The sequence below is a fragment of the Acanthochromis polyacanthus genome, chromosome 21 (assembly GCF_021347895.1).
Source record: "Acanthochromis polyacanthus isolate Apoly-LR-REF ecotype Palm Island chromosome 21, KAUST_Apoly_ChrSc, whole genome shotgun sequence".
In the NCBI taxonomy this organism is placed as follows: domain Eukaryota; kingdom Metazoa; phylum Chordata; class Actinopteri; family Pomacentridae; genus Acanthochromis; species Acanthochromis polyacanthus.
This window is the reverse complement of record NC_067133.1, coordinates 17,598,571-17,742,749: the sequence shown is the minus strand read 5'-3', so window position 1 is coordinate 17,742,749 and position 144,179 is coordinate 17,598,571. Positions and strand designations below refer to the sequence as shown.

The 144,179-nt window shown below is 40.2% G+C and overlaps 3 protein-coding genes across 3 annotated transcripts in view; 1 reads left to right on the top strand and 2 right to left on the bottom strand.

Annotated features, from left to right (window-relative positions):
- Positions 1-4,941, bottom strand: part of gpr146 (G protein-coupled receptor 146) — an 11,562-nt gene extending 6,621 nt beyond the window's left edge. Inside the window, exon 1 of the mRNA XM_022195144.2 lies at positions 4,622-4,941. The gene's annotated coding sequence lies outside the window, so the exon portion shown is untranslated. The remainder of the gene's footprint in view (positions 1-4,621) is intronic.
- A 31,911-nt stretch (positions 4,942-36,852) lies between these two features.
- Positions 36,853-88,116, bottom strand: baiap3 (BAI1 associated protein 3). The gene is made up of 34 exons (XM_022195146.2): positions 87,868-88,116; positions 77,501-77,643; positions 65,702-65,789; positions 65,076-65,159; positions 64,747-64,854; positions 64,131-64,190; positions 62,075-62,141; positions 60,545-60,758; positions 60,290-60,334; positions 59,293-59,370; positions 58,604-58,709; positions 58,343-58,450; positions 58,160-58,252; positions 54,624-54,727; positions 54,416-54,533; positions 54,116-54,240; positions 52,614-52,704; positions 52,232-52,288; positions 52,041-52,138; positions 50,797-50,848; positions 50,548-50,699; positions 50,330-50,453; positions 48,615-48,755; positions 48,412-48,507; positions 47,934-48,149; positions 45,501-45,569; positions 45,332-45,411; positions 42,995-43,103; positions 42,485-42,556; positions 42,307-42,390; positions 41,889-42,009; positions 41,687-41,810; positions 41,262-41,467; positions 36,853-41,071 (listed from the first exon to the last, which is right to left on the bottom strand). Exons 2-34 carry the CDS (start codon positions 77,632-77,634, stop codon positions 40,968-40,970), a joined length of 3,528 nt encoding a protein of 1,175 aa, XP_022050838.1. The 5' UTR covers positions 77,635-77,643; positions 87,868-88,116; the 3' UTR covers positions 36,853-40,967.
- Positions 88,117-95,101: 6,985 nt separating this feature from the next.
- usp31 (ubiquitin specific peptidase 31) lies at positions 95,102-120,770 on the top strand. The gene is made up of 16 exons (XM_022195147.2): positions 95,102-96,301; positions 96,931-97,065; positions 98,158-98,252; positions 98,334-98,426; positions 99,645-99,780; positions 100,054-100,201; positions 100,290-100,470; positions 100,670-100,781; positions 100,990-101,084; positions 103,713-103,790; positions 107,599-107,728; positions 108,147-108,266; positions 109,253-109,478; positions 109,598-109,756; positions 111,632-111,784; positions 113,183-120,770. Exons 1-16 carry the CDS (start codon positions 95,777-95,779, stop codon positions 114,664-114,666), a joined length of 3,870 nt encoding a protein of 1,289 aa, XP_022050839.2. The 5' UTR covers positions 95,102-95,776; the 3' UTR covers positions 114,667-120,770.
- Positions 120,771-144,179: the final 23,409 nt, after the last annotated feature.

The following is a 144,179-nucleotide window of genomic DNA, read 5'->3' as shown; positions in this document are numbered from 1 at the left end:
CTAGGCCCCATCAAATTTGGTCAATGGGGCCCAGTCACGTGACGTCATCAATTTTTCCATAGCATTAATAGAGGAAAATACTGCATATACATGTCTAAGCAAGATGTTTTAAAAATTTAAAGGCAATATGATCAATTCAATGAATAAAATCAGAAAACGATACATTTCAAATAATTTTTTAATCAATAAACATTCATATTTTGAGAGATATTTGTTTATGGTTTGACAAAACTCGAAAATAAGGCCAAAAAAATCATGTCGACATTGTGCGTAACTTGCTTCCATAGTGAACATGACAATTAAAAATTAATTTGTTTCAGAAATATTAGTGTTTATAACTGCTTATTCAGCCCCTTAAAGTTTTCAACATTTAGGAAAACGTCTTTAAAGCAATTCTGGCATGTACATCGGTAACCGCAGCTGGTACGAGTATTTGTCACAGCTGCACTTGCACCGCCTTGTGCATTGCCATCCACCTTTCATGCAACCACATCTGGTGCCACATCCTCTTGCACCCTTGCATGCACATTTGACTAGTTAGCTGCAAGCTTCCGATGTCAATTTTTGAGAGTTCCAACTTCCATCCATCCATTCTCTATACACCGCTTTATCCTCACTAGGGTCGCGGGGGGTGCTGGAGCCTATCCCAGCTGACTCGGGCGAAGGCAGGGGACACCCTGGACAGGTCACCAGTCTGTCACAGGGCTACATATACAGACACACAATCACACTCACGGACAATTTAGAGTAACCAATTAACCTTAGCATATTTTTGGACTGTGGGAGGAAGCCGGAGTACCCAGAGAAAACTCACGCATGCACAGGGAGAACATGCAAACTCCATGCAGAAAGATCCCAGGCCCACCCTGGGATTCAAACCGGGGATCTTCTTGCTGCAAGCCGAAAGTGCTAACCACTACCCCACTGAGCAGCCCGAGTTCCAACTTGCCACTTACTATTTCATCATTTCCATCTAATACTGATTTTCCCCTATTCTCGGAGTGCGAAACCTCAAAAATTGCATTTTGCCACGTACATGCTGTCAGTATGACCTGTGCACGTGGGGCCTAGCAAAAATTGAAAGTATTTTGGATGTAGATAGCTAGGAAAAAATGTCACACTTTTGTCAGATCTGTCCCCATCCGGTCAAAAAATCGACGTAAGCTGCCTAACTAACAACCTTTCATCACCTAATGAGAAAATGACTGTAAGGGAAGTTGGCGATTGTTAAAGAGGGCTCGCTGCATTGTGGCTGGCTGTCCCCATTCATTAGCACCTGCCGTATACAGACATTGTGGCCACCCTTTCATTACCACACGGCCTCAGCTTTGCAGCTTCCGTTAGCTGCGGGGTATCTCATAATTCCACATAAAAATGGTGTCATTGTTTTTAGTAATATAGAAACTTCTCAGCTATGACGAGTTAAAAGGAACTGTTCCTGTTTTCTGTGCTTATCGCTTCAGCTTTTAATCTACCATTAAAAAATCATCTTTTTAATGTATCCTGCGCTGTAGGTATGCAGTTCAAACCCAGATCATGGGATTTTCTACATGTGGGAAGGGCATTAACAGACTCTGAAATGTAAGATTATGTACATTTATTCAGTTTCACACAATTTGAAGTGCCTCGTAAAATCAGTGTAAACATCACGCCAGCTCTATTAGCTACTTAACATGAAAGATTAGTGTCTACTTTTCAAATTCTGCCAGGAAAACAGACCCACTAGCGATGGCCCATACTAATAATATTACAAATCTTTTCTTATAAAGCCTGTTAGCCTCTAGCTTTTTCCTGTCTGCATCTATTCATTCTGGGCAACATCGACTTGAGTGTTGTGAAAGTCACTGCACTTTAGCTCAGCACATTTTGCCAGCAGCCCACGATAATGAAATCTCTAGTTTTCCACTCAGCTGAGGGAAAAACAGGCGAGGTGAAAGAAAATGTCTACTCCTGACTTGGAAGCAGGGCAGCTCCGTGCTGCATGAGCTATGCCTCGTTTAATTCGGGGTAATGAGGACTATTTTCATTTTTGAATCCATTTCAGAGCCTGTCAAGACAATAAGAGGAAGTGATGCTGTCGGGGCTGAGTGAAGGTCACAGATACACAGCAAGAGTAAAACAACAGGCAATATTCTCAGCTGATATTACAGCATGAGCACAGATGTTAATGGTCTTTTTAAGGATGTATTCTCGCAGATATTGAAGTTATATTTTCATGTTTGTCTGCTGTATGGTAACATGCCACTTGTCATGTTATTTTTTTTTTTGTTTGGATTTGGTGATTCAATAAAAGCTTTCAAGGGCTGTTTCCTTGAATAACAGTTCATCACATTGCCCTGCTCTTATGCTGCATTAATAATCCAGATGTTTTTAATTACAAGACAGATAACTACTAGCAGATTTATGTATTCAATATTGCAGCTATGCACATCCATTACTATAAGTATGCATAAAAGAGAACAAACTTGGAGCTCTTCTTGGACATGGCTTTGACTGCAGTTGTAGGCTTGGATAAGCCCCGTCTGAACTTTCTGCACTACTCCATGTCACAAGTGGTTAAGTTAAATATTCCCAGAGGGGGAGGCCCTGCTTCAGCATGCTTCAGCCCCACCAAACACGATCTTGTAACAGTGACGCCCACGTGCTTGACGTCTCAGCGTTTTGAAGCCAGATCTCACAGGCTGATGGGAGTAGTGTGACATACTGGGCCCACACCCCTCATATATCCTTACTGGAATTTACAGGCCCTTCTCAGAAAGTACTGAGTGATGTCACATGATTCGCCACTCTCGTCTGAAGCAACGCACAGTGGGGCAGCAACAGATCTACTACAGAAGTGAAATAAGATTACTTCACTCACTTTTACACAAGCTGCGACCGTGCAGCACTGTCAGCAGCAATTAATGCACATAATTTTCCAGCAAATGTCAGTCTATAACTCAGAGCAAGTACCTTTTCAAACTACCTAACGACTTACTGCAGAGTGAAGCCATTAAAATGCAAACGGATTATTTAGGAAACTTCCTAAATATCTCCCTGTTCTAATGTATTTCTCAGCTGCCTATTATTCTTGGAAAGCATCCCATTAACTTAGAGTGGTAATGAGGGCTCTGTCTTCAGGTGGATGCTAATGTTGCATGACATTTAGCAAATTACAATTACTAATATCACAGTGGTGACTAAAATACTTGCCATTAGCACTGTTTCTTTGAAGATGTTTTTTACAATTCTGATCATTTTGACTAAATCATTCTGTTTAGATGGATACAATGGACAAAACTACAGGTTTTGTTGCAAACTATGCATCCATATCGACCTGTTTTCACTAAGTAACAACAGAAAAAACATCCAAAACAATTATGTCTTGATGGACTGTCTGCTGCACAAAGGCTGTTTAACCACGCCAGAGCATTTCTTCTTATCAGGTGTGACAGACTCTGGTCAAACTCAAGTCACTGTCAGCCTCAACGGCCTCAACGGCCTCTTCGGATTCTTTCCGGCAACATGTTTTAACTGTCACAGGCATCAACAAAGTTGGGAGTTCAATGGTCAGCACAAAGCAGGCTTACTGCCATTAAGCCACGGCGCACACGCCCATGTCCCTTTCAGTCACATGGACGAAGTTGACGACAACAAGTGCAAAGCCTAAATCTGAAGAAGCATTTAATTTACTGGGCGTTAAGTCAAATCTAAGAAGAGCTACTTTTTTTTTTTGTCAAAGCAGTCATCAGTCTTTCAGCTGATGTGCCATATGGGCAAAATAAAACACTAAAACATTATTAGAGCTGATGTTAGTGCATCATCTTTACTAGCAACTTTCTTCACAATAACAGTTGTACCATTATTAGTTATTAGAGGAAACATGTGCTAGCATGTGTTACTTACTACGGATATCAAAACAAAGAGTACCTTTGAAATCACTTGATCAAAAACTGTGCTTTGAGCAGTTTCTCAACTCCTATTTTATGAATGATTCAACATCACAAGGCAAGATGTGCAAAAAAAGTTATCATCTATTGATGGGCTTTGATTTGAGAGAAAACATTAGTAGATTTACTGAACCAGTAAGCAAAGCTGTCTCCATCATGAAGTAGTTATAAACATTTTATAAGCTTAACTAAACAGACATCCCATTAGTTTTAGCTCCCAGAGGAAGATATCATGTTGTCAACAAGAGGAGAGGTAATACTCACGTCCAGCGTTTAAAATTATACTTTTTTCCTGCCAATGAAGGAGTTGTTTACCTGAGAAGCCCCATTATTAAACTGCTACAACTTTTTTTCTTCTGCTTTTTTTCCCCACAGAAAGCTGATCCCGTGAGAAACATCTTCAGGTGTTGTTTTCCGAATACAAACTTGAACATGTACAGAAGAAAAATGCTAACAAACAACAACTTAGCGTGCTCTCCTCCCTTTTACACTTGACTACGCAGATGAAAGCGCGAATAGCTGTCACTGCTTTACCATTATTCTCCGATTTCTGCGGCTATTGTTGGCACAACAACCGGAGCTGCTCCCTCCCTCTACTACTACTACTTACTCCCGTGTACCGGGCGGGACGAATTCACTTCACTTTCAGGTAAAAACTTTCACAAAATGACAGAAACAAGACGGCAACTCACCACAAATGTATAGGTTTGGAGCGGAGGCAAACCTACGGAGGCATTGGGTATGGATGGAGCATTTCCACTGGCATTTCTCAGTCGTTTCATTTGGGAGAAAATACGCATTAACAAAAACGTCTCTTCGGCTCTCCGAGCACTCGTGAAGCGTAAAGAAAATAGCAAAAAGAAGCGTTTCGGTGGGTTTTAGCTGAAACGCTCCTCAGACAGCAACTTTTCGGACGAGGCTGGTAAAAAGGGGGCCGACCGTTAGAGACTTTACTACTGCTGGAGTGCTGCTGAGCCCCGCACTGTGTACACACGTGACCCTCCCCCACCGTCTCCTCTCCACGGTCGCGAGGCCCGAATGGACGTCCTGCGCTCTGATTGGACGGAGGACAGGGAGGTGGGGCGCAGGGGAGACCGAGGGGAACTCACGTAGACGCGCCCGCACACACGAGCACACGTACACAAACACACGCACACATACATGAACACGCACATAAAAGCACACGCACATGCATACACACACATACATACACACACATACATGCACAAACACATGAGCACACACACATACATGAACAGACATATGAGCACCCCTATATGAAAACACACATACATGAACATGAGTACACATATATAAACACACACATATATGAGCACACGTGCACACACATATTACAACACACACACGCACACCTCGAAGCATGCATGTATGAGCGTACGCACATGCACATATGAGCACACACACACACACACACACACACACAAGTATCAGTTGTGTTTCTATCACCTCAGAGAACAGTACATTGACTTCCATTTATTTCTCTGGAGTTTGATCCATATGAGCACACACCTATACATAAACACTAATCTAGTCCTCACAGTAAAAAGAACTGCTCATCTCGCATTGTGGTGACTTGATTTTTGTCCACAAAAAGTCCAGAGAATGTACAAGAATGACTGGTACAAAAAGAAACAAAAACACGTGTATCTTTTTTTCTGCTTATCCAGCGTCAGAGGAGCAGCACACTCTTTAGTTCCTCCTTGGGAATCCTTAGGTGTTCCCAGGCCAGATGAGATATATAATCCTTCTAATGACTTCTGGGTCCATCCCGAGTTCTCCTCCAAATTTGATGTGCCCAGAAAACTTTCAAAATTACTTGCCCAAGAGTCATTCTAACCAGACGTCAGAACCACTTCAGCTGGCTACATTCAGTGCAAAACAGCAGGGACTCCACTCTGAGCTGCCTCCAAAGAATTGCCACCTAAAGGTCGTGCTTTCTACGTCTGCGTCCACAAGGATACGCGTGACGTTAATCAAGTCAACCACCCAAATCTGCAAGGGTCCGATAGGGTCAATGTCCAAACCAAAATGTGTCAACGTGGATGGTCTGCACAAGTGCGCATGTACCAGGAAAGCAAGGCGTGCCTTTTAAAAAATTGTTACAAGGAGAGACTATACAAGAAAATCCACACACTTACAATTTATCATTAACTGTGTCTTAGCTTAAGTAGTTGACTTAGGAGTTTGGAGGAGCTTTAATATGGGTATGCTTTCCATTGATGGAGCGTAGAGACAAGTGAGAATTCTCCAGAAATATTGTACCTTGATACACCTTAAGAAAAGTCACTGATATACACCATAGCACAGTATTTCTAGAGAATTTAAAATTTCCCACTGTGTCTGGGCTCTGTCGATGGAAAGCAAGTACAAACCAAAGCTCTTCCAAAGTCCTGCAGCAACAACTTCAACTATAAAGGCACTCAGAGAGCGCAGCACAACCAGTCTAACCTAAAGCTGCGTTCGGACCACCCAAGATGGTAAAGAGAAAGATGGGATAAAAGATAGACAATCCATGTGACCTCATGTGTGAACAGGTCTCCTTTTCTCTCTCTTACAATTGGTCCAGGACCAATATGTAGCTTTTCAGTTCCATTTTTTTTGAAGCAAATTCTCCCCAAAAACAAAAATACACTGACTATTTAAGTTTGCTAATGATGACAGAAATCACATTTCAACAACTGTAGATGATGAGCTGCCTTAATGAATGGTCTTTAGTTTAAGAGTTCTCCCATCAGTTCATTTCCATCTTATTTGGCAGCTGGACCAGTTTAAATCTATGCTTGATGCAAAATTAGTTCTGACTTTGATATGGTTAGATGTTTCCCACCTTAGTACTACCTTATGTGACTTTATTTTTCTCCAACTGGATAACAGTACCACCAGTGTTTTAAATCACCTAGCAGTGCAGATATTGGATGTGATTCATAGGTGTGGAACCAGGCTGCAGTTAAGGTTCCATCGAATCCAGCAGAGGACAGTACACAGAGTGCACAGTCCTCTGTTCTTTCCTTCACAACAACATTTGTTACAACATTTATTTTGGTCAGACATTGTTGGCAACAAAATGCTTCCTGAGAATAGCACTGTGTTCAAACAGGAAATGTAATTTTACTCTGTAGGAAGAAGAATTTAGATCTTTTACTAAAGTAAATGGCACACTTGAAAAATACTGTATAAATGCTGCTTTTAAAATGTTATTTAGGTTAAATTATGTAAATATAACTAGAAAAATGTGCCTCAAGGGTTGAAAAGGAAAGCATTCAATGCAGAATAAATGGCACCTGTGGCAGTTTTACTGCTATTATTATATTCACTGATTATTGTTACTTCTGCAGGATTTCAATTCAGTTGGTTGAATCTGTTGATTATTTTCCACATTTATCAATTCCAATTGCTTCTTGTAAATCAAAGAGAGAGAAAAATCCCGTGTTTTATGCTAAAGAGAGGAAATCCAAGTTTCGGAAAACTGCCACTTGATTGGAGAGTTTTCAGTGGAGCTGCTTCTTTTTAATTAACAAAAAAAGCAAAGCTCCCAGATTTCAAAAAGAAAAAAAAACTAACAGCATGTTTGAAAGCTCAAAGACAGAGTAATGCCGGCTTTCTACTCTGATAAACACAGCAAGAAAAAACATAAAATGCTGTAATGAAGCAAAGCTGATAATCACTTTGGAAAGCATTATAATAAACACAGTATGTTAGAATGACGGAATGCCTCCATGCTGTTCTGTTGAATGGAGCCTTTAACAAAGCAGCTGAAGTTTGCTAAGAAGATTAAGGATTATGATGTAAATTCTTCTCAGTTTATGGCACATATCATAATCCTGACACAGAAAACAATGCAGTACAGCAGATGATTAGGAGGAACACATATGTGTTGTGTTAGCAGAAGCTAATTTAACCACGGACTGCTCCGATACAACTGACTTGCCTGAGGACAGCAATGTTTTATGACCAAATGTGTGAAGTTGTGGATCCCATTCAGTTTTAATCAGTTAAACATTACAAACATTCCAGGGTCCCAGTATAATCAGTATATATAGTCTTTACTCCACAAGGAATGCAGCAGAGTTATGACGAGTGGCGTACGTTTGTCCATCTGTGAATCTGTCTGTGTACAACATTACTCAAAAACGGGCTAACAGATTTGGAGGAAATTTTCAGGGAAGGTCAGAAATGACACAAGAACCACCTCATTAGATTTTGGCAATGATGCCGCTTATTGTCTGGATCCATGGATTTGTTAAGGATTTCTGTATCATTGCGAGATAGCGTCACTGTAACTATGACAACAAGTGAACGCTACGTCATATGCTGCCTGCTGACGATCACATGATTGCGATCCTACTACAAATCAACTGGGACTTATCTGTCGGAAGTGATACAAGGAACAATTGATTAAATTGTGGGGGTGTTTCCGAGTCCCATCAATTCCCGCCACCCAGCATTTATTTAGGTCATGCGATTCGTATCCGTATATAATGTACACATGAATATCACATGCCTGTGCTCAGCACAAGGTCTTTTTTTTTGTTAAAGATTTTATCTATCAGAAATGATACAAAGACTGAGCAGCCTTGGCAGAGTACTGAGTGCTTTTCTTGTCACTGTATAGTACCACTACAAGTTCTAGTCAGTGCCGAGGAATCATACTGAGATTGCAAATGAATGTCATGTTTGTTGTCACTGGAAACCTAAATCCTTATTTCATCAAAACTAAGCTTCGTCCACAGGTCAGAGATAAAAGTGACATGTGCAGCCTGGCAGCATCGGGTCTTAATCAGTGCTTCACTGTGTACAGATCCGTCCCCTAATTTCCTGCTCAGCACCTGAGGGGGAAGAGGGATTCAGCAACAAAGCCCTGAGGTAAAACACTGAATGTCCACAGTGTTAAAAGAAAGGAAATAGATCTTCCGTGAAACTCTGGAGAAATATCTGCGTGCTCCTTCAGCTTTCCGTGCAAGTAATGGATTAGTTGTAGGTCAGTAATACAAAATGAAAAACAGTACTGAGAGATTTTTGGAATGCACAGTATCAAAACAAAATGCCTGGCCATGGATCACTGAGTGCTGTTGGGCCTCATGAGAGTGCTGAATATTAGTCTCTTGTGCCACTTTGAGAGGAATGAAGCAGAAATGTTGGAATGGAATAATTCAAGATCTGGATATATCACTGATATTATGTTTAAGCTTCAGCATAGCTACAGTGATTTCACTAGTTAGTCCCTTCCTCTACCAGAGATACATGTGCCTGTTTGAGAATATTGTGTCCAATCTGACCTTGTACAGGAGACAGTAGGTCAGAGTGTTCCCCAGCTGTAGCTAAAATTGCATCTAATCAGCAAATAAGACCTGAAAAACACATTTACTTTGTCACATTATCTCCAAAAACACAAATGCTTTGTAATGCAAATTGACACAATGGCAGATCAGTGCAACGAAACCATATGATCCTCTTTATCTGCTTGTACTACTGAAAAGGGGTAATCAAAAAGGAATGAGAGTGAAAATAATTTCAAAGACCCCCTGCTAAGAGTAACACTGTCACATCACATAACATAAAAACTGTTACAGAGGATATCGCAGTTGTTAATCCCTTTATTCAAAACATCTTTATAGCAATTTTACTGCACAGTTTTTCTCGCATTTGCAATTTGCAAACCAGAAAATGAAGCAAATGTATGCCTGACCTTTCCAAGATTCAAAAGATTTAACACAGTCAAGACAAAACATCATTAAAAATCCCTTAAAAAAATACAAAGTGCTATAAATATTGATGAATAACAAGATTGTGAAGCTAAAATGCGAATATACATATAATCATTAGAAATACCTTGGGATTTATTTGCATGCTCAAGGTGCATTGTCAGATCGTGGATTAGCTTCATGGTTTAGTTTTCCAGCAGCCGAAAACAGATCACACGTCGTCCTGTCGGTGCTCTCGATAAAGCCAAAGTCAGTGCAGCTATCATCATATTTTCTTGGTTTGGCTGATTTGAGCTTTTTGTCACTTCACAACAAAGATTGTAGATTTAAGAATTTTTCCATTTTGAGCAAAGTTCCATACGGACAGTTCGCCAACAGTTCATCCGACAGCATGATGTTTATTGATTGACACCACTTGCAGAAACACTGATGTGATATCTCACAAATCAGACTTCCAGTTGGCTAAAAGTATCACTGTGGTGTTTACGTGAGTGCAGTATCATGAACTGGTGCGGTTTTATAAATTTTCTCAAAAAATTACTTTGCAGCCTCTTTGGCAAAGTCTCAAGGACACCTGGAGGAGGAGCTATTCATCATGTCACTGTTCTGTTCTGACACGAGATACAATATTGCAGTTTTAATGCAAGAAAAGCCAGAAAACAGAGTAGGAAAGTCTGACAAAACAGCAGCAATAGCGGCGCAGTGGGATGGAAAGCAGCCACTCAGTAAATGAAGAAGCACTTCATTCCCCACAGTCCCCGTAGGATGAATATTTTTCTTGTTCCTGGCCACCTAACCTGGTCTCTGTCTTTTATCTTTCCTTTTCAGCTAATTGAGGTGCAGCAGTGGAAAAGCACACATGTCTGTACTTCTTGTGAAAGCATCACCGTGGAGACGGAGATGTTGTTCCAGCTGACTGTTCATTTATCAGATAAGACATTTCAAGTCCGTCCCCATTCAGAGTTTGACACGTAGATGGTGCAGTACAAAATGCTCATTCATGCGTGGATCACTTGTGCCTGCTTTTAAAAATCGATAAAACTAACAAAAGGTTGCTTTTTAAATGAACAATTTCAGTATTAAACCCATGTATCTCAGATTACCAGACCCCTTCTTGACGTGAAATTACATTAAATGGCTGATATCGTTTTACCACTAGGAATGCCTCTGAATGGCTTTCAGGGCTGTACACAAAGCTGTCCAGAGCAACTTAAGAAACGATTAAGAGAAGGCACAGCTGAAAGAAAAAAGAAAGAAAATAATGCCTCAGTTTGCATCAGTTTTTCTGATTGATGGCAAATTTTAATGATGAATGATGATGGAATTGCATTTAAACAAAATAAAGTAGGGAAATTAGTCTTTCCTCTACCACTAATGGATCCTAATTACCCGTTATTTAATAGTTGGTAGCATAAGCAAAAGCTTTGAAGGCCTTGAAAATTCTAATACCCAGTGAATTTTCTTTTAAATCCATTAGCGCGACATTTTAGCTTGAATGACACACATTTTTAAGTCTGTGAAATTACCACAATTATTATGTCAACACAACTCAACAAAACAATGCTTGAAACTGTGTCTAAATCCATACATTTGAATTTTTATTTTGCAACCATGCATTTAATCAAGGGATGGGTATGGATCCAGCAAATTACTTTTTGGCATGTGAGATTTTCCAAGTTTATCGGTCCGACATGCTGGTTGCAGTAAACTGTGGCGGTTAGTGGAATTTTTTTAAAAATGTGAAAAGCTCTTTGAATCTTTAGAAACATGTCAAGATTGTCATCAAAAACTAGTGCCTTTTAAAGGTAATTACTGCTGTATTCCCTCAAAATGCTCGCACGAACAGGCAAGATTTATCTGATTAACTGAGTAGACCTTAGTGACTTAGGAGCTACTTTTAGTCTTAAAATGTTGTTTTTTAGCATGTTAACATGTACTCTATACTGATTCAAAATTGCCAGAACATTCAGAATGTTGCTTTTGTTTATTTTCGGAAATAAAAGATAAAAATCATATGATCTGTTAAAAATACAACTTCAAACTCTTCCTTACTTACAGTCTCAGTGTGGCACAGAGTGTGCGTGTGAAGGTTGGGTGTTAATGCAATAATCCCTCACATGCAGTCTTCTCACTTCTACAACATTAATTAATTCCAGTGAACTCTATGCCTTGTATAAGATGTACTACAAGCTGATCGGGTGTTACTCTGAACGGACTATAGTGTAATTCGCCTGCTGTTCTGTTAGTTCTTGGTCCCAGATTACAGCAAAATAGAATAAAGCACTAAATGACATTAACATAATATAACATTAGAATATCATGGCAATTAATTAAATCATCATTTTACATATATTTATTGTTATTAATGTTTGTAACACTTTGTTTTTGTTTTTTTCTGCTGGATGCTTTGTATATAGTCGGTCACATTTTTGTTTTTACTCTGTTGCGTCTCATCTAAATAACACGCATTTATTTAATCGTTAATTGCAGGTTTAAGCAGGGAGCGCATGCTGATTAATATTGGTTTGCGTGACAGTACTCGTGGTGACGACATTTCCTGCAGCGGGGGAGAAAGTGTTAGAGTTAGGGGCACAGTGGGTCGTGGTTCTGAGGACTAAATCACAGTTTATCCCCAATCAAGCTGAGAAATCTGTTCCTATTCTTGGAAGCCTCAGCCCCACTGTAAGGCTCTGGTCTGCATTTACTTTCCCCTAAAGACTTTAGGCAGCATGACGACATATGGCTTGTTTACAAATGTTAGTCTGCACTCACCCTCAGTCGGCCCGGATACATGTCAGCTGTTTGCATAGTCACTTTGGCACCAGATGGTCACAGACACGTAATGTGAGTCTAATGATAATGAATAAACCCCAGCGTCTGTGGGCTCACTGCGATTCTGAAATATTACATCAGGTTATGCTAATTCATTTTGTCCTGTCTCACAGAGAACTGCCACAAAAACAGAAAAATGACATCAGCTGAAAGTTACCAAACCACCAAGCTGCAGTCACACCTCAGAAATTACTTACATGGAGCATTGCATGCAAACAAACAGAGGCAAACTGCCCCGCTCTGCCTTACAGTGCATGCTGCACACAAGGCATTAAGCTCAGAGGCCTGGGAGTGCACATTAAGCTCATTAGGTCTGCGGTGGAGATTATGTGTGTTGCAGACCAGTCACCAGCATCCAGTCAGTGGCTCGGACATCTCATTTCCAGAGGGCAGGGAGGAAGTGGATAGATGAGGGTGGAAGAGCTCCTCTTATTCACTATCTAGTCAACATTACCAGCTCGGACAGATGGCTGACTGAAGCGCCTGCACTCATATATAAAATTAGACTGCTTGGGGATAGAAATAACTAATCTAATTTGAATCTAACTCACATGTTTTGATGACGGAAAATCTGCCAAAAACACAATACATAATAGGACTGCACACGCGCCCACATCACGAAAAACAAACAATGCTTTGCATAATGTTGAGATGTGCGGCGAGGGGAGCAGACACAGCGAGCTCTCATGATAATCCAAAACAAGTTCATAATACAAACATCAGTATGGACCCTGCAGCTTGTTTTTGTTTTGACATCACGACTGATTCGGCGCCACGCTGAGGTCTGTCATCCTGTCAGGAGGCTTCCTGGAAAAAAAAAAAAAAGGCTTCCCATGTGGCAAGATGTGTTTGTGTCATCAGGCCTGACTGGTGGAGGCGGTGTGTGTGTGTGTGCGTGTTAATAGAAATGTGAGTATAGATGAAATATTGAAATGCTTCAACGCTGGACTAAGTAAGTGAATACATATAAATTATGGTGTCACTGCAAAAAAGAATGGAATGGCAGTGAAGCCTGGATTAATATAACACTACATAAGTCTGTCCTTTAAGCTGGTGTCTGTGTGTGTGTGTGTGTGCGTGTGTGTGCACGTGTGTGTATGTGTGTTTCCCTGCTGGGACAAATTATGCTTTGGAAAGACTTTTGATGAAATTTTTTTTTTGGTAGTCCCCTCCCATCTGTCTGCATCCTAACATTTTTCTCCAAAGATTCATTAACCTTTGGGCCCTGTGAGTCAAATAATGTCATGAGCAGTGGTGATCTTTTCTTTGTCCTGGCTCAGCCTCATGTTTATGCAGAAAAGAGCAGTACAACTTGGCAGAAGACGGCAAACAGCACATCTGCTAAACCGGAGCATCCTATTTTCCTCTCGGCAATGCTGAAAGAGTAATAATAGCTATAATGGATCCTTTTGAGAAACTGCCAAAACTCAACCGTTATGCTTCTTGAGGAACCTGTTGAGTATGTTGATAGATGAATACACACACACACACACACACACACACACACACACACACACACACACACACACACACACACACACACACACACACACACACACACACACACACACACATTGGCTGATGTCAAAATGTAGTACATGAAACATATACCGGTATACTGTTTCAGCATATAATATGTTTGCGGTGGTACTATACTATCTCCAGACATGCTTTTGTTTTTAACCATTTTCTCCTGAGTAGCAAAGTACAGTTCTCGGTGCATGTAAACCAATAACAGCTTGACAAACAATGGCAGAAAAAGCTTAAACTCCCTCACCGGTTATTGATTACACCCCTAAAACTGATTTCCGCATAACCAAATTAAATATTTATAGGGGTTTTCCCCATCAAAACAATCCCTTCTTGCCCTAAAATGGCTTCAATGTAATGCTGCATCTGAGCTACTTGCTGCAGGCTCAAGCACACAAGCTCCCCTACAAATACTCTCAGACACTCAGATACTGTGGAGCTGCTCTCTGCAGCACAACATCAGGTTGTAATTGGAGTGATCAAGGCATGCAACCGAACAGGATTGTTGCATCTAAAATTGTCTGGATCTGTGTTTTTAAGATTGTCCCTGGCACACTGCAGCTTTAATACTCAGCAATGGTGTTTAGAGTTTGCTTCATATATGATTTATCATGAGCATTTTAAAAAACACCATAGGGATGTTAAGAAGGTTAAAAAAAATCATTTATTGGACTGGCCTTTATGAAGCTCTCCCTGATGTGCCTTGGGGTTCTGCTTTAGGCCCTATTCATTTCCTATTTTATTCACTCTTCCTTGACAAGATCCTTTTTGTTAGTATATCTATGTGAACTTATGCCTTTCATACAGATTAAAAGAGGAGCAACCGTATGGACAGAAATGAAGTAGGCCATCGCAGCTAGTAGGATGGTAGAGCCAATGGCAGGAAAACCTAGGAAGGAAGTTTCTGGTGCTCCAGATAAAAGGAGAAGGAAGGGTCATAGTCTATAACATAAAGCAAGCGACATTGAGGACAAGCATCGATTACCACTGGAGAGTGGTGAAAGAAGAGAAGGGACTGAAAGCAAACACAGATGTCACCTACTGCTATTGGACAGTAGGCTTTGTAGGTATTACATTTACATCATAAGAATGCATCAACAGTGATTGTGTGTTTTGCCACAGCTGAGGTTTGTACTTGTGCTACAGCCTCCCATAGATTGAACATTGCATTTGGTCCTTTTTTTAACTGATCTGATCTAATCTCAAAATAAATTTAGTCTACAGTAGATATAGCTTTTGGTCATGGTATTGTTAGTGAACTTTTCAGATCTTCAGGTAGTGCGTTGCTTAGATCTTCTGATTAAGTTGTGTCGGTTGACCCTGAACCTTAGCAAGAACCAACAAACATCTCGAACTGTCATTATACTTAAAGCCTATGTAAACTACAAGCAATCTGTGTTGCTAAATGAATTCGTTCTGGTGTCTGTAGTATGTTTTTTAACAATATTTTTATGGCCATATAACATTTTATTACTGGCCAGCCCATAAAACCTGTAGTTGTTCTGTAAGTCATGACCCTGTTCGTGCACACATCGCTATGTAGATATATGATATTGCACAGAACATGGTTGCAGAGAGGCCTGCTTAGCTTAGTAACATTCCTGGAGTAAGTAAAGAGGACTAATGTTTTGTAGGCCTGTTTTAAAAAGGGGATGCAGGGTAAGTGAGGTGGTGCTCAAGCGCAGTCAGAAAAGCATGCAGACAGCTGCTTCCACCCACTGCTCTGCTGTTAGCTTGTCCCCACTGAAAGAATGAACACTGACCTCAGGTCAACCTTGTAATGTATCCTTTTCAATAACATCCACCTCAGCCGTAAGCTTTAACAGTAGTTTTACGGCACGTTCCTCGGATTTTCTTTGTCTCTCAGGGGAGATTCATTTTGTTGCCTTTTGTCACAGAATATGAGTCCAGACCAGGTCAGCTTGCATGAAGCTTTTATTGTAAATAAATTCCATGTGAGTTGTTAAATAGCCTCTTGATCATGTGTTCTGTCTCCAGCTAGCAAACTGACTGTCACAGTGATTTTTGCTCTTATTCTGATGCTGCCTTTGATGCACTCATCAGCTTCGCCATAATCATTGTCTAGAATGACAAACACGACACAGCCATGTTTGAAATCAGTGATAAGCTGTCAGCTGATGGTAACAAGGCATCTCTCTAATGGTGCTTTTTGGTGTCTGTGTGAAAATCAGATTCTCAGAATTAAATAACTTTCCTGGGTAACTTGCAGAGAAATCTGAGTAAACACGAGCTGACAATAAGAGCTGCGCGTAAACAAATGTAAAAAAACCTAAAAATCCACCGGATGAAAATATAAATCAAGGCATATTCTCATAATTATATTTAAAAAAACTCATCAGTGTGCATGTAAATGTATCGCACTAGTTAATTGTTAGTTGAGTCACATTAAACCCTGCAGTCCTATTGAGCTGTTTGTCTTTATTAAAACTGCCAAGTCTGGGGAGGCCATGCAAATCCTCTTGCACCTAATCTAGTTAAGAATTCATTTAGTTTAGACACTTTAATTGCAGAACAGCCTTGCTTTTTCACTTTTTTTGTTGTTTGTATGAGAAAATACAGTAGAATAGCATGTGTCCAAGCAAAAAATTAACTGATCTGATGTATAATTTTGCTCTCAATGGTATACTTTAAAAGAGATAAAGCAACACATAAAGTCTTGTGAGGATCATTCTCCTGATAGTTTTTCTCTTTTATGGGTTCTCCATGAGACAGGGAGGAATGGAAGGGCAGGAGGGGACCCAGTGAGGGCCCCCATGACTCCTGCCTCATGGGCCCCCTGCTCCATTCTGCCGTGACCATAAGCCAAGATTATTCCGCTGTTTGGTTCCACCAGATGCGGCAGCGCCACTGGATGGGCACTGTCTGGCCCTGATGAGCAGATCTAAGAGGGATTAGTGGGCTGTTGTGGTGGATCGGCAAGAACAGTGGGAGGCTGTCCACACACAGCTGTGTGTTTGTGTGTTTCATAATGCTCTGGCCTCTGGTCTGTCTCTGGCTTTGGCTCCAACCCCGAACCACCTTTCCCTCCCACTGACCTCGCAGTTCAGGGAGCTCTCGCACTGCAGACAGCAGGAACTCCCAAATTTCTGGAACGGCATGAAAGCTTTTAAAGAAACATGATTCTCCCTGAAGAATTGTGGGAGAGGAGCGCTCAGACAGACACTATTCTCTGAAAGTGTTACCGCAACTGCTTGGGATTTTTACAGCTTTGCAAACATTTCAAGCAGTAAACAGGGAAAAAAAAGATTCAGAATGTGATACGATGGGGACAGATAGAAGCCACTGTTGTGTTAATACACTGTTAAAGATGTTTGCTGAACAATGACTCAGTGGATTTCCTGACTACAATTAGCTAACCCTCTCATACAGAAGAAATCCTTGTTTGAGCCCAAGAAGCTGCTCCTAGATGTGCTGGTACCCTTGTTGGCACAGATAATTGTTTCTGTGCCAGTGAAGGCCAAGCTGTGTTTATGCCCTTTCAGTGACTGTGGTCATATTTCAAGTCCCCATAGCAGCCGCTGTTAGCTGGTGACAGTTTCTATTTACAGAAAACAATCCCCCTGGACAAAGAGTTGGTGGAAAATGTCAGATGATAAATGTCTCACGGAGAAAAAAAAAAAGGCAGCATTAAAAAACACAGCTCTGGAGAAATATATTAAACACAAATGTAAGTTTATCATGGATTTTGGAGGCCAGCACATTCAAAATAAGTCCAGAAAAAGTTGTAAAAACATTTTGTGGATTATTGTGGAACATTATATCCGACCTATTTGACCAAACCAGGTCAATGAGTAAAAATGTGTTGCTCCTGCTTGTATTTCATTTCACTTTCTACCACGCGCCTCACACTAATAATAGAAAATGCAGGAACAACAGCAGCTCAAAGCAGTCTGTTCTCATTATCTGGTGGTCCAGAGTTTTGTTTTTGACATGGCTGCATTGTTTTCTCCATCCGTTTTTATCAAAACACTTTTCCCCGAAGACGTTGCCGATAAATTGGAAAGCGGAGCGGTCAGGAGAAATTGGTGTCCTTCGAAACTTTTTCTAGAAGACCTCGGTCTGCACACAACATTGCGAACAATTCTTTGGATTCGGCGTTTCTCTCCTCTCGCTCGCTGTGTGTGTCTGTGTGTTTGATGTCGTGGTTTGGCTGTCCTCTAAAGTGTTCATTTCAGAGTGGTTACTCTGGGCCTCATTTCGACTCACTGGCTGTCTGCCTACACCCTGTGGTCTACCATCCACTACAACAACCGCCTCTGTGTGTGTGTGTGTGTGTGTGTGTGTGTGTGTGTGTGTGTGTGTGTGTGTGTGTGTGTGTGTGTGTGTGTGTGTGTGTGTGTGTGTGTGTTTGTGTGTGTGCAAGTACAGTATTTCTTCATGTGCACCCATATTGTAAATTCCACAATAAACTGTCTCTCCTATAGACTGTGTGTTTTATCTGCAGAATAGACTTGTTTAGTCTGGTGAACCATAAAGAAGAGCCCCTGGCTGTCAGCCAACCAACCAACCAACTACCAACTGAACTTTTTCAGCTCCACTCCTCATCCCAGAAGCCCACAGTGTTTTGCATTCATCTCATGAACCTATTAATTTAAGGATGAGGACTGTGTATAGAACATGCTCATTACTTTTTAATGAAATCCATCATCTTTAATCACAGTCGGAGTTGCGTTCTATACAGACTGCTCATTTAAGTGCTGAGCCTATCTTATTAAAAGTGTTCTCCATTCACGTTGCCAGATAAAGTAACTGTTGCTCCACTTCCCTGATGCCTTCCAGGAACACATAAGCCTTCATGAAAGAGGCCTCTTTTAAATTCATTGTAGCTGCAACAGGAAGAGAAACGAGGTCTGGAGTCACCAGATTTATTCTCAGGACGGCATGTTTATTTATCAATAAATCATTTTGCAGCCATAAGGAAAAATAATGAAAAAGTTATAGAAAGTGCTTGCTGTTGGCCAATCCATCATCCATTGCACTTTCTTATTTTGAAATTTGTTGTCGGTGAAAATAAAGAGTCTCACTTGTAAGGCTGTAAACACACTAAATGGGTATGAAGAATTCTGTCTGTTAAGGTTGATTAAAGCACCAATTTTAATCGACAAAAACTAAACATTTTAAGTGCAATATGGATGGGTTAGTCGCTCCCTTTTGCTACCATATCTGCTTGTCTTTCTGGTTTTTATTAATGCTGCATTTCTTCTAAATACAATACAAAGAATCAAGGGGTTTGATTCAAATCGCAAGCTTGTAGGTCATTCCTGCAAGGGTTAATTAGTTACTTTCACATTTGGACTAATTTAATCTTATTTTGCATCATAAAGAACTGAAAATTTGAACTTTGAGACGATATAACATCCACATTTATATGATCTCCCTGCACACGAACATCTCTTCTTTGGCTGTCAGCGTTCGGCCTCTCTCCGGTGCCACTTGAGAGTGCAGGACATAAATCGACTGCCGGATTCATCTATATTTTATGTGATATATCAGTATACAGAAGCTTGTCACAGGCCCAGCTGAATAAGGCTTCGACTGAATGCTGCGCTTATGTTGAATAACACTTCATGTGACGATGCGACGATGGAAAAGTTACAACACATTTCTGGTTACGAGTGATTGAAAATGCATCTTTTTCTTTCCTGTTATTTTTCTGACTAGGATCCTCTTTGGCAGTGACATGCATTGTTTTTAAACAATAGTGTCTTTTTATTGTGCATGTGCGGTGCCTGAAGGGATTGTTGCTTCTGAAGCCATTTTTAGAATAAGCGAAGCTGAGGCAGACAGGAACTGTGCAGGGACTGACTGGAAGAGAGAGAGGAAGCAAACAAGTGTCAGGATCTTTTTGAATCGAGAACAAAGAACCCATGGACCTCTGTGTTTATGACACTTGATGTGCATGGAGTTTGTCTGGGCTGCGTGGCTTTTTGAGCTCCTGGCCGTGAGTCAGGCCAGCCTCTCTGAGTGTGGAGAATTGAATTGGTGTGGATGTTTGTACAAGGGAATGGAAGACGGCAGGGGAGGAAATGCTAATGATCTTTATGGGCAATAAACAGGACATATATCTTCAGGCTGATAGATGCACATGACCTTTGGCGTGATTTAGTTACACCGAGTGAGTGTCTGGGGAAGGTTGACGTCAAAAGGTCTTTTAAGAGTTTTAGTGAGCAGGAGAGGAGAAAACACAGAAGCTGAAAAATCCCCCGATCAGAGTAAATCCACTCTGGATCTGTTACTTTCTTCCAGAGCCACAGTGTTTCTGTATCACATCAAAATCTGGGCACAGAATAGTGTCCCAACTTCAGCTTCTTTCAGACACTCAGTGACTTACTAACACAGATAAAATGTCCTGATCAGGATACATCCGGGTGTTATTTGGTGTAACATTATCGATCATTCTGTTATCTCCTAGTCATTGACCTGTGTGTATTTGCGTGCAGAAACGTTTGAAGCGCTCAGTGTTGTGCTTTGTGATCAAAGGTGGGGAGCTTTTAAGTCAAGGGATGGTTGGCAGGAGCCTTCACGGAGGATGTACATAGCCCTGCTGCCGCTCTAAACGGAGCAGAACATCCCCCCACAACCTTTCTCGTTTTTCTCCCTCAACTCCCATAAGCCTTTTCTGCAACTACCTAGCCCGATGAGATAGCTTTGGGGCCTCTTCCTCTGATAGCACTGTGACTGATAAGGTTTGCATGCAGCCTTGAGGTGCCTTCCTTTAAGCTAAAATGGAAAATATTCAAACCAATACCCATCTGCAAACATAATAAAGAAGCTAAAGGTGTAGCAAATGTGTCTTTAAAGGTTTGCAGCCAGTTTCTCCTGAAACCAGACATCGATTTTTCTTTGGATTAAACAAACAAGACGTGGCATGTTAATTATTGAGCATTAAAGTTGCTGATTGGAGGATCTTATTTCCCTCCAGCTCAGCTGTTTTCTCCTGTTTTCAATCTTTACGCTAAGCTACCAGGATGCTAGTCGTAGCTTTATCTTCTCATCCAACTCATGGCAAGAAATCAAACAAAATCTGCCTGACTCAAGACTCATGACTCCATCAAAGACAGTGAAGTCATCTCCACTTGTTCTTTTTAAAGCTACACTGACAAAGACGTTTCTGACACCTGCTGATGTCAAAGAGACATCGACGGCTTTTTGAAGGACTCATATTTTCTCGCGTTTATTGTTGTAACTCCATATGAGGTCCACATGTATGCTAATCAAAAAAATTCTCCGCCACTTCTTGTTGTGGTTGTGGCCCACGTTGTAGCTTCACCACGAGATCAGGCAGAAAAAGCCACAATTTCGAAGAGATTTATCTTTCTACACCCTCTGTGGTGTACCAAATGGCAACCAGCAGGAGATCTGACTTCAACCAGCCATTTGTCGAAAATAAAGCCGCAGAATAGGACCACATGTTTCGCAGTTGTGTAAGGTATACGTTGGCTTGTAAGTGCTTGAATAGCAGCAGCTCAAATAATGATTTCTGTATGCTGTGCAACATAAAACACATCAAGAAAACCTCAAGTGTGGCATGAAATTGCTTGTTATTATTATTATATGTCGCCTCTTGCTCTTTAGTCTGCACTGGTATCAGATGAAAGCACACCAATATGTTCTATACTATACTGTGTGAATTATTTTCCTGGCAGACTCTCTAGCCTCCACCATGTGTGTTATTTTCAAGACATCTCAGTGTATCATCGCTTGCTTGTACTTGCCTGTACTTGCCTTTTTTTGCAGCTATACATCTGATGTGCAGTCAGCATGTGAGCTGCTTTTAAATCTGAATTCATTATCTTGAACCACCATTCAAATTACACCTTGGGTTTCTGAGGCCACAAAAACATTATATATATATATATATATATATATATATTTTCTCTTTTCATAACCGACATCAAACGTCGATAATCCGGCATTAACGTTCCTCCAGAGTTCAAAGAGTGCCATTTCTCTCAAAGCTCAAATAGTATGAAACTACATGTGCATGAAGTCTATTGATCTTGCACTGATGCAAATTAAATGGCTGACTGGCCACATGAAATCTCTCAGTGCAGTAAAAGGTTGTATTAGCACACAAAGGATGCCAAATTAAAACATCCGCTGTGTGCATAATGTCTCGCTGCTTGTACCACCTGTTCCAGCTTGATATACAGAACACAGAGGGACCAGAGTGCACTTGCATGCCGAGTTGTGAAGGAAGAAAAGTTTGAACTGTATTCATTTCTGTGTATTTTTCAGCGAACTGGTCTTTGAAGAGAGAAACGTGTTAATTAAAGAAGAGGAAGGAAGAAAAATCGATGTAAAAGATAATAAATCATGAACAAAAACAGGTCTAGTGCATTCTTTAGAGCCTCGGTGGAATCAGGCTCAAACAGTTCCAGAACAGTTAATCACTAGCTTCTTTGCAGACTAGACAATGCTGCTCGGAAGGGAAAATAATATCAGCCTCTATGGCGTAGTTAGATGTGCTATTAAAACATGACGCTGGCTCAGGGGGAAATCTGTGGTTACCACGCCTTTAGGCTACGACAGTGGAGGTCTGGATAAAGTTAGACACCATAGCTGGTAAAAAAAAAAGGATTATTGTCATTATTTCAACCTGTCACATGCCCCTAATGTGTGCTAATAAACAGCTTAATACTGTGAAAATCCAAATGAAATACTGTTCTGTCTGGATGCACTTTAGGTTATTGTTTCTGGAATGTTTTTGGATCAGATATTTAAATTCAACCTTGTGATAAAACTTGAGTTGGAATCATGCACCTCATTGTTTTCAGGTGGTTGCCCAGAGGCTCAAGGGAACACTGCATTATTTGTGTGTTTGTTTTAATGGGTCACATGGAAAATCGAGGGCATTAACTGTGTCCTAATTCTGCTGCTGGACCCACTTTCTCTGGGTGAGACTGTGAAGGCCACGTTGAATCTGAGTCACCTGAAAAGACCTTTTCTCAGGATCTGTGCATTTAAGCAATCCTTGTTACCACACAAAGGGAAAACAAGCGTGTCACCAGGAAGCTGTCCTTGAAATGCTGATAAATTTCGGGAAATGCACTAATTTTGCCAAGAGTTAGATAAGCAGACAGGGTGACTTAGAAGCCATTGTCGGGTCAGCAGAGTTTGCAGGAAGTTATTGTTCCCCTTGCGAAACTAATTGCTAATTGTTGTTTTTACACTTTGGTTTCTGTGCGGGTTAAGGAAACAATAGTCAGTGTGCTAACTGGAGAACAGATGTGCTGCTGGGTAGATTCAGTTCTTTCTGGACAGGTGAGGCTAGGCAAGGCCAAAGTTAAGTCAGAAAACTGCTGGTGTTAACTTATTACATGGCGTACATAAATTAAAAAGTTAGCAATCTTCTTGTCTAAGTTGAAAGCAACAGATTGGTGACAAATTAAGAGAAAAACCTAAAGCTTTGAGCCCTAAAGAGAGGAATTGCAGTGGCTCTGTTTAACAGAGTCTGTGATCATGTTTTGCTCTCATTGTTTGGGTTCATTTGTCCCTTAGAAGGAAGGATCACTACAAATCATTACAAAGTGGTTCTGAACTTAATCCTACATTGAAACATTTCTATTCTGTCTCCAAGGTGACAATCCATAGGTCATGAAGGGTCACTCAATAGTCTGATGAATATGAAAATTATGTTAATTCTATGCTTTGACCTCCACATTCTCTTGAGCTCAACCCAACTGCACACAAACAGAAGATTTTGGATCAACAAGTTAGACAACGATTGCCACCACTGTGATCAAACACCAAAGGAGGGAATATCTTTTAGAAGAATGATCCATGTCCTCCATTACAGTTCCAGAATATCTGGACAATCCAATACCAATGTGCCAAATGAAGCTGTTCTGCTAGCACATGGAGGCCCAACACCTCACTAAGCTTCATGGTGGTTTATCCTGTAATGTGCCACCCATCTCTTCTTTCGGATAAATCCAATTACACTGCTCATTGTTTTGCTCATGGAGGCTGAGCTCACAGAAAAATTGCGCTTATTTGGACAGAACCAAAGTCTATTTTTGGTGAATGAATAGACAATGGATGATTATGTGGATTTAAGCAGAGCAAGCCTGACAAAACGACAGAATCCTTGAAAGAATCCTCAAGCGATTTGCTATTGTACTTCTCGGAAGTTCAGAAGTTCACAAGAGACAAGAAATCCTGACTTTAAATCATGTTAATATTTCCTCCACTAATTTTCCAGAATTACAACACTGCATGTTTTTTTCCATTTAAGTTCAAAAATACTGAAAAAAATGTCCAGAGTGTCAAACTGTTCTTGTAAACATGTGTCAGAAGAGCAAATAGTGCAGTTACTCATTACTTCGACTTGATCCGGATTCCCAGAACACCCTATTAAACAACTGCCTCCTGCAAAGGATTATGGGATACTGTGGGTGGTGTGAGGATATGTCACTTGTTCGCTTAACACTTGGGGAAAGAAAGGCTGCATTTCTTGGTAAGATTTAGATAATCCTTTAAAATGGAAACTAAAATGGACATATCCACCATTTCTGCTCGGAAGAAAAATGCAATTCTTGCCCCTAACCTTGATTAAAATCAGGAAAAGATTGCAGCTCACATTAAATAAATAAGTACATGGTGTAGATATTTCTCTAAACCAAGTGCTGTAAGTGTTTAAATACAAAAATCACAAACCTCAATAGCACTGTAGCCTCTACAAGTGGATATTGATAGAAATCTGGTTACAATTGAATCCCAAACAAATTTGCTGTTGCAGCTTTTTTGCAAATAAACCTTTTATTTGGAAACCATCGAGAGAAATGTGGATGCTGCCACATAAGAAACTCTCAGTGTAAGTTGAAACTCTGGCTGGGGGCACACAGAAGGAAAAGCAAAGCATGTGATGCGGCCTAAGACCCTGCTAGTAATAATCATAACCACAGCTATAAGCAGCTTAAATGCAAGCAAAAAGCATTTACATATCCCAGTGCATCCCGCTCCAGCATTTTTCAGTATTGTAATAGGATGTCCATTCAATTCATTCATTCATTCCAGGTTCCAGCAACCTTTCCAAAAATTCACATTTTTCTTTGTAACAGTGATGGAACTAGGTTTTGGTGTAAGAATATGTCTGGATAACAGCATGTAACAGCTGATGTGCAAAGTGCTGAGGCACTGTGGCCAAACACATTTACTGTGCTGCTTTCAGAGTGGTGCTGTCAGCATGGTCCTATCTCTGTCCGGCTCCACTGTGGCTCTTTCAGCTGCCCCTCTCTGGGCCCCCTTCCCCTCCGAAGCCCTCCCACTCTCCATTGTTCTCCTGTTTGGTGCTTTGTTTGAGGCCTTCTCTTATCATCTGTGCAGACTCCAACTCCATCCAATTCATAAACATCTCAGATATTCCCCCTCTCTGGCTTGCTAGCTTCCTAGATCTGCTATGTCACATGTAGCGGCTGATAAATCCTCAGGCCATGTCTGTCCACCGCCATCACATATCACCTGTCTCTTTATTCCCTGGACATTCCCCTTCCTTTGCCTGCCAGCAGCTCTGTTTATTGCCCCTTTTTTAATGCATTGTGGGAGGTTTGCGTGGAGGTACACCCGAGGTGGCCGCCCTTGTCTGGAAGGCTTGTTTTATGGGAGGTCTGCATTCACCGCACAGGATTTTCTAGAGACACGCAGATGACAGAGTGCTGCTCGTACCTAGCTCTCTTTCCTACACAGAGTTGGAATCAGCACATCGCAGAAGCATAATCTATTGTTCTTTATGTATTTAAGGTGGTAAAGGGATGAGATGTGTTAAGGCAGCGAGGTTATATAAAGGTGGGACGCTGTGTTTATAGTCAGCACATGGAGGACCTCGGGAAGGATCACTGAACCACAAGGGTGTCATTACACAGTTTTTCTTACATCAGCCACATTTCCTTCACACCCAAAAACACATGACTGGAGTGCAAACAAAGAACATGCCTCGGCTCTTGCGCAGAAACGCCGGACTGCTGGAAAACTGTCACCACAAAGTTTATCTTCCCCAAACGCCCCGGTCTGTCCGGGGGACGTGTTGGACTTGAGTTGCTTATACTGCAGCTGCACAGGACAGCCAGACTTCAAGCTTGTATGAGAAAGGCTGAATAAATGCATGGGCCTCCCTGTGCTTTCAATCAGATAAGAGTAAGTCCAGAAAGCAGGCACGGACTTCGCTGAGCATTCCTGTGCTGCGAAACACAAGGCAGCTTTTGTCTCCTCTCCATATCTGCGGTCCCTGTGCCAGTGGCAGTGCAGGATTCATGCTGTTTATTAGATGTAGAGGACTTTTATTTGCTTGTACCTAACTCCATCACACAGAAAGATGATGTGATTAGAGCCTTCATCTCCTGTAATGGGCCAACTGACTCTAGCATGTGGATTGCAGAGAATCAGTAACTGTCTCTATTTATTAAAAGAAGACACCCAAAGTTTTCTTGCTGCTACAGTTACACAGTCATGTCTGCAAGTTTTGTAGTTGTATCTACCCTGTTGCTGTCCAACTGCGAGACACTATTCAGTATGTGCGAGTCAGGAAAAATCTTTGAGTATTCAGGCTGGAGCTACGGTATAAGAGCTTGCTGTTCTTTACTGGGACACAGCGAGCAACTGCATCATTATATTTGGATCCTTTTGTGGCTTTTCTGCATCTGGTTACAATAAATTCAAAGCCAGTATGGTACACAAGTGACAAAGCACTGGCATAAAGAAAAGATGATTTACCTTCTTGAGGTAGATGGAAAGTCATCACTAGTGCCTACAAAGAGCGAAATGGAAATTTATGACATCTTAAAGCCTCTCTAAAGCGCAAACAGAAGGGTAAAATATGAGCGGTGTCATATCATAGTTTTTAAACTGACACATTTTAATTTGAGTTAAAAATAGAACAGTAGAGAAACGATACTTGAACCATTTAACAGCTGATTGGTGCCAAACCTTTATTTTACATACAATTGTATCTGGACATCTGACAGTTAATGTAGCTAATGTAGAATACCATTATTCTCATTATCTGTCAGATAGTGTAGAATAATTGGATTTTTCTAAACTTTTAAGCAACTTTATTGAAAAAATAAGGATAAACCGTGTGTAAATCAATAAAATAAAGCTATAATAGGATACAAAAATGCAAGTGCCTTGTGCTGTAGTTTTCTCCATCTGTGTAATTCTCCAGAGAAAACATCTTCCTGCTTTTAATTTGAAATGCACGATTAACCAGCCAATTAACAGTTTGCAAACACACTCAAAAATAACTATAAAAACAACTGTTTAATTAACAAGTAATGTCTTTCTGGAAAATGTGCTCATGGAAACAAAATGCTTTCACTTCTTCATTTGACTCCAACCTGCTGATTTCCATATGCTGAATGCAAATTCACCAGAGCAACAACTTTGTTGTTGACTTTTTTCCACCACAAATTGCTGTTGAAACTATTTCTGTTTACGCTACACTTCTGGAGTTTTGCCGACGGATTAATTCGTCATGAAAAGCGTTTCCATCCCATTAATATCTGATGTCATTATGTTTCTTTCTCCTGAATTAGATCCACCATAAATAATAGTTCATTATGTCTAATGGCTTGTTTAATGGTTTGGGCTCAGTGCGGAGTTTGATGTATGGCTCTTTAAACTGTGTGCTATGCTGTAATTCAGCCAAAACAGAGATTTATGACACAGATTATTTTAGATGTTTGTGATGCACATGGAAACAAAATTTTAAAAATGGTATCCTGCGGTGTGCAAATGATTCTGTTTGTATACTGTAACTAAGTGCAAGTGATGCTTGTGGAAAATTCAACAAATGCATTAATATGTAAATCTTTAAATGAATGAATACATGGATACAGGACGTTTATGATATACTGTAGGTTAATATGAAGAAAGGCCAAATTAACCACAGATGTTTGCTTACTGACCTTTGTTCCTGCATAAACACTGATATAAATGTTGGATGGAAGGATGAATGGACAGACAGACGAAATAGTTTTACAGCAGGGGTTCTTCCTGAGATGCCATCAAACCCACCATTCCCCGCTCCTAACTTCAAAGAGAGCAGTGTATTCTGGGGCAAACTGCAGGATTTTACTGTTGTATAACAACCAAAGGGTGTTTCCAGGATTTGAGTGGAAGGGAAGCTGTGTGTGTGTGTGTGTGTGTGTGTGTGTGTGTGTGTGTGTGTGTGTGTGTGTGTGTGTGTGTGTGTGTGTGTGTGTGTGTGTGTGTGTGTCTGTCTGTCTGGCTGGCTGGGCTGATATGTGTGTGTGTGTTTGTGTGTGTGTGTGGGGGGGGTGAATGCACTTGATCTGATAATGTACAGTCTGTCTGTTCATGCACTGATTTATCTGTGGAGTATTTTCCAAACACGGTTTGGGTGCTATGCGCACAAACTATGATTGTTCAACCTCATTCTACATTGCATATTACACACTGAAGATTGGAGCAAAGTGCGTCAACAGAAGGGATTTTTATCAAAAGGTTTACCTTGAGGACAATCCATCCTTCAGTTTCTTCAAATATTACAGCATGAAACTATAAACAGAAATGTATCTCATCTTGCTAAAGCATATTCAGGCTTTGCAGACTTATGAGGATGTTTTGAAAATGAAGTACTTACACTAGAATTCTGCTAATTCCCCACTTTTTGTCTTCGTTTCTGTGAACTACAACCAAAGCCAAGATGACAAAGAGCTCTGCAGCCATGTGAGGAATCAGCCATGTTGTTCGTGGATTCCAGTCGGGAGAATAGGATGAGACGGTGCTGGTGTTGCCAAATAGAAGGCATCTGGATTGAGTTTCACCCCGCTGAGGCCTGGTCCTCAGCAGATGGTGCTAGCCAAACAAGCAACACTGACTGGAACCAGAGGGGCGGCCCTCTCACTTACGTGCACTCATTTCATGGATGCCTGTCAAAGGCCAGTTTTAATAACATGCACCTATAAGGGAGACGAGTGATTCTCCGCTGCTCTGTGATTAGGGCTTCATTTACTGTACAGGCTGCTGGTGGTGGATCAGCAGTGTTTCCTTCTGCTTCTGAAGAACCTTCAAGTGCTTTCTCTGAATATGCAATTTAAATCGCTCAATTATGGGTCACATTTTCACTCAGAACTGAGGCGACCAATTTGTTTGTATGTTACAAAAGGAATTGGGGCAGATGGTGTTGTGTAAACAGTTCAGTTGAACCACTAAACCATCTTCACCATGCTTGCCAGTAAGACAAAACAACTCGAAGGCGACGGAAGAGTGAGATGTCACTTTGTGGAAAAGCTGGCACTCAGACTCGATTCTTTTCATCCACGCTGAGTGTACCAGCGAATTACCAAGCATTAGCTCTGGAGCCTTTACAGAAAGGGTGGCAGTGAAGCTGCTTTTCTACTGGAATACAGGATGGCAGGGTTTTTTTTTTTTCAATTTAAATCTCACCACATGATGTCCACATGATACAAAAACACACTGCAGCGCAAACCCACAATGGCCACAGAGTTTTCTAGCTGTGTGGGAGCTGATGAGAGCAGACTGTGAGTGTTGGCAGCTGCCATGGTGGTCCCAGAGACATACATCAGGCTTTAGGGCCAGCTAAAGAGGCTGGATGTAGGATTTTGGCTAAAGCCTGGCTAGGTGTAGAGCATTTTGGCATGTTCAGCGCCATATGTTTGGCCTGTCACCTTCAATTTGCTTGGCTCTTCCTGCAGCGGCATCTTTGGTCGTCTGACACGCTCACGTTTGGGTACAACGGCGCTAAATTCAAGATGCGCCACAAAAACTGAAAAATTATTCAAGTGGCTAAGTGGTCGGACTCTGTTTATAGGCTGAGGATGTGTATTTATATTCCGATGGCATAGCTGAAGGAATGTTTAAGTCTGCTTTTGATCTTCTGACTTGTGCACTTTTTTGTATGCTTCAAAACAAATACAAAAAAAGTTTGTGTTATGCTCATATCTATTGCAGCATTTTTGTGCCCCGAATTCTGCAGCATCTAAATAACCTCTCCTCAGTCTTGCCCACTTTTAGAATCCGCTCTGTTCATTTCTTGAAACAGCTCTCAAAGTTAAAGTCAAGATCACAGGAGACAGCGAAACAAAACATGGGACAGCTGAGCCAGTTGTGAAACACTGTGTGGTTGGACAGAATGGTAGGATAACATTTTAACAGCTGCTCCTGTCCACGAAAAAAACAACACAAGTCGAAAGTGCCAACACCCCCATAACCGAGACCCCGCCTCCTCCTACCCTTTATAACCCCCCACCACCACCGCCAACCCAGGGAAAGTTGATGGGACTTGTTGTTGAAGGTCTGGGGGCATGAGAGAGAGGCTGACATTATACCCTGCTCCTCTGACTCACGTAATGTACCCACAAGCCCCGAGACCACAGATTTGTGTTTCTCGCCCCTTGTTCTCTTTTGGGAGGATTCCTTTGGTCCATTCCCACAGCCTCCATGCGAGGCTCTAGTTAGGAGAAAAACAGGGAGCCCTACACACAGCCGAACCTCCCACCCTATGAACTTTGACAGCGGGAGACTTTATGGCACTTTGACTGATCTGCTGTGGCAAATTCTCGCCATTATCACAAATGTATTCACAATTTATGAAAGGATATCTGTGCCTCACTGTCCTGTCTGAACATTTCTAAGATAAGCAAACCTCTCCTTGCTTAGTGTACTTTTTTTTCACCACATCAGTTGCACTTGGCCTCGCTCAGCTATCCAATTAACACGAGGGCACGTGAACAGCCTGGAAATCTTCCAGAGAAACCGAATAGTTGGCACTGAGAAGCATAGATATATAGATATATATTGATAAAAAGACTTTTCACAGCTGTCACATAAATTTCCTGAAATGTTTGCAGACATACAAAAGCAAGTGAGGGAAAAGAGAGGAAGCACACTGTGCTAAAGTTTGCTTCGGCAGCCAAAGTTTCCTGCATGAATCATAACATCGGTTTACAAAGACCTGGTACAGAATGTGTTTTCTTGCCCAGCAAAAGTTTGGGGAAGTGTGAAAAGTCTGCTGACCTTGAATTGAACCGAGAGATCTTAGCTGCAGAGACTGGTCACATTCTCCTTCTTTCACCGCTGGTGGCCATGGATACAGTCGTCTTTGTTTGTAAGTGGCCATCAAAGGCTTCAAAGACGGAGCCTGTGAACACTTTGGTTTTGCCACTGACCACTTGACCCTCGGACGCCCCTCTCGTGGAGCGCTCTAATAGGAAATGAACTAAAGATTACTCTGACCACAATCAGTCAGGGGATAAAAAAAGGGGGAAGAAAAACAGGACTTCACACCAGAGGATATTAGCCTTTCAGCAAGAGGAGAGAAGAATACAGCAGTCACTCAGAGATAAATACAAGGGTGGTGGTCGTTCAGATTCAATTAATACTGACTTTGGGTGGCATGGCTGCTACTTTGAACGATTCAGACGTGTTTTTCCCTTGCCTCTGAAAAGGGCAGCAGCGACTAGAAATGAATAGCAAGAGGGCTAAACAGTTCTGGTCAAAATGTCATCTTTAATGTCACCCCGGTTATTGATGCAATGGCGTGCACGCTTTGATTAGCAGCGGATCCAGATCTTTTCCTTGTGATGCAATCGTCACCTTTAGTGACCTTCTAACAAACTGGGTGTAATTAGAGGTAGCTGTATATTTCTTTAAGGGAGAGAGGCAAGTTTTATTGCATCCATCGCTGCAGCTAGCATGTGCCAAAAGCAGGAAAAGGTTTACGTTTGCTTGTGTAGTAGTAAAAGTAAGAGTGTGTCATGGCGTATGACTAATGCGATGAAAAAAAGATGTAGTGCTGAAGGAAAATGATTTAGTTTGAAGTGTTTTTTTATTATTTTTTTATATCAAGGCCAGATTCCTGACGTGATCCCTAAATACAGTTTTCCTCCGAGTCTGCCATTCTGCTCTGGCAGTGCTAAAGCAAACAGTGTGGAAGAAAGTGCGCACTGTGTTGAAACACTCATTGCTCCATTTATTGTTTTTAATGAAGAATCTTGACATGCCTGAAGAAAACAAATCAGTTCTTTCTTATTTTCTCTGTTGTTGCTGAGGCTATTTTCAATTTAAAGCATTAAAACCACAAAGTCCTGATGATTACACATTTATTCTGGCACTTAAAACCTTAAATGCAACCTTAGTTTTCATATGATATTATAATCATATACACTGTTGTTCAAAAGTTTGGTTTCACTTAGAAATGTCCTTATTTTTTGAAAGAAAAGCATTTTTTTTCAATGAAGATAATGTTAAATAAATTAGAAGTACAGTCTAGACATTGTTGATGAGGTAAATGACTATTCTAGCTGGAAATGACTGATTTTTAATGGAATATCTCCATAGGGGTGCAGAGGAACATTTCCAGCAACCATCACTCCTGTGTTCTAATGCTACATTGTGCTAGCTAATGGTGTTGAAAGGTAAAGAGATGATTAAAAAACCCTTGTGCAATTAAGTTAGCAAATGATTGGTAATGTACATTCAGGTGAAATTGTCAGCTTTCGTAGCTGCTTTTTTCAAATTCCACACTGAACTGTGTAGTAAGTTTGGAACATTGTCAGGCCAAGTTGATATTAATCTCCAACTTTCCGTTATTTACTATCTCCTCTTTGCACCCAGTTTGCCCGCTGAACATTAAATTTTAACACCAACTTCCTGGTTGCTTGAAGTAATCTGCCCCTTCTGAAGCTCGTCTTGCACATGAAGTCCTGCCATGTAGCAAGCGGCATATTCTGTTGGCCTCGCCTTAAAGCAAGCGTTCAGTTATCACCCCCAGCCAAGTTGGTCTCATAGAAACAAACTGCCAAGAGAAAATCAAGTATGAACATCCCACTTTCCATAGATAAAGGAGAACCAGGGGAGTGAATAATGTGCAATGTGCTATACAAAGATGAATTCCAATGCGAGCACCCTGGTGTAATCAGCAGTAAATGAAACAAACACGAACCCTTTTTTTCACCACTGCAATTTGTATGTGAGCTTTGAGTGAGTCCACAGTGCCATGGAAGTATAGAAGTCTTTGCAGAAATAGCCGGGAATGAATTTGCGTGTTTGAGACCAACTGAGCGAACCGCAGTCAGTGCGCTTGATGAACTGAGTGGATAAACAGAGGATTCATGTGGACATGCCCCGCCACAATAATGACTTCTTCACAGAGCCCTCTGTGAAGAAAGAGGACGGCTCTGTTTTTATTTAAACTCTAAAAATGAACATCATTCTGCGACATCATAATGAGGGACAGACCGGTCTGTTTGTCTCTGAAGCGACATTCATCGTCTACCACCAGAAGTGTACATTCACAAACAAGATGTCCAGCTGTGTTGGAGAACGATGGAGCCATCAGAGGTTTTAATGGACTCACAAAACCTCCTCTTGAGCTGTTGTTGGTAACAGCAAATGTTGGAAGGAAATCAGATGTTTCTCATGTGATAACCTTTAGGGTTATCATATCTCCCAAAAGGCCATACTGTTCTTTATGCTCTGTATGCGCCTGTAGAAAATCTACTTTGTGCAGCTGTCACCACTAATTAAACAGAGCTCTTCACAGCTTACAGCGCAATTATTGTGTGGACGACATTTTGAAGAAGAGCACGGGGAGAATGATGGAGAGGCTTGGAGCCAAACTTTGCACCAGCAGGGGAGGAGCCAGACAGTGGGGTGTCTGCTTGATTAGTTTGTTCTTTAAACTACTTCCAACTGTCACTTCTTTTCGGGGAGAGAATAGGGGAACGGTTAATTATTGTTGTGAGCCCAGGAGACATTTTTATGTGATGCAAACCAAGACAGCGTGAGACGCAGTGTTAAGGGAAGAATTGTGGTCGCCGAGTGGGGGGAATGCAATGTTTATGCAGCGTGCAGCGATGCCAGTTGGACTGTACTGCAACGAGCAACTGAGCTAAACACGAATGCATCGTTTTGTGTGGGTGTAATGTGTAGCTTGTTGGTCTTCTTACTCCCTTTTAAAAATCTTTCAGTCATTAGGAGTGCTTTCTTAATGTTCGCATCTACCAGAACTTTTGGTCACCGTCCTCCTGCAAGAACAACATAACATAAATGCATGAGAACAATTAATTAAAAACAATCTAAAGCACAGGATAGCACTTTATAGTGACCGGAGCAAAGGCATTTCTGCGGTCAGTTAAGTGAGGCTCATATTTATATGTCATTGAGTGAATGAGAGTTCAGAAAAAGTATTTTAGGAGAGTCCTGTTGCTGTTGGCTTAAATCGTACAAAAACATTGTTGTAATTATTAGCAGAACACACAACGTAGATATATACATATGTAGGCCTAAACTTGCCAAATCTGGGGTCAAATCTGGGGTTTGGTTTTCCCTTGTCGTTCCTTTTACTAATGTAACCATGCAGAGGATTATGGGTAATTCTGCTGAAATGTAGATTTATGTGCAGAGAGGAGGTAGGCCTCAAGCACTTACTGGTTTTACAGCAGGGTAAACCTAATGAGAATGCATCAAAGCCCGCATATCCATATTGATAAAGCGGGACTGGACTTCTCGCTGCAGTGGGGATCATTCGACGCCACTCTGCGTGAAGCTGAAGGGATAATTCTGAGAACGGGTCTGGTTGAAAGGCTCAGTAAGTCACTGGCTTTGGCCCAAATGCCGTTCCATTTGCATTCCTGAAGGGCAAGCTGTCCAATATTATCTCTGCTCACTCCAACAGAGGCCCCCGAAGCCACAAAGGACTTGCTGTGTCGGCTTCTTCCCACATCACATTTGGCGGATAGGAGAGGAGAGGCCGGCTTCAGAAGTGCCTAATTACACCGCAGGGTAAAAGGATGCACCTGCGGACACAGGTGTTTGCGTCCTTAGCCTTTCGTTTATTCTGAAGGAAACTTCTCAGGTCCTGCCAGTAGATGACATCTATTATGTGCTACATCTGATGGAATCACAAGATTTCTGTCGAGGTGCATCAGAAATTCCTCTCATTCCTTCACCTGGAACCAGTAGAATAACTGATGCATGCAAGCAGGCACTTGCAAGTATACAGGCACCTACATGATCGCTTGGTTGAATTAATCTACCCCTCCTCCCCTGGCAGATGGATCAGGTGTCATGACTGAACCTGTGGTGTCATAGGACAGCCCCTCACTGCCATGTCAAGAAACCTGCAGGTGTGATGGAGGAAAAAAATAGAAAAAATAAATAAATGGAAGGAGTGTCTGTGTGGGGGATCCAGGTTGAGCTGCTTTAGTGGGAGGACTCTGCAGTGTAACATTTCTGTGTGCCGGATTAGGGTTGTTTGAGGGGAGATAAGACATTGCGGGATCAGTGCGCTGTTAAACGCATCTGCCGGAGCCAGAAGAGGAGCAACAGCAATGCGGAGGCTCCTGCCAGCATTCCTGGAGATCAACACCAGCTAAAAGCTCCTACCTCTCTGCACCCCGATGCCAAAACTCAAAGAAAACCGGACGAGGGAAGCTCACTTTGGCCCCTTGAACCACCAGTTTTTACATTTCTGTGCAGCATTGTTTTATATCAGAGAAGAAGATGCACTTTTAGAGCAGTGTTTTGTTTTTTTTTACTTTTAGAGGTTGATTTAAAACAGCAGTGCAGAACAACAAAATGCAGTTACTTTTAGTTTTTTCTGCATTAGGAAAACTGTCTCTCAGCTCTTTACCCCACTACATTTACAATAAATTTCAGCTTTTACACTCATCCATGATGCATCACGGCAGGTTAAACTACTCAAAAATGATAAAACCCTTAAAGTGAACTCCAGCTACAACAATAAAATGTGATCGCCTTACATTGCTGCAATTTTAATGTCCTCATGATCAAATACTAGTTATGTTTCTCCAGTTTGTACTTAAATTTGTTACTCAGTTTTACGTGCAAAGTAAAGCATTTATGCACCACGTGATCTGCAGTAATTGATAGTCTCAGAACATCATGTCCTCATTTCTTAGAAACCCAATCTACCCATTTGAAGGCTTCCTGCAATCAGATACAGTGATGGAGGCAGATGACCATGAGCCTCCAGAGGATGTCACGTCTTGATTTCTTCCTCCATGCTAATATCAGTAAGTGGCAACGCTGTAAATAATCAAAGCATGCATACTGTATGCTCTGACTGCATGCCAGCATGACTCAGAGGCAGGATTTGTGAAATTATGAGGACATCTTGTGGTCGGAATTGGAAGATTTCTGTCTCTTGATGTCCTCTCTTGCACAAAATCATGATGACATTCAAAGAGTGAATGGAGTTTGTATTTGGAAAAGATAAAAGGGAGCCTATAGGAGGCTTCCTGCTGTGCAGAGACATTAAAGGATGTGCGGCCACTGACTAGAGGGCATGATGTTTGCATGAGATGAAAAGGTCCTCTCCACACCTGAGCCAATTCCATGCCCTGCTGTCATCACTTGGCTACCAATTTAAAATGTATCGACTCGTATTCAGTAGAGTACAAACACTCACAGACCCTTCTGTCCTCCAGCTACGAGGAATCCTTGTCTGGCCTCCAATCATAGCAGCTCTTTGAGAAATGTGAAACAGTAAGGTGATTGTGTCACGGTAAGGTCTTCTGGCCGCTGTAATCTCAGTGTTGCTGCTGTGTTACATGGTGTGTTTGATCTCCAGTTCGCTGCTGCTGAGGGGAGGTAAAATATTAAAGGTCAAGAAAAAGCCGGAGACACGGCACCGCAGGGCAGGAGGGTGGGCGGGAGATGGATGGCGAGGACGAGGATATTGCGGGGAGGATGAAGTGGACAAACAGGTTAGCGTCAGCCTAAATACACTCGACACTAATCGCACCTGAAAGAACACGCTCAGGTATGTCAGGAATAGTTATGTGAATTTCAGTGCACCATGTCAGGGAGGGTTAAATTGAAATACAATCTTTATTGGGGTCATAGACATCTCCCAAATGTATAATCCAATGAACAGCAACACAGGCATTTTACAGTTCAAGGACAAAGAATTCACTTTTACAATAACAAATTGAAGGTGTTTTTGCCTCTTGCAGATACGTTTCACCAGCTGTTTGCCTTTTAAATCTGAACGACAGACATCAAACCAAGTACCGATAACAGTTCTAGATCACGTGAAAATCAACTGTGTTCAGCTCTGACGGTCATGAAACTAAGTCGTGATGATGTTTGATTTTCTTGTTAAAATTCACAATCCGATGTGCTTAGCCATGTTTTTTATTTTTTACATGATGGCCAGCAAAAGACTATAGCTTGTGTAGGAAATAAACACCATGTTAATACTAATACTTCACTGAACATTTGTAGACTCAAATACTTTGCTTGAATTTGAAAAAAAAAATCACCAGAATATATTTGTTTACTCAACTAATACTCAACACATTGCCTGAACATAAAGACATTCACAATACTGTGACGGAGTGCAGACAGCTATAATAATGGGAAAAGACACGCTTCTTCCCATAAGTATTGGAAAATATTTTTTTTTCTCATTTAAAATTGTGAAATTGGGTTTAGCTCACAAGCTGTAAGAAAGACATAAATTACTTCTGCTTTGTGATCCTCTCATAGATTTTATTATACAGTAGAATATTAGATCTATTTGACTAAATAATGCTTAACATTGCAAGTGAGGTTGCATCTTTCTTTGTAAACATCTGGTCTTGGTTTTGAAGTTAACACAGAGAATATATAATTGCGACATTGCTTCATTTCACACTATCCTTTGCTATAATAAAGCGGAGGTCTTTTTAAAAAAAATAAGCTAACAGTTAAATAGTTCTGTAACAACACAAATTCTACCTGATATATCTTTTTTTTTTAAAAACCCAGAACAAACAGAAACAATACATAAAAGCAAGTGCTGTTCAGATGGACAGAAAGAAAACTCCCTGCTCCTGTAAGTAAGGCAGGTTCCTTGGACACCTGAACAGTCCCTGTAAATGCAGCACACTCTCCAGGCATAGATATGGTTTTTTTTGTTTGTTTGTTGTTGTTTTTTTGCGTGCTTCATCCTCACGACTCTACAGGGGGAACGACAAAGCACGACACAAGCAGCTACTGTAAAGTTACATCACTATCAAAACGCTGTCGGTGTGAAGATTTTGGTGCTAAGTTCTCGGTACTTGCTACAGTGTTTTCAGTGTTTCCTCGCTATACACCTGTTACTACTTAGTGATTCGGTTGTCTTGGCTAAAATGGTGCAAAAACATAAAAATTTAGCAACTCTTAAAAGCCTAATTGTGCTTTAACTTAAAAAAAATGTAATGCCTTGTAGCAAACAGGCAGTTTGTTTTCTAATTGCAAAATTTAAGCTACAGCTTTAACAGTAAGGCCCAGTTTCCTAAGAGCATAAATAAAAACCCACAAGTACTTCTTTCACTGTTACGTTTTGTGTTTTTATGCCATTATAAGATGATATTATTCCCCTTCAGGTCTTATAAAATAATTTATATTATTACTCCACCAAGGAACGTGTGACGATCGCCGTACGTTTGTCCGTCTATCAATCTGTCTGTGCACAACATTACTCAAAAACGGACCAACAGATTTGGATGAAATTTTCAGGGAACAACAGAAATGACTCAAGTGATTAGATTTTGGCAGTGATGCGGCTTATAGTCTGGATCCACGGATTTCTTAAGGATTTCTGTATCATTGCGAAATAGCAGCAGCGTCACTGTAACTTTGAGAGTGAACACTAAGTCAGCTGCCTGCTGAAGATCACGATTGCGATCCCACAACAAATGGACCACTGTGGACTTGCCGGGACTTATCTGTCGGAAATGATACAAGAAACAATTGGTTAAATTGTGGGCGTGTTTCCGAGTCCCATCAATTCTCACCGCCCGCTACATATTTAGGTCACACGATTCGGTATCCGTACATAACGTACACGTGCATAACACACGCTTGTGCTCAGTGCAAGGTCATTTTGTTTGTGAGTGCATCTGTATTAAATGGCCATATTCTATGTTGCCATAATTTCTGATCATCAATAACTAATGAACAAATACAGCATTTCTAAAAAAAAAAAAATGCTGCATTTCTGACAATGTCATATGAGGTAATGGACAGCCTTGGAAACAACTGATTATTCTGGGAAACGGGCCCTTTAATGTGCTAATACTGGCAGGAAAATTAAGGAAACTCCACTATTTCACTATAATCTGTGCTTTCGGTTGCATGACAATGCAACAACAATTTCATGTTTGTTTTTTTCTGGATTCTAGGCGGCAGTTTGACCATCATTTCGAAATTGAGAAAAAGAGCCAAACAATAAGATCCCAATCTATAATCACAGTTTTGGGAGATCGGCAAGAACTAGAGTTGAAATTATGCCTGTCAGTCCAGTGAGAAGCTGCTGCAGGCAGGGAGGGCTCCCTGGTCCCCCTAAGTATAATTATGCCACTGCACAGGTTCATTATCCTTCTGTCTTCTCTTTTGCCTCCAGAGAATAAGCTCCGCAGCACGACAGAAACTCAAATTTCCAGCCCTGCAGAAGGCCTGTGATGAGCCTGCATCGATGTAATGCTGGAGCAACAAAGGCTTTGTGCCGCTTCATGGTTGTTTTGAGAGTTTCCTGAACGCCACATGTGCTCATTAGCTGTAATTAGCTCGGTTTCTTCTTAGACATGTTTTTGATGCTCTTACCATGTGGACTTAAGGGCATCTAACGTGCCGCATTCTGCATTATCTTTGGGGACGACAGGGGTGTGTTTTCTCCCTTTCAATTATCAGCCATCAGGGTTTCCTTGTGGATCTCCACAAGCATGAAAACACAAATGATTATTACCGGCAGAGTAGAAGCAAGAAAGAAAAGCGAGGTGTTTTTTTCACAATTCAAATGTTCCTTTGGATTCTGTAAACAAATGTCATGTTAAATAAATCAACTTTCAAATCTGTTCTTTGCTTGAGTCAAGATTGCCAAACCGAAAGCAGATTTTCATGACAACAGTGAATATTAAGACATTTAGCTGAACGTATTTTTGGTCCAAATTAAGGTGAAGAAATAAACCAAAACTTGAAACAATGTACAAAGTAAAACAGTATGAACTAAAGAGGAATCAGCTCATTGCTTGACACATTTTCCTCTTTCACATATGACAGATTAATCTGTTTCTGTCACCGCAGTGGGCCCCGACAACTTTAAATTATGATGCACTTAAATTGCCGTAAACATGACTCAAAGTGCTATAATCACACAAGAAGGAACTCCGTTAAAGGATTTGGTCTTCTCCCCGCTACAGTAGCACCATCTCTGGCTTCTCCAGTGACCATCAGAAGCTTTGTAAAGAGCAATCTGCAAAGTTGAATGAACCCGAGCAGCGGCGTGGCCTTAGGGGAGTGCTGAGCCTCCCTGCTGCTCATCTGTCTGACTGACTGGCCCTAAAGCACCAACTCTCAGAAAGTTCAACTCCCCACAGCGAAATTCCTTCAAGACATTTATATTTTTTTTATTCCTGTTTGTTGGTAAGCCACTATATGAATTGTAAAATAAACTCGGGCTCAGGTTTTCATGCAATTTAGCTCCACAACGCCTGTGAAGAACGTAACACCCGCTAAACTCCCCTGCAAACTCATGAGCATATCTGAGGTATAGATTCATACTCTGATTACTACTGGATATGTAAGCTACTTCCACAAAATAGTTTCTAAAATGTTAAATCTATCATATCAAAGGTTATACAACAAAGATAACAATTACTTCATTACAAAAAATATAGACTAGTAACATTTAGGATCAACTATCCATTCAGTTCTAAAATATAGTTTAACTGAGACAGCGTAGAGTTGCACAGTGACAGGACGTTTATCTCCCAGGAAGAAAACAGCGATAAGCCTCACCGTCTTCCTCTTTTTTTCTTTTCATTTTGGTATAATTACAGAACAAACGATAACATTGTGGGGAAAAAAAATTCTAAATATTGTAAACATTGTACCAGTACAAAAGCACATGTCGCAAGACGTGGTCAGAAAACAGCAACACAGGCGGCACTGACAGCTTTTACTCCTCCTCCATTGACTTCTCAATCTCCTTCAGCCTGCGGACAAACTCCTGAGCCTCCCTGTCTCCGATGCGAGCCTCCAGCATCCTCATGATTGGCTTCTCTGGAGAGGAGAAGAAACAGATGAGAACAGTTTGTACACCTGACACAAATATGTCGAGATTGAATGGCTTTTCATGTTGTATTGGAGAAGCAATTGCAAACCCAAGCCTACGCCCTCAGGTCTTCCAAGAAACCAATATTATGTTTGCGTTAAAAACAAACAACTTAATACAGCCTGGAGCTACATGTACCACTGGGTTTACTGCGAGACAGGTGCAGAATGACAGGCTGGACGCTCTTCCCAGCCGGTGAGGCGTTTGGTCTGCCAGGCCAGCAGAAGTCGCTGAGAGGAGCGATGGCTTCGCCGGCGAAGTCGTTGGTGGACAGCCAGTCATAGTCCATCACAATGAAGGTCAAACAGGCAAACCTGTGTCTGTACTGTTCAGGACTGACATGGCTGGAAGACAGAATAACAATCAGATATACTTCATTGATCCCAGAGGAGAAATTGTTTAAAATTTAAAGCCTTCTTGGCAGCAGCGGGATTTGAATCCATGCCCCTAAAGAGGCTGGAGTTTTAATCCAGCATCTTGGACCACTCGGCCACACTACCACACAGACAGCAGGCACAGGGTATGTGTGTGTAAACAGACGAAGAGAAAGGAAGAGCACTCACAAATAAAAGAGCTCATCGAATACCGGGTGCAGCGTCTTAAGCTTCACTTGCGTGCGTTGACTCTTGGCCATAGGAAAGAGGTGATGAGGACAGAGCTCCACGATAACAAATGGATCACTCAAGCCTGAGGAAGGCCAGAAAATACTTTAAACGCTTTATAAATGCACAGCCTCTACCTTATTCTGATGTTTAACAGTTTTACCGTTGGCATCCAGCGCAATAATATCAGCAGCGTGCAGAATCTCCACTGTCAGTCTCTGCTCTGGAGCATCATAATAGCACTTCACACTGATCCGACCGTAACGGGTGTGTTTCAGTGTTTTCTGCAAGATTAAATGCATGTTTTAATGTTTTAATATAATATAATGTAAGCAGAAAAATGTTCACATCATGACAAAATCGTTTTTATCAGCCTGCCGATTAAAAACATTCAGCATGCAGTCATCTATGAGTCGCTCCACTTGATTGCATCATGTTTTCCAAGAGTCAAGAAGAAAGGCCGATTTTCAATCAGCCGTCTAACACCACCAGACGGAGTGCTGTGCTGTCCAATCAATACCTCCTTGTCCACTTTAAGGGGCTAAAATGAGATTGTCTAGTCTGGTGAAGTTGAAAAGCACCTGGTGGGAAATCTTCTCCAGATAATACTGTTCAATCAGCTCAAAGGAGGAGCATTTATTCAGCCTGAGCTCCTCATCCAGGACCTAAAGCAGCATCACAATGGTCAGAAAACAAAAGAGATAAATGGTAAGAGGACAGTCGTCGGACCCATTTGTCAAGATTGCAAAGGCTTCTTACCTTGTAGTCTCCGCTCTTCATGTCTTCCATGGAAAGACCTTCTCCCTTAGCCTGGAAGAAGTGCAACAGGGTCTAAAGCATTCAAACGGAGAGAAAAAAAAAATAAATTTATACTTCAAATTTTGACTGATTCAAACATTTGTTCACACAAACAGCAGGAAACCGCTGGAGGGCAAACATGATATAAACTCAGCCCAATTGTGTGGCATGCCATGACTTTTCATGCAAATCCACCACGTCCTCTGCCAGCTGCTTAAATTGGCATTAAAATATCCAACAGTTCCCACATTGGCATTCAGAAGGGGGCTCACTTTGGCACTGCACACCTACTGACTTGATGAATATCTGATATATGCTCACAATTGCACGGCAGAGAGCATGCAGAGATAATTCAAGAATGATGGCAGCAATAGCTATGATTACCTTTACAGAGTAGATACGTGTCTCTTTAGCTACACAGTAAGACTGGGCTATAATGACAGAATATCGTGTGATGCAGCAATTACTGACCTCCACTGTGTACTGGAAGCGGTTGTAAAACTCCACCTGAACACCCCTGTTTTCTGTCACGGCGTCCAGGATCATTCGAAGCAGCAGCTCCCACATGCTCTGGAGAACTCTACCAAGCACAGCGAGACACCCACATGTTTGTGTTTACCGGCTCCTCCAATTACACCACTGCACCCTCAACTCAGCCCCATGTATGTTTTCACAGATAATGGCTTGATAATGAGTACTTGTACATGGCGTAAGTGCTGAGGGGGATCATTATTAACGGAAAGCTTCCATTTATACACACTCATAGAATCTTATTCGCTGTGCTGACACTCATTTGATCTGGTGCTTGTGAACTGACAATCTTATGTAAAGAAGAAAAGGAAATTGTGGGTATCTGTCTTCTGGGAATCTTGCAGTGACTGAAAGTTGACCGTATGCTGATGATGCAGTGTTTTCCATGCAAGCAAAAAATTTGTAAGAAGCCACACTGGTGGTCTCTGCAATGGTAAATACGGGTTAAACTAAATTACACTCAAAAGTATAAATGCAACACTTTTGTTTTTGCTCCCATTTTTTATGAGATGAACTCAAAGATCTAAAACTTTGTCCACATACACAATATCACCATTTCTCTGAAATATTGTTCACAAACCTGTCTAAATCTGTGATAGTGAGCACTTCTCCTTTGCTGAGATAATCCATCCCACCTCACAGGTGTTCCATATCAAGATGCTGATTAGACACCATGATTAGTGCACAGGTGTGCCTTAGACTGCCCACAATAAAAGGCCACTCTGAAAGGTGCAATTTTGTTTTATTGCGGGGAGAGGGGATCTGTACAAGAATTGTGTACAGATCCTTGTAACATGGGGCCGTGCATTATCCTGCTGCAACATGAGGTGATGTTCTTGGATGTATAGCACAACAATGGGCCTCAGGATCTCGTCATGGTATCTCTGTGCATTCAAAATGCCATCAATAAAATGCACCTGTGTTCTTCATCCATAACAGACGCCTGTCCATACCATAACCCCACCGCCACCATGGGCCACTCCATCCACAATATTGACATCAGAAAACCGCTCACCCACACGACGCCACACACGCTGTCTGCCATCTGCTCTGAACAGTGTAAACCAGGATTCATCCGTGAAGAGAACACCTCTCCAATGTGCCAGACGCCATCGAATGTGAGCATTTGCCCACTCCAGTCAGTTACGACGACGAACTGGAGTCAGGTCGAGACCCCGATGAGGACGACGAGCATGCAGATGAGCTTCCCTGAGACAGTTTCTGACAGTTTGTGCAAAAATTCTTTGGTTATGCAAACCCATTGTTTCAGCAGCTGTCTGAGTGGCTGGTCTCAGACCATCTTGGAGGTGAACATGCTGGATGTGGAGGTCCTGGGCTGGTGTGGTTGCACGTGGTCTGCGGTTGTGAGGCTGGTTGGATGTACTGCCAAATTCTCTGAAACGCCTTTGGAGACGGCTTATGGTAGAGAAATGAACATTCAATACACCAGCAACAGCTCTGGTTGACATTCCTGCTGTCAGCATGCCAGTTGCACGCTCCCTCAAATCTTGCCACATCTGTGGCATTGTGCTGTGTGATAAAACTGCACATTTCAGAGTGTCCTTTTATTGTGGGCAGTCTAAGGCACACCTGTGCACTAATCATGGTGTCTAATCAGCATCTTGATATGGCACACCTGTGAGGTGGGATGGATTATCTCAGCAAAGGAGAAGTGCTCACTATCACCGATTTAGACAGATTTATGAACAATATTTGAGAGAAATGGTGATATTGTGTATGTGGAAAAAGTTTTAGATCTTTGAGTTCATCTCATAAAAAATGGGAGCAAAAACAAAAGTGTGGCGTTTATATTTTTGTTGAGTGTATGTACAACTACACAATCTGATTTACATGTGTGTGCTTGTATTAATTGCTATACTTGTCTTTTATGTCGTGTTCATGTTTGTGTACTCATGGCATGATTTGACCCTCCCGTTGTCCTCATTTACGGGCACCAAAAATATTGCTTCCTTGTCTAAAAAAAAAAATCCAAAAATTTCACAAATTTCTGAAAATTTGCAAAACCTTCAGGAAGAAAATTCTAATAATTCCTTAAAAATTTCCCTTTAAAGTTTTATTTAAAACAAATCCCCCAAATTTGGCAAAAAAATCTTGTAAATATATTCAAAAAATGATTCAATGATCAATCAATGATTCAGAATGGGCTGATGCCATTCAAAACAGAGCAGTGTACTTTTCACTTGACTCCTATTGTCTTTACTTAGTTAAAAATATATATATTAATTTATAATGAAGAGAAGGAGGAGAAGAAATTACCTGCTCAGATTTTCCTTTACAAGGTTTTCAGTGAGGATGACCATAGTGTCTTGCAGGTACTTCATGAGAGGGGACACAGCCTGGAACAATGTCACACATCGCACAGTGTGACTAAAACACAGTGAGCACCAGAATGAAAATAGTGCAGCGGATGGCTGTTGCTACATACGTCGTCATTGTTGATGGAGTCTGGAGACAGGCTGATGTGCTGGATGTACCTCCGCAGCTCAGGCAGCATCTGCACAGAAACATTCACTCACAGATGTGCATACAGGTTCATGTGCGCTTAAACAGAATGACTTTACAGATGCAGAAAGTATCACAGTAGATGTGCGAGAAAAGAAAGACTGTATTTTTTCCCATTGAAAGCACAAAGTGTGTTCTCGTATTGTCCCAAGGATATCTCAACAAGCATGACACATATTTACTAAAGATGTTTACGGCAGGCAGCAAGAAAGCCATCACAAGATACTGGCTTCAAAAACACGACCCATCTGTGGACACCTTCATAAACACTGTGACTCAGTTACATCATATGGAGCAGATCACTTATAATCTGAAGCTCCAAAAGGACGCAGGGGAAGGATATTAGGAAAAATGGACCCTTTTCCTGGCCTAATAACTTCAGAAATTCTGCCTGTTTCAATCTGCCTAAGCTCGTACAGTCACATCTATACTTTGTGAGAATGCATATACACACGTGGACAAAATTGTTGGTACCCCTCAGTTAAAGAAGGAAAAACCCACAATTCTCACTGAAATCACTTGAAACTCACAAAAGTAACAATAAATAAAAATTTATTGAAAATTAAATAATCAAAATCAGCCATCACTTTTGAATTGTTGATTAACATAATTATTTAAAAAAACAAACTAATGAAATAGGGCTGGACAAAAATGATGGTACCCATAACTTAATATTTTGTTGCACAACCTTTTGAGGCAATCATTGCAATTAAACGATTTCTGTATTTGTCAATGAGCGTTCTGCAGCTGTCAACAGGTATTTTGGCCCACTCCTCATGAGCAAACAGCTCCAGTTGTCTCAGGTTTGATGGGTGTCTTCTCCAAATGGCATGTTTCAGCTCCTTCCACATATGTTCAATGGGATTCAGATCTGGGCTCATGGAAGGCCACTTTAGAATAGTCCAACGCTTTTCTCTCAGCCATTCTTGGGTGTTTTTGGCTGTGTGTTTTGGATCGTTGTCCTGTTGGAAGACCCATGACCTGCGACTGAGACCAAGCTTTCTGACACTGGGCAGCACATTTCTCTCCAGAATGCCTTGATAGTCTTCAGATTTCATCGTACCTTGCACACTTTCAAGACACCCTGTGCCAGATGCAGCAAAGCAGCCCCAAAACATTACTGAGCCTCCTCCATGTTTCACCGTAGGGACAGTGTTCTTTTCTTCGTATGCTTGCTTTTTGAGTCTATGAACATAGAGTTGATGTGCCTTACCAAAAAGCTCCAGTTTGGTCTCATCTGTCCAAAGGACATTCTCCCAGAAGCTTTGTGGCTTGTCAACATGCATTTTTGCAAATTCCAGTCTCGCTTTTTTATGAGTTTTTTTCAGCAGTGGTGTCCTCCTTGGTCGTCTCCCATGAAGTCCACTTTGGCTCAAACAACGACGAATGCTGCGATCTGACACCGATGTACCTTGGCCTTGGAGTTCACCTTTAATTTCTTTGGAGGTTGCTCTGGGCTCTTTGGATACAATTCGAACGATCCGTCTCTTCAATTTGTCATCAATTTTCCTCTTGCGGCCACGTCCAGGGAGGTTGGCTACTGTCCCGTGGGTCTTGAACTTCTGAATAATATGAGCCACTGTTGTCACAGGAACTTCAAGCTGTTTAGAGATGGTCTTATAGCCTTTACCTTTAAGATGTTTGTCTATAATTATTTTTCGGATGTCCTGGGACAATTCTCTCCTTCGCTTTCTGTTGTCCATGTTCAGTGTGGTACACACCTTTTCACCAAACAGCAGGGTGACCACTTGTCTCCCTTTAAATAGGCAGACTGACTGATTATGAGTTTGGAAACACCTGTGATGTCAATTAAATGACACACCTGAGTTAATCATGTCACTCTGGTCAAATAGTTTTCAATCTTTTATAGAGGTACCATCATTTTTGTCCAGGCCTGTTTCATTAGTTTGTTTTTTTAAATAATTATGTTAATCAACAATTCAAAAGTAATGGCTGTTTTTGATTATTTAATTTTCAATACATTTTTATTTATTGTTACTTTTGTGAGTTTCAAGTGATTTCAGTGAGAATTGTGGGTTTTTCCTTCTTTAACTGAGGGGTACCAACAATTTTGTCCACGTGTGTAGCTATACAGATGAGGATGAGTATATGTACTTATTAAAAACTTAAAAACAAGAAAAATGAAGCTTAAAAAACTGTTCTCCTGTAGAACAAGAGAATGGAATAAGAAGAAAAAAATCAAAGATGAAAGAAATCTTTCTCCCGTTCTTGCCAAATGGGACGCAAACCTCACATAACAGACACACGTCAGTATGATGGATGTGCTGCAAGGTTTTGAAATGGCAGTGACAAATTGCATCTGTGTGAACCTGTCACATTCACAGATGTGTTTCACCTTGTCAGTGAGCAGCGTGATGAGGTGTTTGGCTTCTCTCTGCAGATCCAGGTCCATATTGAACAGCTGGCCATTGAGAGCCTTGTAAACCTGCTCCTTCCCATCCACGCCGCACGACTCCTCCATGGCCCGCTCCACGCCTTGCCAGTCCAGGTCGCGGGGCAGGTTACCCAGGAAAACGCGCACGTGCTCGGCGTTGTTCAGGGCGATGCAGAGCTAGCAGAAAGCAAGAGGGAGCCGAAGAGGAGAAACAGAGGGCGGAGGTGGAGAAAAAAAAAGAAGAAGGAAAAGAAGCAGGGCTACAGAGGAGTGGAGGGACGGAGTGTGAGTGCAAATGACGACAAGAGGCAACTGCTTTGTTTTGTGTGTACAAATATCTGCTCTGCTGACGACCCTTTTGTGTTGATGGGAGAACACTTGCTGACTTTGTTTGACGTCGCTGTGTGCTCCTCCGGTTGTGTCTTGCTGCAGGCGTTACCTGCACTGTGAAGCTCTTGTGGTCTCGGCCCAGCTGGTTCCTCTCAATCTTCCGCGTCATCATTTCGGAGTAGCACACGGCCTCGCTGCAGAAATTCTGTGGTGAGTAAAAATGATATCACGACAGGTCAAGCTGCGTTTTCAGAAATCGTACACGCATTCGTGTAGATCGCAGAGTGTGACAACACCAGAAGTGGCACTCACGTCTGTCAAACGTGTGACAAAGATGAAGGCCCCCGCAGAGTCTGGCCAGGCCAGCTGGACCCAGATCTCGCGTACCTGGCTGAAGCAAGCTGTCACTTCCACTGCTGAGGAGCTGTGCTTAGCTTGCTGCAGAGGCTCGAGCTGCTCACAAAACACACACATTCAAGACTGTGCAATGGGAAAAAATGTACCAGCATTCATATTTTTCTTAATAGGTTATTCTGTGAAATTCAGGAGATGAGGAGTCATATGTTCCTTAGGTTTACAGAAAAATGGTCTGTTGATATTTGGTATAAACAAAAATGACAATTTATTGTCTTACGAAGGACAGACATAGTGTGGAATCTTATGTGAAGTATAATTTAAGCAAAAGACAGAGATCCCTGTGTGCAGTTATGCTCAGGAACATCAGCTTTAGAGACTGGGAGGCTTAATGCTGCTCCAGAGAGGGACAGACTTTGTTTGCTGTGTAATTTGAGGTCAAGTTGAGAATGAGGTTCACTTTGTTTTACTGTATACAGAGATATCAGCGAGGTACTTTTCAGTAAGATATCCTCTGTTTTGATTCTTTTGGTAGGATGATCATGAAAAACTTGAGTTACACTTCAGAATGGGAACCTTTTTCATGGCAGAATTTCTTTGTCATGCCTGGGATAAAAGGCAACATATTTTGTTTGAGGACAGAGCAGCAGAATAATGTGTTTTGGATGTACTGCTGCAATGCTAGTATGCTGGTGTTTTGTAAACCTGTGAGGGTTGGGCATGCTCGTGTGCATGACATGAAAACAAAGAATCAATTAAACAACCATTTGATTTGCAAAAAGCACTTGACATGTCAGTCTAAACTTTCACAGATCCCATTTTAAAAATCCATAGTTTATTCAAATGATGCAGAGGAAGAATGGTCCTCATGACTGGAGATGGAAAAAACCTTTAATGTGTAATTACGTTCTCCTATTTACGATCTTTAAGGTGTATACAAACAATTACTGAATAATTTATACCACTTAAAGCACATTATAATGTTGTTAAAGCAGCTATAAAGATAAATAAAGCTTGAGCTAACAACTTCCATTGAGTATGTTTATGAATAGTTCCTGAATAATGGAGCAGTTATAATCTTCAGTTTCATTAAACACATTTACAGGAATGGTTTCAACTTTCTTGTGAATTTCAATTAGAACTTAATAAATATCTCATTTGGAATTGTTCGAGCAGAAGAATGGACAGTATAATTACCTACTTTTAATATGCAAAATTACAGTTGATAAATCCACTTTAACACATTGTATCATTGTTATAAACCAGTATAAAATACCTGCATTGTTAAGTCTTCAAAAACAAAATATATACAACTTTAAAACTATTTCGCGGTATTATAAAAAATGTTGTACATGTTTATATACGTTAATGATTTATTGTGAGCAATAAGGGCATCCAAATACATTTATTTTGCCGATACTGATAAACAATCACATCAAACCAACATATAAATAGCACTTAAAATACTGCTGAGAACTACAATGTAATGTGCTGAAGTGTGTAAATAAGATTGAAAATATGTTTATCCGCTGGTTATCACATGTGAAACAAGTGGATTTAGAATCTAATGGTGGCTAAAGGATCTTCTAAAGCATTACTGATGCATCAACAAAACCAGCATACATTATTTTCAGTTTGATTTTTGCATCATTTCATTGGCAGAAACCTCTCACCTTGTCTGTTTCCACGGCTTTACGGATCCGGTCACAGGATCTGTCGTGAACGATCTGCAGCCACTTATGAATCGAGGACTTGAACCAGTTGTGAAAACCCGTCAGGGCCAACATTTTAGCGTCCCTGTAAGAGAAGAACACAAGTATTTATAAATTAAAGAATAGCTAGTGACGAATCAGAGGGTTTTATATTGCCATTAGTCAAACTGAAAACCAACTTGAGGGGAAGAAACTCTCTGAAGCCTTTGAGGATTTTCAAGGACATGAAGAGCTCGAAGACGATTTCTCCCATCGTCTGAGTCAGTCTGGAGCTCTCCTGCTCCAGAGTCCCACACACCCGCTCCATCGCCACGTTCACATCATCAGCTGCCTGTTGCATCAAAGAATTGTTCAACATACAGCACAAGAGAACTCAAACAGGGTTTATTAGATGTGTGTATAATTACTCATCCTATTCAGAGGCGTACCTGTTTTTCCAGCTGCCTGTATGATATGCTGAAGAAATCTACTTTCACTGCACTGTGACAACAAAGGATGAAATGGTATCAGTCCAAAAACTGAACAAACAGACTCACAAGTCTGTTTTTTTAAACTTTTATTTTAGCAGGAAGTTCCAATAAGATCAAAAATCTCTATTATAAGACAGTTCTGGATAAAGGAGCAGGTGTAGAAACTCGCATACGAAACAGTGAGAGTGATCCAGAAAACAACTCATTCCAAATTTTACAATTTCTGCAACACCATCTCTGATCTGCTTGACATTTTTGCAGCAATAAAGCTCTATTTTTATCAAGATTTTTGTGAAATTATAGAGATAAATTTAAAACAAAAAAAGCATTTTGATGCATATTAGGCTTGTTTTTTCATTCACTGAAATTTTAGACTACGTTTGAACAACAATATCTCAAGAACTATTAAAAATAAAAGTCTGAATTTATGCTGTTATTTCTCATCGTGCCATTGATTCAGAATCTGCAATATTTGACCAATTAAACTGAAGATATAATGAAAACTGCCATTTTTGAATGACCATTAACAAAAAAGTTGATGATGCAGAAGTCAGCCAGTTATATTTTCTGAACCACGTGCAGTTGCATGTTATAATAATACAAAACATGGAGAATATTTTTAAATATGAAAAAAAAATTCCTTCACTTTCATACCTGATTGAGCAGGTATCACAAGCTGTACTACACATATTGCTAGAAGGCCAAAGAACAAACAGAGTTCTGGAGTTTCTATATGACATGGTGACAATATAATCTATTTGTCCAGTACTGCAGACCTTTAATCAATGACATGATGAGAAATAACTGAAAATTTCAGGCTTTTATGTTTAATAGCTCTTGAAATTTTGTTGGTCAAACAGTCTCAAATTTCTATGTGTAGAAAAAAATGTGCTGAAAATGAGTCGAAAGGCAAAAAAAAATAAAATAAAATAAAATAAAATATCTCAGTAAATAGTTAATAAATCAACCGAAAATGTCACAGATACCATTTTAAATATTCATAGTTTGATATTTTTGGATTTCCCCCAGACTCATAAATACACACAAAATAGTCTAAATCTGACTGCAGATGGTCCAAGACATATAACAGGAAATTGCAGTTTTACCCCAGAACTGTCAAAACCTTTGAAGCCCAGAATTTTAATATTTTTTTCTTTTCTTCCCCGAGAATTGACATTCACTCGCAGACAATTGCTATTCACCTGTGGAAGAGTTTGTTGTAGATGTTCTGTGCCCTCTGGACGTCTGCACACACCGCATCGATCACCTGAACCAGTTTCTTCAGCTGCTCCTCCAGAGTCTGCATTGCAGAGACGCAACGAACAACATCATGGTTCATTCTGGAAGCACAGATTTCTGTATCATATCTGTCTATTAACCATAATAAACATACCCCGTCTTCTGGTCGATATCGCGCAATTAAGCTCTCATACCACTCAGCTGTTCCTTTCTGTTGAGATAAAAGGAGAACAAATGGGCATTCGAGGTTGTTTGCATTCAATGAGACATGATGTGGGCATCCTGCTGCATTAAAAGCTTCCTTTACAATGATCTCTTTGTGGACACCTCTTTTCTTGCTGCTTTAACTGCAACTATAGCATCAACGGCTTTACAGAAACTGAACTGTGTACACGACGTAAGAGTGAAAACTGCTTTCCTACACATCCTTGTTGCTTCTTTTGCAATGCAAACTCTGGTAAACTCACAGTAATCTATTGCAAAACAATTCCACGGGCTGCCTTTTAGTGTTTTTTATTGCACTCTTTTATCGTTACCTTGACAGCCGTAGTGATGTCCAAATGCAGCTCATTGCGGAGAGGACACACAGTCTTAAATGCCTGCATGTTTTGCATGTAGCCAATCCCCCTGGCACACACAGACACGGGAATAAAAGTCAATTACAATGACAAAAAACAAAACAGAACTGCTGTCAGCTCATCATTCAGCGACACACTGCTCTCAGAATTCAGTTACAATCTCAGGAAATCCATTTCAGTCTAATTCTTTGCTGGATTTCTGCATTATGTGAGCAGAGGGAGGAGAGATACAACTTTAACTGTTGGGTGTCATTCCCTCTGTGTGTGAAGTGCTGATCACTGGGCAGAATATGACTTCTTACTATACAAGCTTCGATAAAAACTCTCCCGATTAGTTCAACACAGCAACATGAGCCTCAGTAGTTAACTGATCTTATTTGCTGCGATTTAGGTGGATACAGAGTCTAATTTCTGAGAATTTCTGGATCATTTTCTTTCTTTTGTTAACAGAAAAGGAAAACCAGTGGATTTCCATGAGACTCAATGTGTATATTCATGGTCTCCAAACATAGACTGTATATAAAGTGGACGTAGCATCTGGCGCCAAAATTGAAGAACACCTGAAAGTGTCAAAAACTTGCAATATCACGCCGTCCGCTGGGGTTGGCTCCAAAAAGCTTTTGCTCCATAGACCCCAATTCATTTTTGGAAAAAAATAAAATTTGATAGACTGATTTTCTACAGCTCAGGATTTTTTTCCCGTTAGTTTTCATGGTCAAAATGAGAGATCAGGTGGCCGATCTTAAAATAAATCAATACTGAATTTTAAATAAATCGTTAAAGTTGGCGGAGCCAGGGGGCGTGGCTATACTTGATTGACAGTGTCATTGACTGGTCCTGCCCCGAGTTGCTCTCCGGTCCAGCCTGTTTGATGACGCTTTTTACGTCACTGGCTCCAAAAAATCCAAAATGGCGACCAGGAACTAGCAAAATCTGGGCTTCATTTTCTCGGCATTGAAACCAACCCGTGACGTCACGGTTAGTTTACGCCTGTCTCCAAAGGACGAATCCTTCTGTTTTTGGTAGCTAAAAGTTTCACATGTAAAAGGAATTCTATATTTTCCTATACAGCAAATCTACAAGTTTTCATTCATACATGCATTCTCTGAAAGGGGGGTAATTCTTTCAGATTTTCATGCTTATATGTATGTATGCCCCTCTTAAGAGGCTGTATGAAAGGGTTTGGTCAGTGATTTTAAGAGTGAAATGGAATAATATAATACGGATATACGTATGATACGTTAATAGCTGTTATGTTTTAGCTCGTGAGGAGAAAAATGCTTATTTCCTCTGACATGAGTAATGAGAAATGATCAAAATATTTGTGTCCCAACACTTCCTCCTCCTCCTCCACAGAGTGTGACCGACCGGTCAGAGTCTCTCTGCATCTGTTGGGGTGAAATGTGTTCTCGGTATGGGAGCACGGGTGAGTGCGAGATGTGATGGTGGTGTGACTTTACCTCAGCATGAGCTCGTAGCGTGTAATGGCAGCGGCGCTGGTGCAGGGGAAAACCTGACGCATGTTCTTCATCAGGCACAGGCAGTGCTCTGTGTACAGCCTGAAGCTGTCTGACAGCTGCCTCTCCTGGACACAGGAAGGGCCCTCAGTTATAGCTTCCAGTACACTGGCTGTGAGACATTTTTGGCTGGACCAAAAACCTTGATGAATGTCAAGTGAGGAGCTGAGCTAATGAGGTGACTGTTTTCTAGACGATGAAAGGTTAGTTCCTACAGGGAGGCCGATGGTGGAGAGAACCTACCAGGTCTCCCCGCACGGCAGGAGGGTCCCACTCTGCATCGATGGTCCTCAGGAGGCGCAGCAGCAGGGAGTAGCACACCCTCTGGGTGCGGTGGTGGCTGCTGTAGCACTGCCAGCGACTGCGTTGAGACATAAAGCACACACCTTCCACCCGATGCTAAAGCTTTCATATTTCATTGGATTGATTTTATTCCACCGCTAATACTCACATAATGGCCTGCTGGAGAGGTGAGAGATCAGTTTGCACAGCATGGTGAGTCAGAACAGTCCACGCTGGAGGAGAAACCTGCCCGTTCCAGTTGTACGGTTCTCTCTAGAATTAAATAGAAGACAATTTCAATCATACTTTGAGCGATATAAGAAGAATGTGTTTGAATGCACTGAAAAGCTTTAACGCTGAAGTGTCCTTGGGCAAAACACTGAAGCTGAAGTTGCTCCTGAAAGCACCTCGTATGGCAGCTCTATCGCCGTCGGTATGTGAATGTGTGAGTGAATAAGTGAATGAGAAACATTAACTGCTTTGAGTACCATTAAGATGGAAAAACACAATAAAACTGCAGACCATTTACCATGCAATTACATTCTCTTAAAACCCGAATCAGATTGTTCACATATTGAGCCTGAAATCAGACAAACAGTTCCAAAAAAGAAAAGCACTCAGAGAGCGCGGTACTCCACCAAGGCTGCTCATTCTTTGCATAATTTCCAACGACAGAAATCTGTAACAAATCCTTGGATACAGACAATAAGCCGCATCACAGCCAAAATCTAGTCAATTGGTTCTTGTGTCATTTCTGACCTTCCCTGAAAATTTCATCTGAATGCGTTAATCTATTTTTGAGTAATGGTGCTAACAGATGGACAAACAGACAAACCTCTGCCAAGGCTCCACCTCCTCGGCTGAGTAATTACAGTTCATATAAATTAACTATTAAAACTAATATGCAGCTGCTGCCTGGTGCAACAGAAGAGTTTTGGATTACAAGGCAGCCCTGACCTGTCCAGGCATGGACTCTGCCAGAACCCTGAAGGTCTGATGTGGTCACAGACTGCATATAAAGTGGACGTAGCATTTGGCGCCAAAATTGAAGAACACCTGAAAGTGTCAAAAACTTGAAATATCACGCCGTCCGCTAGGGTTGGCTCCAAAAAGCTTTTGCTCCATAGACCCCAATTCATTTTTGGAAAAAATAAAATCTGATAGACTGATTTTCTACAGCTCAGGATTTTTTTCCCATTAGTTTTCATGGTCAAAATGAGAGATCAGGTGGCCGATCTTAAAATAAATCAATACTGAATTTTAAATAAATCGTTAAAGTTGGCGGAGCCAGGGGGCGTGGCTATACTTGATTGACAGTGTCATTGACTGGTCCTGCCCCGAGTTGCTCTCCGGTCCAGTCTGTTTGATGACGCTTTTTACGTCACTGGCTCCAAAAAATCCAAAATGGCGACCAAAATGGCGTTGAAACCAACCGGTGACGTCATGGTTAGTTTACGCCTGGATGTGGTATCTGGGCCAAGATGTGAGCTGCACATCCTTTAAGTCCTGGAAGTTGCAAGGTCAGCCCTCCATGGATCGAACTTGTTTGTCCAGCACATCCCACAGATGCTTGATTGGATTGAGATCTGGGGAATTTGGAGGCCAAGTCAACAACTCAAAATTCGTTGTTGAACTGCTTAAATCATTTTTGCTTCGTGTCACGGCGCATTATCCTGCTGAAAGAGCCACAGCTATCAGGGAATACTGTTGTCATGAAAGGGTGTACGATTTCTGCAGCCTTCAGGGTGCAGGTTTTAACGAACTCCCCCTCGGAGTACGGCTTTGATGTTAACGCTGTTTTGCTAGCAGTTAGGTAGCTGGCTTTCACTGCAGCATCGCTGACCAGATCAACTAAAGTTGTATAACAAAGCATTAGCTCAAATACAATTCTTCAAGCTGCCCAATGTGCGTCACACACCTCACCAAAGTTTGAATTTCACTTAAATTTCAGCTTCTATGATTGTATATTTCAGCATTTGTAATAAAAACATGTAAACAGATAAAGTGCCCTGCCTGGACATAATAATTTCTGGCATCTGAACACCTAACAGAGAATGCCAGAAGTCCTCGGTGTGGCTTCATTTGGTTAAACAGATGGTCAAAAAGTCGAGTGCAAACAAACAAGTGGCCTGTGTGGCTCCAGAGTCTGCCAGCAGCAGCAGCTACCCCCAGAATAAAATGGATGTGAAACCTCCTCTCTCATTAGAACAGAAAGATAGTATCATGTTGGGAATTGTCGCATTAAACGTCCAGGTTAAAGAGATTGAATATACTGCAAATACCAGTTTTGTGGTTATTAGGAATTCAGTTAGACTGACATGGTTTGAGTAGAGTGTACATTTTACACTATGTAGGATTTAGTTAATGTAGATTTTTTTTAGCCCTGCGACCGATTGTTGGGTTAATATGTCTGTGAGATTTTCTTTGGCTCTGTACAACCTTAAATTCTAATTTTCAAACTAAATTTTAAAAAGGTTCACACCTGACCATCTCATATTTGTCACATTTTTTTCTGTGCATGTTATTAAGTAAAACGTGTACAATTTTTGGTCACAGGTGTTCTAACTTTTGAATTAATCAAAACAGATCTGTATAAAGAAATCAAAAACAAGTATATATTTATATATATATATATGACATACAGAAAAGTAACATCAATGAAATTCAAAATTTTTTTCTTCTAAGGCATGCCTCTCACTGACACAATATTCTCCCTTTTTAAAGCTCCGATTGGTGGCAACATCGGGGAACAAATTCTGCCTTTTAGGGAAAAATAAACTAAGGTTTCTTGGTGGTGGAAGATTGGAACAGAACACTAAAGCTTTGTTGAATTGTTGTTGACAAAAATCGTATAAGTAGTTCACATTATTCTATCAAAGCAGGGCGGTACGAATGAAGACCATATGTGCATATCAATGAGCCTGCAAAATTTCAGGACTCTAGCTACACCATTTCTCAAGTTATTGCATTTTAAACATTGCTCCACAGATTGGTGCAAAGAAAATGACTGACAAATGGACATGACTCCACCTTCTTAAAAAACTTTTAACACAAAAACTAATATTACATGACCCCAGATTCTAAAACTCAATCAATTTTCACCACTTCAAAATAAAAATCTGTAAAACTGAAGATGGTCAGGTGTGGAGCATTTGGTGAACTGAGGCAGAATGACCCTTTGGTGTTGGTTTGTCTCAACCGAATTTAATTTAATTGTTCCTTGTATCATTTCTGACAGATAAGTCCTGATAAATTGGCAGCGGCCCATTTGTAGTAGGAATGCAATCGTGATCATGAGCAGGCAGCTGACGTAGTGTTCACTTGTTGTCATAGTTACAGCGACGCCATGCTGCTATCTCACAATGATACAAAAATCTTTAACAAATTCATGGATCCAGACTATAAACCACATCGCTGCCAAAATCTGATCACCTGTTTCTTGTGTCATTTCTGATCTTCCCCGAAAATTTCATTTAAATCCGTTGATCCATTTTTGAGTAATGTTGGTAACAGACAGACAGACAGACAGACAGACAGACACACAGACAGACAAATGTACACCCATCGTCATAACTCCACCATTTTCCTTGGCAGAGTAATAAAGTGACTAACTGGACTGACAACATGCAACTAAAAGGCTACTAAATGTGACAAATAGCCACATAATGAAATTCGTTTGGAATAAAGAATCTGACTAAGACTCACCTTCACATGAGTGTGCTCATACTCCACAATCTGGCTCAGCAGTTTCTTGTGAATGGAGACATTTGTATCCTTCTTAGACAAAGTTGTGTCCCTCTGGAGGTAAAATTAACAATAAGATGTTGTAATTTTAATATTTTAGACAAATAAAAAGTATAAACCAGACAACTGTTTTGCTGTTAATACCTGGTTGGTAAAGAGCTTCAGAATCAGGTGACACTCTCCCTGAACTTTAGAGGCACTCGATCGAGGCTCCAGCTTGAACCAGGTGTCGTAGCCGACAACAGGGATCTCCTGCAAGGAGGAAACCCGCCTGCTTAACAACACTGGCACACTTTCAGGGGTAAATCCTTCATATTCTGTCATTCATTAGATTTCCACTTGTGTTTGATGTCTCGCGGCTCGGCGCGGCCAACTGGAGAGACTTTTCCCACTTTGAACACTCACATTCAAAGAGATGTTGATGCAGCCGAGGAAGTCGTCGGCGTTCTCCTCAGAGCCTGATGAAGCAGAGCCATTGGAGCGCACTGATTTTGCTATCTGCTTGAAATACCTGCGAAAAAGCGGTTAAGGTTTTCACTTTAAAGGTTGCTTTCATCCTCACTTTACTTGCAATTAGAGAGTTTAATTTTCCAATGTAAGTTGACAATTTCTCATTTTTTTTTAATGAAAAAAGCACATTTTTCTCCACAGAATTGTGATTGTGTTGTCCCTGGGCTGTGATTGACATTTCCAAGTCTTCACTAGACATGACTCCTGTTTATTGGTCTCTCAGTGACCTCTATGAACTCCCTGTGTTTTCTGTGTGCACGGCTTTATTGGCACCGCACTTTCCCGCATGTCAGTCTTTCAAAGGACAAATACCACATGATCCTGTAAAATTAACAAGCAGGGTTGGTGTGAGCTTTGTCAACAACTGCACAAGAATTAGGCCTCTTCATTCAAAAAACTGCCGCCTCTGGCTTAGTGAGCATGGAAATGACCCTTTGATTGACATGTCTAATGACTCATCAACAGATTTAACAAGATATATGCAGTATTTTTGCCCAAAACATTTTTAAAAAGCTGGAATTTTGACCATTTCGTACATCCTCAGAGGTTTACATAACTGCACAGCGGACAGTGTTTTCTTCTACCTGCCCATTCCTCGAAGTCCGCTGACTTCATTGAGCTTTTTGCAGGCCTCAGCAACAGAAACATCATCATCATGGTCCCTACAGAATTTAAAAAAAATAGAGCAAATTAAAGGTTTTAACAGCCTCACATTTTCTGTAGGTTTCATTCTCTTTGAACAACAATAAGCAAAACTGAAAAGTGAAGAACATCTATAAGCAAGGTCAAGAAATGTTATCCAATAAGCTCTTTACAGCTCTTCACTTTGAGGCTGAAAACTTTCTGAATAAGTGGAATATTTCATAATACAGAACATCAAGTTCAAAGCGTTATTTAATCTGTACAGTGATCATATTCGTAATGAAGGACATCGTGGACAAAGCAGACACATTGTGATTGTTGTTCCATTCCACCTACAATTGGAATTTTATTTGCTCACTTGAACCATTAAGCTATTTTGCTAAGAAAAAAAAAGACAGGCAGCTTTTAAAGAAATATGAGAGATTGATTTGAAATATTTTGCCATCTGACCACAACATGAAAATAAAGTCAGACAGAGAACCAAAAGGTTTACTGCAAAAGGTTTCTGCATTGATTAGATGATAATTTCCAATAAAAATTATTTATTGGCTCTACTCCAAGTAAAAATTCCAACAACAATTGATGAATTTGGGCACTAAACTGAAATAATTGTAGGATCTTTTTAGTCTTTTATCAAATTAAGTTGAGAGTAGTTGGATTTTTAGACTAGTGGTTCGACAAACTAAGATGTGAAGATGTAATGTCATGCATTTGTTATGGGTTTGCAAAAGTTTTATTGAACAATGACTAAATATTTATAGAGATGGGAAACTGCAGATAGACAAACACTGGCTTCAGCTTTATTGTATAAATATGTAGATTTGTTTTATATGTATTTTTGCGATACAAGGCCTGAAATTAAATCACACAAATCTAATCTAATACACGGAGAAATGTGTCTATGAGGTGTTTTAAGGTGTCCACATGCTCTGATCTTACCATATGTCCAGATGTAAGAGGTCATTGTGGACATCATCTATTTCACTAAAAAAGAAACAACCAAACGACAGGAAAGTCGTTAATTAAATGACCATTTCCATGACTAACACTGACATTAACCAGCTCAGTCCTTCCACAGAATGAGTTCCACTGCTCACATAACTAACAGCTTTGGGTGTCAGTGTGAAAATAAAACTGTGAATCCTGCATGAGACGCATCACCATGTACAGTACTCAGTTCGTCTTTGTACTCACAACACAAACTGCTCGTCCCACACCGGGTTGAGAGTCTCCGGTTTGACCTCGGTCACCTGGATGCACCTGGCAGGTAACACCTCCTTGGTGCTGGAGCGTTTCTCCAGCTTCTCCCTCCGCTTCCTGAAGCTGAACTTTCTCTCCTTCTTCTCCTCTGTTTCCCGAGGACTCTGGCCGACCAGGATTCCCAGCATGCAGTAGGGGTCACTGTACCCTGGAGGTTGTGATACACATGACACATGAACTTTGTCAGCTTGGGCAGTCCGATGCAGAAATAATGAAGGCTGTGTAGTATTTCATTAGACTGATCTGAGAGATACAGTGAGTTTTAAAAGGCGAAGTTGTGTTTACAGTATTTACCCAACTGAACTGTGCAATAAAACCAATAATCCTGGCCCACCCATGCACCGCACCTCTCCTACATGCTTACTATTAGTTCTGTTTTCACATTGTACCTATTTGTACTGTTTCCAATACTTCATTTTATGGGTCAATATTAATTGCGGGATTTAATGTAACATAGTTGGCAGGTACCACAGTAGAAATTTTTGCTGTTTTCTGGTCAAAAATCAACATGGCCGCCTGTAACCAAATACCACATGGCACTTTAAGAGAAAGATTCTGCAAACTATTATATACAGAATTGAGTAAAATTGAAAATTATTTATAAAGATATTGTAGTAAACCTGTTGACTTGCGATAAATCCACACTTGACTCACACACAAAGCCTTGGAGTCTTGCCAGTCTTTTCTTCAGGAGGAAATGACATAATTTGAACCAGGTCATGTGATTTGGAATTAGCACACTTCCTCTAGAGGTGTTTTTGTAATGGGTAACTTAGTTGAAATTCCCTAAATTATATATTGACTCTTATTGTAAATAACAACAATTTTTGCACCATTTTTTTTGTAAATACCAGCATTTTCAGAATCCTATTTCACATTAATGGCATGTTCTTTTGTACATTGTTTCCTTGTCTATCTTTAATGCAACATGTATAAGTAACTGGATACCTTGAATTTCTCCAAGATGATTTATCAGGACTGGCTGCACAGTGGCATGGTGGTTAGCACTTTTGCCTTGCAGCTAGAAGATCCCTGATTTGTGTGCCTCCCTTCCTGGGATGTTTTGCATGGAGTTTGCATGTTCTTCCTGTGCATGCGTGGGTTTAATTGGTAACTGTAAATTGTCCGTAGGTGTGAATGTGAGTGATTGTCTCTATATATAGCCTGTGAGAGACTGGTAAACTGTCCAGGGTGTCTCGTAAATTCACCCTAAGTCAGCTGGGATAGACGCCATCCTGCAGGAACCTCTTATACCACCTCTGCTGGTCAAACCTGCAGAGGCCTCACACATTTTGAACGGGTCGAATGAACTGGAGTGGCCTAACGCTGTACAACGCTCGTGGACTTGTGGTAAATCAGTTGACCATTAACGAAAACTTTCCAGTCCACACTAAGTAAGGCGCACTCCACGGAGCTATTACTTCCCATAAGAAAAGGAGTTATCTAAAGCTCCAAATGTCTCACCATTTGCATCCTTGGCCATCAGATTCTTCGCTTTCATGACAGAAACTCTCAAGGAGAAACTGGCTCGCTGTGGAGAAAGGAGTCTGGTTAGAATGGAACTGTAAACGTATGAAAAATTTATCACATTCCAATTAATTTAATTGTACAGTAATTTCATTCAAGGAAACCTACACCTGCATTGTAGAGTAAGAAACTAATTGCTGTATATACTGAATGTTTAATGCAGGTAGAATTGCATAGACTGCTATTTTAAAAGACCTTACAGGGATATTGGAATGTCCTTGATGGTCAAGAAAAAGAAAATCTTACATCTCACAACTTTGAAAAAAAAAAAAACCCTCAAGGGCGCTGGTGCATTCAAACTCTGGCTCTCAAGTCCACCATATTATTTCCTTTCAGACTCTGAATATGAGGAAATATCAACACTTTTTCTCAAGTGCTTTGGTGCATGTCGGGCATGGCCCTTGACATTTGATTAATGGTAAGTATATTTTTCGAAAAAAAATTGTAGCAACCACACGATGTCAAAATCTATTTCTCAGAAGCAACATCTATGTCAGTCAACATGTCAGTGCAGTGAGAATGACAAGCCTTTTTGTTGCTGTTTACAAACACTGTCAAAATCATTTGTTGTGCTGTGTCAGACAGTATTTTCACACATGGCAAAGATTTTGATGACTGAAAATGCAAAAAGCTGCACTTTGTCTGTATGACATATATCCGTTTCAACAGCACGATGTTAGACATTGCTGTATGTACGAGACTGATTGCAAGAGATGTGACATTTTTGCCTTCACTTTTTGTACTGCAATTTGTTGACGGATCGTGTCAGCGTGATATGTGGCTGTTTTACAGAACTGCATCACACAAAGGCAAAAACACATCGCAGCAGTTTCTTGCAGAGGCTGGATAAGACGTTTCAAAAGATTCCATCCTTGCTGCATTGGAAGGGAAGAGATTCATTGTGATGTGGATGAGAGTTTGTGGTCCAACAGATGAGCACATCAGGAGGTGAACAAAGACTTTAAAGTGCTGCGTGTACTGCTCAGTCTTATCCTTTTCTGTATTGCAATATCATGCAAGGACAGACTGTGATGAGCGGTCTGTCTATTTTGCTTGTAATTATTTGTGCAATGAAGGAATACCTTGATATTTAAACATCCTGTAAAGAAAGGGCAGACAGTTTCAAGAATGCACCAAAACCATTGAGAAATTGGTTTCAGAATACGAAAAACTGGCCAAATCATGGGGAGTTTGATCAAGTTGTTTTTCAGAAAGTCAATGCTGACCAGTGTGACTGAGAAACACCCCACCCCCTGCAAAACACCTCCTGTGGCTACACAACTGAGGGTTTAGTGATGTTTCTAAATATGTACTCTGAGAACTCCAAGGGGCTTGTTGCTATGATGTGCTGCCAGCAGTCGTTGGATTTGTTGGGTTTTTCTTTCTAACATAACACTGTAAAGTCTTGACCTTACTCTGTGAAGTGCCCTGAGATGACTTGTTGTGAATTGGCACCATATGAAGAAGAACTGAACTGAACTGAAAAGATCTTGACTGAAAGGACAGCAGCAGTGGTTGACATGTTATAGCACAGTTAGCAAAAGATAAGCCAAGCTAAGCCAAGCCGAGCCAAGTCGAGCTAAGCTAAGCAAAGCTAAGCTAAGCTAAGCTAAGATCCTTTATCAATCCCACATTGGGTAAATTTGTAGTGTCACAGCAGCAAAGATTGTGCCAACATTTAAGGAATGTGGTATAAAAATCTAAATAAAGCAAAATACAAATCAGTAGTAGTTCTAAAAACAACAACATCGCACATATCAGTTGTATTGCACAGATTTTTTTTTTAGTTAACAGAAACACTGAAGGAGTATTATTAGTGCACACAAGTTATTTTTGTGTAAGTCACGTTATGTTAGTGTTAGATTACAGCTAACCAGTATGGAAACTATGTAAATAGTTTTCATTTTACATATTTTAAATGCCATTAGGAAACATCTGAAACCTGCTTGAGTCCTGTAATGCATCACAGTCTGTACAACACAAAATGTCTCACCTTGGCCTCTCGAACTTTTTGCAGAATGATTTCATGTTCCTCCTCACCCATATCAAACACCTTGGAGAGATGATCAATAAAAAAAATAATTTATGTAACAATAACACAGAATAAACTTACTGTTTTAAAATCCAAACTAACAACCAATATTTATTATGGGTTTAATTAAAGCTGACAAAAATCCACTAAAAAAAACACTGAAATTCGCTTTATAAAATCTTTAATTCTGTCCCTGCCAGTACCTGACCTAACCGGGAATCCGAGCTACACACTTTGAAGAAGAAAAAGAAAAAAAAAAAGATACCCACTCCAGAAAAAAGAAGAGGCTACAGTCCTGAGCGTGACATCATCTGAATCAATGCAATATCAGAGCTGAATATCAGTACACAGCGTGACTGGGCTTTGATGTTTAATCAGTTTTGAGCCAAGAGCATCTGTTCAGATTCTTACAGCCTGTTCACAACAAATAACGCTCTCTGTGAGGCGACCATCAGTGTTACGAGGAGACATTTAATAGAGCTCAGAAAATACAGTCTGTTCTTCTATAGATAGACAGACAGACAGACAGACAGACAGACAGACAGACAGACAGACAGACAGACAGACAGACAGATACCTTCCGCAGGTAAGCAAACAGCTCATCATCACTCTTCACATGTTCTGGTGAAGGCACTCCGACCCTGTTGACCACCGTGTACACAGCCTCTTCATAAAGCAGGTCCAGCTACATGAAAACACACTCGACTTAATAACTACATTTTCAAAAGAAAAAGGGAAAAAAGCCTGTTTTCTTTTGCCTTCGTGCCTTCTTCTCTGCTGCACATCAAAAGCAGGAACAAAAAAAAGCCACAACTGTGCTTTTATTGAGTGTTTACAAAAAAGAATTTAATCCCTGCTGAAGTACGATGAAAACCAGAAGAAAAAAAAAAAGCAGAGCTGACACACCTCAGTCCTGCTGATTCTGTCGGGGATAAAGGCCTGGTCCACATGCTCCTGGGGCGGCGGAACTGTGCAGGCCCCTCTTTGGCACTGTGAGGGGACAAAAGAAGTTTGTTCAAAACAAAACCTCCACTGATTTTTTTTAGAGGAAGTTTTCAGGTCAAAATCCTTTATTAGAGGTAAAACCCTGAATCAAAACCTTATTTTATTAAAAGTACAGGACAGAAAACTGCTTGTTACAATGTAAAGTATATGATATTATTGTATGCTACATTATTAGATTTACATTGCACTTCAGTGCGTGGAAAGCTAATTGTGCGGACACTCCTTATGTTTCGACGATGATCAACCGTTTGCTTTTTACTTATTCTTTTACTCAGCTCTTCACAAACACACTAATAAAGCATCATCACCCAACCGTGGAAGTGGGAGAAACTGAACAGAACCGTCGACAGCAGCTCGTCACAGCTGAGCTTCCAGTCTTCTAAACACCCATTTGACCCTGTCCTTCTGTCCGCAGACGTCACAGTGGCCATGGCAATGGGGTGAAATACAGCACCGAGGCCTGCTCGCTGCACATACTGTACAGAAGAGTACAACAGATGGAAAGGTTCATATTGGGTGGGGGTTACCTCAGCCTGGGCCGCCCGCATCATGTTCTCCTGTTTCTGCAGGATGGCATTCATACGCTCAAAGAACTCCACACTCGCCTCTGAAATCCTGCCAAGAAGAGGGAGAAGGTTGACAAACAGTCACGTCTAAAAATAGAGAGAAAAGTGAGTCGAAATGCATGTCGCACTATGGCCATCTGATCAGTTTAACATCAGATTAGTAATTAAACAGCAGGATTTAGTGACATCGGTGGGATCAAACTGCATCCTGTTTACAGACACTTCTGAAGAGCGTCTGTCAATAAAGATGATCTGTTTCCTTCTTATGGTGAACTACTGGACTCTGTCTTCTGCGGTTCAGCGCTTTATTAGTTATCAAACCTCATCTAGTCATCAGCACCAAAAAAAATAAATAAATCAACATGCCTGCACTCTGCATGAACCATGTTAATCTGATGTGATGAGCGATGCCGTGTGCAAAATGCAAATGATGATTTCTGTTTCCTCCAGGTGTGAGTGAATCCCCGAACTCCCGCCAGCCCCAGTTGTCATGGTGATACGGGCACAGTCAGGGAGGGAGTAGCTGGCTGAACACCTTGGGAATCCCCACCACCACCACCTCCTCCACCTCCACCAGCAGCAGCACCGTCGCTCCCACCTTACCTTCCTCCCAAATCTCCTGAGGGATCATCTTCCTCCCGGCCTCTATGGAAATTACAGCAGCTCTGATGTGAGCCGTGGCAGAACCGTTGGGATCGGCCATGCTGTCTGCCTCCTCATCCCCGCCATCCTCACCATCCCAGCTTCTGCCTCATCCCTCATCACTCAGCCAATCCCCATCACATTATGCAGAAGAGTTGTCCACAGAGGCCCTGACACACTCCTTTATTAGCGTCATCACATCACAGCAGGCATGTGGCAGCCCATCCCAGCACCCACCGACTCCTACCAAGATGGGGGAGCCGATGGCGAACACCCGAGGTATTGATGGACACTAATGGCAGCAGTTCTGGGAGAGTTGGGGAGGTTTTCACTGGCATTGAGCCTGGTTAAACTTAAAGAGGGATGTCTTTAGTTTAGATAGACAAAAGTTTATATTATATTCTCAATAGGAATCCTCCTTTCTTGAAAAATACTTCTCATTATTTACCCTTCAGTAATGATAGGCTATTACTCATAATGTGCAATGAAAGATATCCAGTTAAAAAAAGCAAACTAAAAAGAAAACCACTCAGAGAGAGCAGTACTCTGCCGAGGCTGCTCAGTTGTTGTATCATCACAAATAAGTCCCGATAAATCCACAGCGGTGGATTTGTAGTAGGATTGCAATCATGTGATCATCAGCAGGCAGCTGACATAGTCTTCACTTGTTGTCATAGTTACAGTGCTGCTATTTCACAATGATACGGAAATCTTTAACAAACCCGTGGATACAGACTAAAAGTCGCATCATTGCCAAAATCTAATGAGGTCGTCCTTGTGTCATTTCTGATTTGGCCTGAAAATTGAATCCAAATCCATTAGTTAGTTTTTGAGTAATGTTGCGAACAGATGGACAAAGAAACAGATGGACAAACATGCCACATAACTCTGCATTCCTTGGCAGAGTCAGAAGTAGGAAAACTAGCAAATATTGATATCGAAGAAGCTCAAATCAGTGACATTTGGGTATTTCATTTAAAAAAAAAGAAAGAAAGAATCAACATATAATTGAAAAACACTCAATTAACTAGAGGGGTGCAAGCATATATATTTGATAAATAAATAATTGATTAATAGAGTGAAATCTACTATGTGGTAATTATTCCAGATTCTGATGATAATGCTTTGTACACGGTCATGTCATGTGAACCGCTAAAACTCCAACACCATCATAGCACACTCTAGAAGAGCGCTGTGACTGGTTGATACAGAACTGCCAATGAAAACCTCTCACAGGTAACAGTAAGCGGCTCCACCTGATGGTGAAACCAGGTACTACAGCTAGTCTGCAACAGATTCTCTGACATGCATCTTCTTCATTTTTGGCTTTTTTAATATATATTTTCAATCAGTTCAATTATTAATAACAATTAGTCAAATAATGACTCATCTATACCAGTACTAACTGACTAATGCTCTAATTTTTATGTATAAGCAATTTTGCATCAAACACAAGTTAGTTTTGCCAAAAACAAATCAAAACCTAAACTGCTATTCTTTTCTGAAACTCCTCAGTCAGCGTTTGAAGGCTGGAAACTACAAACCAAATCAACCATCTCTAAATGACTCGGCAAACAAACCTGCAGACAAGGGATTGGGAGCTTTGTTATGTGGAGCTTACAGTTTCCATTTGTACATACAGTACAAATAAGCTTAATTTCATGGTAAGACTTGCGTTTTGAGTCACTCAATTCTCTCTGCATTCATCTCCAATCATCCAGGGCATTCTCATATCCAGAAATCTGTCCCTTCTTCTGTCAGTCAGCTCGAGGATTTGTCCAGACAGTCTGGGATCTTTTGGCTTTTTCTTTTTTTCTTTACTCTCTTTGGAATTTTGGAAAACGTGATCATGAGCAGAAATGATGCCCAAATGCTGCAAATCCAGTCAATTTTGATCTAATGCATCACATATAAAAACAACGCTGATATCTTTCAACCTCTCTCTCACACACACACACACACACACGCACACACACGCACACACACGCACACACACGCACACACACGCACACACACGCACACACACGCACACACACAGACACACAGACACACAGATGCGCGGCACCAGAATAACAAACTGATTTGATGTTGCTAGGAAACAGGTCTTTTTTTTTCCTAACTCGCTTTATTCTAATTTAGTTTTTGAATTCATTCAAATGCTTCAATTATGTTTTCCCGTCTAGAGGGTAAATCGGAGGCAAAGCAGAGACAAAAACACTCCTTCTTCTGCTTCTTTTATTGGGGATAATATGTTTAAGCATTACTAATTAAGAGTGTGAAGGTGACGCCCCCTCACTTCAAACTTCAATATAATATGGCAGTGCATGCGTAGTAATTAATATTGCAGACATCACTGTCATCCGCAGCATGAAAAACAATGTGACGTCTGTATGCGTTCTAATAAAATAAGATGATTCTTCAAATCTGATTCATCATGCTTGTCACTGCACAATACAAGTATGCAGCTCCTATCATAAAGGAAGACCTCTACGACAATACAACACAGTAGGCTGTTTGTTTTACTCTAATTATACATTTGATTAAGTGACAAAACACTACAGGTTGAAAGGTGTCAAGGCGCAGATATGATCACAAAAGCTCTGGTTGAATCTCTCTGTTCAGTAACTTAAAAAAGAAACAACCAAGCTAGTACTACTGGCAGAAGGAAGAGCAGTATAGTGTGAATTTATTTCCAATTCGAGTTCTTGTGAGTGCTTAAGCTTCTGATCAATAGCTGATTGACCATTTGACATATTTTAAAAACAGCCAGGATGTGTTCCCTGACTACAAGAGAAAAGTGTTCCTTTTTACCTGTTGTTCATCAAACTACACAATATAACAACACAAACTAGAAAAGCACTGAGAGAGCGCAGTACTCCTCCAAGGCTGCTCTGTCGTTGTACCAATTCCGATTCAGTGTTAAATGAAATACATCCTGGATACATCTCATACAGTTAAGAATTAAAGTTAAACCAATATAGCGGATTTTCCTTCCTCGAAGCTTAAATGTGTTGTTTGTTTGTCACTGTGTCCAAAATGATGACACATCAGTAACAATGTTTCACTGGGTCACGCGTCCCTCCATTACAGTTGAGATAGGGGTTTCTGTTTACTGTAGTGGAAGATGAAGTCAGATCTTTAGTTCAAAGACAAAGCGATATGACAGTGATAAATACTCAGAAAATATTCGCTTTCAAAATCTGGAGTAAAAGTACAGGTTTAATTAACAAAATGAACCCTAAAACTGCACCACTGATCACACAATTTCTCATACCTACAAACTGTGAAACCAAAAGAATCATCAGATTTTCAATTTTACGATGCTCCTTGAACTACCCATCGGTGATGCGTCACCCTGTTTGAAAACATGACCAAACATAAGTGCAAATTTGAAACATGTCATCAAAATTACTTAATTATAAACGTCTAATATATTTAAAAGAAATACACCTTTTGCACCAACCAGAATCGGTAAAAAAATTAAAGATTCTGTCTTCCTTGGTAGAACTATGAAGCCAATAGTGAGAGGAGACCATTACGGAAATAAATTAGAAATAAAAGCAGTAAAATATGTACTTTATCCAGAGCCACCATTTATTCCCTCAGTACTGGTAACAACACCAATACCTGTAGGCACTTGAAAAAATGTTGCACATGCTGTTCCCTGACTTCCAATTTCTGTAAAAAAAAACAACAAGAAACAATCGGGTCATTCCAGGTGAAATGACCAGATATTCCTTGGGGGTGTTGCTGCACCATCTTCAAATTAGTCGTAAATTTGCATGCCATTAGATAGTCACAAAAGTACTTTCTATGCAAAATTGTAGGCCTGTAGCGCAAATAGTTAGTTGTGGGGGTCTGAAATTTTCAGAATTTGGGCTATAAAAAGCCTCGCCAGCATTTTTTTGCATCTTTAAGTGGTTATTTCTCAGCCTCTAGACATACCAGAGAGCTGTGAGATGGTAAACAAGGCCTCTGCATGTAGCTAGTGCCGCACAAACATCCTCAGGTGTTTCCCTACACTCTGCAGCCCGTGGGGGCTTGCTAAAAATGCTAAAAATTAAGAGATACCGCCTCACGAGTGGGGTTTGGGACCTTAAAAGTACTAGAAATACTGCACAGAAGTGTTCTAACACCCCTGGGTTCCATTCTACACAAATTTGTGTGATAACTTAGCAAACTGGAGCTTTCTAGGTACCTCAGTCTGGAAAATATGAGCTCCCAAAGTTGGACGAGATTTTTAATTGGCTATTTTTGGTGGCAAAAATCTCAGTGTGGGACAGGTACCAGAGACCCCAAATTTTTCTACAAGACAGTTCCATCTGTCTTCTATCACTGTACAAAAAAGCAGCAGGGTTATATTTGTAGTTCCTGAGATATTCTTACTCAAAATGGCATGGGTAATGTAACTGTGTCATAATGCGCAGAAGACATTTTTGAGTTGTCATAAGTATTTCCTAAACCTTATTTTTGGGAAAATACATACAATAAAAAAGTACAATGAGATTCTTAGACTCTGAAAAAAAAGTTGCATTCCTTGTGTATGAATCAATACTTTGCTAATAAAACTGATTCTGACACGTGTTGCAATTTATGCCTGTAGCTGTCCAGTGTGAAGCTGGGATTGCAAAAATAAATGTGTCATTTCTGTCAGCTGTTCTCAGCAAAGGGGCATGCATGTAGTCAGGAAGGGAAGAATTGCTTCTTAACACAGTACCTTTGAAAAATATTCATACTCATTGGAAGTTTCTCCCTTGTAGTGCTTTTTTTTTTTACACTGAATCCAATCCAATCCATCAATTTAATTTGGCTTTTTGGATAAGAAGTTACATTAAAAAGACTCTTTCACGTAAAAGTGAAAACAGATTTCATTGTCGAAGCTTGTGAGAATTTGTGTCTGAACTTGAAAAGAGCTGTTCACTCAAGATCCCTGTGTAACTTTATACTTGACATTGTTCATGAATTCACATCATTTTGTAGAAAATCTGGTGTCATTTTGACATGCAAGACTCTTTTCTTTCTAAATTATTGTCAAAAAAAGTCATGATGAAAAACAGTAAAAAGCGAAAAGCTTCAAAGAAGTAAACTTTCTAAAAGAAAAATCATAAGATTTGGAATATATATATACATATTTTCACATTTTCAAAGAAATACAGTCTTAGTATTAAGACAGAGACTGTGCAGCCCAATCATTCACCAATGAATCAAAAACAAAACAGTTTTTTCCACTAGATTTGTTCAAAAATCTACGACAGTGCTGGCCTTGACTACCTCTGCAATGACTGTCACTTCATGTGCATCAGGGATTTCTGCTTAATTCCTTCTAAATTGATTGGGTTATTCTGCATTATTAAAAAATGAGAGCCTTGACACGGTGACACTGAAGAGTCAAATCCATTAAAGACACGACAGCGAGCTCGGGATTCAAAACACAGTGGAGTCAAGTGTGAAATATGACGCTCACCACTGTTGACAGAGATGGAGGTAAACACTTAAACGAAGCAAAGAAAAATAAACCATAATCTAAATTTAAGCAGAAATCCCTGTAGGTTATGCTGTACGACCATTCGAGCGGATCTCTGACTGTGTCTTGTGCATTTCCGGGGACTTAACAAGCAGCTCACACAGCGGTAAAAACATAATTTGCTCAACTGAATTAAAAAGTTCACCTCCGATGTGCCAGTCTGTCTGGAGAGGCTCAGCGCTGAGAGCAGACTGCACTGGGTCAACAACTGTGGACGGAGCAGCCCAAATCTAGCCAACCTCATTTGCAAAATCTCAATTAAAGTGGGAGTGAAGGCAGGTCAGCAGCAGCCTGAATGGATAACAAAGATCAACAGCCTGTCTCTAATGATGAGGGCTCAGGGTATGAGGCTCAGTGGTGAGGCTGCAGCATCAGAGAGCTGCCATCGGAAATGAGACGAAGGTGAGACGCTGACAGCTTAAATTAATTTTTAAATGAAAGCACAAAGGCAGATTTGATGCTAAATTGCATAAAAAAATACTATTAAAATTAGAAATCCATAAACGTACTGATGCGCAAATGTGTTTAATTATACATTTAAAAAATTTTTAAAATGTACCTGAAAGTCATCTATAGGCGCAGGATTATTCATTCAGACCTACATGTATGAGTGTTTAACACAGCGTCTGAGGTTATGTTCCACGTTAAAAATAGGCATGGTTGTCATTACAAGTATAAGTTCACATCATGGCAGCAGCCCATGTTTAGGTTGCTATAGAAACCCCGGGTTCATACTATTACTTTTGGCTTCAGATGAAGCTTCAAAACAGGACTGAGGGGAAAAAAAAGAAAAAAAATCAGATGACTGTTCACCTGGGAAGCTTTGTGTCATTGAAGAAGACTCCACCATCACCCAGGACAGGACAAACGTGGCACAAACAAGACAGTGACAAAATCAAGATACGCAAAGGTTCTGTATGTACCTCCCATTAGCAATGTTATAAGCAAATTATGTATAACAAAAAAGAAATGATAGAAGACAGCATACTAAGAACATATAATAAAATATATAATACTAGTAGTACAGTGTAAAGATTTATGTTTATGTTTTACATTTTATCTAAAAAGAGTACATCTTTAATTTTCCAGCTGAGATATTTTCCTGGCTGAAAAGTGTGAAAACAAACAAAGGATTTGGCCAATATCGGGTGGCAAGTGATGATTATGTCCACCAAGGTGGGAATGCGTCAATAATTTTCTCGATTAACTTTTGAAATTTTGCTTCTTTTTTTCAAGCAACTATCCAAAAACCAATAATATTTTTGGATAATAAGGTGCAACCACGTCATTTTTTAACACTCCAGCAGGAAGACTGACTGAAATCAGGGCTAGATCAATGTGCCATCTCAACAGTGCAGAACATTATGTCCATTAAATTTTCTACATCTTTTCCCACGCATGGAGTCAACATAGGCATTAGGGTTATGACTGTGAAATTTTTTTCAAAATTTCTACTTTCCTGATGTTGCATTTGGCGAACTTTTATTCATATATTAATTTTTTGAAATTATTTTTACTGGTTAATGCGAAAACCTCCCGCACCCAACATCACCTCACTTTTGGCCAAGTAGGGTACACAACTGAGAAGGTGGCACCCATGTCAACAATCCATCCTTCAAAACGTTCACGACACCTACCTGAACTGAGTGACTGCTCTGCAGAGTCTGCAAGCCAAATGTTTACATCAGAGTCAAGTTGTGATGAGGAGGGCAACAGCAGCAGTGAATCTGATCCTGAGGCAATTCCAGAAGAAGCCCCAGTCAAACGTAAAAGACGTCCCTCAACAACGTCTGCTGCTAAACTGGCAGTCAAGCATTCTCTGTCATCCAGAAAAACATCAAATATTCTGCAAAGTTTGTCAGAAGAGGGGATAGATGTGCCAACATCGTCACAATCAGGAGTTTGGCATCGAATGATAGAGAATGCAACAGAAGTTAAGACTCGGCTAAAAGAAATGATCTCAGAAGAGCACTTTTGCTTGGATTTTGATGGCAAGAAAACTGACAATAAAGAGTACCAGGTTGTCTGTTTAAATAAGTCAACTAGAACTCTAAACCTTGGCACCTTGGTTTGTAAAAGTGGGTCAGCAGATGACATCTTTGCACCACTCCAAGTCCTGCTTGATGAATACAACGCATGGAACAGCATTCGCAAAAAAAAAAGTGGTATTGTTGTCAGGCTTCAAAGAAAATTTCTCCAGAAGGGACTCCCAGAACCTCAGTTTATTGGTTGTCAACACCATGTCCTGGATCTTATACTGCGTCACGCATTAGACTTCTATTTTCTAACAAAATCTCATTCACCTGATATAAACTACAAGTTCATCAACGAGATTTTGGCAGATTATGATGATCTTCAAAAGGCATATTCTGGTATAACAATCATGCCCAAGAGCGAGAATCCTGGATGGAGGGATGATTTCAAGTTCCTCTTTCAACTCTGTGAAGCATACAAGTTTACCAAGAAGAAGAAAAATGGCTTCAAATTAAATGGTGAAAACTGTCTTCACTTCACAGTGCTCGATGGAATTCAAGAGGAACTTTTGCACTGATTGCCTTTTTCCTCCTTCCCAAGTGGAGAGATAACTTGAAACTCACTTGAACTTTCATTGCAACCACATGGGCGCAGGTCTGGTTTTCTAATCAGCACTACTCGCAGAATGTTTACCTGTTCTCGGCTGTCTCACAGCTTAAGTGCTCCAAAGCTGTGAAATGCTTCACCACTCATTGGGTAAAGGAACCGTCACTGCTTGATGTGCCAACAAAGTGACTGAGAGAGCTGTAAAGCTGATGGAGGAGATCCACACCACTTGCAAAACTGACAAATATCTGAACTGTAAATTTATCAACACTAATTCAGAAATTTGAGACTTTTGCTGCAGATGTTGAATAATAATATAAAATTTCTAACTTCTCCCGCCAGTGTACTGGTTAATTTTAATAATAAATTTGGTTTAGAGAAATTCTATGATTTAATTTACTATTTTAGCAATGTGAGGCTGTTTTGGGGTTTACGGGCGTCATTTTTCATTGTTTAAATAGTAAATTACTTCCGGTACGAAAGGTTTTTTCAATGTATGAACAAAAAATGGTTATTTTTGTGAGTTTTAGGCTAAAGTTCATCATTTAAAACCACAGGCTTAGAAATCTAATATTAGTCATAACCCTAATAGGCATTTATTCGGTCTGTGGCAAATGTTCCTTCATTGAAACAATTGACAGTTGAATATTGATCATCTCGTTGCTCAGAAGTGGCTTGAGGAACATAATCAAGAGCTCCAATCTCATCAAGAATTCATGAGATGCGTGGAAATAATCAACAAAGGCCCCATGGCCATTCTTTTAATACACAGACACAGCTCATATACTGCAGTTCAAAAGTTTGCGCTCACTTCGTGGCATGTCCTTATTTTCAAAAGAAAAGCATTTTTTTTCAATGCAGACAATATTAAATGAATCAGAAATGCAGTCTAGACATTGTTAATGTGGTAAATGACTATTCTAACTGAAAATGGATGACTTTTAATGGAATATCTACATAGGGGTACAGAGGAACATTTCCAGCAACCATCACTCCTGTGTTCTAATGCTACATTGTGTTAGCCTATTGTGTTGAAAGGCTAATTAATAATTAGATAACACTTGTGCAAATATGTTAGCAGATGAATAAAAGTGTGAGTTTTCATTGAAAACATGAAATTGCCAGGGTGACCCCAAACCTCTTCAACGTTAGGGTCCATGCATGCACACACCCATGAAAACCATGCAAATGTAAATGCACATGCAAAAAGACATTTACCAAACATGCACGCTGCTTTTGGATTTGATCTCCTGGTTTTTACCATGCAGGAAGATGTCCTTATTGCTCCACTAAAAGCAGCCAGTCCGCTGTACAACATTGCACCCATATGCTGCGGGAGACATTTGGACATCAAAACCATGTGGTGTAAAATTCGTAGAACAAGAAAGCAGCATTTGTGATCCCTTCGGAGTCTGCCTGTGCATGTAATAGTGCGGTTTATGTGTCCTTAGGGGGGGAGGCAGCTTGTGAATGGCGTCCTCACAGCAAGTCACAACTCCAGAATAAATGCCATGCAATTAAAACACTGTGTTGACAAGAAATGACGACCTGTGGCTTCAGCGGGACGGCCAGCAGAAAACAAATGAATTATTGCTCATGAGCTTGTGCCGCTCTTTTCGAAGGGATGTCATTATCCTTCCGAGCGGCCCAGATTGCACTTTAATTTCCTGCAAAGATGCTCGTTATGTGAGATTTTACCACTCCTAAAGGGCAACAATCAGGCAAAACTATACTGTAGCTGGAATCTATGTGTCTATAAACAGAAATGTACTTCTAAACAGACTGGATTTTTGCTCAAACCCAAGCCAGGTTTGACTTGTGTCTGACAGTGATGCTGCAGATTCTGAAAGCAAAAGGGGAGATTTCATCACAACTCAGGGTCGACTGATACGGGTTTTTTGTTACAGTGCAAGTTATTAGTGATCAAGAAAGGCCGATAACTGATATTTGCAGCTGATAATCGTGAGATGTAATGTTTTAACAACATAGCAGAGAACCTGTCATTCATAACTAGGCTTCTTCATTAATAAGGATGACTGTTACTGAGTGTGTTAAACAGAAATAGGAGCGATTAAATTGGGATGTTTATGATGGATCGACTGAGATTAATCAGTTTGTCTCTTTCTCCGTTTTCTTAATCTTTCACTGTTCTATCACTTTGTTACCCACTAAGGTCCAGATATTAAAGCATTTTTAATAATTGTTTTCCAGTTTCCTGTTTCAGGTTAATCTGTGGCTGCCTTCTAACGTAGCCACGTGCTGTTAGCATAGCATTAGCCACTGTGAGAGTAGATAATTTCCTGGTTTGTGACAACGGCTTGTGTTTCTTGAGAGACATTTCTGAGACCACAGTGTGACTCTACAGACAGGGAAAGGCGAAAGCATCAGTCCTGAAGTAGCACATTCAGTCTATCAATATTTGGCCATGGGCGGGACAGTGGTTTGGTGGTTAGCACTTTTGCTTTGCATCCTGGCCTTCCCAGGCCTGCTGCATGTTCTCCCTGTGCATGCGTGGGCTTTCTCCGAGTACTCCGACTTCCTCCCATGGTTCAAAAACATGGTGAGGTTAATTGATAACTCTAAATTGTCTATAGGTGTGAATTTGAGTGTGATTGTTTTTCTGTATATGTAGCCCTGTGATAGACTGGTGACCTGTCCAGGGTGTCAGTTGGGATAGACTCCAGCCCCTCCCATGACCCAAATGAGGATCAAATGGTGTAAAGACAATGGATGGATGAATAATCAGCCAATAGGAATACAGACACAGATAAATGGTATAATGTCAAATATCAGCCACAATCATCAATCTATCCCTAATCACAACCCTATTTTTAATGAAATAAGACACCAATTTTTTCTGAGGTAAACACTGAATTAAACTATGTATAGATGTGAACCAAAGGTAAATCATTCTAGGCACGTTAAATGAAACAACACAAAATGTAAAAAAATTCAGCCCATCATTTCTGGAGCTATGAAGTCATGTGTGAAGTGTGTGGACAGCGGTAGCTCACCTGCGAGGTAAAGGGTCAGGACAGTGTGTGAGGGGGCTGGTGGCGGTGGGAGGCGGCTCCCGTCGACTCCTCAGCGACTGGCTCCTCTGCACCTGCCTCAGCACACTACTCTTCAAATCCAGCAGCGTCGTCATGATGTTTCACTGGCAGAACGGACACAAAGAGCAAACGTCAAGACACCGACCACTGCAACTACTGAATGTCTGAGCTCCATGTATCCTCAAAATACATTTAATTCCAGCTGCATGGTCATAAATCTAGTAATGCACTTGGGTTCTTTTGGGCTCACCAGCTGAATGATCACCCTCTTGCACTCTTAACATAATTATATTCTATTCTATTTTTGTCTCACGCTGCAGGGCACGGATTCATCTTCCACCTTTTCAGTCTGGTCAGCTGTGAGTCCATTGGCTGCTTTTTCTGGGATCAGACTTTGTACAAAATATGCAAATTAAGAAACTCTTGCAAGAGAGCTGCAAGCAATGATAGCGGTGTCACAAAAACAGTTATATTGCTGACACAAAACAGTCTGAAACTAAGTGAAGGCTAAGTTTAGAAATCTTAATCTGGCCTTTGTGAAGACAAAACATGAGTGCTTAATAGCTAAGTGCTGAAAAAACAGACAATATGGGGAATGACGATCGGTGCGGGTCGTGGCCGGCTGGGATTTAAATCGGCAACTCACTGCTGACAGCATGTGTGCCCATGTGGTATCTACCCAAACCAGTCGGATAGCAGATCACCCCCAGAATATTAGACTTTCTGAACGTCTGCTGCAGTGTGGGCTTACAGATGGCAAACTGTTTGGCTAATTTTAGTTGACAAGTTTATAGCTGGTAAATAATAATGAGGAACTTCACAATAGGCTTAACAAGAAGAACATTCAGTAATAATTTTTTGCACCTTCCTGTCACACAAAAGAAATATTCTAACCTATGATTAAACTTGCACAAACTATTAACTGTGTGATTCTCATCTTTTGTGGAAACATTAAATATTTAACGAGCGCAGAGGCGCTGAGGATTCTATGATGAAGAAGAGTTTCTCACAGTCATTTCAGACTTTTTTTGTATTAGTAATTGCGGGGTTGACTGAACATAACGGTTTCTTTTTTTAGTGATTGATACCATTAAAAGTTAAAACCAGCTAACAGGGGGTCTGCTCCTTTCAAGCAGTCAGTGAGCTGAGTTGTGAATCACAGCAACAGCAGGGGGTTTGGATCTTTGGGCCATTTGTCAGACCTCGAAAAATCTCCCTGTGTATAAAAAATTACATATTCAAGTTTCTTTACATGAAAAAAAAATACCTTTCTGCCTTCAAATAGCTTAGATGTTGCTGTCTTTAAAATGTGTAGACCTCTTTCTCCATTCATTCACTGCAGCTCAGTTCTGCTCAAACACTGTAAAATTAAAGCTAAACAATGGCAAGCTGCATATTGGAGTAATTCAGCCATATGTGTTAGAATTGGAAAGTGATCGTCATGAAAATCAGTGGCAAGTAAAATACTTGATTTACATTGGAGTGGCTTTTTAAAGCTTCCTATAAACACCTGAAAACCTGAACAGTGAAAACTTTGCCTGGATAAAAGCTCCGCACCATCCAGAGGAAAAAACAGAAAAACCCCTCAATCTGATCAGTATGCCACACTTTGCTTTTACTGCAGCCCCAGCTTTCCAATCTGTACACCTGTAAACAGTTTCTAAAAGCAGATCGGTCCAAGAATCTTGGAGAAAGAGTTTTGTTGGTCTTGTATCTTGTCATATCAGAGATCAGGGTTTTGTGGAGTCTGTTGCACATCTCCTCGTTCTTCACATTGCTGCAGGTTGTTCATGATTCTGGTTGTTGCTGATTCCTTTTGGGACCAATTGTACGCCTATAGCTGATTGTACTACATGATGAATTAATATCTGCACATTTGAAGTATTTAAAACTTCTGCACAGAAGTGTGGTCAGTTTTTTTTTCAGTTTAGCTGAGAAAATTGTCTGTACAGTAAATACAGCTTTTGCTGGAGCCAGCAGGTGTTTTGCTTAACTTAACCTAAAGACTGTTACCTGGATAACTGGTTGGTTGTGTTCTGTTTTTGTACAGATTAAACAAAGGAGATATTAATGAACTTAACATATGCTGGTAGGTAAATCTGTTACCTTTGGAAAAGCCAGGGTGGCTTTTCAACTTGTTACTGGTCTTTGTTGAAAGAAAAGTTAACCAGCTTCTGATTATAACTTCATACTTGAAGAGTGGCATCAATCTCCATAGCCAACTTTCCCGAAATGCTAGTATTCTACCAACCACGGTAGAATATATATAATAAATCATGTGATAAAATCCCTGTTAATTTATCCCCAACATGTTGTTTTCACTAATTTACATGGGCTTAAAACTTGGATCAGTGAACATGTTAACTTGTACTTGAACAATCTGTAAAAGTATCAATCAGAAATATTCTAGAAAGCAATTTAGGAAGCTACAGGTTATTTAACAGACAAATATGGCAATAAATCATTAGTTTCTTGCAATTTTTTATAGCATATGACAGCTTTTCTTCTTTTTAATAAATGCAGAAATGTTATCTAAGCTTTTACAAAGACAGGTGTTGTTGGGTTATCATGACTGTGAAATACTAATTTGGAAAAAACGAGCCTGTCTGGCGACCTCAGAGAGATTGGCACTGTGTTGCTAAGCAATTCACTGAGACTGGGTAGATCTTTTTTAAAGCCACTCGCCATCAAGCGAATTCTCATTTTGGCTTCATGGGGTCTTTAAAGAATAAGTGAATTACATGACAATATCAAGAACTGTCACTACTCCCCACAGAAGGAGCCAAAGTTTAACAGCTCTGTTTAATGAAATCGGACATGTAAAAGAGTGAATGCAGTAAAGGTTACTGTTTCTTTGAGACAGCTTTATTACGGCTGACTGAGTCTGCAATTTAGGCTCACAGCAGGGCCAAATAATTGACATGAGCATTATCTTTAAAGCTGCTTTATGGCGTTTTGTAAAATTAAATCCAGACAAGGGACTTCATTATGGACATGCAGCATCTACTGGACTTTTTGTTAAGACTTAATGCTTTTATTCACAACTGAAGGTTATCCGTCTACATGCAAATCAATAATCAAGTTAGTTACTAAACCCTCGCAGGAACACAATACATTTCTTAGCTGTCACATTTTTTTGATTTCCAACCACTGTGGCAACAAGACTGTTTGCAGAGTAATTTTATTTAGCATTTCTAGAACGAAACTGACAGTGATGTGATTGCACAGTCATTAATCACATAAATGTCAGTAGCTTGTACAGTAAAACACTCCAGGATGCTCACAGGTCTGCCTAGCAACCGACGGACGAGATTAGAGCTAACTGTGAAACCAAGAGTCTCCTTAACAGCATCCAATCACTTTGGCCGCCGCTTGTCCAATTTACTCCATTCTGACTGTGATGTGAAGTTTGTATGAAAAGGGGGCTCCACTCGGATGACTCGGGTGGCTTTTGTGAGACTCCAAAAGTCAGTGTGTGCAATGTGTTAGCAGTAAAAGGAGAAGAGACAGAACACTCAAAAAAGGAGAAATGACAAGGACACAGCGGAGAGAGATTGGGCTTGATTGATGGAGAAGCTGTTCAAGAAGGCAGACTCAGACAGTCAGACGCTCTTTTCAAACGCTGACAGCCAGCGTCTGCACATCTTTGTGAGAAAGAGTCAATGGAGCCGTGGCTGGGAGTTTGTTTTTGCTTTTCCACCAGTAAAAGACGCACTAGTCACCTTCATTACCAAACCATAATAAAAGAATTAGCCTGGCGTGCTTGTGGGAAGAGACTGTGAGCTGATGCAGCCCGTTTTACTGGCAATATTGATTTGCTTTTTTTTTTCTCTCCCTGGCGCTGTTGAAGGTTGCCTGTTTTGAATTACAGTGCTTACACCAAATGGATCCAGAAAATGAAACATATTTGCCTCGATGACTGCTATCATTTTGGCCCACTGCACAGGGAGCAGCGTGCATTCAGCTTTCCAGCTCGGAGTAAGCCAGAGACGCATGGTACAGTTGCATCATTGACTCAGCCAAAGGACAGTATGTTATTGATCTGCAGGAGGCTGACATCTGTTATCCACTTTGGAGTGTCTACGCCTCACTCTGCTAGGTGTCGATGCTCCTTCACAGTCAGATATCATCAGTGTCTCATTTCCAGCAACACCCCAGAGGGAAACTCTTGGAATTTTTCTCCCTTTTCACCTGACATATAGATTCCCTGTATTTCTTCAAATGACAGAAATATAGTGCAAATGTGGTATTTTCAATCATCATTGATTCTCGGATGTCGCTGTACCATTGCAGCTGCGGTCATATGTCGGATCTGCTAGCCATTAACAATGGTGAAACGAAGCAAGAGCAGATCTTTATTCCCCTTCGTGTAGCTCTGGATTTTTAACATGTTCACAGCCACAGACTGGACATGTACCGAGACACCATATCAGATGTGGAACACGTCTGTCAGGATGGTGTAAAGTTTGAATCAGCAGGAGGAGAGCACGGGAAGGCAGATTTCAACGGATTCTACAAAACAGAACACCACACGAGCAATCGAACAGTGCGTATTCGGGTACAGTTGAACCAAATGACTGCCTCACATTCCCACTCACTACAAGGACAAAGGACTACACGGCCCCATAACCTCTGACTGATTCCTCACTTTGCAGAAAGTGTCTCTCAGAAATCTTGACAACAACTTCAAAAGGATTCCACTTCACTGACAATGCTACAAGGAACTCTGAACTCCCATTAGAACAAAGAAAGACAATTATTCCACCATTCTGGACTTAACCCTTCTTTATGCGAATTCATTTTACAGAACGGCTGAACTTCTCAATAACCTCATGATCAATTTATAGCATGCTCTTTTTTTTGTTTTAAATCATTCATTGTACTTGTATATGTATCAACATAAGAAGTGTAGCATGTCTGATGTTCATATGGGCATGTTTAGTATCATTTTGGTCTGTCTACCATAGATGCCTGTTCTGTAGGACTAGATGTTAATATTTCTTCTTGCACACATGGGACACCTGCTAAGACTCTGTGGGATGGTCAAGTGAGTAAAGGCATCCTCTGAGTTATCAAGTGGCTGCCCTCTTTCCTAGGTGTTTTGCTGATAGGCCCACAGTTTAAACTAGAAGACAACTCTAAATATAAGTCAACAAAATCTTTAAATTTGTTATTATTATATTTATCATCTATTTATATTTTCTAGTTGTGGTGTTTTTACTTTATTTCCTCTTTCTCTTTCTCACATCCTATTATCACTCCGTCAAGGTACGGTGGAGTTACGCAAAGACTGGTGTGCGTTTATCCATCTGTCTGTTTGTCTGTCTGTGTGCAACATTACTCAAAAACGGATTTGGATGAAATTTTCAGCGAAGTTCAGAAATGACACACGGAGCACTTCATTACATTTTGGCAGTGATGCAGCTTACAGTCTAGATCCACGGTTTTGTCAAAGATTTCTGTATCACTGCGAGGCAGCAGCATGGCGTCACTGTAACTATGACAACAAGTGAACACTACGCCAGCTGCCTGCTGATGGACTACAAAAGGACCACTGCTGACTTACTGGGACTTGTCTGTCGGAAATGACACAAGGAACAATGGATTAAATTGTGGGGGTGTTTCCGAGTCCCATTAATTCCCGCCACCGGCTACATATTGAGGCCATGTGATTTGGTATCCATACATAATGTACACGTGCATAACACACGCGTGTGCTCAGCGCAAGGTCATTCTGTTTCTGGTTACATCTATATTCTATAGTCTCATGATTTCTGATCATCAAAAACTAATAAATAAACAAATGCTGCATTTCTGGCAATACCATATGGGGGAATAAAAAAATTAGTGCTTTTCTTGTTACTACTACTATCATTTATAGCCTTGTGCTTATAATTTTACCATCTATTTTTCTTTTACTTCACTTGTTCCTTCCCTTACTTAAATGTGGCACTTTATGATTTTGGCTGGTGTTGCTGTACAAATTTATTTTTGAGCATCTTTTACGATCTTTGGACTGATCAGTATTCTGTTGTTCAACATTCTTCCCGAGCATCTTATTACTGGTATCATTACTGTTAGGAATGTATGAAAGTTACAAAGCAATAAGAGATGGTGTCAGGGTGTCAGGCTGCCAGAAAACAGAAGCAGCTACTGCGAAGGCTTGATCACCTCTATTTATGTGCCAAGATCCTAGAACATCTGGTTGGTCGATATCAGTGTTCTTATCAGGGTGTGATGACGCAAGAGTGCTGCTATATTAGGTGGCAGCAACCTGTTCAAAACCTCAGAAACAAACAAGAACATCTTTAACTCAATCCTGACAGTAGAGAGAGGCTAGTGCTATAAGATCACACTTTCTTTTTCCTGTTAGAAGACGAGCAGCTGAAGAAAGGAATTACAACATTCTAATGGAATAGTAACAAGAGCTAAGATTGCTTTTTCAAATGCTTTGGGAGAGAGGTAGACTGAAAAAAGCTAGTTTAGATCACTGAGCAGACCTGTCCATCAAGTTTGATGGAGCTGTCCAATATCACTTCACAAAAGATCAAATGTATGAAGCCAAAGGGGTAAAAGTACCATCAGACGAAACAAAACAATCTCTGTCTTATTCTCATTAAGACCGAGAAAGTTAAGATCCAGCTTGATATTAATATCTTTTAAGCAGTTCAGAAAGAGCTGCACTACATTTTCAAGGAATCCTGTGTTTCTAACACCAGCTAAACATGAGGCTTACTTTGATTTTGGTAAAATTTGAATCAGGCATTTTCGGTGTTATTTTTTTATCTGCACTATATACACAGAATATTTCAGCACTGGAAAGTCCAAATGTCATGGTGAACTGCTAAAACAAGTTCATTAGTTAAGCTTTATTTATTCAGAAAGTTTCAAGGGGATCCAATGTCTTTCTTTTTGCGAGACAGAGCTTGAGAAGAAATTACACACACAAGGTAATGAAAATCATCCCTCCAAACAACCATCTCACACACAAACGGCCGCACTAATTAAAACATTAACAAATATCATTCCGGATATGAGTTCAAGCATTAAAGTCTCCCAGATGAATGAGCGTCTCCAGCTTCAAGCTGTGTTGGAGCTGCATTTATGTGTATTTTGTCGACAAAAAGTGAGCAATTGTTCACCGTTTTGTGCTCCACTGGGCGACTTCTGTTTAACATGATTAGTCTCTCTCCATGAGATCTTTAAAAGACCATGCAGTTGAGATACCTGAGGCATGTCTGCTTGCTGTGGTAAACAGACAATAACGTTTTCCCACTTCAAACTGTGATGTCAGAGGTCGAATAACTGCTCAGGCTTCATATCCACTACACGTAGTGCTGGTAAGCATTGGCTGCTGACAGCTAGCATGCACTGTGGAGCAGCTGTCTCCCAGGTGAACTCATTTCAATTACAGGAGTGGATCTATCCCAGCTGGATTTCACTCTGTCTCGTCGTGTCTCATAGTGACAAAACAGGTCGACGTGCCACCGATGGTGGGGTGCCGGCTGCCAAGGAAACACTGTCAAAGCCAAGTAAATGCCTTTCTCGCTACATTGGTGCTGAAGTCATGCCAGGGATACACTTGCTCACCAGTGTCTCTCTCCTGTGAGAGCCAATGAGCCCGGCAGCCAAAGGCGACTTGCTGATAGGGATGGAGTGTCTCTATGGTAACAGCAGAGGAAAAGGAGCTGGTAAATACAGGTAAATGGAATTCTACAAAGGCTGAAAAAAAACCTTTGACGTTATAATATGTTCACCTTAAAGCAGCAAAATACGTACGCAGTTAAAACTGACAGCCATCACAACAGAGTACTAGTCTTGTTACTTCAACCTGTAACACAGCTGAGATGGATATAGAAAACTATTTATAAGCGTCAAATGAAATACGTCTTCACCTACATAGTATCTCAGTCTGTCTGACTTAGTGGTGTCAATCAGTCACTTACTTATGTATGTCTCATTAACATACTCATTCAGCTCATTCCTTTCATTTGATGTGTCCAATGCAAGTCAAAAGACAGCAAGAAAATAAAGATCAATAGAGAAACAAAGATTACATCCGCTGATTATCAGCTTCAAACAGACATCTCAAGATTTGCCTCTGTGCGGTTTTCAATAACTAGGAGATTGCGATCTTCCAGTTTGCTTTGTTTCGCAATCAATAACCTCAGGAATATACCACATTCCTCTTGAGTCTTCAAAACAAAAGGGAAACGATATCCTTTCATGACTGCACTGGTAGCGCATGTAACTGATGAAACAAAACGTGCACATTTTGACCTCCATATTCCCACAATACATTAGCAGCCAGTGGGGATTCAAATCATATCAGAGCTCGAAGTACGTTGCTGTTGCTGATGTTAAGAAGCACCGTCAAGACAGAACCGAGAGCCTCATAATAGACCATCAGTGTAATCATTAAACTGGCCCTTTGGGAAACACAGGCTAAATGGATCAAGCTGCCAGGTCTGTGTCAAATCTTAACAAGCTCTTCCAGTAGAATGAGTGTGGAAAAAGTATAGACATCAGCGTGATCTATGCACCTGTAGATAACACATAATCAATAATCCAGCATAAAAAAAACACACACGGCTAATCCAGTTATCTGTTCCCACATGCTCACAGAGTCTGTGTTGTCAAGGCACATGACAGGCACTTTGGCTTGGAAATTGATTGCGAGAGAAAATCCCAGGAACTGGTGGTTTTGTGCAGGGCGTCTGCAGCACAGCCAGGCAGCAGAAATCACTGACAGCCACGCAGGAAATATAAAACTTAAACAATGGCACAAACCCCCTGCTTATTGTACCGCAGACAATGCACCCTTTTGTCGCCCTGAAAACACTCCAGCAATAGCACTTCTGTCAAAAAATAGCAAGTCTTTATGCAGAAGCAATAATGCCACCTCCATAGTTCACCCAAAATCAATCTGCATGTACAAGGCGCTGTGCTACAATGCGACGCTCTGAAGTCACACAACTGTCCACGCGTGCTATAATTAACGGTGCACTTCCGAAACACATCAACCAAGAGCTGTATGTGTGCGGAATTACCATAACCTTTCTGTAATGTTGCTTTGAAGCTGGTTTTATAGACGGGTTTTGGAGCAACGACCCCAGAACTGCTGTATAATGATAAGAGTTAATGATTAATTAATGACTAAAGGGCTCATAGTGATTAAAGTGTGGCTTTGACCTGAACTGGGCAGCCTCTTAAAAACCCAGATAGGAAGATATCATGACCTGGAGATGGTTGCGTTCACAGTGAATATACTTGGAACAGCTTATTTTCTATTCGTCACATGGCCTATGTATAATATTATTGTCAATATAAATAGCACAGGGGAATTACAGAATCATAACTACTGCGACTGTCACTGGGAGGAGAAGATACTTGGAGCTGAGATGTGTGTGTATGCGTATGTGTGTGTTTGTATGTGAGTGTGTGTGAATGAGCTCCACAAGCATCAGTTTGGTTGACACATAGTATGAAGCTCGGTAAGCAGTGCTAAAAATCACATCTACCTTTGTTTTCTTAAGAATATTAACTTATTTGAGCAAATCTGACCGCCAAAGTAAAAGCTTCTTAAATGCAAATGTATCAGGAAAAGAATCCAGGATGCTCCAGTGCTTTATCTTGTCTTGGTGTGATGTGATGCTGCTCTGTTGCACCGGTATGTTTTGATCCTTGATGGGTGGGGGAGCGTTTCTAGCCATAGAAAATTTTGCAGAGTAACAGGCTTCTTAGTCAGAAAGCATTTATGCCCAACAACAACAATGGCAAAAACTAAATAAAGCAACAATCTAATAAATTATCTCCCTGATGGACTTCAGGTAAAGCCAACATTTTGTCTCATTTTACTGTTTTGTTTTGTTTTTTTTAATGTGGGTCAGTGTTTTCTCCCTAAATCTGGTTTGCAACTTGATGAGGCTTTAAGACCTTTATCAGACACAGAGGAGGAACTTTTCAACAGATATTTCAACATTTATCGTTTTTTCTCACAAGAACTGCAGCTACAATGTCTGATTCCTTATGAGCTCCATCATCTGTCATCCACTCATTTATTTACACTTTCTTATCATTTGGACATAAACAGAACTTAGACATCTTGTAAAAAAAATAAAAAGAAAAGAAAAAGAAAAGAAAAAGAAAAAAGAAGAAAAATCTTCAACCACAGGAAAATTCAGATCAACAGGTGCCTTTTAAATCTCTATTTCATAATGACAGTAGAGTCAGTGCAGGTGATCCACATGTGAGTACATCTTTGCATACATTAGTCTAAAGAGGTATTTTTGGGTATTTTGCTTTTAAATGATTAAATTCCATCTTACCTGCGTCTCCTGACAGTTTCCCAGTGTGAAATGTTTTTGCTGCTGCTGCGTGTCAGAGTTGCAGGGAATCAAAGCTCAGCTGCCTGCAGCAGGACGAGGTTTCTCTCTGTGTCGCACTCAACTTATGTGACAACAACGTTTTGATGTTTTTCTTGTCATAGACGACAAACAAAAGCTCATTTTGCTCCTTCGAAATGCTTCCCTGGGCTCACGCGCCGCCGATGCGCCGCCAAATATGGCCAAAGGAAGTGCGAGATACTTCACGTGCCCTCGATGACTGTCGGAAATATGGCAGCTACGTGTGGATCGTTCATATCCACAAAGGAGGAGAAGATTAAATCTGCAGAGCTTTGTATATATATATATATATATATATATATATATATATATATATATATAAATAACAGCAAAGATATATTTTAACCCTCTTATTACTTTCAAATTGACTAACATCTTTTATCCTCCAGCAATTTAAACATCCAGAAAATTATTATAGTTTGTCATGTGTCAGGTACTTTATTTCTTTTTGTTGACTTCCTAAATAGCCCTTTCAATAAAACAACCCCCTACCCACTCCCCTCATACATGCAGAAAACCTGCTATGCAACGCTGGAGAAATGGCCAGATCACCATAAAATCTCACTGACTGACCGAAAATTGGAGAGAGACAACTTTTTGGTGTTTTAACGGCTTTATACTATTTCAAAGTACATATTTTAATTATCTATAACATTTGGAATGGAAAACAATTTCTTATATCAAGAATAGTGACATGTATTACGTTCGGAGTCAATTTGACCCCAAGAAAAACAAACACAATTTCAAAAAGTTTAGGGCCTTAAAGCATTTTAAAATGAAGAAAAGTCATTAAAAATGAAGAAAAAATAATGATGTCAATCATTTATTTGGACACGTTAAACACTGAATGAGGTCAAATTCACCCCAAAGATAATAGGAGGGTTAAAATTGAAGCGTATTGTGCTTGTTTCTGTTTACACACAAAACAACCTGTTTGTCCACCATAACTAATCCACATGGGCTGCATTTATTGGGGGAAAAAAGTGGCTCGGCTTAACCTAAAGTGTTTTATTCAGTAAACCAGGCTTTATTGGTATTGAACTATTCATATAAATAAGTGCTTTAGATAAAGTACAAACAGTATTAACAGAATGAACAGTATGAACACTGCGGTATGAGCATGTGAAGTATGGAAATAGAAATAGACTAAAGTGTAATAATAATATTAGTAAGCTTTGCAGAGCTTAAAAGTCAAAAATAAAGAAAAAAAACAGGAAGGAACTAATTAAATGCTATCAAATTAATAAACGCAATGTGAATACGCTGAAGTCAAAATTCTGAATGATAAAATAAGACAATAACAAATGCAGAAATGAAAGGTGGATAAAAAAGACTAAAAGGAATAAATAAATAGATAAAAATAATTGAATCAGTTGAATAATAAAGATGATAAATAAATAAACATCTCTTCAAAGCCAGACTAATAAAGAAAGATTTTAGTAATAACATTTGATGCTCAAGTCATCCTAACGCTACGCACAAGGTAGATAGTGGAATGAAACTTCTTCCCTCCAAAGACCAAAACAACACAGGACAGTAGCTTAGTGCTAAATACATAAACATTAAGTAATAATATAGGTAAAAAACGTTGTTCAAAATGTTTTGCAACCAACACATGCCTACTTTTTATGTCTGCATTCTATTTGAAAGATATTTTATAAAGATACTTTTTTCCCTCTTTATAATTTTCATTTCACTTCACCTGACTTCTCTTAACTGACAGTAAATGTGTTTATTTTCCCATGCCTCTTCAGCTTTATCAGTCTCCAACCAAAAGCACTTGAGGTGAGTGTAAAGTAGGAGTTTCCTGAGTGCACCTGAAGGTATCATTTGACTGTTGCTGAGGGATGTCTCCGAGAAAAATCCTCTCAGCAGCAGAGGGGGACAAGTTCAGCTGTCAATCAGGAAGGGATCCCTGTACTTTTTCCTCTGTTCTGCCTAATTAGCTCATCGGCTGCTTTGACAAAGTCATTATATCTAAGCAGGACTTTAATAGGATGTAATTATGTTAGTGAAGTACACAGGAGACCAAGAAAACCTCCCAGGCCTCTCAACCTGTTGGTCTGTTGGACCGAAGAACAAATATAGTAAATATTCTCATTTTCCACTGTATACCAATGTGTAAATGGTACATTTAGTGTCAACTGATGGAACACTAAACCTTCTTACATCATTCTTTTATTAACAATGGCTGATTGCACATTGAGGGCTGCACAGTGGAGCGGTGGTTAGCGGTTTCATCTTGCAGCTAAAGGATTCCCAGCCTTCACGTGGTCTTTCTGCATGGAGTTTGCATGTTCTCGCTGTGCATGCGTGGGCCTTCTCTGGGTCCAAAAACATGCTGTGATTAATTGATGATTCTAAATTGTCTGTAGGTGCGAATGTGAGAGTGATTGTTTGTCTCTGTATGTAGCCCTGTGATAGACTGTGACAGTCCATTGTGTCTTCTGCCTTCACCCTAAGTCAGCTGGGATGGACTCCAGCCCCGAGACTCTAATGTGGATTAAGGTGTATACTGATATCGGATTGATGATTGAACATGCTACCACATTACTCAGTGTAAAATCAGTAACTTTTGGGTTTTAATATCAAAAACACACCCGCAACTTCAAAGAATTTAATTTACATGGCACAAATTTGCTATTAATTAACAATAAACATGGGATTTACATTGAAAGAATGCAAATAAATAAGCATTTCTTTAATGCTTCTTATGTGAAATTGAATGTTGCCTATTTTGACAGTGTTGTCTGTTTGTGTTTCATTAAACTTGGAAGCCCAAGCTTTATAGAACATGTCAGGAGCTTTCTAACTCATCTGTTTACTCATGATGGCACATGAACGGAAGGGCATGTGCACAAATGCTTTAAATAGACACAGGAGCATTGATTGTATTGATTGTGTTTCTCTCTAAGTGCAGAAATGTTTTCACACATGGCCATTATAACAGAAGGTGCAGGCATCTCATAAGCTAGGACTGGCAACGTCAGCATCAAAAAAAGTCAAAGCTTCTCTTATTTAGGAGTTTTTCCTTATTTATTATTACTGTTTACGATTCTGAGAGTTAATTCTGGAGCTGTCCTTGCCTTATGGGGAAATCAGTCATGAACAAAGAAATTCCAGATAACATAAAATCAAAACTGTTTTGTTTTGTGGAAATATGTACTGAAAAATTAAATTCTTCAGAGGGTTTAGAAGTGTCTTCGGAGCCCTTTGGAGGTTAAAAAAAGCAACACCTCTGCATTTGGGTAAGCATTCAAGAACAGAAAAGCTGCTCAGCACTCAAAACTAGTCCAGCATTGATTGTTTTTCTGCTCAAAGCCATCACTAATTAATACTTGATCACTAGCTGGATCATTATCACGTAATTGCTGATTGAAAGAGTTGTGTGTTTTGTTTTGTTTTGTACTTTTTTAATGTGTGTGTGTGTGTGTGTGTGTGTGTGTGTGTGTGTGTGTGTGTGTGTGTGTTTTCTCACAAATACATGCCAGGAGATGCGATTTTCTCTTATGACAGACTGTGGATCTGGGTGAATAACACACAAGGACTGAGAACCACATCCACTTTATCCAGCGCACTAATGAGGGGAAACAAGAAAAAAAGGTGGACTCCTCCATGATTTTGATATGTTTTGACATCATTTTAAAATCTCAGCACAATCAAGCAGAAGGCTTTTCCTGTGTTGAGTGATAAGACACATGTGACCCTTTGCCTTGTTTCCATGGACACATCATTAGAGAACTTCCCCAGCTGGCTCCAACTGCTTGAAGTGTCGATGGCAAATAGCAAGTGAAAGATTTGGTTATAACCAAGACAAAAGCACGGAGAGCTTTTAAAGTCTTACAGCTATGATATAGTGGAGTAATTACAGTCAGGAAAGATTGCTTTAATGTTGTTTTTTGATTATCGTTGATTCAATTAAATCGTTCACAGGACACTTTGATGGATTTCTATGCAGTCTTACGAAGAATAAAGTGTGTTGCCTTTGCTTTAAATCACGCTAATGTCTTTGATTTCCTCAGTCATTCAAAGTTATTTCAGATATTTGCTATAATAATTAGCTGGATTGGTGCAATATTTGCATGTACAAGTTGGTATTTGAGCGTAACAGCAGCTTGGAAGCAGCAGGCAAAAGTTCTGAAACACTTTAAACAAACAGCACTCAGGTTACAATGCAGATATAGAACTATCAGCACAGCACAAAATGTTTCCATTGACTTGGATTATGTAAATTGGAATAGAAAAAAAATCCTGTCAGATTTGGCCCATTTTGCTCCGTATATGAAAAAAATCTTCAGAATGTGGCCTTATTGTTTTTGCATCATTAGCAATTTATTGGCTTTCAATAAGGTGCAATGCATCTTGTAACAATACACTTATCAGTCATAAAAAAGCAAAATAATAACAATAACTACCTTATATGTACAGGACCTTTCTGGCACTAAGCTACAAGGTGCAGAACAAAACACCTTTTAAATATAGCAACAATATCAGCAGCATACATTAACACGGCCACATCACATTAACACATATATAAACAAACACATACCTCTTTCTCACATTTTTAATTGAAGTAGCCTACTCAGATAATTAGACACATTTATCACAGATATTTACAGATATGGACACTCTTGCTCATTACCTTTTCTTTCCCGTGCTTGTTGCACCACCCTCAGGCCGAACGGAGAACTGACAGAAAGCGATTTCATTGATTTTGGTTTGGTTTGACAGGGTTCTCCGGCTTCCTCCCACAGACCAAAGCTATGCTGAGGTTAACTGGTGATTCTAGATAGACTGGTGACCTGTCCATGATGTCCCCGCCTTCACCCTAAATCAGCTGGGATAGACTCCAAGCCCCAAGAGACCCTAATGAGGATTAAGTGGTGTATAGATAATGGATGAATGGTTTGGTTTGATGCTTTTTTTCCCTCATATTTGACAAAACTTGTCACTTCTTTTAAATTTCTCCACCGGCAGTCTGCCTCTTTCACTATATAGCTGTATTTATGGGTACAATAATGAGGAGAATCAGACTAATATTTTTGTGATGTGTTAACTTTGAGTGGAGCTACAGCAAACATCTGACGAAGACGAAGACTTCCAAGAACAGTAGGTGGTAAATCTGTGTGGATTTTGCATGTTCTCCCTGTACGGATGCTCCAGCTTCCTCTCAAGGTGCAAAGACATGCATGGTAGGTTAATTAGTGTTTCTAAATTTGGCGTATGTGTGACTGTGCCTGCTTGTCTCTTGTCTGGACTGGAGGACTGGTGACCTGTCCAGGATGTGCCTCATTTCTCCTGCACCCTGCAACCATCTATGGGATGAAGCAGCTGCCTGAATGATGGATGATTCAGTTAACAGGTTCATGCAAAAGCAAAAAACAAGGCCTGATTGAATTACCTAAACCAGACAATAACAACAATATTTAAAGAACTTTTCGTGGCTGACCTTTATCATTTGGCACAGCAGGAAATGCTGTGGAATTATTAACCTTAACTTTGTTCCATTAAGTCATTAGGTATCCCAGTAAGCCACTGCTTTGTCTGTCTATATGGAGAATAGCTCAAAGTTATGCTAACGTTTGTGGACATGATTCTGTTATTAACCACGGCTGACGTGTATGTAAGCGGGGTTACTGCATTCGCTTCAGTATCTGGCTGGCTGGGTAAGTATGTATGTGTGTATGTCCGTTTAGATATCTCTGCAAGTGCTGAAGTCAGGATAATCAAACTTGGCACTGAAGATCAGTCTAAGGTCCCCTGCTCAGTTGTGGAGTTAGAGGTCAGCAGATCAAGGTCAAGGTCACAGGGGTCACTTCGCACATTTCTTGCATATTGCTTCATTTGTATAGGAAGGGATATACGTAGGATGATCAAAATTGACACAGAGTATCATGCATGAGCGTGGTTCTGCCCTCTACTGAGGGCTCGTCTAGTTCTCATTGTCATGATGAGCTGCTGAGCAAATAGCCTACTGCACATTTCTTTTGTTGAAATACACTGTAAATGACAATCTGTAGAACAAATCTGGCAGCAACGGTGCAAGAAAAATACATTTACAAACTATTGGAATATTGCGAGGTTTAAAAACTTCAGTAATGGTGAAAATATTGGTGAATGTTTGTACAATAATCAGAGTTTTAGCTGATTAAAATACAGTGAAACATATAAAAAATGGAATTGCTGTTAAAATTACTGTAAAAATACAATTTTCTGATGTTAACGGTCAATGTGTAATGAATGCTTTTTTCTGTAATTTTATTAGTTATTATCTACAATTTAACAAAACAGGTGAAACTTGCATAATAACATTACCTGGTTTTGAAATTACAGTTAAAAAGCTGTTAAAAGCGAACTTTGCCTATGCATCAGTATCATTACGTATCATTTAAAATGTCTGGATGCTATGCCAAACTATACTGAACAAAAAACAACAACACATTATCTAAGATTTCACTAAATTCTATTAATTATTTTGTAACATTGGGAATATTTTTTTATTGTTTTTGAGGTGTACTATGCACTATATTGTAAATTATAATGTGCAGATTAAAATCCCACTGCAAGGAAATGTGCAGTGTGACAGCCGCAAAGGGGAAAGTGCAAAAAAAAAAAAATAGGGATGTCAGCAGAAGAATAAACTATAAACAAGAAACGTGTGTAAGTGTTACTAATGTTGCAAAGTCTTCTATGTGTATAAAGGCAAATGTTGCACAGATTTATGGAAAGAGAAGTTGGTATACCACATGATCTTCCATGAATCGACTATTCTTCATATTGCACAGATTTTTCTATATGTCAAAAAATATGCAGAATATTTTAAGTATACAAAGTATTCATAAGCATACGTTGAAATGCACTGATGCTGTATTGGAGTGAAATATGAGGGATTTCTGTGTGTGATCTGCTGTTTTGATGCACTATTGGCTAAATTTAATTCTTTCTAATCGTGGCAATAGTCAGAAAGACAGAAAAGAAAATATTTTTTATGCTGCATTTATGTTTTTGTTATGTGCATTTGAAAGAAACTGATTTTATTTAAGTAGAGAAAAATAACTTGACGTCCCAGTCAGACCGCAGCTTTGCCTCCAGTCCCGTAGGTGGCGGTGTCGAAGCTGTAACCTGCTTCATCTGCTGCGCCTTCAAACAAGTAGAAGAAGAAGAAGAAGTAAAACGATTCTGCTGTTTGGTAGCTTAGCCCGAATGTGCCTCCAAGTGTGCTAGAAACGCGAGGTTAACCAAATTTCGGACACGCTCTGTACTTTGAATGTCGTGAGCTCCACACCATGGGGGACTATCACCTTCTGTTGGAATTTGACGTCTCGGCCGAAAAGGACTGTCGCTGTTTCTGTAGCTCCTGTTGTTATTGTAGCTAGCGCCCGTGTTAGCCCAATTAGCTAACGCTGCTGTTTTCACTTCCAGAAACGATTCATTGCTGCGGGGCAGTAAACCGCAAAAACAAGGTAACCCCGCTGCAAGTTGCAGGCTTTAACATCTCACCCGAATAATGTTTATGTTACGTCTTTCAACTCGTTAGGTAATTGGCCTGAGACAGTCTTTCAGGAAAAGGTTGCAGTGTACGATATGCTGACGGTGTTTTTTAAAAGTAAAATAAAGATCTACCGCTACATGCTTTGAAAAGAAACTCCGTCAAAATGTCATGACTAGCTGAGGTTTGCTAACACACCTAACGCTGCCTGCAGACCAGCTTGAGCCAGCTGGTTTTGTCGCTGTCTACATGTTTTGAGATGGAGCAGCAGACGGACAGCGAGACGACTCTGGCTCCGCACAGCACATCTGCCTGAGCTGAACGCCTGTGAGAGGAGAAACCATGTCTTGCAAAGCCGCAACCAAGGACAAGAAGTCCAGCTTCAGCAAGAAGCTGTTCAGGCGAGGCTCAGTGCGATCTGTGGGCAGCTTTATGAGCAGAGTCCTGAGGACACTGACAGCGTTATCCCACTTTGGATCCGAAGTACAAAACGAGGATGACAAAGATGATGGAGGGTTCTCCACTTTTAAATCTGGAAGCAAAGATGTGCCCATGGAGGATGGGGACCTGGGGGGCTTCCTGTCCGGGGAGAGAGTTCCTGGAGTGTCGGGTCTGAAAAACCACGGGAATACCTGCTTTATGAATGCAATTCTGCAGTGCCTCAGCAACACTGAACTCTTTGCTGAGTACCTCGTTTTGGAGCACTATAAAGGCGAGGAGCTGGATGAGGACAAACCAAAGACAAATGGCGTGCATTTGCAGAAGAAGGGTCCTCTGGCCAAAGGAGAAGTTACAGAGCAGCTGTCAGGACTTGTGCGGGCTTTATGGACGTTTGAGTACACCCCCCAGCATAGCAGGGACTTCAAGGTAAGAATAACATGAATGAAGCAAGGCAGGATTATGTTACAAGTTCACATTAATGTGACTGAGATCGTATTTTTACTCTGTGTTCATCATTGACAGATATCACAATATTGCTGAAAAAAATCTCGTGTTTTCTTATCATACTTGAGATGAAACATTACAAGAAAAACATGAAGTGGATGTATACATGCACAAAAGCATTGCATTGTGTTAAAGGTTATTTTATTTAGAAATGTGTGCATGTATAAAAGAATCAAAAGGATATCTGCTTATTTCTCCAGTCTATAAGTCTTTATTGGACATTTAGAACATGCATGTAAAAACTACATATGAAAGCAATGATAAATATCTTGAAAAGCTTCGTATTTAGTAGACACGGGCTCTTCTATTTGTGGTTCCTTTAAAAACATGTGCATGTCAGAAAGCCTTAAGAATTCTGCTAAAAATTCTTGGCTGTAGAAGCATTTACTGTGTAAACTCAGGCTTAAAGTCCCAGTGCTGGCTTTCCACACTGCCACCTATGAGGCAGTCAGGATGTGATGTTGAAAATGGTTTACGACATGATCTGCAAATTTAAGGGTCACCTAAGGATAAACAGTGCTGAGATTTCTCCACCGCGCTGTTTGTTGCAGAATGCTGTGTCAAAAAATGCCACGCAGTTTAAAGGGAACGCTCAGCACGACGCTCAAGAGTTTCTGCTGTGGCTGCTGGACAGAGTGCACGAGGACCTCAACACAGTGAACCCCCACAGCAGGCCTCCCATAAAGGTGAATCTACAACTTATCTATGTTAAAAGGCATAATCTGGTGGTTTTGCTGAAATTTAATTTGGATGTTTTAATTGCAAATTGCACAGCTGGCAGTTCATCCCAGTTTTATTCAATGCTGTTTTGTTATATTTTATTCCAACTCACAGGTGTTTAACCTTTCTGAACCCTAAAACTGGCTGTTTTTTTTTTTAAATAAAGCATCAAAATTACACCAGAAAGAAAGAATGTATGGGATTTCCAACTTTCTTGTAGTTCTTGAACTGTTCATCTGTGATGTGCTGTTCAGTGAAGAAAATTAACCAACTCTACTCTTAAAATCATCAATATTTTATCAGTCATTTTTTTTACATGCCTTAATCTTGAAATGTACCGCATCTTAAAATTACCACAAAAATATAAACCAGTATATTTAGAAAAATTAAATTCCATGCAACCGCAAAGCTGTTACGCTTACAACCAACATACATGTGACACAAATTCTAAATCTTCAGCTGAGCTGCTGGCTGTGTTTACACAGCAGATAGGAGACGCATATGAAAACAATCTATAAATGTATGTTGCAAAATAGCTATAGTATGTAGGGTAAGCATTTCTTTTCTAGTATTTCTAACAAATCTGGGCACTTGGAAAATATTGCACATACTTATTCCAAGTTTTTGTAAATATGAATGACAATAAAAGGTCTACTTTTGGTATTTCTTCTTTGTCATTTATGGAAATTTAACATTTTCATACTGCACAGAAGTTCTCTGTAATTCTAGTCATGCTCGTGCTTTTACCACAGAGGTGCTGAACTTTATATTATATTCAAAAATGACTCCAAAGTGAGTGAAAAGGAGCAAAAAATATCTAGAAACTGCTCAGAGGGTTAAGGTGTTCTGGTTACTCTGTCTATCTTGGAAATGAACTGCAGTCAAAGCTTGGATAAGCCAGTCTTGCCTGAACTTATTATTGTTTTCCCTGGAACTGGTCAATAACAGAGGATATGAGGACTGTATCTCTTTTACTGTGGCTTATGAACCCAGATAGACCAGTATTATTTAATATTATTATTAAACCAGACTAATAAAGCCTGTTTGTTTTTGTTCAGCCTCCTGTTGAAGAAGATGACCAAAGCATAGAGGGTCCTTCTCCTCCCCTCTCTGCCGGGTCCTTTGTACAAGAACTGTTTCAGGCTCAGTACAGGTACGTGCAGTAGAACCTCTGTGTTCTGACAGTGTGGCTGCATTACTTCTATTATTAAGAGATTTAATATTCTCCCAACAGGTCTTCTCTTACCTGCCCACATTGTCAAAAGCAGAGCAATACGTTTGATCCCTTCCTCTGTATCTCCTTACCAATCCCGCTGCCACACACTCGGTAAGTTTTTCTCTCGAGCTCTGCTAGACGAAAGGGAGTGATCAGTTTAGAGTGAGCACATGACAGGTTTTTACATGTTCATAATTATTTATTGTTGTTTTACAAGGTTGTTTCTTCCTCCAATCAAGCAAACACATCGTATTTAAAGGGATCGCACCCTTTGTAGAACGTCAAACTGAATGTGTGTTTACAAGTTGGCAAGGTCACAAAGCAAATATTGGTGTGTGTTGTTGCAGAAGGAATACTTGAACGTGTTTTGGCAGCGGCATGGGCAGTTCTAGGGTGTACAGCAAACAGGTGCTGGAGAGCCTGGCTTTAGAGTCCCAAAACAAGCTTGATGAAATCTGATCATTCAGGCCATAAAGAAGGTGGAAAGACTGGAAAGACTCTTTTAATTGTTGTGGAGCATACAGTCAAGACTTAAAGTTGTGCAATTTTTGATCTTTAGCCTCTAAATAATGGATTGATGGATCTTTCATTGAAGTATCACCTTTAAATTTAAAGAACTGTGCATGAAATAAAGGCCTCTTAACATAAATTGCAAGAGTTGAAAAGTAATTAGACACAGCAGCTGTGTCGTCTCAGCATCACTTCTTGCACAAAAGAGCATAAATGTGGTTCAGAATTTGGTTGAGACAGGGTTTTTTTTGTCAGTATGAGGAGTAAAGAGGGGGAGAAGATAGTAATTAGGTTTAGTAAAGAGCAAAAGTCTATCAGAGAAATGTCAAAAGTAGTTGCTCTACGTCCTAAAAAGCATGTAAGGAAAATAGAAAATGGCAAACAACATGTCAAACCAAAGGGCACAAGCCAAATTTGCATAATGTAGAGGAACTGCTCCATGACTGGACACATCAAGATTTATTTCTAGCATGTGAGTGTTTCCATTGCAGTAATCATGTGAAAACTTAACCTCATTGGATTCACCCCAAGTAAAAAAACAACTGCAGTACTTCGCAATCAAACAGGTCAGGTTTCAGTTTGCTAAAACATGCAAAGAGAAACTGGTGGAGCCCTGAAGGCAAATTTTGCTTCTATCAAAATGACAGAAAGATTAACATGTCACCAGGGCTGCATGTAGTCATTGAATGAAGCTAGATGTGGCGATGTCCAGTTACTTTTGAACCTAGCATGTCTGGACACTGTTACGACTCTATTTTCTCATGTAGTAAACAATTGTGGGAAAGTAGTTTTTATTTTGTGTTGTCTTCTTTTCGTCAGGCCCCTCTATGTGACCGTGGTCTACCAGGGAAAGTACTCTCACTGTATGAGGATCGGAGTCGCTGTTCCTCTCAACAGCACCGTCTATCGCCTCAGAGATGCCGTGTCACGTGAGACCAAGATCCCAATGGACCAGGTGCTATTCCTGTCGCTTATCAGGGTCTGACACAGTGGGACTGTATTACAGTCACAAGGTGCCAGCTCAGTGTTCAGAAAAGCAGGCGTACCTTTGAAAAGAAGTTTGGTTTAAATCCACTTTTCATAGATGCAGTTATAAAGTAATGCGTAATTCTAATAAAAATGCCTTGAGAGTAAGTCTAAGTGATTGTTGAGGTCGCTGTTTTTCTTTTAAAAATAACATTAAAACCTTTACAGACATTTTAAACTGTTCTCTCTTTGTCTCTTTCAGTTTGTTTTGACAGAGATGTACTACGACGGCTTTCATCGCTCGTTTTGTGACGACGACGACGATCTTGACATCATTCAAGAGAGCGATTCCATCTTTGCCTTTGAGACACCAGAGACCTTCAAACTGGAAAACATACGCACAAAAAGAGGTAACTCCAATGCTGTGTTTTGTAAAAATGTTGTTATCATATTGTGCCTCGTTCAGACTTCTAGACATGCCTTTTCTCTCTGTCACAGGAAGTCTTCTGGCAAACCTGAATCATAACAACTTGAAGTACGGGACAGAAATCAGCAGGACTCCATCTTTCATGCAGGGGGCCATGACACCTGTAACTGCATCACCTAATAAAAACCTTGGACCAGAAAAAATAATCCTTTTGGTGTGTAACAGAGCATGTACTGGCCATCAAGGAAAGAGGTACTAAGAATACTTTGTTCCTTGACTCTGACTTGTCTTTTAAGACCATGTAACACTCGCTCTGCTCCCATGTTTCTGTCACCGATACAGACTGCATATTCTCCTTAAACACAGTTTGTCTTTGGCTCTTTTTTTAGTGTCAGTTTGACAGAGAAATTCATAGCAGCTAATAGAGGCGGGGCATGTCTTCTATTTTTAGGTTTGGCCTGCCTTTTGTACTGTACATGGAGCGCACTGTGACCTGGGATGCTCTACAAAAAGAGATCCTGGAGAAAATGCGTCATCTTTTGAGGCCTGGGGTCTACATTCAGGTAGGAAGAGGAACATTCATGTTGTCTCATATACTGAATAAAAGGGGACTAAAAGATCATCTTAGTAGAGAAGGCACATTTAAAGTCAGTTCATTAATGTTTTGTTAACCCAAGCCACTGTTCCAATGACATGTTAGTGAATTGGCTGAATTAATTACACAGGTGTCTTGAACTTTAAGCTTTAATGTTTGACTTTTTCTGTGTGCAGGTTGGACCTTTCAGTCTTCGGGTGGTTGGCGTAGTCGGCATCACCTACCTCCTTCCCCAAGATGAACGACCACTGTGTCACCCAACTGTGGAAAGGTCAGTTCTGATATTTCATGTTAGTTTTGATTGCAGTGGTCCCTTGCCGTATCAGGGTTCACTTTTCACGGTCTCACTGTATCGCGGGTTTTTAAATTGTGGCTTTTTCTCTACATTGCAGGATTCTGCAGTATATAGGTATGCTTATACACTGACAGTCAATAGAAACTTTGAGACCATATTTTTCAACATAATTTTTATTTTGAAGCCCGAAACTGGATTTTCTTCATATGAATCATTTGTTTAGCATATTGGCAAACAGAAACAAAAATCTAAAGTTTCAAGAATGATTTCAAAATAAAGAATTTCACAAAAGAAAACGGCACCTGCCAAACACAAAGTCACAACAGTCAATACCGAGTATGGCCTCCATTTGCTTCGATGCAGGCAGCAATCCGTCGGCGCATGCTTTGGACCAGGCTTCTGATTGTGGGTTGGGAACAGCCCATACGCCTGGATACATCACTGTAGCTCAAACCGGCCTCCACCATACCCAGTGCCTGGAGACGTTGTTCATGTGATAGACGCGGCATGATGCTGTTCACTGGACTAACAATGGTGGCCTTTTGTGGGCCTTTATATAGGCCTTCAAAACCCATTCTCAAATTGTGCAGATACTCACTGAGTATTGCTTGGTGTGTATTTGGTTCACTTTTGCAAAGTGACCAATCCATGTGCAACGAATCATGACAAAATGACAACTCATCATTATCTCAACTACCAGGGCACTAGATCATCAGTAAATCCACAATGAATAATTACAACCCTCCTACAAGTAGAATTCTGCCTACATTTCTACCTCAAAGTTTCTATTGACTGTCAGTATATTTATTCCTGTGGCAAGCTGCGTTGAACAACGACACTGGAGACAAAATATCCGCCTTTCATGCACTCTGCAACTGGCAGATGCTTTTATTTTGAAATAAAGAGAGCAGCAAGTTTAAAAATATGGCAGGAAGTCATCAAACTCACTGCACTTCACACTCAGGGTCCTGACAACATAACACTTAACCAAACTAACTAGGCTGACTAAACCACGTAAACACAATAAAATACAAACACTGTAACACTAACATATACCACAATAGCAACATTTAAACCCCCCAACATCCCGAAATCCCATGGTGCATTGCAGCACAACACTTCAGTCATGGCAGTCGACTCTGCAATTGCTACATTATTTTAATTATTTTTGCGGTAAAATAAGCATCTTCTAGCCTAAAAGTGAAAACAGTATAAGAAATGTATTAAAATAATCATTAAAACATATGAAAAGAATATTTAATCAAAATTAAATGCGTGGCGTACGTTTGTTCGCTGTGCATAGCGTTGGTCTCCTGTGTTGTGCAGAGTGTGGGGAGGGTTTATAAAGCCTTAAAATATATCTAAATAGCAAAATAAATACGGTCACTACTTCGCGGATTTTCATCTATTGCAGAGGTTACGTTCCAGACCCTCCTGCAATAGTCGGGACCATTGTATTGCTTTATTAGAGATGGGAGCTACGAGCTAAAATGTGTATTATTCCAAATCTAATTTATACTTGATAAAAAATGTATATGAACAAATTTCAGCCTTGTCACACAGACTTTTGGCGCCATTAATGTTAAAAAATGTATATAAAACGCTAACTCAATAAACAGAATATAAAGCAGTTTTATTCTTCTACAGTCCATTTAAATTTTCATATTGATGTCAAATCTCTCCACCTTTTGAAATGATTTTGCAATGTCTTTGTCTTTATGTTTGCCTTCTGCTTTAAAACAAGTCAGAGCCAGCCTGGAAACGCCGAAGAAACTGAGCCTTTCCACGAAAGATATTTGGATCCAGTGTGTGAAATCATATAGTTTGTAGGAACAGTAATTTAAGCAAACTACACCACATTTTCTTAAGGGAGTACTCCCCTTGCCTGGCTATGTTCACGTCTGAGTGTTTTCTCAACATTCTCAGTAGTGGCATCAGTGGAAGGTAAAAGTGAGCTGGGCTGAAATCAAAGCAAACGCTGTACATCCATATGTACACAAAGGTAAAGACAGGCATGATCCTGAGGTCAAAATACATCAAAGTTGTCCTTTCTTCTCGCCTCTGCACACCCATCAGTTCTACTCCTCCTATGTGCAAAGGTAGAGGACATGCCCTAACAAGAGTGTGATTGTTTGTTAAAATGCCAGTTGGACATGTTTTATAACCTACAGAATTTCTCAATAATAAAACAAGTCTCAGCAGGTCCATAAAAATGCACGAATCAAAGTGAAATCAAAGTTGTCTTTTGCTATTACTGTCTGCGTAATATATATAAACTAGTTGCCTTTATGACAATTATCATGCGTTTGTTGGTTATTAACGAAATGCTGTAACCAACCAAAAGAAAAAATGTGGCTTTTATTGTGCGTTTGTTCTGTAAGTGTGAATGACTTCATTTTTTCAATGGATTAAACAAACTAAAAGGAATTTCTTTCACACTGAGAGCATTTTTTTAATCTCACCTGTGATTGAATGTTGATTGTGCAGTGCATATCATTCTACATGCAAGCTCGCAGTGACCTAAATGAATTAAAATGACATCCTATTTATTAATGCTACATGCCCATAGGACTTTATTTCATACTGATCCTGTTTTCACTACAGAGCATACAAGTCGTGTGGACAAGGGGGACCACCACATGTGAAGATTGTGGTTGAGTGGGACAAAGAGACCAAGGACTAGTGAGTAAACAAAATGAATATTTGCTTGGTTTTTGTGGTCAGTTTGATTTGTTGTCCCTACAGTGTGTTTGTCCTTCACAGAATGGTTTTGATATTTGAATGTTGTAAATCTCTACTGGGCATTGAAAGTTGAAGAAGGATTTTTTTTGTTGCAAAACTGGTAGAAGTTGTTCATTCAGTACCTGACAGGCGAACACGCTTGGCTTGTCAAGCAGTTATATTGAAAACACAACTGTGATGATGATTAATGTTGAACTCTAAACATGAAGGCAAAGTGTTTCTGAAACTTGCAGTAGTATGTGTCAGTCTGAACAGAGATGATGTACTGAGCGCAAGTGTGAAAAATGTGACCTAGAAGTATTTGAAAACCTCAACTGACAGCCAAAAGTGTTGCAGATTTTTGACCTTTAACTGATCCCGACTGAATATGATCGCCCTTAGAAGGCAGAACAAAGGTGACATCCAGGCTGCATAGTAATACTGATGCCATTGTAAATGATACCGTTCTCCATTTTATTAGCGTCGGTACTCAGGAATGATGGTGTTTTAATATAAGTTGCATTTCCGAGGGGGTACATCGATGTGTGTGCAGCGCTCTGCTTCTGTTCTCTGCAAGCATAATGTAGTGGAGCTGCTTTTGTATTCTCATACAAACACACTGCAGCTCAAATGCTGACAAAACATGGCTAAAAAAAAAGGGGTGTTTAGCGAGCTGACCAGATTGTTTCCAAAGCAGACACACTTAGCAAAATACCGCATTATTTAGGTTACAACTGAGTGAGGGCGAGCACGCTGACACCACAAAGCCCATCTGTAAAAGATGTTTTAAAGCAGTCCAGGCTGAGGGAGCCAAGATGGCCAACCTGACAAAAAAAAAAAAAATGCTTAAATATAAGTTAAGTGTGTTTGCTTTTTGTGACAGACAAATGATTTTCATTATGTTAGTTTGATGAGTCAATTAAGAGCAATGTAGAGTGTTTAATTCTGCTTCTTTATAGCTCTATTACTAATATGGCTGAAATCATACTGCTCACACTGCTAATCTTAACTAATGCTACTATAAGCTGCTAAAATCAGGTGTTCACAAGTATGTAGATCAACAACAGCAGTCATATATGATCAACTGCATTCCTGTGGAAAAAGAAAATGTGGGTTAATGTGGTATTTATAAATACATCTTAAATAAATGAAGTATCTCTCCAAAGACTTGGCTTTTTATAAAGAAACATGAACATGTGATGGTTTAATCTTATTGGAGATTTCTTCCAGTTCTGGTTGAATAGAAACAAGTATTTACACTCTATAGAACTACTATGCTGCTTCCTCCCTCCTTCCTTTTCTACTCATTTTCAACATCTGTCCTTTTTAAAAAAAAAAAAAAAGTCTTTTGCCTATTATTACAATACACTTCCTGATGTTTTATGTTTGTATTGTGGCCGAGCAGGAGTGTCAAGCTCATTTTAGTTCAGCCCACTTTGATCTCAAGTGGGCCGCTCCAGTGAAATCACAGCATAATAACCTATAAATAGCCACAACTTCAAAATTTTCCTTTGTTTTAGTGCTAAAAACTACATTCTGAAAATGTTCACATTTAAGGAATTGTGTTTTTACGATGAACAACCTGAAATTTCTTACACTCAACAAAAATATAAACGCAACACTTTGTGGGCAGTCTAAGGCACACCTGTGCACTAATCATGGTGTCTAATCAGCATCTTGATATGGAACACCTGTGAGGTGGGATGGATTATCTCAGCAAAGGAGAAGTGCTCACTATCACAGATTTAGACAGATTTATGAAGAATATTGGAGAGAAATGGTGATATTGTGTATGTGGAAAAAGTTTTAGATCTTTGAGTTCATCTCATAAAAAATGGGAGCAAAAACAAAAGTGTTGCATTTATACTTTTGTTGAGTGTAAGAAAAAAAGTTCAATTTCAACAATATTATATCTCAATTTATCATTTGCACATTACAACTTATAGATCACAATGTGTCCATAAAGACACAAAACATTTAGTCATATGTATCTGGAACTGAGTAATATAGTATTTTACTTTAAGTCAGACAAAAAAATGGGATAAAATATTACAAAAACGTGACGCAAAGTGACAAAAATGAGACAACCGGCATGAAACAAAACAGAGAAACACAAAAAATAGACAAAAAATTTACAAAGCATCAAAAAAAATGGACACAAACAAGACAAAAAAATGACAAAAAAGAAACAAAGTGACAAAAAATGGACAAAACACAAACGAGACAAAAAGGAAACAGAAAACAACAAAAACAGGAGACAAAGGACAAAAGTCAGACAAAAAAGCAAGACAAAATCTTCCAAAAATGAGACACAGAACAACGAGCAATATAGAATTTTACTTTTTCTTTACACATGTTTTACACCTCTGTGGTAGTGTCAGTAATGCTGTTGATATATTTAGGTATAAAACTCATGATTTTGGTGTTGGGACAACACTGCAGCCAAGTGGCCACACACACAAAAATGTCCTTCCCTAAACATCTGTGCGACTTCAGCTGTTAGTTAAGGAGAATTTCAGTGTGTGGCAGCATTTCAGTAAAACCGATGGTGACAGTCATTGCTTTGAACAGGATTTCTGAAAAGACTGTCAGGTTCAGCAATGCCTCAAATTTAACAAAGGCTCTCTTACATGTCTCAGCCTCTTTTAAGCCCTTGAACTTACCTCCCAGCAGTTTTCTTCAACTGCTCTCCTTCACACTTTTTCTCGGTGAAAAATAAACTCCCTTAATCTCCTAACAGATGTGCTTTATTTGAAACAGTTGTGGTTTTTGACCAAGTAAACACCAGAGTCTGAAGGTTCACCCGCACAATTTAACATGCCTGCTTTTATTTTCTTGTCTTGTTTAAGCCAAGTACAATGATGTGTGGTTAACGCACACGCCTCTGTTAGTCATATTGAAGTCACACCTTCATCAGAAGTTTACCGGCTCAATCTTTCATGTTGGCACCTGGTTGTTAATGTGACTTTGAATGAATCTTCTCTGGTTCCCATGCATTTCATGTTTGTGCCTGTACTGATTGTGAAGCAGTTCAATGCCTTTAGCTGGGTGCAAATCAGTGATCGACAGACTTACTGCATTACTGTGACGTGTTAGCCTAACCGCGTTAGACAACCCACGGCAACAAATTTAATTCTCTGCCAGGGTGGGTCTAGTTACCCTCCATAAGACTCGAGGCTGGATTCTCCTAAAACTGGCCGGACCAATCACCATGAAGTGTAGTCAGAAGGCGGGCGTAACTAAGTGATGACAGAGCCACGACGATTCTGACAGAAACAACCGGCGCACAATAAACAGTTATCTTTCGACTCGGCTTTGGCCACAGCCCTTAAAGATTTGAAGCTAAAATTCAACTTGAAAGATAAACAAAGGACAGCACTGAAGTGTTTCATTGAGAAGAAAGACGTATTTGGACTTATGCCGACGGGATATGGCAAATCCTTAATATACCAGTTGGCTCCGCTGGTTGGGAAGCTAATGGGACTTAGCCACAATCCGCCGGCGCTCTAGGAACTGCGTCAGCCTATTCGTTGCACTGATTGGTTGTATACCTACCCAATTGCTGCAGAGTGATTTGAAAGACAACCTTTTAGCCCGCCTCCCTCCCTGTCGAGCGGCCCTAGACCCTTGTGCCTTCAGAACATGGGTCTAGCGCGGCTAGGCTAGTGACGTGTTAAAGAGTGATATCAACTGCCTTAACTACATTAGAATACTTCAGTTTGAAATGGGAAACAGTCTGATCACAATTGCCCATTTTTTGTTCCTGTAGTCTCTTTGGGCACACTGAGGAAGAGTATATTCCAGATGCGGAGAGCGTCTATCTGCACAGAGAACAACATCATCAGCCGCAGGCCTGCACTCTCGCTCAGTGCTTTCATCTCTACACTAAGGAGGAGCAGGTAACTTATTGACCGCACACATAACTGGTGCACATATACACAAGCACATGGCGCTGTCAGTACTTTGACATTAAAAAATAAATCACAGGTTTGCCTTGGCGCTTGTCAGCAGTGAGTATGTTTAGAAGTGTATCGTATTGGTCTCCTCCCTACTGCTTTTTTATAATCCTGCTGCAGTTCAAAAAGTTTTTCACTCGCTGTGGTTTTCCTGTGTGTTTGACTTCTAATGCTATGTTTGGAATAAACTAGAAATTCTGAGCACAGAACTACATATACATTGTGGTTGAACTGCCCTGGAGGAGAATGGAGACGAACCGGAGGAAAAACTGAGGGCCTCATCCTGTGTGAGGCCGGTTTTATAAGCAATGTGGTTGGAGTTTGTTCTTGATAGCCAGTCCTTGGGCTGTGTGTGTTTCAGCTGGCCCCAGACGATGCCTGGCGCTGTCCCCACTGCAAGCAGCTGCAGCAAGGCCGCATTAAGCTCAGCCTGTGGACCCTGCCAGATGTGCTCATACTGCATCTCAAGAGGTTCAGACAGGTATTTCAACTCATCTGAACACTTCTGTTTAAAATGTGAGGTCACATATACATTCTGATTGGAAAAAAAAGAAAGAATGATTCCTAGTATTTATGTGTTTGAGAGTTTTGGATGTAATGTTGGAACTCTGAGCATCTTGTTCTTGGAAATGGACAAAATGCTTCTTTATTGCTTTTCATTTATTCCAACCACTGATACTCAAATGCTGTCAAGCATTGTTATCAAGCATCAAATATCTGGTCAAATGTATTGATTATCTATCCTTTAGTGATGTTCTACCAATAGCTGCTGTTAGTTTTTAATTTATTACATTTAACTAATTTTGAATTGATTTATTTTGTCCGTGAAGGGATGCTTTTATTTTGACGTTTTTACATTTTAAAACTTTGGCTTCATTTTTTAATGTTCATGTTCTTCAAGCAGCAACAACGGCTACTTTGAGGTGTTCATCCACATCCACAATCAGTCATTTACATTTTAAAATGCTCTTTTTATGTTTAAAAGATTCGCTTCCCTGTTAAAATTTCCAGGTCATTTAATACAGGCTTGTCGGTGACACCTCTAAACAGCATAAAAATTGCTAACCTGTTTCACATCCCTGATTTGGCAAACAACAAAACTGGACATCAAAGCAGCATCTGGTAATTCATGAGACAGACAGACGGCCAAATCATTATTTCATGGTCAGAATGTCATCTGACAGAATGATCACAGAAACATGTTAGGTTGAGGTTATGATCGGCTAAGTTGACTTGATCACTGAAAAAGTGTAAGGGCAGATAGTTTTTCTTACATTTAATTGCAGCCTTTAAGCTCAATATGTACCCATTAACCAACATTTCCACTGTACATTTACATGCATTGAAAGATGTTTTGGAAGAACTCTGCATGGAAAGGGATAAAAGCAATCTTTGCCTGGGTGAAGAAGTAAAGCAGAGATAAACATATTTTTGCAAATCCAACCTGCTTCTGTGTCGTTGCTTCAGGAGGGGGACCGGAGGGTGAAGATGCAGAACATGGTGAGGTTCCCGCTGATGGGGATGGACATGGCTCCTCACGTGGTTAAAAGAAGCCAGAGCAGCTGGAGTTTACCTTCCCACTGGTCGCCATGGAGACGGTCCTATGGACTGGGAAGAAACCCCGATGACTACCTGTATGACCTGTATGCTGTGTGCAACCATCATGGGAATATGCATGGAGGCCACTACACTGGTAATTCAAACACTTGTAGCTCTTTATATGTTGTATGCAGAAATGATCAAGGCATAAATGCAGAACATAGGGTGTTTTTCATCCATTTTAACCCTTTGTTTCCCCGCCTGTGCTCACAGCTTACTGCAAGAACTCCATCGATGGTCAGTGGTACTGCTTTGACGACAGCGAGGTTTCTCCAGTAGCTGATGATGATGTGTGCCAGCAGACAGCCTATATTCTGTTCTACCAGAGGAGGACAGCCATTCCCTCCTGGTCGGCTAACAGCTCTGTTGCTGGTCAGTTTTGTTTTGTCCACCTACTTTTTTTAAAAATGTATTTTTCATTTAACCTTTATTGAACCAGGAGAGATCCTGTTGGGATTAAGAACCTCTTTTTCAAGGGAGTCCTGGCCAAGATAAGCAGCAGCAAGCACAAAACAGAATTATAAAACTGCACAGTTAAAACATAATTAAAATGTGAAAAAATAATATATATTAAATTTACAAGCAAGTTATAGAAAACAAGTACATGTTGTGGAAACGGCCTCAAGAGCTCGCAGTTTAGATTTAAAGGCACTCAATGAGATTAACTCAGTTCATTTCCAGTCTTTCTGCGACATATTCCAGGCAGAAGGTGCCTTAGATTCAAACAATTGTATGCGAGATGGCCATAAAATGTCATATTTTGTATTTGTTCAGTGTAATTCTAATTATTTGAATTTATTCTGTAATTTTGTTTGCTCCAAATTGATGTTTGAGCATATGAGCAAAAGTGTTTAATACACTCAACAAAAATATAAACGCAACACTTTTGTTTTTGCTCCCTTTTTTTATGAGATGAACTCAAAGATCTAAAACTTTTTCCACATACACAATATCAACATTTCTCTCAAATATTGTTCATAATCTGTCTAAATCTGTGATAGTGATCACTTCTCCTTTGCTGAGATAATCCATCCCACCTCACAGGTGTGCCATATCAAGATGCTGATTAGACACCATGATTAGTGCACAGGTGTGCCTTAGACTGCCCACAATAAAAGGACACTCTGAAAGGTGCAATTTTGTTTTATGGGGGGGCTCCACTCCTCTTCAATGGCTGTGCGAAGTTGCTGGATATTGGCGGGAACTGGTACACGCTGTCGTATACCAGACCATCCCAAACATGCTCAATGGGTGACATGTCCGGTGAGTATGCTGGCCATGCAAGAACTGGGATGTTTTCAGCTTCCAAGAATTGTGTATAGATCCTTGCAACATGGGGCCGTGCATTATCCTGCTGCAACATGAGGTGATGTTCTTGGATGTATGGCACAACAATGGGCCTCAGGATCTCGTCACGGTATCTCTGTGCATTCAAAACGCCATCAATAAAATGCACCTGTGTTCTTCATCCGTAACAGACGCCTGCCCATACCATAACCCCACCGCCAGTTCATCTCATAAAATGGGAGCAAAAACAAAAGTGTTGCGTTTATATTTTTGAGTGTATATATGTTTTTAAATGCTCCAACAAACAGATATTATAGTATTTATTTATTCATTTATTCATTGATTTGATCAGGGACCATGCATTTACCATAGAACACATCTGATGTTTTACATATAGAGTGTATAGCATTGAGCTCATTTTCAACTCCCATCCCTGGTTGGGCTTTTCCGTAAAAGTAGCGAGAGGACCAACAACGCCAACAAAAACAGCACAGAAACCATTATAAACCTATAACCCCCACCCACACGCGCACACACACACACACGCAAACATGCACAATGACACAGTCCACAGTCAGTCAGACCTTGTAGTTGTCATAGGTGGGTACATAGTTGATTTCCATTCAGCCAATACTTAACTTTTGCTGCAAAAGTTTTTAAATCTGCTATCCTATTAATTTTAGGTAATGTGTTCCAGATGTGTCCAAATGTAGTTCTGTGTAACATAGAGCCATCCTCAGCCAATATTTGGACTGTGCTTTGAAGAGAGGCTTATTAAGTGAGCAGTCGTGTACGGGTCAGCTGACCTTTGGCCATTATGTGAATGTGTTTCTAGTCAATGATGCCAACATAGGGAGCCCAAAACTGTTTAGAGATGATCATATTTGTAGAGAATAATAGGTGCTTCACTATAGCTTTAAAAGTTGTGATTGACTGTGATGTTTTGTGTGTTTTGTGCAGGTTCAACTAGTTCGTCCCTGTGTGATCACTGGATCAACAGGTTACCTGGCAGCAGGCCTGCTAGCTTGGCCTCTGGTGCCTCGTCCAGACGCACCTCTCTGGCTTCACTGGCTGAGTCAGTTGAGTTTCCAGGAGAACGCAGTGAGGATGATGGTGAGGCAGTGTTAATATTAGTTTTATTCTGATTTATTGGAATTTGCAGGTGCCATACTGTAGATGTAAATTGTCATTATAGAAACATGAGCTTTTTTTTTTTTTTTTTTTAATTCAGGAGATCACATACTGTTGTAGACATGGCAGGGCATTAATGAAAGACCTGAATGATGAAAAGAAAGACCTTCAGAGAGACAGCTTTGCTTTCACTGTGGTTTATCGTATTTCATTTTTTAATATATCCAACATTTGTGCTTAGAATTTAATATTCTCACTTGTGACAGTATTTGTATTGGAATCAAAAGATACCAACAAGGCTTCCTGGAATTCTTTAGACTCAGGAAATCCCTCACTTGAATTTAGAAATGCCATTTAAAAAAATAAATAAATAAATAAAAAAAAACCTCCATTATTTCAAGAGGTAGCATATTGCAGGGCCAAGGCAGAAAGTGACATGCTTTTGATGCTTTCGTGGGACAAACAAGGCTGTGTGCTTAGCAGATGTTTGTATCGAGGGAAACCTCAACTGCAGAGTGAATCTAACTGAGGTTGGCTATTGTTTGTATTCAGTGCTGCTATATTAACCTACAATAAGTGTAGACTCTGTGGAACCCAAATCACACGGGGAGCATAAAAAACGCAGAAGAGTGACTTGTGAATATTACTACAGTCTGATTTCAAATGGTGCCAGCATCCTGTTTCACAACATGCAGAAAGCTTTGATTGCATGAGCATGGCATATGTAGTAAGTAGTATGGTGTGGAAAAGAAATGAACACGGTAGAAGATAAACTAACGTTGTCTGCTGCTGCTCACATCTTACACATTTCATTAAACAAGGCAAACTGTTATTTAACTGTAACTTTCAGAGATCTAACTATGGATAATGCTTCTAGGTAATGCAGTGTAGTGTATTTTGTAGAACCATTTATTCACTCATGCTTGAATGAGTTTCACATCAGTACATACTTGATATAACTTATTATGAAACAATTTGTCATTGTTACTAATACATTTCTTTATCTGCAGTTAGATTTCAACTATCTTTTGGTGCAAAAAATGAAATGTAGATGGAAAATGCTTTTCAGCGCGTAGGCAAATAGCAGGAAAAATCTGAGTTTTTTAAATCTTTATTTTTTGTTAATGTTTAGGTAAAATTAAGAATAAACTTACACATAATCATGCGTTTTTCTAATCTTATGTAGATTAAAAAGATGCAATCTATGGCAAATAATGTTAAAAGACAAATGACAGGTTATTTTAGAATATTTTTTATTTACATTAATTTGTTTTATTTATCATTGATGACTGTTGTAGTTGGAATTTCGATTAGTTCATCATTTCGGCTTGAAATTGTTTAATAGAAATGTGTCTTTCTTGAATGTTTCCCTGATTTTAGGAGGATTCTCTGTCCGCCCTTTTGTGAGAAGCATTCAGCGGCAGAGCTTGTCCTCCAGGTCATCCATAGCGAGCCCTTTGGCCTTTAGCGACAGCGGGCTAAAACCGTCTTGGTCTCTCTCTGCCAAGCTGCACATGAGATCCAACTCACCATCACGATTCTCCCTCGACTCTCGATGCTCCCCTCCTCTAGAACGGATAGGAGAGGCATGTGACGACAAGGTTTCCACGTCCTGTTTTGGCAGCTACAGTAGACATGAAAGGTACTTTGGCAGCAGGACTCCCTTGTCTATGATGGAGAGCAACTTCACTGACCAGGACAATAAAAGGTTCTTGGACATGATGTACTGCAGGGCTCCCACTCCAGTGGAAAAGAAGAGCGCCAAAAATGAGCCAACTGAAAACAACAACCAGATTACAGCTATAGACCAAAACATACTACCCACCCAAGCTACTCCCTCCAAAGAACAGAAGCGTAAGAGTAGTATCGGAGGATTTACCCTAAAGGCAGAAAGCACAGGCTCCTCAAAGGGTTCGAGCAAAGTGGAGCAAGATAAAACTTCCAAAAAGCGACTGTGCTCAACACATAAGACCTCCGCTTCTGAGACGTCTTCCAGTACACCTGTGAAAGGCAAAAAGCTGAGCAATACTAAAGAGAAGAGCGTAAATGCTAAGAAGAGCACCTCAACACCCAGTGGAACTCCCTCCAAAGCAAAGGAGTCAACTCAACCCCAAGAGGGAACGCCAAAACATAAGCCATGTCTCGGCTCCACACCTCAGTCCTCAGCTTCACCCTCACCAACTGCAAAGAAGAGCCTCAGTGTCGCTGACAAAAGCACCGCAAGCAGCCGGAAACGACTAGTAGAAAGGAGCTTCAGCAGAGATTCTATGCACACAAGCCCTCTGGTCGAAAGCCTCCGAGGCAGCTCAGTAGCCCGCACTTCACTTTCCAAGAGTGGGGAAACCAACCGGCCTGAGAGGAGATCTGTGAGGAGTTCCAGTAGTAGTTCTTCTGTCACTAGCCTGCGCTCACCCAGCGTGTCCGCCAGAGACCTGCAGCGTAGCAGCAAATCTGAGGAAAAAGGATTGTCTTTCTTCAAGAGTGCCCTCCGACAAAGGGAAAGCCGCCGGTCGGCTGATTTAGGAAAAAGCACCCTGCTTACCAAAAAGGCCTCCGAGCGGACATGCAAGCAGAACGGACAGGCCAAGGAGATCGGTGTTGAAAATGGAAAGACAGGAGACGGAGCGTCTTTGCAAACGTCTACAGAGACTCGTGGAGGTGAGACAAAGTCCGAGACAAAAGAGTCTTCCAAGCCCCCCAGCTCTCTCAGCCGCACTCTGCTAGGCAAGGCCAAGTCTTCCACTTCCGATGTAAGTTGCAAGTCTCCTTCAAATGGGAAGAAGCCTCTCGAAAGGATGGCGTCTTCCCGAAAGCTGTCATCAAGCATGCAATCTCCTGCACGAACAACACAGCGGCCTCAATAATACATTTATAGTAGTTCTATTAAACAAACATAATGCAGCTATTTTCTTTGTGCCTGAGTTTCAGTGAGCACCAGATATATTTGAGACACATTTTATTTGATGTTATGGTTTTGTATACTGGCATTAGAGGCGTGTGTTGGCTTTGAGGTTTGAATATTGGCAGCCAGCTTTGAGTATTTTCACCTGTTTGGATTAAATTCATTCAGAATTCGTCTGCATACCTGGGTGCCCAGCATTTGCGTGATATGCTGCCGATTTAGTGTTTTTGCTGTCGTGTATACTACGTCTTTGAGCATTAGGTATGACTTTGATTGTAAGTGACAGGCACAGAGGGTCCCTGAGCATGCAATATGCAATTCAGCTGTACAGCACAACCCATTTGATTGTGTGCACCAAGGGCCTGCATGACAGAATTCTCTAGTTGAATCTTGAAATTCAAGTTGATTTAAAATGCAGCAGCTGATACATTAAAAATTAAGGGGTCTGAGAAATGCTCACCTTAACAACAATGCATATTTTGGCTCGTATAGTGGGAGTTTTAACTGACAGAGACTCATTCTTCTGGCTAAGCTGGCTGTCAATGCTTAAATCCCGCTGCTACCGGCAGAGAAAACAGAACCATAACATCAAAATTAGCCTCTAACAAATACTGAAACAGTTGTTGTTTCACAGACATGCACACGGACACAAAAGAGTTTCATTCCGAAATATTTGTGGCTAAGCGTTGATAGTAGTTTTCCTTAATTGTTCTGAGCCTATCAATTTGACCACTGGTAAGTAACACTTTCTCCAAACTCCTTATGTATTGATCAATAAGGGTCCTATGAGTGTTTCTTTTTGTCAAAAGCTGTTGAGGGAAAGACCTTAGTCGACCATATGTAACTTTTAAGTAATTTTACACTACTTGTCTTGAGAGCATCTAGCATTGATGCAGGGTAGCAGGAACAAATGAGTCTTAAAATATTAAAAGAATGCTTGTAAAATGCACAGATGATGGCAGGCCCAGGACCAAAACAGAACAGGATGAGAAAGAGTAAGAATTGGTCTACAAATTGAGAAAGTTTCCAATATTTGAAAACTGAATTATTTTTTTTAATACTAGTACTTTTTTGATAGAAATGTATTTTATTAAATGCTTATTGAAGTTAAATACTTCCTCCTCAAAAGGGATAGTGTGTTTTGGAATGAAACCCTTTAAAATCGAAGAATATAAATATATATAGATGTGTCTGTACAAATATTGACAGAAAGTATATGGTATATAGCCCTTTTTTTTTTTCTTTTCCATGAGCAAGATGAAAATAATCTTAAGCGCCTTTAAATGCTGTACATGGAAACAAATAATTGCCTTTGGCAACATAGTAGTCTTCTACTGTATGCATCACTGAGTAGGAATGTTATTTTGTTCGCACTTTGTATAGATAAACTAGTATGATAGTTGTTGTGTAATTATTTCAATGATTTCAAGACATATCGTAAAGCAGAGTCAACAGGCCTTAGACTTGAAATGGTAAAAGGGTACATTCATCTCAATGTTTCAGGGGTCATTTTACACAAAGAAATCACCCCTTTATTACACCTGGTGCTGTAACAGGCCACTGCTCCACTGGCACTGATATTTCTTAATGAGCATACTTACAAATGTAGATGTTCAGAACTGTGACCACACATTTCAGTGAACTAGAAAGCTGTTAGCAGTGTTTATCATAACCTGTGGTACCTCATTGGAGAATATTATACTTTGCCATTTTTTTTCTTCATCAGCCTGAATCAGAATAGTGGTAATGAGCCATTAGATTAACATTGTCTTTGAGCAGTTGTTGTCCAAATATGGACCTGTATGCTGGACTTTGGGAACTATCAGACGCTGCATGTCATGTTTGTTTTGCAGTCAAATGATAGAAGCAAAGGCAGAGCCAGAATATTACCACTGCAGCTGTCATGATGCTTTCTGGCCCTATTTTGTCTCAATTAATGGCAATACTCATACATTAGATACCAGCACAGCGTATGTTTTTAAAGTGAATGTGGTCACGGCATTAAAATCCAAGTCATGTATTTTACGTTAAGCATTGGCATAATCTTTGAGTTATAGATCTACAGGATTTCTCTCACTATTTCTCTGTAGCATCTATCAGGTTTACAGCGGTTCTCAGATGGTTTTAGAGGAAATACCACTCACTTTAAACAGACGTGTTTGTTATTTAATGGCCTGCACAGTGTTTTAGACTTTGACAGCGTACTTTAACATGTGATGATGTAAGAAAAGTAGCTGTAGGTGACACAGTTATGTCAGCTTTTTCTGGTGACTTTGCCAAAGTTCAATAGCAAGGTAAATGCTACTGCGTATTTTTAGATTCACAACAAGCTGTTCGTCAATGCACAGCTAAAATTTCTAGAAAATGACATATTTAACCTAATTGTGCCAAGGAGGCGGAGTAATAATAACGGTTGCCGTTGGTTTGTCTGTCAGTCTGTCTGTTGGCAACATTTCTCAAAAACAGACTAACGGATTTGGATGAAATTTTTAGGCAAGGTCAGAAATGACACAAGGACCAAGTGATTAGATTCTGGCAGTGATGTGGGTTATAGTCTGGATCCACGGATTTGTTAAACATTTCTAAATCATTGCGAGATAGTGGCACTGTAGCTATGACTACAAGTGAACACTACGTCCTCCCACCGCCCGCTGCATGTGTAGGCCACGCGATTCGGTATCCATACACAACGCACACATGCCTGTGCCTAGCGTAAGGTCATTCTGATTGCGGGTACATCTGTATTATGGCCACATTCTCTAATGCCACGACTTTTTTTTTCAAGATTTTAGCCATCGGAAATGATACGACTGAGCAGCCTTGGCGGAGTACTGCGTTCTCTGAGTGCTTCTCTTGTTTGAAATCTAGCTTGTTGCTGGATAAAATAAGTGCACACTTAAAATTATTTCCTGCTCAAACCTACTTTCGCTGCAATAAAACAACAAAATACATAGCAAATATAAATAATTTTTATTTGCTTTTACCTTTCGTTTAACGAGTTTCCTAATAAATTTCTCCCCAAAATCAGAAACCAGTTTAAAAACCTGACACGTCTGAATTGGCTTTCAATGCTGCCCATCAAAACAACTTAATAGTGTACTGTTTAATTGTCTGATTTTCATCTCTGCGTATTTCAGTAGCAACTGCTCTCAAAATCCTTCAACATCCCAACTGTACAGAAATATCAGAACGATGATGTTACAGGTCATGGAAATAACATCCAGCTGTTTAAATGAGGTGGTATTCCTGTAGCTGCTCTTTTCTACTTCACATTATAACCTATCAGGAACCTGTGCATGGCACTTTGGATCAAAGCAGGACAATTTTATGTACATTTGGCTTTTAACTGTCTCGTTTGCCTGTTTAAGGTCTGTAATGAAGTTGTAGTAGTGGGTAGTGTGTATATTAGAGCTGGATCGTGCCATTACTATTACTTGTTTGTCCTTCATCTACTTGCTAGATAAACAGTTTAATCTGATATTAATCCATTCATGTAGCCAAAACCTCGTGCATTAGGATGGGATGCCCCTTCTCTTTTTAACAGGGGCGCATTGTAAGCAAGGTTCGGTAGACAATCACAATCAGAGTGGTTTACTTTTAACCATATTGTTTATAATATATGAATATGGGTCCCAATTTGAGGTTACGTTATTTCCAGCCGCTTTTATGTGGCTTTTTTTTCCCTGTACAGAACAAAACACTGAAAGCTGCAGCCCGTTCCCTTGTTTTCCGACCACTTTTATAACCGCCACATTGCCAGTATTATCGTTTTGTTTTCACAGCATGTACGATTAGATGAAACCTGGTGGTTTAGCAGTTAAGATCCTAATGGCAGGCAGAAATTTGGTGGAAATTGTTGAACAGAGCTCTGTAGCCTGTTGAAAAGCTGTTAGGAACCTGCAGCCAAACACGAAACTGGTTAATCAGTAGCTTCCAAAAACATCTACCATTGGCTAGATGTGTTTTTTGTTGTTGTTTTTTTTTGCGGTGGTTGAGCAATATCCATTATTTATTTTATTATTCGGTGTTCATCAGTCAGACCACCTTTTTTAAGCCTCAAAAAGGCCGGAAAAGTTCTGTACTCCACGGAATTTAATCCATACTAGTGGAGACAAGATGTCAAATTCAGGGTAAAAGAGAAGTCGAAACACCATCTTCCCATCCTTGATTTTAATCTCGCACTTACAACACTGCGGCTATGGCCTGCAGTTTTATTTTTGTAAATTTCTTGTCAGTGTACAAATCCGAGAATGATTAAGGAATGCAGTATTGCATGTAAACGCTAATGCATGTATTTTATAAACTATGCAAAGAACCTGCAGCTGTGTACAATAGAAAGCAGAGCATGGCTGGTATATTCCATCGCTTCATTTGCACACCATTCCAATATTTAGAAAGCTGTAAAATACAGAATATTTCATCTGTACTTCAACTTAAAAGTCATTGCCTATATTCCAAAAAAAATTCTATTTAATGCCATAACTGCTTCTGGCATTCTACCATTTAATGTTAATAGTTTTTGAGGATTTTTTTCTTCTTCTTCTCACTTTATTTTGATGAATTCTGCTGATCTGTGCTCTCTGGGTGCTCCTGCCAAACTGGTGGGTTTTTGTCTTTGTTGTTGAATATTTACCGTTGTACACCAGCAGAGACAACACTATGGATACGATAATCTCTACGTGGTTAGTAAATAGACTCATTATGTATGTATGTATTGTGATGAAGCCTTCCATTACTTCACTTCAGTGATAAAACAGTTTGTGAGCCTTTGTTGCCACGTTCTCCGCTGCATTGAAGATGTGGCCAGTCTCTAATATAAAGAACTCAAATAGATATATGTAGCTAAATGCAATAAAGAAAGATAGTGAATTTATAGTTTTGTAATACAGTACGTAAAGACATTCAAACATTCTTTTTGTAGTACTTACATCGATCATTTCAATCATGATGTAATTTTTATTATTTTTTAAATTCTAAACCAACGGTTTATCGACAGAAACACAATAACTTCCCAAGCAGTGCCACACTTTAGTTTCTTTCCTTTTATTTTTTTTATAATGACCTAATAAGTGCAACATTAATCACTTTAGCTGTTCAAATGCACAGAGGCTTTTCTGCGGAACTTAATTAAGATTAGAGAATCCTGCGTTGAGTTGTTGTCGTGACACGGCCGTTTTGTCAACAGAGTCACGCAAAGTTCCACTTTTTTCAAGGGTAAACTTTAAAGATTAGCGATATTACACGCAACACGTCTCCGTAAGCATTTTACCGCCAAATCAAGGTTGCAATAACCGCTAAAACTGAAATACCACAATCCTATTCCAATCCTCCAGGCTTAAGATGCTGCACATACCGTGGTACTACAGTAATAAAGCTGTACGGATGTGGTGAAGTGGTGCCCTCAGTATTAAAAGACTAGCGAGGCTTTAAGAGGCTTGTGAGGGCATTTTGCAAATGTAAACACTACAAGTAGAGGAGACCGAAACTTTTCAGAAGCCTTAAGCAAAAAACCACACATTGTTAACGGACAGTTTCTAGGATGATACAGAAACTAAGGAGCTGTGCAACGAATGAATGTCATGTCTCATTTTATTTTTAAGCTATTACAAAAAAAGAAAACGCTACAAATGCACAGCATGTTTCTCCTTTTACTTTTTTGTATAACTCATAAAATGTTTTGTAAAATATGGTATGTTGCATTTAATGAGATTTCTTTTTTCAAGTGTATTTGACTGTATTCCTTGTTCTCCCGGGTTCACGAGGTTATTATTGACTTCTGCGTTGTCTGAAATGACCAAATGTTTTCAGTTTATTTCATCTCATTTTACATCAGAGCCTCTGCTCCAGCGTATTCCTGTTCATTTTTAATTTATGACTGTTTTGACATTCTGCAGTCTCAAGTTCATTGGACTGCATCAGAGTCTTCTGTGTTAATTTATTTGTCTTTTTTTTCACCATATATGCACTTTTCTTTTTCCTCCAAAAAGGACAAATGTGTATATACTTTGTTGGTTTACCCATGCAAGTACAAAATGAAAAATCTGATTAAAAATACTGAAACTGTTACATCCGTTTTTATTGTGATGTTAAATCTCGACACTAGGTGGCGCTTTTCTCTAACAAATGACCCCGTCCAGCATTTAGCGGTTGGATTTCATTGCTTGATACAGACTTACTGATGCGGTACTGAAAAATAGAACACTAAAGTTCCGGAGTTTTGTGTATCGCTGTTTCACAACTTGAGACTGATTAATGTCAGAAAATCCTGTGATCTCACTCTGAGCTGGAAATGAGTGTAAACACTCATTTGTGGGCTCAGCTTTCAGATCTGCAACACTGTCCACACTCTGCTGCCACTAAAGCATTTCTATTCTCGCAGCTGTCACATGTTATATTGTACCAGCGTGAGACACATTTTGAAGTTGCTGTATCTGAATGCTCAAAGATCTCCCTTTTATCCAGCTCTGATTCCGCCGGATTTGGGCACCCGGCTGTATGAGCACACAAATCTGCTGCTTATTGTCTCGCTGCTGCAGGGGACTCTGTGTTATCTGAAATCTCAAGGCTGTCCAATACACGAGTGGCTCTAAATTTCTGGACAGGGTTATTATTTCAAGCTTTTTCTGCTTGCAGTATATAGAAATGCAGGAGCTGCATCTGAGCGTTGCTTTTTACCGCTTGTCATAATTCAACACCTTCGTATAAAAAAATGTGATTGTTCAGATGGAAAAAGATGTCGGATTAGCTTTGTTTTAATCAGAAATATGAATTGCAGATCATGTTCCTGAGAGTAGATTATAAAATATCTATCAAACCAGGTAAGATGGATAGAGCTTAGACTGTCTCTAACCACTGGCTTTGAGCTGCTATTGTCAAAGATATGGCCCGTGGGCCAAAACTGACCTACCAGGGGGTCCAATCCAGCCTGCGGGATGACTATGCAAAGTATTAAAATTACAGAGGCGACGTGTCAGTAAAAGTAACTGCTGTTTTCAATTTGTTCACTATTCTGCCACAACTTTGTAGAATTTTTTTTCTGTATAAATTTAATACATTTACAAGGCAGGGGGATAACTGAACCTTCTTTCTTTATAGTTCCCACTTTTAGACAGGTCCAAGCCAGGAAAAAAAACGGCCAATTTTTTCCTGTCAAGGTTTTCTCAGTGGGTTCTGGTACACAAAGACATGCTCTTGAAAATTAGCCCTGGGGACATCTTTAATTTTGCTTCAAATTCAATATGACCACCGAAATTCCAAAATGGCGACTAATAAACCTTAGCCACTGTTTGAAAGCATGTTATAAAGTGTAATGCAGTTCTTTTTTCAGTATTGTGTGGTAATTGAAGGTAATAAATAAAAATGGTTACGTATAACTTAATATATGCAAGTATCACATCAGCTTTCAGCAGCTGATCATTGATTAAAAAAAAATCAAAGAAAAGTAAATGTCTAAGGCAAATAAATATATTTTCATAAAGTTGGTTTTGCCACTGTTTTGGAGTGCAAAAAACAGCATCAGCCAACTATGGATGTCAGCTTTAACAGCCATTTTGAATTTATCTCATGACCTACTGACCCGATTAGAAATCTGATGTCATTTGGATTCCTTGTCCCTGAAAATCTTGGTGTAGACACCAATTTTGTACTTGTATCTCAAATAGTTGAGGAAAGATGAGCTTTTTTTCCAAAATCTTGTTAACGCAGTCGGCCATATTGGATTTATGAGCCAATATGAGATTGAAATGACACCTAACCATTTTTTTCATATTTATTATCTTCAATTATCACAAAATACTGAAAAAAAGAACTGCATTACACTTTATAACATGCTTTCAAACAGTGGCTAAGGTTTATTAGTCGCCATTTTGGAATTTCGGCGGCCATATTGAATTTGAAGCAAATTTAAAGATGTCCCCAGGGCTAATTTTCAAGAGTATGTCTTTGTGTACCAGAATCCACTGAGAAAACCTTGACAGGAAACATTGGCCATTTTTTTCCTGGCTTGGGCCTGTCTATTTACAGGGATGTGATTTTTCCGCGAATTCGCGGAATTCCGCTTTTTTCAGGGATGGGAATTTACCGCGGATCCGCGGATTTCATTTCAAGTTTGAACACTTTATTGTCACTGATACTCCCGCGAGATGGTAACGACGTTAACGATAGCTTGTTAACGCCGATTGTAAACGACCCAGCGATTGGAAGTTGCTGCGCTGCCGCCGCACACCCCCCCCCCCCCCCAGAACTTGCTGATCCCATCCCTATATTTAGTTTGTGTTGTGTTGTGGGTCTGGAATACTACATAGGTGTGTAAATGAATCTAAATTTCAAATAATTTCTAGATCTTGACAAGTTGTTTTGACCATAAAGTAAATATACTAGATTGTTCAGTTTCCAATGTTTCGTACTTTTTGTCGATACACTGCGATCTGTAAGTTGTAATGTGTGAAATGATAAACTTTTTTCTGATCATATTTACTTTGTTATTTATGATGCTTTTCTGCAAACAGGATCTTTCAGAGACCAGTTTCTTCTGTCACATTAAGCAGGGGCAGCCATTTTATAGTGATGTAAGAGATCATCCAAAGATCTTTAAAGGCCAGAATGTCATCTGAAGCAACTGTTAAACCTGAATTTTAAAGCATCTCCGTCCATTTGAGTGTCACCAGCATGTTGTTAAAGCAGCAGCCAGTCAGCTCTTGGCTCGTATCCACCTCATGCATCAAAATTTTCCCGGTAAGGAGAGGATGCCATTTCCTCTTATTCTCCAGTGCTTTTTAAATGGAGTCAAACCAGCATCTGACTCCTCTCTCATGATCGTATCAGTCCCCCCCCCCGCCGTGGTACAGTGGAGTTACTTTAGCAATTCGCCTGTGGTTTTATCTCCTTTGTCCCCTCTTTTGACTCCACCCCAGAGAGTGCAGCAAAAATCGATAATAATTGATTTCAGGAGGCAGGAAAAAGAGGTTGGAATTCAGGGGAAGGACCGGCGGAAGACAGAGACAGAGAGGCATGAGCAGAGAGGTGCAAGACCCTAAGCATAATATGCATGTGCTGGCACAGATAAAGGTCACCAACATGAACCTGTCTGTAACAACAGATTATAAAGTGTCTGGGTCTCACAGCTACTGAGGTCCCACATATAAAGGGAGAATAATGGCAGCTGAGAACGGTGACGCTGCAGCTTAACAGTAAGTCATTCCATTCAATGGTAGATTCTCATTTAATGCAGCTCATGAAAACTGCAAGATTTAGTCGTTTCAAGTGGCAAATAAAACCGAATCTGATGTCAAATCAGCCGCCTCACTTTGACAATTAATTTGTGTTGTTCCTCCTTGTGGCAGCCAATTAGTAGCCTGTTTTTCTGTGCGTTTTTCTTGTTTGTTAGTCCTTTCTCCCCGCTTGAAAACACTCAATCAACCTTCACAGGGTAACGTTCAAAGCAGGACAAGACAGCGACAGACTTTCACTGCAGAGAGGAAGGGCTGTTTGATTTCTATTGCAGGATTCGTCTGGGGTCTGGCGGGTCAGTGTGGCTGACAGCTTGGAGATTGATAGTTGAGATCTTTCCCAGGCGGAACAGTGTTGGACAACATGAGCAGTGATCCAAGGCACCAGTGGAGTCGGGTGGAGGTGGGGCATCTGCGTGTATCCCTCAGCGAAGTGTGTAGCTATATATATGTGTGTGTGTGTGTGTGTGTGTGTGGTCTTTTGGCTGAAGGCCATCCCCTCCCCTGTCATCAGGACTGCTGAATGGTACTCAGTACCTGCAGGCTTGATCTGAGCACCTGGGGACCCATCAATGGTTCAAGATGAGTAAAATTTCAAAGAAAATAGGAGCTTGCTTTTGTTCCCCCCCCCCCCCCCCCCCATGTTTTTTCTCCTTGTTTTCTTTATTGAATTTTTTTATTATTCCCTGCTGTCATTTCCTCTGCTGCTTTATCTCGTGTTTTCAGACAAAGCAAATACCCCAAGATTAGCGCTGAGAGAAATCGTCACTCTTCCTGATTTTGATCAAAGCCATCGGAACGGTGAGTTGATTTTAATATAGATGCGTGCACACATGGACATCCGATCACAATGCTGTTGCGCTGCCGAGCTGATATTTTTTTTTCCTTCCTGCGTGAAAATAACGTGCTTATAAAAAAATAATTTGTTCAATGTCACAATGGTGATTGTGTATGTTGATATGGGCTGGTTGGGTCACGCTCCACTTTCCAGCGTTTTTTCACAGTCTCCTGATACCAAACTTAAAGAGCTGATGTGCAGATCATGTAAGATTTTTTTTTTACCATTTGGATTTATATACAGTATATATACACTACCCTTCAAAAGGGCAATTTCATGTTTTCCATGAAAATTCACATTTATTCGTGTGCTAATTGAATTGCACAAGGGTTTTCTATACCCCTATGTAGATATTCCATTGAAAATTTCCAGCTAGACTAGTCATTTACCACATGAACAATGTCTAAACTGAATTTCTGATTCATTTAATGTTATCTTCATTGAAAAAAATAACTGCTTTTCTGTCAAAAATAAGGCCATTTCTAAGTGACCCCAAACTTTTGACATGATATGAATCAAATGCACATGGGAGAACAGCCTATGCATGCGTGTCTATATAAAAAATTCTATTTTGTGAGGCTGAGATCTGTAGATCTGTGTTAGCATGGCTGTGGATCCACGGCACTCATGATAATAGCATGCAGTTGCGTATTAAACATCCGATTCTTCGGTTGTTATGGTTGCACGACCAGAATCAGACAGGTGTAATGACCCTCCGCACGGCTCAGCAGATTTCTACTGACAGCACTTTCAATGTGCTCACAATTACTCTGATGGCACATTTCTATGTCTGGCCGCATTACCATCAGTGCGGATAAAAACACGCCTGAACCTGTCACCGAGCGAGTCAATGCCAGAGTACCTCATTTGCATATCGATGTCTTTTGCATACACACCTTGAACACCAACAGAACCTGAAGATTAAGCTTGTGAACTAGTTCTTCAAAAGTGGGCTACTTGCGTGTTTATCGCTACGCTTGCAGCCGCTGCTCTGCTGCTTTTCCTTAGAGAACAACGTGACAGCATGTGTGAGATTACATGCTTCTTTAGTGCAAAACGTACATCGCAGATCTTGGAATATGGGGAATCTCATTAAAAAAAAGTGTGAAAACGGGGCACGTGTTGGGCAAAGTAGCACTAATTGAGAGGAAAAAAAAAACATCAAATTGGCAATTTTTGAAAACTTTGCAAATGCTAAAGGCACTAAAAAGTAAAAAAAGTCACTCAATAAGGAAGGAAAATGGGCTCACCAGCTCTTCTGCACCACAGCCACTCTGTTTTAAAGACGCTGCTCCAGGTCATTTTGCTGTCATTACCATTTATTATAGTTATAAGATCACTTGTTGTAAAGTTTATGAGAAAGTAGCACAAAAACTGTTACTGTTGCTCACAAATGTGACTTTCAAACTGTCTTGAGGTACTCAAACCTTCTCCAGCACAAACTTACTGTTGTCTCACCTGACTTGTAAATGCATATGTGCGTTTTTTGTGCTACACATGAATTTGGAAAAGAAATATAACACAACTCTTAATGTTATGCTTTTCTACAGGAACGAAAGGCCTTAAAGGAAGTATATTTTAAAGAGGCTCCGTGCACATGAATCCTCTTTATCATGATACATGGTTTCATGAGCGCAGCAGCTAATACAGATATAAAGCCAGATGCCCCCATAAGCTGTTTCACCATTATTTATTTATGAATGAATATTCTCCAACTGCACTAATATGTCCCTGGGCTTAGGGAAATGGTCTAATATATTTGTTAAGCTTGGGCTGGGATTCTTTATTGCCTGTCAAATCTCTAAAAGTAACACTCTGTCATGGGGTTTTATTTCCGTTTCCTTTCGCCCTCCTGCTACTGAGAATCTGACAGCGGTTGATAGTTGAGCCTGTGGAGGCACAAAGATCTAAATAAATGCTATTATTATTATTATTATTATTATTATTATTACCTGCAGTTCCTGCATTATAAAAACCGAAATGAAAATTTGATGAGATTTATCAGAAGCACAAATGCTATTTATTGCACACAAAGGAAGGAATGTCCGTGAATCTAGTCAATGATACTTTGAATATCTGGAAAATGGAGTTCTTTCATCTAAAACAGCAAAGCATCTCCTTTTCTTAATGAGTGTAATTCCAATGTTCTCTCTCCACTCTCCCGCTTACGTCATAAAAATAACCTCGTGGACTCAAAGGGAGCGAATGGCACGCTAATATAGTTTGCAGGAGATTTATCATTGCTTCCCTGTAGCCATATTTTTTGTAACATTTGGAGAGCATCGCTGTGCTTGTCAGGAAGATAAATTTAAAACGCTTTACTTTACATAACAATCTCTGGCGGATTCTGTTTGATGGTTTAATGTGGACGAACACAGGAACAAAGTGCCTGTACTGAGATGAGGTTTCCACACGTCCTTGAAACCCTTCAATTAAACACAACCACCAATACACACCGGGGCAGTGGGCAAACCCACAAGGACTTTTAAAGCACCGGCTCTTTTGTTGTTGTTGTTTTTTTTACCTTTATGCACCTTTTTTTTTCCTGCTCGGTGAAAGATAGCTTTTAAAAAGAGAAGTGAGATTGTATTTCTGCAATGAGTCAAATTTCCCCGTCACCTAATGGCCTTGTGTCGTGTCCATGACAAGTTTCAAAAAAAGCCAACCTCTCTGCTCTGCTAATTAACAGTAAGAAGAGACCCTATCACATTCCCCAGAGTCTCCTTTTCACCAATGAGAATAACAATGAACCCAGCAGAATGAATTATAGATCCCCCTCATACTCTGAAGAATAATTCGAGCGCTTTAGTACACGGTAAATTTTTTGGTGACCATTTAAGGCACTTTTAAGCTGTTTTCAGTGCCCACTGAAACTGACTAATGAGTGTACTCACAGCGCTGTAATGAGTCAGCGGAGCGTTGGCTTTAACCAGAGCAACACCTTAAACCAGAGCACTGCTGCTGCTGCCGCTGCGGTGTGTTGTGTTTCTTCTTCTGTTCCTTCCGGTCCCCAGCCGGCCTTCCAAACAGCCTTTCTTCACCGATAAGCCTTTGCTTCTTAATTCCCGTATTTAAAATGCAAATAAACAGCGCTCACTTCACCTCTGTAATAGCTACAAATTCCTGACATACAGATCCCAAGATGAAAATGCATAATTAAGCGCTTCTGTTTAAAACACACATCTTCAGATTCTCCAGCATGAAACGGAATTTCATATTGAGATTTTTTTTTTCCGATGTAGAAAACGTTCATGCCGAGTGATAAGCAACGCGTTACTTCTCATTCTACAGATTCCTGACCTAAATATCGATGCTTTTATCTGTTCTATAGAGCCGGGATGTCCAAAAGAGTTCATTAGCCGTTGCTGCAAGAAATGAAATGAAGCCCACTAGAGCTGAAGAGCATTCACGGCACTCAGCCCCTCGTGAAGCAAGAAATGTCAGCCTTGACTTTGAGGCAAGCTCTTTAAGTCTACCTCTATAATTATGATGTGAGGAAACACATTAATGAATAAAATATCAAACTGTGCCTTGAGCATGTAAACTTGAAAACCCCATGGCGACTCATGAGGATCTTAAAACTCTCACTTTCATGCATTTTTAATTGCTGGTAAAATAAAGGGAATGGGAAAGAAAACAGACCAAAATGAACTCTACAAAAAAGTCTTTACATGTAATGCAGAGGCAATTTACAGCAATTTAGTGTGGCTGGAATCTAGCAGCCTCCTCAGGCGCCTCTTTTATTTTCATAGAAGATTCAGTGACAGTAATGAATCATAGTTAAGACTGTACTGCAGTGTAAGCTTGCAGTTTATTAAACAGTCAGCAGCTCATTGCTTTTGATCCTTGGGAATGTCATTGTAATAGATTACAGTCCAGCATGTTGATAGTTCTCCGACCAATCCTTCTCTGGCATTCCTTCCCCCTACACGTTTTATACTTCATATTTCTTCACAGTGGACTCAGAAGGGGGAAAAAACACAGCAACAAGCAAACAGACCCAAGGAGCCACGCTTTGGAATGTGAATGCACTGACCTTGGCTCATGTTATCCTCTCGAGTGTCGAGTTTCTCTGTGGCTGACGGCAGGAATTTAATCATTGCATTCTTTTGTCTCTGAAACAGGTTCACTTTGACATTCTGCTGAAGGACGAGATATGTTTTGGAGAGAGTTATCAGGTCCTACACAGAAGCAGAACACATTCAGCTTGCCCGGACTGCCTCGTTTATCATCAGATGATTGATACTTATATCTGGCGCTGACACGGAGCCATTCTTCTTAATTCTTCCCAACATCTGCCATTAACGCCAGAGCAGAGAGTCAGAACGGGGTTGTGTTGTTGATTAGGCTGCGCCGTCCGTGCTGGGAGAGATTTGTGACTTTGAGAGGTTGTCGCGTTGATTTTGAGGTATAGAAAAGCTGCTTTTGTCTCTCCTGTCTGAGCTGAACAACACCATGAGGTGTCGGTAGACTCAAAAGAAAATGTAAGTTTTGTGCTGTGGATGGAGGTGGGTGGTGGAGTTTAGACACAAAGAACAGACGCCTTTAGATTTTCTTTAGATTAAAACCTTGAGACATTTCTTTTTTCTGTTAAACATCTGAGTGTATTCGAAAACTGATTTTAAAAAGCCCGCGGCCTCCATGTCGCCTGTCGGTTTTGTTGTTCTGGATCATCCTCTGCAAGCGCTGGTTTACATCTCCACAACGTCACTGTTTTTCCTCTGTTATCTGACTAATTTTCTGTGATTTATTATTATTCTTTCCATTCCCATATCAGACATTTTTACCATTCTAGTCATTTTGCATGTTTATACCTAGGCATCTTTCACTCTTGCTCAGATGTACGGTGCTTTTTAAAATATAAATCAGTTCCCAAAACAACAAAAAAGCACGCATGCATGAAATCCATGAGCAGAATATTGAGAAACCTTGAAGAAAATAACATAAATAAGATAGAAATCAGCAGGCTATGGATGAGAGCACTTGGCTGTCCTCACTGATTGTCAATGTGAATCTCCATATTGATGTTAGAAGCTGGCAGTCATTGGTTTATCTACATTTTTGTCCATAAGTCTAACTGTGATGGGATTTCTGGTGAAGATCTAGAACAATCCGACACCTTTTAGTGTATTATGTCACTGTGACGCAAACAGCAGATTCAGACACTCTTATATTCTATAAGCTTTTGTGGAAGTTCATCTGCAAAGAGGTTTTTGGATTTTAAGATCTCCAGCCATATAAAGTTGAAAGTCAGTGATCAAATAAGAATACATGGAGGCTCAGTACACTTGGATTCACACTTTAAACAGGAAAAAGAAAGGGAAATGAAGAAAAATCCAACACAATAGAATAGCATCAAATTGAGCACACCTGCACCGTGTTTTACGAGTCGTGATGACCCCTGAGGACATCTTGAGAGTGGCTCTAGCATGTCGGGGTCTCATCTATTCAGGTATTTTGTTGCGTTTGTCTCTTGATTGGGCACTGATTAGTAGGTTCGGTCCAGTGGAGGGCTGGCTGTGACTGTGCTGCATGCTTTGTAAGGCTGCAGAGTTGTTTGTGACCTGACGACCAGAAGGTGAGTTCTTGATGCTCTATTTACAGAGATTTCTCTTGTTGGCTGTCGGACATGTCCCGCTTGGGTTGTGTTAGTTTTTACTAGTGCCATGGGGAGCGGTTAGTGTTGGTTGTCTTCGGACAGCTATCTCGGTGGCACTCGGTGTGGTCTGGTGGAGTCACCTGCTACAGTTGGCTTTACAGACTCGCTGGTTTGGTGTTTAATACACCTGCCGCAGAACCACATGAAGACTAGGGGTGAGTCTAGTAAGTTCTAGTTACGCAATCAGGGGAAAATTCTCCATAAAGGGCTGTTATTTGTGTGTGTGTCAGAATATGCTTGATTGTCTGTGATGGTGAATTTGAAAATATGGCTTCTTTGTCTGGGTTTTTTGATGATTTGTTTGTTTGTGGCTGCAAGAAAGGGCAGTTATTTCCAAAAGGTGATCATGATGGTATTGTAGTCTCCGTCCTGAGCATGACGTTAAACTGCATCTGGTGATAAGGCTCACCTGTGTGCTTTAGGAAAGGTGAAACAACCACTTAATTGTCTTTGTTCTCAGGTCCACTCTGACCCGGAGTGGTAGGACCTGAAAGGGTGCCAGCTGTGGCTTAAATAGCTCCATCTATGGGAAAATAGCAGCAGAAGGCAATAGCAAACCACTGCTGTACGATACCAAGAAAAACCATGCACATGACAGAAAGTTGATTGATGTTCATTTTGTCATTTATTATAATCGGACAACGCTGCTTTTTATACTGACAAATCAGTAAAGAAAGGATGGTTTTAACTTGCTGATATGTTTCAACTGCATCTGCATGGTCGTCAATGCGATTACGCAAGACACCTAAGATGAATAAGAAGAAATCTCAAAGACAAAAAGAGGATTTGGTGTTTTCTTTGTTTGAGCAAGACGTGTTCGAGGAGGGAGTGCCTTGTCTGGTTGTTTCAGTGCTGGTCGCTACACCAGTCATGGTGCAGGCAACTGGGCTGACTTTTGAGGACCAGAAGTTGTTTGTAATGCAGTTTGTGTTTGTGACCATTTGAGTTATAGAATAGCGTTACTTTCAAACCGACAACTACATAAGGAAAGTATGGTTTTACCTTGCTGACATGTTTCGACTGCATCCGCAGTCTTCTTCAGAGCGTCATCATAATGAAAAAACACAACATCAACACAGCAGTACAACCACATACAAAACTTAAGCAGCTATTAGTCCATCCAAAAGATAAAATAGGACCGGTTGATAAATGCAGCATCGTATATGACATTCCGTGCAAATCATGCAAGAAAACATACATTGGCAAAACAGGTAAATCATGCAACGCAAGAAAAAAGGAACAATGGAGAAAGTGAATAAGAAACAATTTGACAAACTCACAAGAACACAAAACGAAAAAGCTGATCAAGAAAACAAAAAATCAGCCATCATGGACCACTGCGAAAGAAATAATCACATCATGGACTGGGACAGGGGAGGATTTTAACATCGGAGGCCAACAAATAAAAATGATGGATTAAGGAGCTCATAGAGATCAGGAAGTGTGGGAGGAGTTCCATGAACCGGGACGAGGGGTCCTACACCTTCTCGCATATGTGGGATTCCATCCTCCAGAGGCCACCGGACAGCAGGGGGCGTGGCTGGTCTGACAGATTCTGACAGATCTGTTGAACCGGTCACCTGATTTAAAAAAAAAAAAGCACACATCATCATCACATGTCGGATGGCGCTCTGAAGAAGACTGTAGATGCAGTCGAAACATGCCAGGAAGGTAAAACCATGCTTTCCTTATTTATTTCGTTGTCGGATTCAAAGTAATGCTATTCCATAATAAGAGGCAACAAATGAACATAATCCAACTACCATTTGAGTTGGTATTGAAAATATACATTTGGATTTGACAGTTTGAAGCATGCATTTACCAGGCTGTCAGTAAACATTTGACTTATTCAGTGAATCTTTTTAACGCCTTTAACTTTTGTGTATAGATTGCCCACCATGGCATCTTTTGGTGATCCCGTTGGGACCCCTTTTTTAAAGTGTGGGGTGGCGACCCCTGAAGGTGGCTCTAGCAGTTGTTTCTATTGGTTCTGTGGGTGGCTGCTTAATGTAATCAGGTGTACCGATGGGCTCCAGTGTGTTCCTGGGTTACTTCAGAGATGGCTGCTTTCTAATCCTCCCCTCTGCTTCCCTCCACAGGCACCACACACTCAGGTCTAGCTATGGTGTTTTAGTTCTTTTGGGATTTGGTTTACACCTCACAACACCTGCATCGCTCGCTCTCGTAGCACTCACACTCCACTGATTCTCACAACCCCAGACTTTTTTGGTTTTAATTTGATTGAAGTTAAGAAAACCAAGCTTTAATTGTGATATTTGGTGTGTCTCTCCTTTTCCTGTCGCCATTTTGAGCCAGATCATACCAAAAGTGCACAAGTGAAATGTAGTTGAACGCACATCTTTTACCATGTGCACTATTACAACACAGTGCAGATATGCTCTGTTTGGTCCTATTTTATGATTTCGAATTCCCTTTTGTCCCCTGATGAAAGCCTACACAGAGCATATTTACTTTTAATTGGCTGCATTGTTCATAACTGCACGACGCCTTCTCGAACTGAATTTATTCAAACTGTGTCGGATTCTGGCATGTGTGAAGTAGTTCAGAAGCATGTCGCTGCCACCAGCTGCCCATCTCTGCTTCCGTCCTTGGTGAGAGGATCGAAACACAGTCCAGGACAGAATGTGTCGCAGATTGCAATGCACAACACACAGTGCTCCATGTTGAACAATGAGGCGCTCGCATTACATAACGCACCAGGTGCTACTCTTTCCCTTCGCTCCCCTGCAGCTCCCTCAGCATGAATTTTTCCTCAGGTAATGCTCACAGCGGGGGAACTGGGTGGCAGAGCCGGTCCAAGTTGGTCAAAGCTTTTTTCTTTGACACATGGAGAATCTTTGATGCTGATATTGTAACAGCGAAAGGTCAGCAGGCAGTGGCTGTTAGTGGTATATGTAGTATATGTTCAGCTGTGAGGGCACTAAGAAGGACTATACTTGTGTTTTGATTGTTGGGCGCATGTTTCAGCAGCACGACGCATCAAATGTTCAGCAAAATCTGCAGAAACAATGAGGCAGAGCTGTTAGCAAAAAGCAATTTTGTAGAAAGACACTCATCCCCTTGTTGCGTCAGTGTGAATATAACATCAACGGAATGCCTAAAAACTGAAACTTTAAAGACATGAAAAATATGCAGCAAGTCTTGTGCAATGTGTGCTCCAAGATGTGCAACATTTATCCTAAACCGTGAAAAGACCACAACAATAAAATGGACGTTATGTGTCCGTGAAATCTTTTTTCTTTCTTTTTTAGTCTCCGGGGAAGTAACATGTAGAGAAAAGTACTAGCAAAAACATTTCAGCTAAGATAATTGCGTGCCAAATGGTGAAAAATAAGTTCAATTTTGAAGTACTTGTACTTCACTTGATTTCAAGCTGATTTTTTTTAGCTGTCAACTTTTGCTGTTTTTCTTCCCTCCCACCGCTCTTAGAGTTACTGCGGTCACAGCCAGCAGCAGTTTTCGGCCAAAAAAAGGTCCTTAAAAACCGATTGTAACCTCTTTTCTCAACTCCAAGCTCCTGAAAGACACTTTAACAGGTGAAAGGTTACATTTAGCAATGAAAGAGACACATATTTCCTTTGGCAGTTGCAGGAGAGCAACAGTTTGCTCACACAGGTTTGCCATGTTTAACTTAAAAGGTGAAAATGTTGCAATCATGCCATGTTTTCACCTCAGCCCTCTACATATTCCGGCGATTTAAAAGCCTCGATAGAGTCTTGCCAGTTATATGTGTCCGCATGCTGTACGGAGCCTGTTGTGGCTGCCAGATGTGCATCACATTACGCAAAGAGGTGTGGTGCATTGTCACACTGTGAGTAATGACTGATCAGAAAGATAAGGGGACTCCAACCCCCAGCTGACACGCAATAAAAGTGGCTTTAATCAGTGTCATCATATCCCGAGTCCCCCTCCTCTACCAGGTATTATCAGACCCACAGAATACAGCAAGACAGTCAATCCCAAGCCTGCTTTGCTCAGCATAGGGAGACGAGAATGCAATCGAAAAGCTCTTCCACTAACTGAGACAGAGCATCTATAGAGCCCTGTTCCTAGGGGCATATAATTTCCCATTTCAGCATATTGGCCTCTTCTGTAATTAATCTTAATTTGGGGGGCAGGAGGAGGCAGGAAGAGGGAGGAGGGTGTTATATGGAGGCTTCAAAGATTGGTCGACTGTCAGGTTTGGACTTTGCTGTGGTCTTTTAATAAACGAAGAAAAAAAAAGGAAGGAATGGAGCGCAAGTGTGTCATCAAGGAAAACTGGAGAGGCTGTAGGAATGATTTACAGTCTCGGTTGTATGCAAAAGTGGCAATACGTTAGTTGAAGACATGCTTGCTAACTGTTTGGAACGACTATCCAGCTCCATAGGCAATGATTATAAAGCCTTATTTAGCCCTATTCACTATAGTTTACTGTATCATAAATCACCACTGGTTTTTATTATATTGTTTCCCCGAAGAAAACAGAGAAATATATTTGAAACAGAGGCACACTTCCTTATGATTATCGCCACAACAAAGGCAGCAAATAGCAATATTCTCATTATCATATGTAACCAGAAAGAACACAGTCCAGGATGACAGGAAGTTACTGCCATATTCCGTTTGCTGCATATTCAGTATATTGTGTCTTAGAAAAGGCAAGATAATTGTGTCCTTTTCAATTAATCAGCCTTCTTAATACAGCATTTAATCACATGGGACTGCTGATCGCTGGAAGTAATTTCAAATATAAAATCCTGTCAATGAGATGAGACAAAACTCACACGGAGTTTAACATGTTGTGTGGAGAAGAGGAGCGTGAAATGTGGCTCTGAGCTCGGGGACTGAAGTCGAACGTGTTTATGTTTAATTGCAATTTATTTATTTAAATCTGTTAAAGGACACAATGCGCTGTAGGATTTACCGTCAGGTATTTTAATGACCCACAGCTTAAAGGACGGAAAAGAATGCTAATGAGGACGGTAAATAGACTGGAATCACTGAGTGGTTTTGAATACCGCTTTCATACCAACTGGGAAAGACATGCGGGAACATTTTCTCCTATTTGAACTGGGAATCACTTGCTCGGTGAGGCCACATCCTCCCGCTTCACCGTGCCGAATAATGAATGTGTTTTTAATATTACAAAGATTATTAGGCTGATTCTTTCACAAGACAGCTGCTGGTTGGACTCAGACTTCCGCCGCAGTCTTGGGTTCAAGCTGAAAATCCCTGTGACGTGTCGAAAATATCAAGCAGCTCCAAAGTCGCAGTAATTGTGCATATTTGCATTGATGGACTCGCTGTTATTTCACTCGGATGATATGCAGGATATGTCGCATGGAGATATTAACTTCTCACCTCGCTCTATCTCTTTTCTGTCGCTCCCTCCGTCCGACTCCCTCTCCCTTCCACTTTCATCTTTCATCTGCAGTTCTCGACTGATCTGCCACCATCTTTAAAGTCGCTTCGGATCACTGAGACTATTCCTCGCTCAGCAGCTATGGATGAACTGATCTGCATACTCTTGCAATATAGACTACAGCGGATCATGTGAGGCACCTATTATTTTACTTGCACACTTCCTGACAGATTCTTACATTAACAGCAAAAAAAGTGAATCAAATAGAAACTGAAAACAGCCATTTCCCTCATGGGTACAGATTTTTAGCTGAGAAAACCTTTATTTTGTAGACAGGGCAAAGCAAGGAGACTTTATTTCAGTTATCTCGAACTGAGAGTCAACATGTCTGGTTTTATTTGTCCAAATACAGGTAACATGCAGGCCTGAATGCTTTAAAAGATCTGATGTAAGGCAATCCAAACAAGATAGGTCAGAGTCCTGATTGTTATTGATCTTCTCTCCATTCTGCAAACTGAGGTTCAGGAGTATTTTTATCATTTCAAAGTGAAGTGGCTTCTATTCTCTGACTGTTTTGGCTCGGCCGAAGCAATTTGATTATTTTCGGTGGGTAATGATTTGCCCTCTGATTGGTTTGAAAGGAGTAAAAAAAACAGAACAAATACAGCTGATAGCAGGGATGAAGGGACTAAGCAGTTCGGCAGGGCACAGTCGCCATGGCAACTTAATCTGATCGTCTTGAAAGTGTGGCTGTAAGCAGTGATAGCAAGTTTTATGTCAACTGACCAATGATTGGGTGGAAGTCACATATGAGGTCTCGTCCAGGTTGTTTACCTGCAGCCGACAAGATGATGTATCGCGTTAAGGCTTTACTACGTTCTAGCTCATTACTTTTGATATCTGACAGTGTTTATGGCCACTGAAAACTATTTTATTTATTTATTTATTTACAGTTTTTGATTCATTGCAACATAGCAGCAACATAAATCTGGTCAACATAATAAGTTGTCAAGTCCTATCCTTGGGATCTCCAAAGATATCACCAGACGCAACAAGCATTTTTACAAGGCCGGCACATCAAACAGTACTAGAAAAATTGCTTTTGTGCTTATTGCAGCACCTTCCAGTCATCAAATGACGCTATATTCTGGACAAGAAGGTGCCAAATCCATGCACACAAAGTTTGGTGTCAATAAATTAAACAGTTGTTTGGAAAATTTGCTAGCTTTTTTGGCACTTGATATGAAGATTATCCAATATAGCGACACACCTATAGATGGTCGATAATTTTATCTGTCTTGGCCTTACGATGCTCCACAGCTTTATACATTTATGATTATTGCTAGTGGTCAAATGTTGCAAAATTGGCTAGGCTTGCTCAAAATAGGGCCACGAGTCTTGGTACCAAGTTTCAGAGATCAAAGCATTGCTTAGATTTGATTGGCTGTGACGGATGATTGCTTTTAAGACCTAAAAATCTAAAGGTAATCTGTGGCAGTTTTGGTGAAGATTGGGGGGAAAAAAAGGCTTCTGGTGTGTAATTTTATAAAAAAAAAACAATATGGTGGAAAAATCCCATATGGCACCACTTTGACGTCATGGTTCCAACTCGGCTTGATCCAAGAAATCCAATGGTTTGGCAGTTTTGAAAACCGGGCATATGGTTTGAAAGTGCATAAAATATCTGTGTATAAACACAGACATGAAACCTGGCAAAAAGAATGATCAATCAGTGTGCCAGATTTTAACACTTGATGCCATACAGTTCTTTGGGCTGCAATAGATGCCAGTGCAATGTAATGGATATATTGGTAAAGGTAGAAACATTACAGGCGTCTGTACAGCTTCACAATTTGGGCTCCAACCACAAGTTTACATGGCTACAGATTTATTACAGTAAAGAACATCATCACACTTAATAATAAAGATAATAAGGTAAAAGAGAGCAGCCTGTTTAGACGATGCTATGACATAAATTAGACGCTGCAGTAAATCTTCTAATCTGGAGGGACTTTTCTATATCTTCAGGGACACTTTACAGCCCTCTGATACTTTATGCATTGGCTTATTAATTAAAATGTGTTTTTCTTTGCTTCTTGTTAAGATTACACACGAGAAAGCTGTAAATTTTGTTTTTTAGAAACATTCTAATGATTCATGCCTTGCGGTGAAAATTGCTCCCATTTTTCACAGTGCAGCAGGCTGATGTGTTGTCTCAACCTCACGTCCTTTGCTTTGTAAAGATGACAGTCATTAAAGGTAATGATCATGAATCTATCAATTGCAATCGGTAGTAATTAGCAGACTGTATTCAGTCCTTCAAACACTCAGCAATTAGTCAGTCCCGCAGTGTTTTACAAGAACATGAAATGTCCCTCTGCAGGCTATTCTGAACATCAAACAAGTCGGTTTATGCTTCTAATAAATGATATGAGACATGATGCTGCTCCTCTTGGACGCGTCAGTTCAAAAGAATCGTCTCTACAATACCCCGCACTCATCTCCTTGTAATACGACATGAACTCTTGATGAAAAATCAATCAGAACGCAGCCTGTGCTTTACAAAATACTTCTCGTTTGCCTCAGTTTTGCTATTTGTTTTCAGTTTCCATCAGACGGAGCTGAGGTGACGACACGCTTTAGTGTTTCTGAGGGCTGCGACCTGTCCGCCTTCACTCCAGATCCTGCCAACCAGAGAACGTGTCACTTGGACATGTTATTTACCAGACTGCTGCAGTTCTTTAACGCAACACTAGAGCGAAACGTGGATGAGAGCAGTGTTTTCTCATCATCTGAACCCCAACAGGAGACATAAGAGTGAGGGGTAATCTGTGGCGCCTGTCGAGCGATGGCAAAATAATACAGAACAAGAATCCTGTTGTCTTATTTCTACTGCAGCCTTTAGTTTTAGATTATGAGATATTATTGCAATAGGATGCCAACACAAAACACTGAACTCATGCTCTGAGTTGCTGCGATGGCATTTTTGTTGCGCAGTGCATGATTTAACAACTTCTCACCAGTGTGTGTGTGTCAAGGGTTTACAAACATCTTTCTGAAGCAGCAGCCTTCAGTTAAAGAATTTCATTTTCATTGGTTTCAATGAGCGTTTCTGCATCATTGTGATTCTGCAACCAAGGTCCACCGGGGAAACAGCGGAGCTCGGTTCTTTCGCATACATTTACAGGTAGATGGGGGAATTCTGAAGCAACTGGTGCTTCACGTTGTTGCTGTGTACTCTTAACCACTGTATCATCTCTTAGGCAGCAAATGAAACATTTATTAATAGTTTTTAATACACAATAATACAGTTGTGAAAGCATGTAACGGTAACATATGGCAAATGTTAATGATAACTCCTATTTTGTGGCAGCTGTGTTTTACCATATTGCTACCTTTATCTATTCAAACCAACATGAATTATTAATACCAGCCGTACATTTGGGGTCACTTAGAAATGTCCTTATTTTTGAAAGAAAATATTTTTTTCAAAGACGAAATTAACTGAATTAATCAGAAATACAATCTAGACATTGTTAATATGGTAAATGGCTATTCTAGCTGGAAACAGCTGATTTTTCATGGAATATCTACACAGGGGTACAGAGGAACATTCCCAGCAACCATCACTCCTGTGTTCTAATGCTACATTGTGCTAGCTAATGGTGTTGAAAGGCTAATTGATGATTAGAAAACCTTTGAGCGATTATGTTAGCACATGAATAAAAGTGTGAGTTTTCATGGCAAACGTGAAAGTGTCTGGGTGACCCCAAACTTTTGAACACTGTGTATATATAAATATTGACAATTTTATTATCGTGCACCACATCTTTTATTAAATGTTGCTATACTCCCTATAAATGATAAATGGTGCTATATTTTTTGGTGAATTGAAGGGCAGTTCATTATATTGTATTTTACAGTATCATTTGATCTGCCATCAACAAATGAACTAAACAAACCTTATGAATTGCTTTCCACCATCCTTTTATCTTTAGTGTTTGACTCCAGCTTATATCAATAAAGTAAAAAAAAAAGTATCTCTACTAATGAACAAAAATGAGGTTCTCGGCCCATTTGCGACAGACTGAATGAGTGGGAGGTTAATTGAGGAGTTAAAAAAAATCACTTGAATAAGAAGCAAGTATGCAACCAGAAACTCTTCAGCGTTGCTCGCTTTGCCGGTCAATTAAGCTCAATCATGACCATTAGCCTCCGGAAATCACAAATTCAAATAAGGATGAATGTAGTTTGAAAGGAGGCATAATTGTTGCACTGAAGAAATATTTATTATTATTAATGGCACCCGCAGAGTTCCTCTTCAGCGGTGGAAAAACATGCTAATATTAAAAAGTTCTTTGTTGAATTTCCACCAGTGACAATTTGCCTCTAACTCACTGGAGAAGCGGTGATTGATGTTGTGATGTGGGTGATTATGACTACACTTATGTGTTTCCAATCAGAGATGTGTTTTGCAAAGAAGAATCGCGCTCAATCAGAGCCAAATATTAATTCCTCTCCTGGTTGCCAGAGAGCTTACAATCTTGTTAAAATGTCCGCCGAACAGTATGGAGATTAGTTGGGGGCTCGAGGCTAAGTATCAGGAAATGTCAGTCAGTATCAGGGCCATTTTATGTGCCCCTCAACCCGAGTGGGGCCACATGACACATAACAAAGCGACCCGTATATTTCCATGCACATCCTCGCAGCGGTCTCAGCCTCTGGATTCGGATCCATGTGAGTCGGAAAGAAGGATGCCAGTGATTTAGGTGAGGACACACTAGTTGGGGCGGAAAAAAACACAACACATAAATTCATCATGCGTGCTGCAAGTCACACCACTTGTGCAATCAGAAGTGTGAAGCTAGTGCAAATGAGCAGCTTGTGTGTGGCTGGTGTGCAGTCGGAGAGCTGTGATCTGATTCCTACAGCAAAGCTTCCTGATTGTTCCTCCAGGCCAGTTTGTGCGACATATAAATATTCAGCATCATTTTCACTGAAGCCACATCGATCAGATATTTATTTTAAACCACCACCAGTCCAGTCTTTATGTATCTTGATCCTTATCATGTATTTATTTAGTATGAAAGCCTTTATGATCAGATCCTTTACTTCTTGGATACATTGTGTAAGGCAGTTCTCTGATTGAGTGTTTTGGCTCAAACTCTCATTCAACTTGAGACATTTTCATTCACACCAACTGGAGTGACGGTTTGGTGCACAGACTGTGGAGTGGATTTACAACTCCTCCAGGCTGTCCCCATTTTCTGAACATGTTGAATAGTGATGATAAAACTGTCGGGGAGTTTGCCAGAACCTCTTTGTTTTCTGGACATGAGGTGACTCGGAGCTCTTGAGCAACGCAGCCAACCAGGTTTCTTGAGTCTCCACAAGAACTGAAACCCACGCTGCAAGGATGGTCTCATATCACTGTTATGGGGTTCAGACTGACCTTGATATCAGTGACTTCTGTGGAAGAACTAGAGCATTCTCTGGAATCTGTACAATCAAACTGTTTCAGAAGATTCTTCCCAGTTTGTGTTGCTGTAGTCTCAAAAGATGCTATATTAGCTAACGCTTGTGAGTGCTGAAAAACATTTCCTCAAGTCCCCCTAAACAGAATGTAGAATTACCATACAAACATTGAGTAAATCATTTAATGCATTATAATGTAGCTGTACACATCTAGTTTTTATTCCAACCATTCATTATCCATAAACCGCTTAATCCTCAGTAGGGTCACAGGGGGCTGGAGAGTCTATCCCAGCTGACTTAGGGTCAGGGGCGGATCCAGATTAATTTTAGTAGGGGTGGGGGTGGGGGGGGCACAGGAGATTACAACAGATTTTTTTGAGGGGGAGGGCACTGAAAACTTGTAAGAAAAAAATGAAAGCTGCAACCGACCTCTCGTTTTTACAAAGTATTTTTCATAGTTTTTTTTTGGCTCTAACTGAATAGGAAAGCTGTATATGACCTTTTCATTTTGGACTGTTAACATTCAAATTATGATGGACTTGTTTCCTTGCTTATGTGAATTACAGCATCATCAGCTGCAGCATCTGCCTGTTATGTAAAACTGGTAAGCTCAATGACAGTATCCTGAGGGCAATTAAGTGACAAATATTGTGCAAGAACAGCACTATATACAACCCTGGGTTGGGGTTAAAATCTTGACAGACAAGATTCAAGAAATGAATTACATTAAAAAAGAAATTAAATCAAAGGAAATGAACATTTAATACAATAAACTTTAAAAAAATTAAACATTAAATACAATTAAATTATATTAAAGAGGCAAAATGTTTATCAGATAATTAAACAAGATACAAAACATGTAATTATGACAAACTTTTTTCAAGTTTAAAGATGAAATATTTTAGATAATTCAACATTCAAAAAATACAATTAAACAAGAAGAATACTTAACATTTAAACATTTCATTAGATTATTAAACCTTTAAAAAGACAAAACATAATTAAAAAATTAAATGTTTAATTAGAAAATTAAATCTTAGACAATAAAACTTTAAATAGGAATTAAACAAAAATAAAATGAAGCATTTAAAATGAAAATTAATATATATAAAGTATTTTACCAGCTAAAGTCAAATATGGGACGTTAAAGTACACCTTTAAAAAGAACAAGGCTTTTTTTTTTTAAAAAATGCTTGTATTGTTGCACTACATGTTCCCACTCTATGAAAATGTACTGTCAGCGTTTGCTGTTGAACTAAAAGGAAATCTGTTTTTATCAGCTCCACAGATCATGCTATCTATGTAATTAGAAACATCTTTTTTTAATCAGTTTTTTCTGTTCTAATCAGTTAAGAAAAAAAATCACTATTTCTACAACAAAATGAAAGCTTTACATAAATGACACCTATATGCGACAACATGCCGTCAGTGACAGACAGTGGGTATGCAGAGTTAAGGTGAGAGCTAAATTTCCTCTCACACAGTTACCGGAAATGACTTTCACACTGTTAGGTGCGACAGTGATTTACCAAATTTGCCGTCTCTCTCTTTTCCAACACAAGATGGTGTAACTGTTGATGGGAGCTGTGAAGAATGATACAGCTGCACAGGAAGGTGATTTTTTTTTTTTTTTTTAAATATGGTAGTCTTCAGGAACTCTGACATCCATTCATTCATTTTTTTGTGCTTATGCAGGAGACAGTACCTAATTCCAGGCGCACATCTCCCCAGCACACTTTCTGGTTCATCCTGGAGGATCCGGTGGCGATCCCAGACCAGATGAGATATACAGTACCGGTCTAAAGTTTGGGGTCACCCAGACAATTTCATGTTTTCCAGGAAAACTCACACTTTAATTCATATGCCAACATAACAGCACAAGGGTTTTTTAATCATCAATTAGCCTTTCAACACCATTAGTTAACACAATGTAGCATTAGACCACAGGAGTGATAGTTGCTGGAAATGTTCTTCTGTACCCCTATGGAGATATTCCATTAAAAATCAGCCGTTTCCAGCTAGAATAGTCACTTTACCACATTAGCAATGTCTATACTGTAGTTTTGATTAACTTAATGTCATGTTCACTAGAAAATACCTTTTTAAGTGAGCCCAAACTTTTGAATGGTAGTCCAGTGGGTTTTGGGTCTACTCCAGAGTCTGCTTCCACCTGGGTGTTACCAGAAAATCTCCACAGGAAAACTTCGAGGCATTTTAATCAAATGCCTGACCTCAACTGGCCCCTTTGGACGTGAAGGATCATTGATTCCACTCCGACCTTCCTCAGGATGTCTGAGCTCTTCAGCCTATCTCTAGGGCTGAGCCCAGCCAACCTGCGAGGAAACTCATTTTGGCCTCTTGTACCTGTAATCTTCTTCTTTCAGTCTGCAGTGGACGCCTCAGACTCATAGATTATCAAGATATCTCAATGTACGAATAAAAGATCTGAGCTAGTCGCCTCTGTAGGGACAAGTAACTGAATTTCTTACTGGCAAAAGTCTCATTCTGCCTCCAAACTTTTTAAAATCCTTCAACTATTATTGATTGATTGGCAGTCCAGTAGATGATGGACTGCTGGTTGCAATTTGTGTTGGAACTTGTTTGTCTTATTTTCCATGGCAAAACTATATACACTACAGGGGCAGCTGGTCAATAGAGGGCGCTAGGGCGCCGCCCCCTCTGTCTCACATCATGTAGAGTCACAGCCATAGACTGTATATAAAGTGGACGTAGCATCTGGCTCCAGAATTGAAGCCAACCCGGAAGTGTCAAAAACTTGCAATATCATGCCGTCCGCTAGGGTTGGCTCCAAAAAGCTTTTTCTCCATAGACCCCAATTCATTTTTGGAAAAAATAAAATTTGATAGACTGATTTTCTACAGCTCAGGATTTTTTTCCTGTTAGTTTTCAT

Excerpts from the sequence above, each read along its gene's own strand:
- baiap3 (XM_022195146.2), bottom strand. The coding sequence starts at position 77,634 with ATGACGACGCTGCTGGATTTGAAGAGTAGTGTGCTGAGGCAGGTGCAG. Across the intron at positions 54,534-54,623 it reads CCTCTCCAGCAGGCCATTAT|TCGCTGGCAGTGCTACAGCA; the intron begins GTGAGTATTAGC and ends GTCTCAACGCAG. Across the intron at positions 42,557-42,994 it reads GCTTCCAGTACACAGTGGAG|ACCCTGTTGCACTTCTTCCA; the intron begins GTCAGTAATTGC and ends TGAATGCTTTAG.
- usp31 (XM_022195147.2), top strand. The coding sequence starts at position 95,777 with ATGTCTTGCAAAGCCGCAACCAAGGACAAGAAGTCCAGCTTCAGCAAG. Across the intron at positions 100,202-100,289 it reads AAACATACGCACAAAAAGAG|GAAGTCTTCTGGCAAACCTG; the intron begins GTAACTCCAATG and ends TCTCTGTCACAG. Across the intron at positions 100,471-100,669 it reads ACTGGCCATCAAGGAAAGAG|GTTTGGCCTGCCTTTTGTAC; the intron begins GTACTAAGAATA and ends TTCTATTTTTAG.